The 138,084-nt window shown below is 36.5% G+C and overlaps 11 protein-coding genes and 1 long non-coding RNA gene across 13 annotated transcripts in view; 6 read left to right on the top strand and 6 right to left on the bottom strand.

Annotated features, from left to right (window-relative positions):
* The window catches only part of LOC123723026 (PAN2-PAN3 deadenylation complex catalytic subunit PAN2-like), a gene marked incomplete at its 5' end in the record, with an annotated part of 16,426 nt that extends 1,630 nt beyond the window's left edge, over window positions 1-14,796 (top strand). Inside the window, 6 exons of the mRNA XM_045685567.1 lie at window positions 253-478; window positions 943-1,079; window positions 8,957-9,106; window positions 9,428-9,524; window positions 14,148-14,243; window positions 14,653-14,796. Of these exons, the coding sequence (XP_045541523.1) occupies window positions 253-478; window positions 943-1,079; window positions 8,957-9,106; window positions 9,428-9,524; window positions 14,148-14,243; window positions 14,653-14,796 (850 nt within the window). The remainder of the gene's footprint in view (window positions 1-252; window positions 479-942; window positions 1,080-8,956; window positions 9,107-9,427; window positions 9,525-14,147; window positions 14,244-14,652) is intronic.
* A 1,656-nt stretch (window positions 14,797-16,452) lies between these two features.
* Window positions 16,453-20,380, bottom strand: LOC123723025. Its single transcript, XM_045685566.1, has 2 exons — window positions 18,770-20,380; window positions 16,453-16,473 (listed from the first exon to the last, which is right to left on the bottom strand). Exons 1-2 carry the CDS (start codon window positions 20,378-20,380, stop codon window positions 16,453-16,455), a joined length of 1,632 nt encoding a protein of 543 aa, XP_045541522.1.
* An 11,546-nt stretch (window positions 20,381-31,926) lies between these two features.
* LOC106713612 (WAS/WASL-interacting protein family member 3-like) lies at window positions 31,927-35,465 on the top strand. Its single transcript, XM_045685565.1, has 9 exons — window positions 31,927-32,012; window positions 32,680-32,815; window positions 32,954-33,030; window positions 33,137-33,185; window positions 33,375-33,533; window positions 33,670-33,748; window positions 33,830-34,025; window positions 34,259-34,385; window positions 34,471-35,465. Exons 1-9 carry the CDS (start codon window positions 31,947-31,949, stop codon window positions 35,463-35,465), a joined length of 1,884 nt encoding a protein of 627 aa, XP_045541521.1. The 5' UTR covers window positions 31,927-31,946.
* Window positions 35,466-40,958: 5,493 nt separating this feature from the next.
* LOC123723195 (mucin-5AC-like) lies at window positions 40,959-51,675 on the bottom strand. Its single transcript, XM_045685760.1, has 13 exons — window positions 51,560-51,675; window positions 51,134-51,279; window positions 50,687-50,825; window positions 50,361-50,471; window positions 47,974-48,025; window positions 47,331-47,485; window positions 46,838-46,938; window positions 46,138-46,283; window positions 44,222-44,331; window positions 43,633-43,745; window positions 43,106-43,318; window positions 42,320-42,562; window positions 40,959-41,584 (listed from the first exon to the last, which is right to left on the bottom strand). The coding sequence occupies exons 1-13, from the start codon at window positions 51,642-51,644 to the stop codon at window positions 41,435-41,437; spliced, it is 1,764 nt and encodes a 587-aa protein (XP_045541716.1). The 5' UTR covers window positions 51,645-51,675; the 3' UTR covers window positions 40,959-41,434.
* A 3,575-nt stretch (window positions 51,676-55,250) lies between these two features.
* LOC123723024 lies at window positions 55,251-56,581 on the bottom strand. The gene is made up of 2 exons (XM_045685564.1): window positions 55,462-56,581; window positions 55,251-55,264 (listed from the first exon to the last, which is right to left on the bottom strand). The coding sequence occupies exons 1-2, from the start codon at window positions 56,579-56,581 to the stop codon at window positions 55,251-55,253; spliced, it is 1,134 nt and encodes a 377-aa protein (XP_045541520.1).
* A 2,793-nt stretch (window positions 56,582-59,374) lies between these two features.
* LOC123723023 lies at window positions 59,375-60,705 on the bottom strand. Its single transcript, XM_045685563.1, has 2 exons — window positions 59,586-60,705; window positions 59,375-59,388 (listed from the first exon to the last, which is right to left on the bottom strand). The coding sequence occupies exons 1-2, from the start codon at window positions 60,703-60,705 to the stop codon at window positions 59,375-59,377; spliced, it is 1,134 nt and encodes a 377-aa protein (XP_045541519.1).
* A 38,903-nt stretch (window positions 60,706-99,608) lies between these two features.
* Window positions 99,609-101,706, top strand: LOC123723021. Its single transcript, XM_045685562.1, has 4 exons — window positions 99,609-99,855; window positions 100,054-100,248; window positions 100,794-100,864; window positions 101,649-101,706. The coding sequence occupies exons 1-4, from the start codon at window positions 99,646-99,648 to the stop codon at window positions 101,704-101,706; spliced, it is 534 nt and encodes a 177-aa protein (XP_045541518.1). The 5' UTR covers window positions 99,609-99,645.
* Window positions 101,707-109,259: 7,553 nt separating this feature from the next.
* LOC123723180 lies at window positions 109,260-109,874 on the bottom strand. The gene is made up of 2 exons (XR_006756665.1): window positions 109,702-109,874; window positions 109,260-109,512 (listed from the first exon to the last, which is right to left on the bottom strand). It is a non-coding gene; the product is annotated as an uncharacterized LOC123723180 (long non-coding RNA).
* A 12,582-nt stretch (window positions 109,875-122,456) lies between these two features.
* On the top strand, window positions 122,457-124,980 carry LOC123723283. Its single transcript, XM_045685860.1, has 3 exons — window positions 122,457-123,137; window positions 124,462-124,549; window positions 124,702-124,980. The coding sequence occupies exons 1-3, from the start codon at window positions 122,662-122,664 to the stop codon at window positions 124,858-124,860; spliced, it is 723 nt and encodes a 240-aa protein (XP_045541816.1). The 5' UTR covers window positions 122,457-122,661; the 3' UTR covers window positions 124,861-124,980.
* Window positions 124,981-125,580: 600 nt separating this feature from the next.
* Window positions 125,581-127,362, bottom strand: LOC123723259 (RNA-binding protein 45-like). The gene has a single exon (XM_045685834.1). It carries the CDS (start codon window positions 127,137-127,139, stop codon window positions 125,631-125,633), a length of 1,509 nt encoding a protein of 502 aa, XP_045541790.1. The 5' UTR covers window positions 127,140-127,362; the 3' UTR covers window positions 125,581-125,630.
* Window positions 127,363-127,679: 317 nt separating this feature from the next.
* LOC123723203 (cap-specific mRNA (nucleoside-2'-O-)-methyltransferase 2-like) lies at window positions 127,680-130,605 on the top strand. 2 transcript variants are annotated; one of them, XM_045685766.1, is made up of 4 exons: window positions 127,680-128,422; window positions 128,533-128,718; window positions 129,079-129,199; window positions 129,279-130,605. In XM_045685766.1, the coding sequence occupies exon 4, from the start codon at window positions 129,284-129,286 to the stop codon at window positions 130,562-130,564; it is 1,281 nt and encodes a 426-aa protein (XP_045541722.1). In that variant the 5' UTR covers window positions 127,680-128,422; window positions 128,533-128,718; window positions 129,079-129,199; window positions 129,279-129,283; the 3' UTR covers window positions 130,565-130,605. Both variants share the same exon structure in this region, with proteins under 2 accessions (XP_045541722.1, XP_045541723.1).
* A 445-nt stretch (window positions 130,606-131,050) lies between these two features.
* LOC123723020 (nuclear pore complex protein Nup205-like) lies at window positions 131,051-132,329 on the top strand. Its single transcript, XM_045685561.1, has 4 exons — window positions 131,051-131,194; window positions 131,625-131,785; window positions 131,991-132,151; window positions 132,308-132,329. The coding sequence occupies exons 1-4, from the start codon at window positions 131,179-131,181 to the stop codon at window positions 132,327-132,329; spliced, it is 360 nt and encodes a 119-aa protein (XP_045541517.1). The 5' UTR covers window positions 131,051-131,178.
* Window positions 132,330-138,084: the final 5,755 nt, after the last annotated feature.

Below are 138,084 nucleotides of genomic sequence, written 5' to 3'. Positions count from 1 at the left end.
GGCTGGTTTCAAACCCTGAACCTGCAAACAAGTCAAGTGCTTAGACCCTGAGCCACCAACACTGATTTAATTCCGATCTACATTTAATTGATCTTATTTAATTTGTGTATGACTAAATAATGTGGAATAAATAGTTCAAAACTACTACGCCCAAATGTATAGACATAAAGTTACTATACATATGTTGCCAAGTGGCTACTTCCCAAAATATATTTAGCATTAGATATATAGACAGTATCCAATTATTTTCAGAGCCGGGGGTGTGGCAGTAGCTGAGCCTTACGTAGTAGTATGGGACTTACGTTGCCTCAAGGGTACATCTACAGTTGACCGAGCAAGGTCCATACATACAGCTGCTGCACCACTGTTGCTACATTTCCTGCCTGCCTTCTCTGGCCGTGCGGTGGCACAGTCAGGGGATGGACATGTCGCGTTGCTGCATGTTAATGCCCCGCAGGAGAAGCAGTCTGTCTTCCAGGTAAGATATAAACGTTGACTTCCACTGTGAATGTGTCATTCAGATGGTTGATAAAATGGTGAGTGATTTGGCTGTAAAAACAATGTTAATATTTAATGGTACTTTACTTTTTGTGTGTTTATAAATATGTTTTTTTTTTTTCTAATTGATTTACATTTGCTGCGTTTCAAAAATTAATAGGGTTCTTAAATTACTCAAACTTTTACTCTTGACTAAATATTGCCTAGAGAAATACACTCTTTCACATGTTCATATTTTATTTGGTGAAACGGTGAAGCAGAAGAAATCAGCAATTGCAATTATGTTGCCTACTTTTAATAGAGGAGTCTCCTCCTCCATCAATTCCACTTTCCCACTTCCCTTTCCTGTAAGAAAATGGTGGAAAAGGAAAAAGAATGTTTTAAGTAAAACATAAGGTTTGTGTGGTATTGGAATGTTTAGTAAAACCTGTTGTATTACTAAAGGTGGACACTCAAAGCTCTATGAGTGTAACGGATGTGTCAGCAACGAGCCAGGCTTTAGTGTTTGGTGATCAAGGAGGTCATCTGCATCTGTTCTCACCGCGACAAAACAACGAACCAGTCTTCAATAACTTCTCTAGGTTAGTTCTCAGCTGTTAAATTCTACGGTAATTGAAACAGATTTCTATAACAGCTGGATTCATGTAATACTTCATCATCAGCTCATTATACGTCCCCACCGAGGGGCTCGGAGCCTACCCCAAGTTAGGGGTGACTAGGCCATAGTCGACCACGCTGGCCAAGTGCGGGTTGACTTCACACATATCTTTAAATTTCTTCTCAGATATGTGCAGCATCACGATGTTTTTACCTTCACCGTAAGAACGTAGGATAAATATACATATGTATATCTAAACTCGAAAAACACATTGGTACATGGCGAGATTCGAACACATTGCAAGTCAAGTGTTTAACCTAAGCTACGGACGCTCTTACGATGTAATACTTAGGAAATTAAAAAAAATATAAGTTTCATAGATTATAAATTTTAGTAAAATAAATTACTTTTGAAATTTCTGTGAAAACTAGTGGTGAAAAAAAAATTTTTTTTTGTATCATTTTATTTACTATTTTAATACGACAGTGCTGGGGTTCCAATAGGAAATAAATACACACACTTTACAAAACAGCGTCTGTTATATTAAAAGAAAACAATACAATCATATAATTAACTATACGCAAGGAAACAGTGCCCCGAGCACGAACGACTTGCGAAAAAGTATTCGTATCGAGATCGACAAAAATTTGTATGAGATTTGTACAGCGCCCCTATCGTGCGTAAAAGTAACTAAATTTGGGAGCACGAACGATTTTTGTTTACTTTCGTATCGCTAACGTATCGACAACTCTACGATACTCGAGAGTTTATAAACAAAAGTGGCAGCACGAACATAGTTTTGAAGTATGGTATCGTAAATTTCGAAGGCTGGCTATCGAGTATAGTCGAATCTTTTGTCACTTAGAATTAGTCGGTGAGAAAAGTTTCGAAACATTTTAAACCGCTTTAAAAAATATTTTATTTAAGTATTAAGTGTTTTTGTGTGGTTGTTAAAATGCAAAGGCCACCAATTTACCAACGTAGTGCTTTATTTTATGTTCTTGCTGCAAGATTACTAGAAAATGAGGGAATTGAACGTGAAACTAGGCAAGCAAATCTTATTTAATGTAATATTTAACTTTATACTATGAATTTGCTAGCCATATATAAATGTTATATAGTTGACTAAGATAATATATATTTATATATAAAATTAATATTATAGTTGTACGAATCTTCAAGGTCCGCCTGAGAAAGTACCACCACCTTCGCTAGTTATCCATCCGCCCAGCAGCAGGGTGACAATGTTTAGTTATGGGCAAGCGTGACGCTTACCATCGGCCGAGGGACTTGCTCGTCCAAAAATCTGTTGTAGCTATCTAATATTATTTGCTACAATAATATTTTTTTTTTTAGAGAAATTAGACGCAGAGCTAAACTTAGAAAAACAGAAAATCCTCTTGATACAAATGACGCTGAATTTAAAAATAGATATCGCTTAAGCAAAGAAGCTTTCATATTTCTCTGTGAGCAACTCCGTCAAAAAACATTTTTAAAATCGACTTCCAGGGTTACTCTAGAGCTTAAGGTAAATGTGGATAACTATAACTGGGATGACTACTAATCACACTCTGTGAGTCTGTAATGTGTTTTGCATCAACAAATTATCAAAATTATTAAATTAAAAATATATTAAAGGTTCTTTGCGCGCTATCTTTTTACGCCACTGGATCATACCAGCGGATAGTGGGAATGGCAAAGTATTTAGACCAAACGACAGTCAGTAAATGTGTCAAGGAGGTAACTGATGCACTTATCACACCCGAAATATTAGGTCATTTTATTAAATTTCCAAATACCAGAGCTGAGAGAGATATAATAAAAAACAAGTTAGTACATTACAACATTTTTTTATCATAGTTTTCAAATGTATTTAATTACAATTAGTAAATATAATTAATAGTAATAAATATATTACTTTGAAGAAATAATTAGTTGAAATATGAATTGTATTTAATATAAACATGATTCACTATGTAAACTATAAATCTAGGTACACATATTGATATCTATTTTTATCTTACAGATTTTATGCTAAGTATGGTTTCCCTGGAGTGATAGGGTGTATTGATGGAAGTCATTTCCATATCTTTACACCCAATAAAGAAATAGAACATTTATTTTACTGTAGAAAGCAATTCCATTCACCATTAAAGGATCTCCTGTGCCATCACTATTTAATTTGTTAGTCAGTTCTTTCCACTTGATTTGAATGAAATGCCGACCTCGTGGACCACCAGAAGGTTTGGATAAATCTCCATTTCTGGAACAGAAATTGCGATTTCCATTAGCATTTCATCAGTAAGATCCACACACTTAGTATTGCAAATTAAAAACTTTTAAACTTACACTTCCATAAACTCCACCATCATCAAGTATTGCAAATGACTCGTTCTCATTATTTAAAACACTAAAACGCGACACGAATAATTAATAATGTAGAATGCTTTCTAAAGTTTGTAAACACAATACTAAAACAAACTTAACCTTGGCGACGTAAGACGCTATGTCAAGTGGTGCCGTGTCGTTCAGAAACCGTAAAAAAATATAAGATATCCTATAAATATATATATATATATAAAATATCCTATATAATATAATATAAAATATCCTGTACTTTATTCAAAGTTTTTCTATATTTTAAGGACTTGGTTTTAATTTAATTTACACTAAATAGGCCGTTAAGCTTAAAATAATAAAAACTTCACTAATTCGTTCAGTTTTCGGACGTATAATTCATTCAATAGAACGTTCATTACGCTCACAACGGCTCGTCCTTACTTACGTTAGGATGACGTCACTAACGAAATCGTATCGAGCTCTCGATAGTCGACGGAGTGTGCCTCGTGCTGCCGCCTAACGTAATACTCCGTTATCGTATCGAGGACTCGATACCTTAACGATACGAATTCGAAAATTATTCGTGCTCGAGGCTCAGTACACAACATGGATAACACGTAATTCGAAAAGAAAAAAGTTCGTTAGAGTGAGCGAAGGAAGGAAGAAGGGCGGCGTGTGTGCGCAGGAGCGATTGCGACGCGACTGCCTGGACTGCCCGGGACTGCCCCGCCGCGGGCGGGGCGTCTTATATCGACCTTGAAGTGTAACGGCTCGCCACTCAACCCATCGCGCGCCGTTGCTAGGCGAATCCAACCTTGCGCGTGCGATCGTTTCTGCGCGGCGCGTTACACCCTCCCCCTCTAACCCGAACGAACGCCCCCGCGATCGGGTTAGTTCTTGCGTGGCCTACCACGTTTTCGCTTCTCTTGCACAGGAGCTTGGATGGGGCCAACGAATGGTGTTAATTGCGAAGTATGATAACGTCCTAGCGTTACGCCGTCACTTATCCGCTCTAACATGTAAGTCGTGTTACCAACCGCCCCCCTGAATCCGGTAAGGCCCATCTCGACGAGGGATAAACTTCGGTGTTTGCCCTTTACTCGCATCATTAGAGCCCTGAGTTTTTAGCAACACTAAATCCCCTACTTTGTAACCCGGAGCAGGGCGACGATTCCCGTCGGCGTATTTCTTCTGGACTTCTTGGGCCTTCTCGTGTACGTCACGAGCGTCGTGATATTCGGCCAGCACGTTCTTACGTTCGTGGTCTGGGACCACTAAACAAGCGTCATCGTCGTCTTCATTATCGGGACCATACCTGTATAATACGCCGTTCACGATGACGTAGCCTTTATCGGACCATGACCTCCCCCTAAAGGGATCGTCGGATTCTAACCCTTCGACGATTTTGCTAACCTCGGGATCTTTCAGCTGGTTGTCTCGGACTTCCTTGGGGTTGCACGAAGGCAGGTCTACTACGGCAAGACACAGGTCACAGTCAGCCTCAGTGACGCATGCAGGGCGTGATAACGCGTCAGCGATCACATTTGCCTTACCTGGGGTATATTCTATCTTTAAATTGTATTCTTGGAGGCTGAGTGCCCACCTGGCTAGGCGCCCACTCGGCGACTTGAGGCTCATTAGCCACCGGAGCGGTTGGTGGTCGGACTTCACCACCACTTCGGCGCTATCGATGTATCCTCGGAACTTTGACACGGCCCACACGACGGCCAGTGCCTCGCGTTCCGTAGTATTGTAGTTCTTCTCAGCGGCCGTGAGAAGGCGGCTGGCGTACTCGACTGGTCTCTCATCGACTCCCTCCCCCTGGAGGATAGCCGCCCCGAGTGCGTACCCGCTACTGTCAGTCCTGAGTACGAACGGTAGAGATGGGTCGGCCTGGCGTAGGATCGGCGCCGATACGAGCAGCTGCTTGATTCGATCAAAAGCAGCCTGCTGCTCCGGGCCCCATCGCCAAACACTCACCTTTTTCAGCAACGATGACAGTGGACGGGCAACCTCTGCGTAGTTCGGAATGAACCGCCTAAACCAACTGGCGGTCTGCAGGAAAAATTTCAGATGTCTAACGTCGCGAGGTGTCGGCATGTCTGAAATGGCCGCCGTTTTATCAGGGTCTACATGTATGCCACCTGGCAGTATCACGTGGCCCAGAAACTTTACTGACTCTCTTGCAAAGTGACTCTTATCGCGATTGACTCGCAAGTTGAACATGGCGAGTCGATCGAAGACAGTGTTGAGGTCACCGAGATGCTTTTCGAAAGATTGATCGGACAGGACGATCAGGTCGTCGAGATAGGCTAACAATGTCACGCCTGGCAAATTAGACCTAAATCTGTCTATCAGCCTTTGAAACGTGGCTCCTGAATTACGAAGGCCCATCGGCATGCGTTTGAACCTGTACGTACCGAGCGGTGTAGTGAATGCTGTCTTATCCCTGTCACTGGGATCCACACTCACCTGGAAGTAGCCTGCTCGGAGGTCAAGAGTAGTCATATACTTAGCTGTTTTGGCAGCATGCAGAATATCCTCGATCCTCGGTAAAGGGTACCGATCGGGCTCGGTGACCGCGTTCAACTTACGGTAGTCTATGCACAGCCTATAGCTGTCGTCCTTCTTTTTGACAAGGACCACGTTCGAGGCCCAGGGGGACTCGCACTCCTCTATAACATCAGCGTCGATGAGCCTATGCAGCTCCTTCTCGAGCGCCTCCTTCTTGGGTGGAGACAGCCGGTAGGGAGGTGAGGCTAGAGGTTCCTGTGTATCACTCACCTTGATTTTGTGCACTGCAAAATCCGTAGGTGGTCCATCTGCAGCGAATTGATTGGCCCTCTCACGCAGGAGGTCGCTGAGCGCAGCCCTCTCCTCGGGTGACAAGGTTGTACCCTCATCAGGACGTAACATTACGTCGCAGTCTTCGTTCACGGTGTGCGCTGCATCTACCTTTAATACGTAAGAATACTCGAAAAGGAATTTCTCTTCCGGATAGTCCGCGAAATGCCATGACTCCTGAGCTATATCTACAACTATGCCGGCGTTTTTAATGAAATCGCGACCTAATAGCGTCCTGGTGTTGTCACCTGGAAACACCATGAACTCCGTGTCAAAATTCCGTCCGCCTAACGAGACAGCCACGGTACCGATTTTAACCGACTTAACATGTCGCGATCCGTCATCGAGGCCGATAACGCGTTCTACATCGTGGAAACGTATGCCATTGTCCACGAGTAACGAATATAATAATGGGCTGGCCATACTATGTGTAGCCCCGGTATCAACTATCGCTACCCCTTGTTTGCCGGCTACTCCTATACTTATCAACGGATGAGGCGATGCGGCGAAAAAGTCACCTTTCACAACGTTGAAATTGGCTGACTGCGCGGGCGCCGACTTATTCGTATTCGCGCATACATCAAACTTTGAGCGAACCACCCCTGGTTGGCCGCAACCGTAGCAACGAATCGGGTGAGTACTCTTACTATCGTTAGAAATTTTATTATACGCTTTCCGACACTCATTTGACACGTGTCCAAACGCTTTACAAAACAAACAGCGAGTGCGAACGCGTTTCGAGTTTTCGTTCGAGTTAGAGGTGAGTTTGGGACAAGTAGTAGCGCTCGAGCTCATAGTAACGCCGCCGCCGGTGTCGGGCGAGGCGCGCGCGCGCGCCGTCGTCGGTACGGCGGTTTTGGCGGGAACGGTCGACGCGTTATTTACTTCCACTATATAATCTTCGACGAGTCTCGCTCTCTCTAACAAATCATCTAAGTTTACACAACTATCCCGAGATAAACGTTTCTTTATTCTGCGATGTAGTAACCCGAAAATAATATCAACTTGCATTACATTTGGTACAACATAAGGTAATTTTATCAATAACGATCGTACTTTACAAATAAAAACTTCTGCCCTTTCATTGTCTTTTTGCTCCGAAGCGAACACTTCGCGTAATACTTGATACGCCGGCTTCTGGACGCCGTAGGTGGCGCGCAATCGCGCCAGCGCGTCTCTCCACGTCGCGACGCCGGTGCGTGCGCCGCGCCACCACACGGCCGCGTCGCCGGTCAGCAACATCGGCGGGCCGCGCAGCGCGTGCTCGTCGCTCACGGCAGCGCACTCTTTGTAGACCTCCACCGCGTCGATAAATGCTTCTAGTACTTCGGCGTCGGGCGACTCCCCGTCGTATCTTGCGGTACATTTTGAAAAATTCCCGCCGTACGTTGTCGTAGCGTTGGCCGCTGTCGAAAGCGCGGGAGAGCGCGACGGAGAGTGCCTTTGGTCGTGGCGATGCGTGGTTCGTAGGGCTTCCATTAAAGTACGATTAGTTTCCGCCTGGGTTCGGGCGAAGGTTTCCATCATCGTGGAAAACAATCTTTCAGCGTTGAACGCCGCGGGCGCGCCGGCATGGCCCTCGCCGGGCGCGGGGTTGCACGCGGCGCCGGCTAGGACGCTAGGCTCGTCGACGTTGAAGACCACAGGTGCGTCGACAGGAGCCTCGTCGGTCGCGTGAATGTGAGCGGCGCCCCAATGGGCGTGCGGCTCACCGGCGTTGAAGGTCGCGCGCGTGTCGACAGGGGACCCGTTGAGCGCGTGGGTGCAAACGTCGCCCCTCTGGGCGCGCGGCTCGCTGGCGCTGAAGGTCGCGGGCGTGTCGACAGGGGACCCGTTGAGCGCGTGAGTGCGAGCGGCGCCCCCCTGGGCGCGCGGCTCGCTGGCGCTGAAGGTCGCAGGCGCGCTGACGGAAGACCCGTCGAGCGCGTGATTTTTGCGAACGGCGCCCCTCTGGGCGCGCAGATCGCTGGAGTCGCAGGTCGCAGGCACGCCGCCGACGACAGGAACCCCGTTGAGCGCGTGATTGCGAGTGGCACCCCTCTGGGTGCGCGCCTCGCAGGTCGCGTCGGGTTCGGATGTGATGTGTGCATGTAACGACATGACGCGCTCGTCGGCGCAGGACTCGGCGTCGCTGTCAAGGTCGTCGTTTCGCGAACCGTCTGCCGCGTGTTCCTTCGCTTTACACTCTATCGCCCGGGTTGCGCGTGTTCTCGACTGTCGTGTCGACATTATACGGATATTAAAACACTTTACTGTTCATAGGGTTCGTTTTCAATCTGCTATATTAGCCACTTAGTTGGGCGCCACTTTAATACGACAGTGCTGGGGTTCCAATAGGAAATAAATACACACACTTTACAAAACAGCGTCTGTTATATTAAAAGAAAACAATACAATCATATAATTAACTATACGCAAGGAAACAGTACACAACATGGATAACACGTAATTCGAAAAGAAAAAAGTTCGTTAGAGTGAGCGAAGGAAGGAAGAAGGGCGGCGTGTGTGCGCAGGAGCGATTGCGACGCGACTGCCTGGACTGCCCTGATCGTTTCTGCGCGGCGCGTTACACTATTTATAATTCAAACCCTTGAATAAAATATAATTTGTTACTAGTAATATAAACAAAAAAATCAATATTTCCATTTGTATTAACCTTTTTTCCATAATTCACAGAGAAACGGAGTTCGCAGATCAATTACCAACTTTGCCAACGGCTAGTTTGAAAGACAAGAACTTCAAGTTTTCGTCTGTCAAATTACCAGAACTGACGAATGGTAAATGGTGTAACGAATTACCACCGGAATTTTTTAAAAAAGCTTACAGGTTAGATTTATTATAAAACTCATATGTTATTGTGTAAGAATCTTTACCTAATATATCATTTTCTAGCAAATTTCTGGATTTTACTTTTATGACTATCTAGGAAAGAATACTGATCTAAAGACATATTATTTTTTAATATCGGTCAAGTAATTTAGACCACAGGCGGTTACAAACAATGTATATTAGACTGAACACAATACCTTCCTGTTGATTGGACTAAAATTACTTATACTTGTGTGAACATTGCGATATTATGTTTTTTTTTAATTATGTATTGCCCTTAATCTAGTTAAATATAATTAATCTAATTTAATTATTTAGAAAACCGAAACCGATTGATCCCGAATTACTTTCTACAATGAAGATGAAAGGACCCATTGGTTATGCTCCCAATCCGAAGACAACGAGAAGGAATCAGGTATGTAAGGAAGGGATAGTTATAATTTTGATGTGAAATTTCTATAGGATCACTTGTAAACCGAATCGTTGGCGTGGCGACGCTTGCCGTGGCGACGGGTCGTCAAGCTATACTCGGGTATACATATGTATACGTATATATTATTATTATTATTATTATACTTATTCATTTATTATCTTATTATTTATATAATAAATTTTATAAAAAAAAAAAAAGAAAAAAAAAATTAACAAAATATATTATATAAAAAATAGTATACCACCGGCTGCGGAATCCCATTACTCAAACAACCAGTGGTGAGGGCTACAGAGACAGGAACCTCCTAACTATGCGTGCGGTTTCTAAAATAACTGCCTTTTGTATCAGGCCCTTAATCCAACTGTTTAGCGAGAGCTTCTTAAGATGTTGGTCGAAGCTCTTCGCTATCAGTCCATTCACCGATACGACTATCGGAATAATGGTAGTCGATTTCATACGCCACATGGCGGTAATCTCGTGAGCCAAGTCTAAGTATTTTAGTAATTTTTCTTTTTCAGCTTTCACGAGATTCTCGTCATGTGGAATAGTGACATCGACTAACATTACACAACCCTCAGACCGGTCTATTATCACTATATCGGGTCTATTGGCAGTAATAGTCCTATCTGTAATAATAGATCGATCCCAGTAGAGCGTGATATAGCTATTTTCCAGAACAGGTGAAGGTTGGTATTGGTAATAAGGTACCTCAGTATCCACAAGAGCATATTTAAGGGCAAGTTGCTGATGGATAATCTTGGCCACTTGGTTGTGTCTATGCAAGTATGCACCGTCCGCAAGTCGAGAACAACCGGAAACGATATGTCTAATAGACTCACCGGGACGACGACATGCCCGACAAATGTCAATCGTACCATCCTTTAGAATATGTTTTCGGTAGTTGTTCGTTACGATGACTTCGTCCATGATTGCAAAGACAAAACCTTCAGTTTCCCCAAAGAGGTTGCTGAAGCGCAGCCAAGCCACGGAGGATAATTGGTCCACATCAGGCCCTGTTAAGGCGCGATGGAACCTACCGTGTAACTCCTTGCTCTTCCATACACTAATGCGGTCCGAGACACTTAGTACCGGTAACCTTCGCCAATTCGTGGTAGCCAAGGAAAGCGGCGTGACTCCTTTGTCCATTGCTACAACATCTTGATACATTCCCACGTTCACCTTAAGGAAATATTCCCTAAGATTGTGCACCTCGCGGTTATGCAGGGTCTTGGCATTTAAATAGCCACGACCCCCATGTTTCCGCGGGATGTATAACCTCATTACAGACGAACGTGGATGATGCATCCGGTATGCTGTAAGCAATCGACGAACTTTTCTATCCAAGGCATCCAGTTCTGTCTGCGACCATCTCAGTATGCCAAAAGAGTAGGCTAAGACTGGCATGACCCAGCTGTTAAAAGCACGGCACTTGTTCCCACCCGATAAAAGACTTTTTAGAACTTTTTTCAGGCGGCAAAAGAACCGTTCTTTCACCAGTTGTTTCATACCTTTGTCATTAATACCTAATGCTTCCGACATACCGAGATATTTGTAGCTTTCATTCTCCGAGAGGGAAACGAGAGACACATCCTGAGTAAGCTGTAGATGCTCAGAAGCTACAACCTTCCCCTTTTGTACATTTATGACCGCACATTTGTCCACTCCAAACGTCATACCAATGGCTCTGCTAAAATCGTCGGTAATTTTAAGAAAAGTCATTAAGTCAGACTTCTTCGATGCGTACAACTTGAGGTCATCCATGTACAAAAGGTGTGATATGATCTCGCCCCCTCTACGTAGACGGTAACCTAGCTCTGAACTCTTTAGCAGTGTGCTTAAAGGGTTCAGAGCCAAGCAAAACCACAATGGACTCAGACTATCACCTTGAAAGATGCCACGCCGGATTCCAATCCGGCTAGAGGAAGTAGAAAGGTTTCCCTGCCCTGGATTGGAAAAGCTTGTGGTCCACTGTCCCATGCATGAGTTATCATGCATGTCATGATCAAACCGCAGTTACGAGTGTCGCTGCTCATAACGGTCGTCGGAGACGCAACATATTCGCTGATGTGCGATTTGTGTTCGCCGGCGCTCCCGGAAGAGAAGGCGTTCGACGAGCTTGTGCGATTGGTGTCGGAACATTTGGAACCGCAACGTTCGGAAATAGCGGAACGCCATGTATTCAGGCTGCGCAGACAAGAGGTCGGTGAGCCGCTAGCTGACTATTTAAAGGCGCTTAAACATTTAGCAACGACCTGTAACTTCCGCGACGCTTTGGAAGAAAACTTGAGAGACCAATTTGTGTCCGGACTCGCGAGCGAAGCGATGCGCTCGAGGATTTTCGCCGAAAGGAGCATACGATATAAAGAGGCGGTGGAGCTGGCGTTCGCGCTGGAGGCGGCGGAGCGGCACGCGGGGGTGAGCGGCGTCACGGGTTCAACGGCAACCTTCGGTGCGGGCAGCGGCGGTGAGGTGGCGGCTGATGGCCTACATAGGGTCAGCGCACGACGCGGCAGGGGACGAGATGTTAGGCCCAGCGGTGGCGTAGCGGAGTACGGCTGCAGCGAGGGCGGCGCGGAGCGAGGAGCAGGGGCTGACGCGGGCGCGGGTGAATGCTGGCGGGAGCCGGGCGGTACCGAGCGCTGCTGGCGCTGCGGCAGGCCACACCGGGCGGACCGATGTCGCTTCTCGCAATATAATTGTGATGAGTGCGGAAGGCGCGGTCATATAAAAGTAATGTGCAAAGAACTGCGCGAGCGTCGCCGTTTGAATGGCAGCCGCCAACACTTTGTCAGTGATGCGAGCTCGGACGAAGATTTTTTTAATATTAATGTAATGTCTAAAGATGATGACTCTTTTGTATTACCTTTGTATGTTGATCGGCAGAAATTAGATTTTGCGTTAGACACGGGTAGTAGATTATCAACAATAAGTGAGCAGTGTTACGGGCGTTGGTTCTCGCACAAGCGCATAATGAGAGATAACGTTACGCTACGAAGTTACGACGGCTCTCTAATCAAAACATTAGGATTTATTTCGGTGTTTGTCGCTTTGGGGGGTGTTAAAGCATTTAAAATTCCGTTGTATATAATTCGCAATGGGGGGCGCCCTATCTTAGGACGGGATTGGCTTCGCACGTTAAATATAAATCAAATAAGTTTCCCAAGAAACAATGTTAACAATAACAGATTCGTGAAGCGACCGGCTGTTGAATGTAATGTAGATTCAAATCGTTTACAGCTTAGTGCAGGTCGATCACGGGCCGTGTGCACGCGCCCCGGACCGCTTGCATTTCGGTCTTGGTCCGCGAGAATGTTCTAGACAATTTTTGTTTTTATTGATGGGTGGTTAATTGGCTTTTTTTTTATCGAGTTACATTTTGGTTTCAGGGTTATCACTGAAGGTTTATTAAATTGATATGATATGATGTTAATTATAATTTTTTCGATTGCACGGTACGGGAATTGTACACATCGTTAGGGTTGTCAATCAATAAGATGAGAAGGCTATTGTGACGACATACGATCACAGGCGATGTCCATATAATGAAACTTAGCAGTTATTTAAATAAGACTTCATTTAAACTTGTGCATATAGGTTTTTTTACGTATAAAAAATGTTGGTGAAATGGGTTATCTAATATTTTACACGTTCATGATTACGTGGAATAGGAAATAAATAAAATGTTAGTAGGTTTGCCAGACAAAATTTTTTTTACGATGTTTTAGATTAAGTGGTGAGATTTGTCACATGTCAAAACAAAAATAAATAAATAAACGATTTTTTTTTTTATTGTTTACAGTAAGGTTAGAGATTAAGATAGCGGGTAAAATTTATTGTTTTATATTAATTTTCTTTATTACTTTTGTTATTTGGTATTATTTGGTATCCTAAGAAAGGGGGACAGGGGAAGAGAGAAAGAATGTTAGTATTTGTTCTCGTGTATATGCATAGATTTTATATTGAGTGGTTGTTCTTTGTAAGATGTAAGTCATTTTAGTTATTAAAATTATATTTAGAATATTTTGTCGAATAAGTTTTTGAGGTAGCCCTATTTTAGAAAGGGGAATGTGTAGCATCTGATAATAATAAGCGTCTCGTTACAGTGAGTATTTAATGAACAAATAGTGGGTAGATTAATATAATGTGTTTAAAACATCTTTACCAATAAATCAGTCCACCCGTTGACCCCGCCTTTTATTGACGTTCTTTACACACGGGACCCAACCTTACATCCATTCTGAGTTGCTGACAAAACGTTATTTGTACAAATATGTGCTTCAATTTTGATTCTCAGAATGGATGTAAGGAGCTTGTAGATGGTAGGCAAGCATGTTATTGGTCTGTAATTCTTAGGGTCCGTACAACATCCAGATTTATAGATCAGATGTGTTATATGATGTGATGTCATGAAATCTGGTAGCGTGCCCAATTCTATTGCCTTATTATCATTATTATTATCATTATCATTATTTTTTATTTATTTAATTATAATATTTTATGCATATTACTTGTACACACACGATGTTTCACATCTGCCAGGCGTCCCATGACGGCTTACATTTTTCTTTATGTAGCTTTTGAATTAATAATTTTATTTAATTTCAGATGCCTTATATATCAGATACTTTGGAAGATTTAAGTGTTGTTAAACAATATGAAAATAAATGCAGCACATTGCCTATTCCTGAACATTATCAGAAGGTAGTAAAATTAAAATTATTTTTTAACTAGATATATATCTATATATATAGTCAGAAAGTCGTGTTAGTTACACTATTTATAACTCAAGAACGGCTGAATCGATTTGACTGAAAATTGGTGGGCAAGTAGCTTAGAAACAGGAAACGGACATAGGATAATTTTTACTCTGTTTTCTATTTTTTATTCCGCGGACGGAGTCGCGGATAAAAGCTAGTATATATATATAAAAGAAAGTCATGTTAGTTACACTATTTATAACTCAAGATCGGTCGAACTGATTTAGCTGAAAATTAATGGGCAGGTAGCTTAGAACCAGGAATAGGACATAGGAACTTTATTATCTTGTGTGCATTTTTCTTATTCCGCGCGGACGAAGTCGCGGGTAAAAGCTAAACCCTTATTATAACAGTTGGATCTCCATTATAATAAACATGGATCGAACGAGGAATTGGAAAATTATAATAAAACTAAACTACCTGGTTTGGAGGCTACAATACCTAATTCATATTGTAATCCAATGCTGCAGGTAATTTATATCTTACTAATATTATAAATGCGAATGTTAAGATGGATGGATGGATGGATGTTTGTGACAATGGATCTCAGTGACATTTTACATAGATGTAAAGCATAGTCTGGAAGAAGGTATAGGCTACTAAATAGGGTTTTTTTTTTAAATTCCACGCGGACAGTCACGGGCAACAGCTAGTTATTAATATATTTGGATTGTTTTTGTGTCTGTCTGTTAGCAAGTTCGCGATTGTTTTGGGTAATTTTCGAAACGGCTGGACCGAGTTTGACGGGACTTTAACCCAGATAAGCCTACTGTCCTATATTTAGGACAGTAGAAATAAAAAAAAAAATATCAGAATACCCTCTTTATCTAAGATTATTTAGTCTTATGATTTGCAGTAAGAAACGTGTCAGCTTTATTAGAAAAAATAAAAAGACAGTTATTTTAACAGTTTTTACCTTATATTTTACCTTATAAGTGTGTAATAAAAGTGCGTTGCAGACATGGCAAATGACAGGTATGTATAAAAAGTTATATTTTACTCGTGAGTTGTTTTTTTTTGTGTTAATATCTAGTTTATAACCTTAACTTTTGTACTAAATAAATATTCTAGCAAAATAATATAAATAAATTAACAACTCAACAACAGTCAAATCTAACATGGGTAATAGTGAATCTGCTTCAGGATTGTGTGCTCTTACGAAGGTACATATTACCTATCTATACTTTTTATCTTTTTCATCTCCACTTATTATTTCACTCATTTTCATTCAGAAATCTACAATTTTTATAACATCACGGTCGATTTAATCCCTATTGTTTTTATTTGCTGCTTGTATATGTCTTGTTACATGTTATGTGATGTATTATGTAGGTTTGTTTAGCATATAAGAAAGGGGAAACACATAACTTACTAAGTTTTCTAAATTCCGCGCGCACAAATTCGAAGGAAAAAGCTAGTCGCATTATAAAATACTGTATTGATTTCTATGACAAATTACATTTGTTTGTGCAAAGTTGAAGTAATGATTTGATATTGTTATAATTACGTTGGATTTTTAATATTGTTCGTTAATTTTGAAAGTCACAATAGAAATATGTCTTTTTACATAAAACAGAAAATGAAGTGCGACAAGAAATTAATTGACTTCGAAACACCCAAAAACCACAAAGACCATAGAGGATTAATTTTGTTAACAAAGGGTAAAATGGATGTTATTTGGAAGTGGTTTAAACCTCAAATTACTTATTGAACTAGCCCTAAAGTCTCTTACTTAAATTTATTATGATAAATAAAATTATTCAATTGTTACATAGATAAATTGTTACTAGGTTTTTTTTAGGTTAATAATCAAATGACTTTTCACGTATGGCGTCATTAGACCACCGGCAAAGTTTCTGTGTAAGAGTAAAAAATTAAAAAATCTTCGTGAATCGGACAATAAAACAGAAATCTTTACAGGGATAAACATTTTAATTTTTGACAACTTTTTTTAATCTACCCTCACATTAGATCAGAAATATGTTATTTATATACTAGAAATTGCCACATTAATAATAAGTTTCGTTACATAGATTATCAATTATTCTAATATAACGAGTAGTTAGCAGCGAAGGTAGGTTAAAAAAATAAAAACCAGTTAAATACTTGCCGAAAGTTTCGTTCGTTCTCGTATCTATTTCACGTTGCCGTCGTTAAGTAGGTTCTTCAATTATCTAACAATGGAATAATAAAACATTATATCTCTTGAACCGCTTTTTATACTTGGTTAAAAACCCTTAACCATAAGTAAATTGCTCTTATTCACTAAAACCGGAAAATTCCCAAATTTTTTTTATTTATTTATTTAAAAACAACTGCATAGCATCCTTACAGTACGCAACCAATTTAACACTATACATACTAGTTTACACGATAACATTTATATTAGGTCCTTACATATGAAATTGGCGTTTTGTATGGGAGGAACAAAAAGTCGAATATTTTTTAATATAATATATTTAATTAATCAAAGTATGAACCATTATTTTCTATGCACTTTTGCCATCTCATAGGTAGTTCATTGATCCCTTTACTAAAAAAAACCAGTCGGAGGGGAATCAATAAAATCTTTGAAGGCGATTTGGACTGCCCCATCGGAGTTGAATTTTTTCCCTTGCAAGAAGTTATCCAAATTTCGAAAAAAAATGGTAATCTGTTGGAGCAAGGTCTGGGGAGTACGCAGGATGTCTTAGACTTTCCAATTGAAGCTCTTCTAATTTAGTAGCCGTCTGTTACGCAGTGTGTGGTCTAGCGTTGTCGTGAAGCAGCAGTGTCGTGGAGTGATTGACCAGCCTAGGTTGTTTAGCCGCTAGCTTTTCCATCATGGTTTGCAATTGCTGACAATAGACATCAGCCGTAATAGTCTGGCCAGATTTGAGAAAACTGTAATGAACAATACCGGCACTAGTCCACCAAACGCTTACAAGTAACTTTTTGGGGTTAATTTTCGCTTGGGGCAGGATTTGGCTGGCTGGCCAGGATCCAACCATTGCGCTGAGCGCTTCCGATTATCGTAAAGAACCCATTTTTCATCACAGGTAATGATTCGGTTTAAAATACCTTCATTATTGTGCCGGTTTAGTAATGTAACGCAACAGTCGACGCGCGTTTGCCGGTTTGCTTCAGTCAATTCGTGAGTTGCCCACCTTTCAAGCTTTTTAATCTTCCCAATTTGCTTCAAGTGAATTAAAACAGTTTTATCACTAACATCGCAGCCTGCAGCTAACTCGGACGTGGTTTGCGATGGATCCACTTCCACAATAGCATTCAACTCTTCATTATCAACTTGAGTCTCAGGCCTCCCACGGGACTTGTTCTGCAGATCGAAATTTCCAGAACGAAAACGTTGGAACCAAAAACGAACCGTGTTTTCTTTTGCAACACGACCGCCATACACATCATTCACCCTTCGAGTCGTTTCCGCAGCACTAGTGCCACGGCGGAACTCGTACTCGTAAATAATGCGATATTTTAAGTTTTCCATTTTGTAAAATGAGTGACGCAAACAGAAAAAAAAAATCAAATGAATGACGGTCATCGAACCACAAATACATGAGTCTATAGCTGTACAAATTTGAATTTGGAATTCCTTACCAAAGAGGAGAAATTCGTGATTAAAGTGGCCAGTACGAAAAACGCCAATTTCATATGTAAGGACCTAATAATAACAGTAAAAACACATAACAATGGCAAATAAAAAAAACAAAAAAAATTACATAGATAAACATTTCTAAAATCTAATATATAAAATTCTCGTGTCACAGTTTTCGTCACCGTACTCCTCCGAAACGGCTTGACCGATTCTCATGAAATTTTGTGAGCATATTCAGTAGGTCTGAGAATCGGCCAAAATCTATTTTTCATTTTTTTTTTTAACTGCGCGCGGATGAAGCTATCACCTGAACGGCTAAACGGATCTTGATGAAATTTTTACATAGACTACTTACTAATTAATTAATTAAGAAACGGCTTAACTCACGTTTGATCGTCCGGTGACGGCACCGACTAGTTTCGAACCCATCGGGGGTCCATCTTCAGGGCGAGTGTTTAATCCGAAGACTTCGCGGTCGCGTCGCGGCCCGCACTGCGGGCCATAGCGCGTAGCGCGCGGCTCGAGGGGGCGGCGGGCGCGGGGGGCGCAGTGGCCGTTGCGTGCGTCGGCGACGGCGATGTCGACGAGTTCAAAATTGATGTATAACTTCAAACTTTCGTGGTTTTTACAAATATAATGTTCGTAAGAAACGGGATTCTTACCACGATTAGGCTGTTTGAGCTCCCGATATTTCGGCACAGTTGCATGCGCCATGTTCACGGGTTGACTGATGTTGTGCGGTAGTGTAAAAAATGTTAAAGGTAGCCGTATCGGTCTACCTTCTTTCTGATTCGGCGACCACTACCACTGTCCGCGTTCTCACTGCACATTAAGTCCGCACTCGATGTTATTTTTGTTTGTCGACAAACTACACTCACTGTGTCCACATTTGTGCGCGTACTCGAAGTCGGTTGCTGTCCAGTCTTGTTGTAATACTGGATCACTGGATTCCAGGCACTCGACAATTTAAACCCATCTTCGCGATTGAAATTTTTGCATTTAGCAATTTCAATCGCTTCTCTTACCAATCTTGGTATGTAGTGGCGTTCTGTCGATAGTACCTGGGGACTATGAAGTTCAATCCAGTGATTGGTGGAGGGGTCCAAAAGGTGTTCAGCTATTGCCGACTTCTGAGGATCGTTGTTTTTAACAGCTCGTATATGTTCCTTTATGCGACTGGTGATGGTGCGCTTGGTTTGTCCTATATACGAGCTGCCGCAGCTGCAGTTGATTTTGTAGACACCGGGTGTTTCAAACGGAATACGGTCTTTGGGCGATCGCAGTTTTTGTGCTATCTTACTGTCAGGGGTAAAAATAGTTTTTATTGCGTATTTGCTCAAAATTTTCGACAGTTTGTCAGTTACCCCTCTGACGTACGGCAGAAAAGCAGGCTGTCTCGCCACCTCCATCGGCCTGTTCCGTTTGTGTCGTCGTGCTTTCAGCTTTCCATCATATCCATTCCGCCGCAGTACGTTCGACAAATGTTCGAGTTCACCTGGTAAGTGATCTTTGTCACAAAGATCATGGGCTCGATTCACTAGTGACGTCACTACAGCGTTCAGGTGTAGTGGATGATGGTGTGAGCTCGCGTGAAGGTACCTGTCAGTGTGAGTTGGCTTCCGGTACACAGAGTGGCCGAGTGATCCATCCGGTCGAACCTTAACTAAAACGTCCAAAAAAGGTAGTTTCCTCTCTTTTTCTACCTCACAGGTGAACTTTATTTTGTCGTGGATGCTGTTGAGATATGACAAGTAACACTCGATGTCTGCCTGGTTACCCCTCATAATACAAAAAACGTCATCTACGTATCTTTTCCACAGTTTAACTGGTGATGGTGTGGCTGTGATGGCAATGTTTTCAAAATGTTCCATCCAGATGTTAGCAACTACGGGGGCAACAGGGCTTCCCATAGCCACGCCATCAATCTGTTTATAATACTGACCATTGTACAGAAAGTAACTCGTAACCAAGCAGTGTTCAAGTAACTTGGCATATTCCATCGGGATGTTATTTTTACTCAGAATCACCTTTATGACATCTATGCTATCTTTAATGGGTACATTGGTGAAGAGCGAATCGACGTCGAAACTGACCATGATCTCATCCGCTTCAACTCTAGTGTCTCTTAAGATGTTTACGACATGTCGAGAATCCTTCACGTGAGATGTTGTACGACCCACTAAAGGTTGCAGCACATTCGCAACATGTTTTGCCAGGTAATACGTGGGTGAGTCAATTTGGCTCACTATGGGTCTGAGTGGGACATTGTCTTTATGGACCTTCGGCAAACCATACAGTTTAGGTGGCTGCACTATTCTAGGCTGTATTAGATGCTTATGGACGTCTGATGGCAGTACATCTTTATGTTTGTTGATTAAAGCTAGAGTTTCCCGATTCACTCGTTGCGTAGGGTTGTTATTCATGAGTTGATAAGTAGAAGAATCATTTAGCAAAGTGTTGATTTTATTATCATAGTCGCTAACATTCATAACAACCGTCGCATTGCCTTTATCTGCTTTTAATACTAGTATGTCGGGGTCAGTGCGAAGTTCTTTGATTGCGGACAGTTCTTTAATAGTAACATTCTTGGGAGGAAGTTTTGCCTTACGTAATGTGACCGCCACATCCTGTCTTAATATGTCTGCGTCAGTTGTCTTTAACTTGTTTCGACTAATGGCTTCCTCTATACCACCTATCACTTTCTCGTACGGTATGCGCCTAGGTGACGGTGCAATGCGATGGAGGTGGCGAGACAGCCTGCTTTTCTGCCGTACGTCAGAGGGGTAACTGACAAACTGTCGAAAATTTTGAGCAAATACGCAATAAAAACTATTTTTACCCCTGACAGTAAGATAGCACAAAAACTGCGATCGCCCAAAGACCGTATTCCGTTTGAAACACCCGGTGTCTACAAAATCAACTGCAGCTGCGGCAGCTCGTATATAGGACAAACCAAGCGCACCATCACCAGTCGCATAAAGGAACATATACGAGCTGTTAAAAACAACGATCCTCAGAAGTCGGCAATAGCTGAACACCTTTTGGACCCCTCCACCAATCACTGGATTGAACTTCATAGTCCCCAGGTACTATCGACAGAACGCCACTACATACCAAGATTGGTAAGAGAAGCGATTGAAATTGCTAAATGCAAAAATTTCAATCGCGAAGATGGGTTTAAATTGTCGAGTGCCTGGAATCCAGTGATCCAGTATTACAACAAGACTGGACAGCAACCGACTTCGAGTACGCGCACAAATGTGGACACAGTGAGTGTAGTTTGTCGACAAACAAAAATAACATCGAGTGCGGACTTAATGTGCAGTGAGAACGCGGACAGTGGTAGTGGTCGCCGAATCAGAAAGAAGGTAGACCGATACGGCTACCTTTAACATTTTTTACACTACCGCACAACATCAGTCAACCCGTGAACATGGCGCATGCAACTGTGCCGAAATATCGGGAGCTCAAACAGCCTAATCGTGGTAAGAATCCCGTTTCTTACGAACATTATATTCAAAATTGATGAGTCACTGTTGTTGTTAACATTAAACGGGGCGCAAAACGTACTGACGATGTCCGACACGTATTCAACACCATCTTCGTTGTTCTTCTGCTTCGATCTCAGCAACACGGGTTCCCACGCCGGAGACAGAGACCAACCCTTATCTCTGTTAAAATTAGGTCGACGTCCGATTTCAATGGCTTCGAGTAACTTACGTGACACAAAGTCCTTGTCACGAGCCAAGACTTTCACTCGATCAAACCTAATGTAATGAGAGTTGGAGGTAAGGGCGTGTTCCGCAACCGCTGACGTGTTGCTATCGAGTTTGCGCATGCAACGAATGTGCTCTGAGAGCCTGGTGTTAATGTTGCGCCCCGTTTCCCCAATGTAACTTTTGCCGCAATCGCATGGAATTTCGTAGACGCCTGGGCCATCTAAGGGGGTACGATCTTTCGGCGAACGTAAAACTCTCCTTATCTGCGTAAGGGGCCGGAAAATTGTCTTGATACTATACTTGCGGCGTAACAAGTGTCCAATCTTATCCGTCACCCCCCGCATATACGGTAGATATGCCGGGACTCGCTCCACAACATATTTTGAACTCGTCGACATCGCCGTCGCCGACGCACGCAACGGCCACTGCGCCCCCCGCGCCCGCCGCCCCCTCGAGCCGCGCGCTACGCGCTATGGCCCGCAGTGCGAGACGCGACGCGACCGCGAAGTCTTCGGATTAAACACTCGCCCTGAAGATGGACCCCCGATGGGTTCGAAACTAGTCGGTGCCGTCACCGGACGATCAAACGTGAGTTAAGCCGTTTCTTAATTAATTAATTATGATGTCTCACGAAAGTTTAAACAATTTAAGACTACTTACTAATTTTTATTATTCTCTGCGGACGGAGTCGGGGGCGACAGCTAGTACTAATTAAAACTACATGACGGAAGGCCATAATTAAAAGTAAATCTAATTTTATCAAGTGAAAGAAAAATTTGTTAACAGAAAACTTTAATTAAGTTTTAGTTAACGTTAACAGAGTAGAATCATGAAAATAACACTGGTCTGCAAAAAAATTTTTTTTCTCTCCTTCAAATGTTATGCAGTTATCTTGTCTGATACAACAATACTGAACATAAATATATCATTCAAAGTTTTCTAGCACATATATATTCTTTGGGATGGAATTTTTAAGAAAAACATTTTTTTAATATGAAATTTTTATCATTCATTTAATTACTTAAATAATGTTGGATGTACACTATTACACAACCTTTAAAACGCATATGACAATATCATTACTAGTTGTTAATCCCATTTTACTTAGTCGTTTTTTTTCCTTTTCATATTTTATAATTTGCAGTTTTGCAGTTTTTTTGCAGTTTAAACGCACACAACACAACACAACAAACACGCGCGCATTAACACTTAAAAGCAAACACACATGCAATGTATTAGTCTAAGTCATTACGAAATGTAACAAAATAAAAATGTATAAAATTTCATATGTTATGGAAGAACGGGGCATCCTGACACAAGTATGTACTTACTTAAAAGGGTGCCTCAACCTAAAATTTGTTTGTAATAATTGTGTTTTGAAATAAATAAAATTTATTATTTATTATTATTATAATGGAGTTTCCTGATAAATCGACCAACAAAAATCTGCAAGTATTGCTTCGGACCATTTCCCGTTGTGTCCTCTCTATGTGCAAAATATCGTGATGAAACCTCTCACAGTCTTCATCAGATACTGTTCTGAGATTTGGTGCGAAACATTTTAAGTGAGAGTGCAAAAAATGAATTTTAAAAAACATGTTACTTTTTTGAGCCTTGTAGGAAATGAGAAGTTCTTGTTTGATTTCCTGATAGTTCTGATTTTTTTCCAAGAAAATTTTGGCACAAATTTTCTACAAAAGCAGTCTGCTACCAGTCTTTTTTCGAATTGATTTAAATGTATTTTAAAACTTGAGTCCTTCATAAGCTCGAGTATTTGAGGACCTACAAAAATTCCTTCTTCTAATTTCGCCTGATCCGGGGAATCTTTGTTTTCTAGTACTGAAAGTACTGGGCTTTCACAAAGTTTTTCATAAGACCCAGCTTTATATGAAGTGGTGGAATTTTTTCACTAGCAACGAAAGGATATTCCTTTACATTTTTAGATACAGGAGACAAACTCGGAGAGGTTTTGACTTTGAAAAAAAAAAAACGTTCTTTGTGGTCAGCTTTTTACTATGTTGTGTTTGTCTTTTGCGCGACTGTCCCACTCACATAAAAAACCACAAAATTTGGTATTTACCATTTGGTGATTTTAACTGGACTGCAATGAGGACATCCTCCTTGCAGGCCAGTTAAAATTGCTACAACTTTTAGATCAACACAAATGTTCCATGCGTATTGTGAATTTTTGATTTCTTGCAGTAATAACATCATATTCCCATATAATTTTCTTTCAGATTTGCTTAAAAAAGCGTCAGATAATATTTTTTTCTCTCTTTCTATCACTGCACACCGTTTATTTGTGTGCAAATACAATTTCAACCAATTAAAGTTGCTTTAACGCGAGAATAACATAGTATAGTAATATTAGTATAGCAAAAAATCCCATAATTTCTAAAAATCTAAAATCAACATTAAAAAAAAAAATTGACGTGATAGCATAAAACGAAAAGCAGATATAGATTGAGGATGGTAAACTCTTTAAACGGATCATACTTTTATTCAAAGGAGGATTTCGTTGCAGACCAGTGTAATTTGACAAATTTTGCGGTTTTGTCGAATTATTTAATAGTATGCAGTTTTGTTTGACGCTTTCTTTTTCATATTCTAAATGTCAAAAAAAAATTAAAACAGTATTGTGGTTTATAGCATATTTTGGTATACTAAAGTATTTATTCGTTTATCTCAATATATACAATTAAATATTAGTCGAACGTTTGACTTGGGACAAATCATTAAATGGGAAAATGTTTATTTACTGTTCTCTTGAAACTCACATTGCAATCAGAGGGTAAGGGGAACTTCATACGTTCTTGTACAAGACTGTATTTAAAAGTCGAAGCAAAGATTTTCTTCGTGTTCGTTCATACGCATTGCACGTCCGCAACAAAAGGACGGACACTCTTTGTGCCGAGATGTCCGAGGAATAGGGAATGGGGGATTTAAATTATGTAATTCCAACGTTTAAACCGACATAATCATGGAAATATATTTATTAAATAAAGAGATAATGTCTGCATGACACACTTAGGCCCTTCGTACACAAAGTTAGGTAAATCGTCGAAGTTAATATTGTACGGTTGCGTCGCAATCATCGCGTTGTGAGCTCTCCGTGCACACAACGTTGAATCGTCGACGCGAATCGTCTATTCAGTCAGTATAGATATAGCGACTACATGCCTACGATTTTACGATTTTAAACTTTTAATATTATTTTACATTTCATTTATTTTAACTTATATAAAGTTGTACAGTATTCTCTCAATGGAAATGTATTATATACGACTAATTTTTGATTGACGAAATAAATAACATCAAAGGACTCGTTAAATACTGACATTCAAAACTAAGTCATAAACTTAAACCTAGGATAAGAGACCAAATATAAATTCAAAGATGTGTTAAATAATCATTAATAAATATAAACATAAAGTAAATAGAAACATCTTCACGCACGGAAATGTGAGAAATATCTAAACCTATCTATTCAATGCTTAACTCTACAACAATTTCTTCTGTGTTTGCTAGTTGGGGAAATCGCGGTAAGGTTTTATATAGTCGGGGGTAAGTCGCTGGAAGTTAGTCTTAACCGAACTGCCGCAGTGAACATTAACGGCACTGGTACACCGTACGTAATCAGTTATTAACCACACATTAACATATAAGATTTCAATCATTTTATTGTGCGTTTACAACAGCTACTGTTAACGTAACATTACTATCGTTTGTTTTGGTTTGAGAAATGAGAGTGAATTGTCCGATATATAGAGTAGTTAGATTTAAAAACTAAACACTACTTATAAATAATAATCTTCTAATAAATAATAACAATTTCGGTAATTAAATAAACAAATTTATAGATTCATAAGAAAGAAATTAGGGGATAAAGTTGTGGTCGTGCTATCGATGTGTTTTTTTGTTACTTAATTTTAAACTATAAAATTTATAAAGCCGAGTTAAAATATAATTTCAAAAAATTTCTTTTCGATATAAATTGCATATTATTTGTTGTAATTAAGGCTAGTATGTACTAGTGATGCAACGGAAGTGTCTTACCGGAACCAGAAACGGAAACAGATGTCAAAAATAAATTTTAGCAGAAACGGAAACGGATGCGGAAACAGAAGTGTAAATAATAATAAACATATTTACAAAAATGTTTTAAGTTAGTGCTGCATAAACTTTCATACAAATTGCAACTTTTATATTAATTATGAATTGATTGCAGATGCAGAAACTGTTCAATACTGTAATATAGCATGGCTTTTTAAATTTTTTTTATATCATAAAGTGGCAAACGAGCATTCGCCGAAATGGCGAAGTGACCGCTGCCAATAACCATCCGCAATTACAGATGCGTTGCCTAACTTTAATCAACGACGAAGGTCATCCATCAAATCTACTTCTCCTTCCCATTCTTTCCTTATAAGAAAAAGGGTGGGAAGAGAAAGAGGATTAAACCTGGCCTCCGACACTCACACTCATCACACAGATTTTGGAATTGGTTTCACTTCATACTTGTCTTCAGTGCGGTCGTGGTATTTCTCCAAGCGATCCGACTCATTCTTTAGATATTGTTGTTGCTGGTGTCTACCACACCTGAACGTTCAATATTGTTAAAAAGGGTCGCCAGCGACTCCTACTGGAGCCGCTGGCGGAGCTGTGCGGTGTGCGGCACTGTGACGTGCGCGCGCGCCAGCTGGAGTGTGCGGCGCGGCTGCTGCACTCGCGCGGCGACCAGCTCGGCGCCGCCTGGCCCCTCATGGTCGACATCATCTCTGCCGTCTCCGAGCGCCATAGGTAACCGTGAAGATTGCTCATTGCTGATCTTTTAAACTGTTTGTCGCACTCAAAGACTCAATGGTCTACACTAAGTTTCTTCGTTAAGTGGCCACACGATGACTCTTTAATGTGGCAGAAACGTATCACTTTGAAACTTTTTCTAATTTTTTTTTTTAATTTAATTCTTGGTTTAAGGAACACTGAATGTGTTATGTTGTAATGTTTTATCAGTACAAACTCATGTGTGTGTTGTGTTGCAGCGAGCAACTGGTGCGGTCAGCATTCCAGTGCGCGCAGCTGGTGGCAGGTGACCTACTGGGTTGTGCTGGGCCGCGCTGTCTGCGCCGTGTACTGGCAGCCGCTGCAGCCTTCGCACGACAGACTAAGGAGCTCAATATCAGTCTCACTGCTGTTGGACTTATGGTGAATATGAGTTACCAATGTGTTCTTCCAGAATATTTTCTATATATATACCAATGAGATCCGTTTAGTGGTTCTGGAGATATTTTCTAACAAACATCAATCCATCCATTCATATATCTAAACTAGCTGTCACCTGCAACTCCGTATGCGCGGAATTAAAAAAGACATAATAAGTACCTAGCCTATGTGTTCTTCCAGACTATGATCTACATCTGTACCAAATTTCATCGAAATGCGTTGCGTTGTGCCATCAAGCTCCAAACAAACATCCATCCATCCATTTATCCAAACATTCGCATTTATAATATTAGTAAGATTAGTGTTTGAAGGTTCTTTGTTTATTTTAGTGGAACATATCTGACTTCTTGTACCACAATCGAGACAAGCTGTCGGCGGCGTTGGCCAGTGATCCAGTGTGCCCCGAGCTGCCGCACCACGCTGACTTGCCGCCACTGGACAAGCTCTGGATGTGTCTATACATACGGCTCAGTTAGTATACATATTGATACAACAAACAAAACATCTCTTAAAATATTTTCATATGTCGTATGACGCTAATAATGTAGAGAAAAAATACCTCTTGCTGACCGTTTAAAAAGAAAAAAAAATACAAAATTTCACAGTTTTTTATATCTCTAGAATGAAGTATAAATTGACAGATGACACTCCACTCTTGACGCTAGCGCCACCTACTTAGATCTTTCACTTTTTCTTCCCATTAGGTCGAAAACTTGTATTAAATGAAAGATCTTGTAGTAAACATTTTGTATGAATCCCGACATGTACCAATGTGTTTTTTTTTTCGATTATCGATTTTTATATGTACATTTATCTGACGTTCTTACGATGAAGGAAAACATTGTGATGCTGCACATATCTGAGAAGAAATTCAATGATATGTGTGAAGTCAACCAACCCGCACTTGGCCAGCGTGGTTGACTATGACCTAGTCACCCCTAATTTGGGGTAGGCTCCGTGCCCCTCGGTGGGGACGTATAGTGAGATAATAATGATGATTTTGTATACAATTATATCCTAAGTTGTATACAGCTGTAATTGTTTGTGTGCAGGTGAGCTGTGCACGGAGGCGCGTGCGCCGGTCCGCCGCGCCGCCAGCCAGACTCTGTTCAGCTGCATCGGGGCACACGGCACTCTGCTCAGCAAGCCCGCCTGGCGCGCACTCCTCAACGTACTCTTCCCCATGCTTGAACAGGTCACTCTTACATACTGACTACATTAGAACTTAATGAAGTGCCTTATTCAATGTTATATCAATTTTTAAACTATAGACAAATATGAAGATAGATGTTTCCAGTGGTAGATGTCAGCAACAACAACATCAGTTGCACGAATTGTCCTCGCTCAGTGAAATACCACAACCTTACAGAAGACAGACGTCAAGTGGAAGTAATTCCACGTACAGTCTGATGAGTGTGGTGCTGGAGGACTAATTTTAGTCCTCTTCCCCTTCCCTTTCTTATAAGAAAAGGATGGGAAGGGGAAGAGGAGATGCATAGGAAGATTGAATTTTCTCTTATTGTGCGTCTCCTCCTTCGTCGATTGAGGGTAGGCAACGCATCTGCAATTGCGAATGTTTATGGGCAGCGGTCGCTTCGCCAATTCGTCGAATTTATATGGCCGCTTGCTCGTTTTCCACTTTGTAATATTAAAAAAAGATAACGCCTTATAAAGACAGGTAACGTAAGAGGACTATGGGCGGTGGTCGCTTTGCTGTTTCAGCGAATTCAGGCGTCTCTCTCGTTTGCCATCTTGAAATATAAAAAAAAAACTATAAAAATATTTATACATACTCTTCAACATTAATTCCTATTGGATTATTATATTGGATTCGGTTTATGTTTTATATAAAAAAGTTTATATTCTTGGCACAGGTTCAGAAACAGTCCAACATCGCGAGCTCGGAGAAGGTGGACACGGGGGAGCACATCCTGATTCATCACACGAGGAACACCGCTCAGAAGCAGTGGGCCGAGACACAGGTGAAGTTATCATCATCCCTACGCTTACTATCGCACACAGAGTTGTTAAGTGACCCTCCTTAGTGCAGTTTTATTATCAGAAATACACTAAAGGACTTCTTTAGTGACCAACTGCTTCAGATAGTGCTATAAAATCAGATTCGATGGGTCACACATTTATTTCCTTGACCAATTAATTTGCTACCCACTTATGATTGTGACAATCATAAGTGGGTAGCAAATTAAATACTCTATTGTAAGATATTTGATGCAAAAGTACGTACCGAACGTAAGTAAACAAAAATGTCAGACGTTCCGCAATGACGGATGGAAAGAGACTGCCTCGAGCAGCAGCGCACGCTTCCTTATAAAACCTTTTGTGTGGCTACCCTCAACAGTCCTAACAATATAGTTAACCCATATGTTTCCAGCTGCTGACGACTGTGGGTGACTTCCAGCGCTCCTGGGCCGCACTCCTCGACTACATCACTGACTTCGCCCTACGGAGAAGTCACGAGGTCATCTTCTCTTATTCGCACATTCATAATCTAGTTCTATCTAGTCGCCTAATCGCCATCTAGTTAAAATAACATTAAACAAACAGTATTTATATGTTATTTGGAGAATGTTTATAATCAGTAGAAAGCTTATAAATTGTACTATTAGTAGATTTTTTTTTATTTGAGCTAACATTGATCTAAAAATCTTTTTCCAGTGCTGGAAGAGGGCAATAAGATATGAAAACAATTTCATCTAAACATAGTCAATAAAAAAGTTACAGATACAAATTTGACATGTCAGCATTTCATATTATTGTGCCACAAAACCTAGCAAATAGTGAAAATTTTTCAATAAAATTTCCATAGGTTATTCTCGGTATGTTAGTTGGTCTGTGCTTAAAACTCAAAAGAAAAGTTTTTTTTTATTTAAAATGAAAATTTTGCTTGTACCATATATTAGTTGACATTTTTATTAATGAAACTTGACTGACACTGTAACATATACCATATTCAGCTAGTAATCGTCAACTTGCTCTTTTCCTGATCAGCACAGTATTAAATCCTCCATACATTTCTATCATACAGTGAGGTTATAAATGTTTTCATAATTTATTCCTTGGAAATGTTTTAACTGATTAGGACATTCACTTGTGTAAGATACATTGTTATGCTATCGCTTATCAAACAAGATTAATTGATGACATCATACATTTATTGTAAATTAATAATTTTGTTAACACCTTTTTTAACACAAATTTTTCTTATAAGGATAGTTTGGGAAGCATAAGAGTTCTATACGAAAAGGGGAATTATCTACTATCTTTATATCCTCCTTCTGTTATATAAATGCTCTTTATTTAAAATAGGCAAAGCATCAGTTAACTTATCTATAGTTAACAATGAAGATTATCTGTGGTTTAAAAATGTTGCTAGTACTCACTTTGATACTTTATTCAAAACAGGTGGCCGCTGGTTTGCAAACTTATAAAAAAGAAAATTACTATATTTTGGCCTTATAAAACATTCCCATATATTTACTCTATATATTATGCTTTTGGATAAGTAAAGATATTTACATCTTACTAATATTACAAATACGAATGTTTAGATGGATAGATGTATGTTTGTTTAAAGTTTTCTCCGGAATGGCTAAATAGATCTTAATGAAATTTGGCGCAGATGTAGAACATAGCCCAAAGAACTATAGGAAGAACATATAGGATACTTATTAAGCTTTTTTTTAAATTCCGCCTGGACAGAGTCGCAGGCAACAGTTAGTCTCTATATTAGTTCACTTTTCTATTAGTCTTCCTGTTTCATTACACTGTGGGTTTTCAGTGTTGAAAACCTGAACAAAAACATATTGGTTTTGTTTTTTCGTTGAGAATAAGAAGAGTTTTTAGAAAACTACTCGGAACATAGTTGTAAAGATATAACAATACTTCCTAGTTATATGATAATGTTTAATATTGATTTGATAAGTAATGTAATTTACTATTTCCTTAGTTATTAGTGTAATTTTGCACGTTCATCTATGTTGTTGTTGTAAGGGCTCGATTTCCGCAACTCCACGACTGGCGCGTATTTTGCTTGTGAGCAGGATCTGCATTCATTCCAGCCAACCCAATTCTCCCACATTCATCTATATAAAATAGATTTTCCTAGTCTAGATTTATTCTTGTATTCCGATTTCCTATTTCCTATAGTATAGTAACATTCTACCATTTCATTGACTACTTTGTAATAAAAATCCCCATACTATATCTATATATATAAAATAAAGTTGTGTTAGTTACACTATTTATAACTCAAGATCGGTCGAACTGATTTAGCTTAAAATTGATGGGGAGGTAGCGTAGAACTAGGAGACGGACAGAGGAACTTTTTTATCTTGTGTGCATTTTTTTTACTCCGCGCGGACGGAGTCGCGGGTAAAAGCTAGTTGAGTATAGAATTCTACAATTTGATTATAATATCTCGTGTAACAATTAATTGGTCTCTAAGTGAGACCCTTAAGGAATTATCAAAGTACTCTGAATGCAGCGGTAAATAATTTTCCATTCATTACAAATATATGATATCGAGTCTTACGTTATTCACAATGAAAACATTAAAAAAAAAGCCTTTGGCTACAATAGTAGGAAATGGTACTTTTTTCTGTGCGCACATAAATCGATTGATTGCACTCGACGCTCGTAAAAACGTTTGATATACTTGAAAGAAAAAAAAATAAGAATTGAAATTGCATTTTGTATTTGTGAGTTTTGTATGTAACAATTTTTTTTTAAAACAATATTTCTTGGATTATATCAATTGTGACTTTACTATCCACTAATTTGGTCTAGTCTTTAAATTTGATGATGTATTTATACTTCATTTACGGCTATGTTTTGGTGAAAGTATTGAAGAAAATGTCATATTAAGAATAGTCATGAATGATCTTTGTGAAGGTGATAAAGAATGCGGGAGGTGATTCAGGTCTGTGCAATATATATCACCACTAAGAGGTTGAACCTACTACAATTAAGGAGTGACTAGACTTCGATGATGATGGCCGAGTGCTAATTGGTTGATTTCACATTTTTCAATTTCCTTTTAAAATGTGCCTAGCTTTAGTCTAAAGTGGTTTTTGTTAAATTCCAGGTGGTCGACATGCACGCTGTCAACGAAATTATATCCATTTTGGAGAAAATCAATATTACAAAAGAGCTGTTGGAGGTAAGGAAGTGCCAAGTGCCAAGACAAGTGCCGAGGGGCAACAAAGTGTCAAGAGGCAAACTTGTCTTTAACTTACAGTTCACTAATTGTTTCTGTCTTGTTAATTTGTATCACCTCTGCCCACTTGTGACGTCATTTAACATTGTTGCCAAATTTAATGAAGCTAGCTGTTAAATAGTTTTTATTTTAAAACAAATTACATTGTAATAATTCTAAATGTGTGTCAAATGGCATCATAGGATTCAAATTTTATGGCAACTAATGAAAGAAAAAAACATTTATTGCCACACAAAGAAAATATGATAAAAAAAGAAAAAAAAAACACACATACATGGCACAAACTTGGTACAATAGTGTGGCAAAAGAGAGCGAGTTTAGCGAAGCAGTGACCGACTAAATTGCCTCTGCGCTGGTTTTCAGCTGGCATCTTCACAAAAAATAATAGTAATAATAGAAAATAAATTTACAATTTACTACTTTAGTGGTTTACTGCAAACCTATAATTGCTAATCTGTTGCTTCCAGAGGTGTGCCACATCCCTGCATCCTTTTACATCTAACCAATATCTTATATTGTCCCGCATCTCTCCCAATATATTCCAAGTATCATAAAGTTAGTATGGCATTATATATATATATGTAATTATAATTTGTATTTATATGTTTAGACCACCCGACTGGGTAAACATGTCAACGAGCTGAGGCGGAAGACTACTGACCAGACGTTGGCGCGGCGTGCCAAGGTACTGGTGAAGAGATGGCGCGACCTCGTCATACCAGCTGTATCTTCGCCCGCACACACCGGTATAACATACAACTCATTCAGTATTTGATATTTTTGTTGGAAAAATGAAGGTTTTTTTTGTGGTATGTTTGAAGTCATTTTATTTATGACCCATGTGTGTGCAATTTAAATGGCTTGATTATAGTGTATACATGCAGGTTCAAACCGGTCGTCAGCGGAGCGTCAGATGCGACGTCTGGGTGGCACTCCCCTCACCTCACCCGCTCTCACACGGGTAATTCACATTAGACTAAATGATTTGTTCAAGAATTCATATACATAAGTGATAATGATATTATCATTGAAATCTTATATTTTAATTATTAATGATAACCTTTCAGAATGTGGTGAGTCCTGCAGTGCCCAGTCCGCGCACTCAGGCTCGACCCGGTAAGTCATCAAGTTGTGTTTTAAATAAGGATAGGCTCGTTTTTGACCTCGATCTGTGAAAAAAAATGCTAGAAAAATACAGATTTGAAGACAATAAATCGTTTGCAAGTAAATCTTTGTGGAGTCCATTATTGTATGATGTATTTTGAAATGGTTAACTGTTAATACTTTAAAATGTTATGTTCACAGCATGGGGTGGGTACGAGTCTGACTCTCAGGACGTGATCCTGGTGGACGACGAGCCCCCCACCGCGCTGCCACCCCCGCCCATAGCGCCCCTCGCACCCCTCGCACCCTTCGCCACACAGAAACCACTCACGCCCACGCCTACGACCACGCCCACGCCTCGTAAGTTCTTTGTCAAAAAATAAAATTACATTTGTAGCCATCCTTATAATCTCGGCACATCGGTTCTTTCAAATTTAATGTCAGAAATTCCTTGCATTGTACTCTTATCATGGAAATTATTTCTTATTATTTGCAGCAATCAAGAGGCAACCGTCCCCCGAGCTTGTGCACGATGACAAAAAGGCGAAGCGGGATAAAAAGCCTAAGAAAAGAAGGTGAGCAGACAATATTTTTCTGTGTAACTATTTTTTTTAGTTGTGATAACGGATAATTGTATGACGACTGATGTAATGAAGGGGCCACAGCCGCGCGGGGTCGGGCACGGAGGCGGGGGGCGTGGGGGAGGGTGATGCCGGCGTGGAGGGGGGCGGGGTGTGGGGGGCGCGCAATGGCTCCGCCCACCACGAGCGACGCCGCAACGGCTGCCGGCGTGACGCTCTCGACGCCTACTCCGCCCTCGTCAACCGCATGCCGCCCGCCGGCGCTAAGAAGGTGAGCAAATACTTCCAGCGTAACATTCTAGAAGTGAGAAGAGTGATATAGTAAGTGTTGTCCAATTGTTGTCTTATATATAATTTACTTCATATTGCCAAATTTCATGAATAAATGTAGACCATTAAATATGTTTCATCCTAGTTAACTCAAGCTTTTAAAAAATGTATTCAGTTTAACAACTCGATATGAGATTCTACTTTAATTTTAATTTGTATTGATTTGGTTTCCAGGTTAAGACGACGAAGGAGCTGCTGGAGCAGATCCAATCGCGTGGCAGCAAGCCCGCCTCGCGTCCCGCCTCTCCCTCCTCCCCCGCCTCGCCCGCCTCGCCCGACGTCATGCTCATAGAGCCCGACTGTGAGTGCACCAAATGCCATCTCTAAAGTAACACACTCTACTGAGGGTAGAGTCGCTTCAGTAATATACGTTCTTATCACTTCAGCGTTCACCAAAGCGGCCTCGCCTCTGCGCAACGGCAGCAGCGAGCCGGGCCATGGCGCCCCGCCCCCCGCCCGCCCCGCCAGCCCCCTGCCCCCGCGCTCCCCGCTCGACGAGGAGCTGGCGGCGGAGCGCGAGACGTGCACGTGCGAGGAGGAGGCGCAGGAGACGTGCCCCGCGGCCTCGCGTCGCCGCACCGCGCCGCTGCACGTGCTGGCGCTGCACAACGCGCTGCTGCCCGGCGTCAATGGCACGCGCGCGCCGCTGCACCCGCACCAGTTCGCCGTGCGCAAGCTCGCCGACCACGAGCGGCCCGGACTCTTCACCAGTGTCGTGCCCCTCTACAAGTATTCCGACTACGCTGACGATTATTGCGTTAAGAATTTGTCGCGAGTGACTCTGTGCAAACATATACCGGTCGACGAGTTCGCGCCCCCGCCCCCCGACATCCCCGCGCCGCCGTCTCCGCCCTCGCCCCGACCCTACCCCGTGGACGAGGAGACCGAGGCGCCGGATATCAAACCCGAGCCCGAGTGTGTCAAGACTGAAGTGATGGAATACGAGTGCCCCGAGGTGCAGCCGGAGATGGTGAGCGTGCCCAGCCTCGAGCCCAGCGAGCGGCTGAAGGCGCCCCTGCTGTCGGTCGAGGACGAGCGGCAGTTCGGCGCCGAGCCGGTCGTCAAGATGGAGGTAGAGGAGCAATTTGTGAGCGAACCCCAGGAGCATAGGACGGTTGAGCGGACGAAAGAGGAGCTCGACGGCAAGGGGTTGTACGCGTTGTGCCAGCGCGCGATGGACGCGATCCCGTACTCGTACGCGCAAGCGGCGAGCGCGCCCGTGCTGTCGCTGTCGGCCGTGGAGCAGGGTGCGACGCTGGAGGAGGTGGACTCGTACCCCGACGAGCTGGGCCGGCCGCAACGCGCGCCGCGCTTCGCCGAGTGGCACGAGTGCGCGCGCCTCGGCGACCTCATCGCGCTGCCCTACGTCGTGATAGACTGAGCCCCGGCTCCCGGCCCCCGGCCTGCGCCGCGCCAAGTGCCAAACACCCCCCAGGTCCGCGGCCGCTCGACCAAAGCTTCCGTTGTCTCGCTGTGTTCCAAGTGTCCTTACGTTAGTTTTAAGGGTAACCGATGTATATAGAAGTGTTGGTTAGTCCGTGTGAGCGCTCGAATATGTACATACAGTTTAAGTTAGTGAATGTAGTTAGGAATGAAATGTGCGGGGACGTCGATACGGTGTCCGGTTCGCGCCGATGTGTTTTTAGTCACGTATTTATTTTTTAATCGTTTATAAACGGAGGCGTCGTTCTCTCAGTCGTTGTGATACTGCGCAGTGCTCACCGCGCTGCTCTATACATTCTCTCAGCTGCGCTCCACACTTATCGTAATATAACGAAAGACAAAAATATCTCTAGACTGTTGCATATTGATTTATCTTGTTACCGAATGTGATTTATGAAGAGAAATTAGGTAATTAATAATAATAGGAGTTCCAATTGTATATTATACATATATATTATTGCTATATCATTGAGTCGAGTGTTGGATGAACTGATATCTTGAAATTGTAACTGTTCTATGACCATTGTACAACTGACTGTTTCAAAATATCTACCTTAAGTGCTCTAATAAAAGAAAAAAAAGGGTAAATTTAATATAATGCCTACATATAGGCTACTAAAGTTATTACCTGCTTCATATTACAATGAAACTTCCGTACAACAAGCGCACGGCTGGCAACGAAACCTTTAACCTGTGATGTGTCAAATAATTTAGAAACATTTAAAGCACATATTTTCCTACAAAAACTACAATTCAACATTTTTATTTATTATTTTCGAAGAACTGTGATAATTTTTGAACGTAGACAGAAAATACGATATATTATGCATTTAGTTAGTTGCCAGCCCTGCGTTACGTCAAATCTGTCAAATGTCAAACTTTTTTTTTTTTTTAATTTGTTCAGCGGGCAAAGTTTCATGTACCTTTGGGTCTGTGCTCCGAGCTTAAGGGTAATTTTATATAGCGTGTAGCGCAGCGCCAATTTTTACGAATTTTTTGTTACATGAGTACAATGTTTTGTTACAAGATGTGCGTACACAGAGTCAAAGTTTAATGGATTCATTGATATTTAAAAATTTAGATGAGCATAAATGTTTAAACGTATGAAGGCTGAGGTTTATCTGCCATTTTTTTTTTCAATACAAATGAGATACGAGAAATGTTTTTGTACAAATCTGTTATCCGATGTAAAGTCAATAAAAAGTTGTTGATTTCTGACCATTTAAATACTAATGCTGGGTTAAATGCAATATATGATTTTTTTAATGACTTATGTTTGTTCTTTACGTATTACTAAAGAATTAAGTGAATTAAACATTTAAGCGGGATGTGTAAAAGAAGTTTCTAAGTTGGTTTTGTTTTTAAAATGTTTCCTTGTATTTTGTCATACAAATCTTCATTATCTTAAACAAATAGTTAATCTTCTTACTCTAGTTATGTGATTGATAAAATTATAACGCCCTTCTATAGTTTAAAAGGGTAGACAGAGATGAAGAATCTCTATTTTGCTCAATTTCCATACATCACAATCTCTTGTTTATGGGTTCATTGAAAAAATTATATTCGAAATCATGCCAACTTGTTGCCGCCATTTTGGTTATTATTTTTAATGCAAATTGATTGGCATATAATTTTTGTAAATATTTTTTCATGTTTAAAAAAAATAATGTGATAATTGTGGTAGTAAAAACATTGCTCACATACCCAAAGATTGGAAAAAAAAATATTTTTCATATCTATGTATAAGATGATGTTATGTTATGAATATTAGGAATCTTAATACTAATGCCTAAAAAGATGTAATATTTAATGTCATCTCAAGGTCGTTTATGACACAATCTATGTTAATTTCAAAAATAAAAAAATAAACATTTACACAATGTGATGCAACGTGTCTGACCTAGTTGACAACAGACAGATTAAATCTTGTGTCCTTTGCAATTTTAATGCTATTTTCATTATTTTTCATATCTTCTCAAAGAAATAATAATATTACAGCGCCTTTCTCATGCCAGATAAGTTATTGGGACTATTTTTTTTTATTGCATTGACAGATGTCAAGATTGAAGTATTACAAAAAAAATTGCCTTTATTTAGCCTGAAATTCATATAGGAAATTATTAACTGAACTCTATATGTGTAATGCCAAATTCAAGTCTTGTACACTTTTTTTAATACATTTTTTTAAGGCACAAACAACCTCTGGCGTCCTCAAAACATTCTATAATGTCACGAATAATAATAAAATATTTAATTTTGCTTTGTTAGTGCCAAAAATGATAGATAATAAGTTTCTACATGTTGTGGTTGTAATTAAGAGATTTAACGTTGGTTTCTGAGCCTAAGATCTCTGGTATAAAACATATTGTCATCCCTGTCATCTTTGACAAAACATAACAATATATTACGTGGATTTTGGTATAATAATCCGCGGTGAAAAACTTATCCATATATTTAATAACAATGGATTGTCTGTATGTAAAATAAAAAAAAATAATTTGTCAAATTTCTGTCTGTTCGAAAGTCTGAGTTTTTTTAAGTAAACTCTGAACACCAATTTTGACGGGACTCAATGGAAAGTTGCTTATGTATGCGAGTAATCTAGGCTTTTATTTTTTAATAACATACTGAAAAAATTGCGATCTAGTTTAAAATAGGATACTATTTGTAAACTAATATTGAATCATTTACATCTCAAATAATGTTCATGTTTTTAACAAGAAACCTACGACTGAAGTCAACTAACAAAATTCGCATTTTTTTATTTTATAATTTGTATTTATGTCAGTATTAATATTTGAAATGTCCGATAATGTTTGAAAATTACAATTATTTAATTTCTTTTTTTTTGTTTTAAATTGGTGCTAATTTTTAAAACGCGTAATTGTTTTTTTTTTATTGTCATTTTTATAATAGTTATTTTAAGTGGACATTTGGTTAAAATGAAAATTAATTTAATTTTCATTTTAACCAATTAATTAATATATAACCAATTAATATTTAATTTTTATGAATTCATTTCTGTTTTTACAATTTTCATCACATTATTAATATTCTTTAGGTTGTCTGTTAGACTTTTTGTGTTTAAAAATTGTAGTATCTTCGTGTGTTAGTGTTTTATTGTCTTTGTCTAAGTTAAATGTTTTTTTTGTGTAATTGTTACATAATTTAAAATAAGCGCTGGCGCATTGAAATCTGTAATAATTGTGCACAGATTTAAGCTGCTTTTGCTTACATTGGAACTTCAATGTTGTGACTCATGTATATATCCCTTTCACTCTCTTCAACAAAAAAGAGACAATAGTAATACATGTAACGGCAGTGGAATTCTTTGGTAATGTTAATCTGTACTTTTTTTCGTTAAATTCACTTATAGCGAAGTGTGGTTGTAATTTCTGTACAGTAGTTTGTTGTTTATTTCTCTCTAAATAATAAATGAATCCATTAAACTTGACATAAACAAGAGGCGAGGCGCGCCGGGCGCAGAGCTTGTAGTCGGAGACCTACCCGCAGACTGCCTTGTTGGACTTGATCCGATGTTTTGGTAAAATATAAAAGCAAAATATATGTGTTTTTATTACTATAAATTGTTTTATTTCACAAATTTTATGCAGAATCGCAACACGATGGTAACATTTGATTACCGAAATTGGTAATTCGAAATCAAAAATGTATGGAAGTGATAATTACTTTCAATATATCACGTATTTATAGTAGGCAAACGAGCAAACGGCCACCTGGATTCGCCGCAATAGCGAGGCGACCGTTGCCCATAGACATCCGCAAATACTGATGCGTTGCCTACCTTTAATCAACGGAGAAGGGGACGCACAGAAAAAGTACATTTCACTTTCCTATGCGTCCCCTCCTCCGCCAAATCCACTTCCCTTTCCTAGGGAAAGAGGACTAAAATTTGGCCTACGGTACCACACTCATCAGACGAAACGCGGAATTACTTTCACTTCACGCCTGTCTTCTGTTTGGTCGTGGTATTGCACCGGTCGAACCGGCTAATTCGTGCACCTAACAAATATTGTTGTTGCGGAATCTACCACTACACCACCTATACATTTACCATGGATTTCTGAAACCCAAATCTACATTTATAACATTATCTCTTTTTTTTAAATGACATGGCGATTGTTATATTGTTATTTTGGCCTCAGAAACCCACGGTTAGACTATTCTAGTGGCGTCATCGCTAAAGCATTGCCTACGGTCTTTACTAATCTATGTGCAAATTTAGTAACGGTTCCGCGAATTTAACTGCCCTCACTACACAGACCCGTACTCATCCTGTACCGTTGGTAGTTCTCGGTATACATTGACTTACGCAGGAATAAAAAAATCATTTTACCAATTAAATAATTAATAAATTTACAAAAAAATGTTTTAAACTGAATAAAAATTTGATCTAATTTCCTTACTTTTGTGTTAAACAAATGGAGATAATGAAGGGTTAGAAATAAAAACAAACTATAGTTAATAAAATTTATTAATAATCAAAATTAAACATAATTATTTATATTATACAGTCGAACCTGGATAAGCGAGAGGTCTAGACTTACATATGCAAGAATAAGAAAAAAATATCGCGGTCTGTTAGATTCTCGCTTATCCCGGTTTGATTGTATATCGTTCGTATATACCGAAATTAAGTTATTAATAATGGCACTTATTTATATTTTATTCCATCTTTTTGTTTAACAATTCTGGACTTCATGACTGTCATAAGAAAGGACAAGCAATAATAATAATTAAATTTAAATCCTAATTTTTTAACCTTTAGTTAAATTATATAATTTTTCACAATATTTTAGAAACTCATTAGATTCATAAACATTTAAAAATAAAGCCTTTTGTTTGGGAGAAATTTTTTTAGTGTTGTCATTTGTAAAACTAAAAAATAATTCAAAAATGAACTTTCTATTTAACGTCAAACTTGTATGAAACATTCCATCTATAAGATATATAGATATTTAAGATATAAAACGTATATAATCCTTATTATTTACCTTTTATATCTTTCTGAGAAAATAAAAATTCATTTAGTCATATAAAGTACATTGTTAATTACACGTAAAAAATATTAATTATAATATAATTAAATATTTTCTTAATAATAAAAATATTAAAACATTTTTATGGACTTAATCCGAAGTCCTTATGATTGCATTTTTAAATATTTTTTTTAAAATTGTACAACAAAAGTTTTTAATAACTTGAGATTCTAAATTAAATAAACATACAAATAAAATTACATTAATAATATCAAATGCGTATATTTATTAAGAAAATTGAAATAATTTTAAACATAAACCTAATGTTATATTGGACAATTTGAGTAAACTGTTTTGAGGACAAATTTATAAAAAAAATATGCAGATTTGATATAAAGTTATTATTTATTTTTATTAACATTATTGTTGGATACAGAAAATAGAGCCTAATGTCAAAAAAAAAGATAAAATAAGTGAACCCAAATTGTCTTTAAATTACAATTATTTCGTACATTTGTATAGATTTTAGTAAATAGTATTTTTTAAATATATTGAGGGCTTATTTTGATATCCCTCTAATTGTATCCTGTACATGAACTCGTACGATGTTCGGAGCCGCAGTATTTCATTGGTGTTATTTGCATTTAAAAGCGCATAGTTTAAAAAACAAGTCATAACTAAAATAAAATTATATATTTATAAACACATTTTCAAAGACCCCCCAAACATTTAAATTGTCAGAAAAAACCGAATATTTAGTTAGCTATAATAAAATTTACTTAAGAAAAGGACCCCCAAAATACTTTGGGGGTCTTAACTTTTTGTTGATTAACCTTTTATATTGAATCCGAACCCCCAAAATTTGTGTTTATCTGTTGTACTGTATATTTATGTAGTGGTTGTCAGTTTACAATATGACGCAAGGCATGGCACAGCAGAGCGGCAGGCAGACGGGCACTGCGGTCTTCTTCTCGTAGTGCTTCTCCTTGCTGCGAGCACCAGACTCGTACTCGTACATACCGCGACCTGACGCGTACGCACCGCCACCTTGCATTGCCTACACAAGTTATTATTTATTAATAACTAGCTTTTACCCGCGATTCCGTCCGCGCGGAATAAAAAATAAAAAACGGGGTAAAAATTATCCTATGTCCTTTTCCTGGTTCTTAGCTACCTGCCTACCAATTTTCAGTCAAATCGATTCAGCCGTTCTTGAGTTATAAATAGTGTAACTAACACGACTTTCTTTTATATATATAGAAGATGACTGTTAAAATATATTTGTAATATTAATAAATTAAGGCAAAACTTTAAGGTTTATAAAATCTTGTGTGCTGACCCCTCGTGAGTGGGAAAAAGCCTGAGAGTTGATGATAAAAAATGCCAAATTTAAAAAATATTAACGCAAAGTTCTAATTTATTTAAATCTGACCTTATTTACTTCTCTTTAAAGAAGTTTTTTTTCGACAGCAGCAATAATACTTGTTACATACATATTTGTTCTTTCTACAATAAAAACTTGAGAGGTGTGTTGGGACACCCGGATGGAACGAAGTTCCTTTCAATTAATTAGTGAAGGAACCAATGTTTATTTTATGAATAAAAAACTTAAGTCTTCACAAGAAGTACATTTTATTTCTATGAATGTTCGTTATATATTGTCACGTCGTTGCCATGGTTACTATAGCAAAAAGTGTCGTGACAACTTTTCGTAAGAATTTTTTCCGTCTAGCCCCCTTTCACAACGCACGATAAGGAACTTCGTTCCAAAAATAAGAGAGATGTAACTTACACTAGCTTCATATCCCGCGACTTCTTTCTTGGGGGCGAAGGGCGTATGTCCCGGGGGGTAGTACACGGCGGGTCCGGCAACGTTCTTGCTGGAACCCACGGGTGTGGGCTTCATCCCAGTGTTGGGCGTGGGCTTCACCCCAGTGTTAGGAGTGGGCGTTGCGTTCGTGTGTGAAGTGTCGCGCGTCTCCCGCGTCGACGTCTCTATACGACGTCGTACACCGTCAGTTTGTGTTGGGAATCTCTGGAAATGGTCAAAGAGCACATTTTTTTTAATTATTATTTTTAATTTCTACCTTTCATCTTTGTTTCTTTTTTAGCCGACTTCAAAAAGAAGGATGTTATCAATTCGACTGATTTTTTTTTTTTATGTGTGTTACCGCGAATCTCCGTCCCTGGTGGTCCGATTTTGATAAAAATTATTTTAATCGAAAGGAAGTGCTTGCAGATGGGTCCCATTTTTTTGTTTTTTTTTTAAATAACTAGAAGACTAGTTGATTTTGAATTTAGTTTCAAAATTTGTTGCGAAAATTAGGGACATTTTTGCTTTCAGCGCTTACGTAGGCTAAACTATAAGACCTACATAAAAATGATGTATGGACGAATTGTAGCTCTTTAAATGTGCTAAATAAAAGTCAGCGATAGCATATATCTATCTTTTATAGTTTTCTCACAATAACCATTTTTTTCTTTAGAAACATTAATTATATAATATGAGAAGGATAGGTAATGTGTTTTTATACGAGTTTTTAGAAAGTATAAGAATAAAATAGTAAATTCAACTTACAGCTTCAGGGAAGTCAGCGAGCAGATCGTCGAGCCTTTTGGGCGGCTGCTGCTCCGAGGGCGAGGGCGTGTGAGGGCGAGGGAAGGGCGCCGGGGATGGCGCGGGGGAGGGCGAGGGGTGCCTGTGAGGGGCGTGGGGGGCGTGCGGGGGCGGGCTGAGGGTGGAGTTGTGCGAGGAATAGCTCGTCTCAGAGTATTTATATGTTGTTGGACCCTGTGAAGATAATCATTATCTTTTTAAAGGCGGTTAAATATTAACTTTATTTTTGTCAAAAGAAGTATTTAATGTACAATTGTAAGAAAACAATTATCTTACTAATATTATAAATGCGAATGTTAAGATGGATGGATGTTTGAAGTTATCTCCAGAACGGATCTTGATGAAATTTGGCACAGATGTAGAACGTTATTAAGTTTATTTTTAATGCCGTGCGGATGGAGTCGCGGGTGACCGCTAGTTTAACATAAATAAAAAGGTATATTATTGTTTTTTACTCGTATTTAGAAGATATATAGCAATAGACATACATATGGGCCGTGTCCATTGTGCGGCTCTGTGGGCAGCGCGTGGGGCACGTGGGGCACGTGGGACTCGTTGGTGGGATTCGGGTACACCATACGTTCATTACTAGTTGTATGTTCTGGAATATATCATACAAATTGTCATACATCATACAAAAATATATCATCTAGAGCGTCGGTGGCTCAAAGGTTAAGCACTTGACTTGCAATCTGCAGGTCCTGGGTTCGAATCCCGCCATGTACCAATGTGTTTTTCGATTTTCGATTTTTATATGTACATTTATCCGACGTTCTTACGATGAAGGAAAACATCGTGATGCAACCTGCACATATCTGAGAAGAAATTCAATGATATGTGTGAAGTCAACCCGCACTTGGCCAGTGTTGACTATGGTCTAGTCACCCCTAACTTGGGGTAGGCTCCGAGACCCTCAGTGGGGACGTATAGTGAGCTGATGATGATGATAATGATCATACTACATATTTAAATATCTGTTACATTTTGATTTATTGTGTTGGAAACAATTTGATTTTTTTTAATTTAAAGCCAAGCATATTTATAATACATATTATTGTTGTTACTTTATAAACTGACCGTCTGTAGTGAGATGTGTGCGGCTGTAGTGCAGACGAGTGTTGCAATGAGAGCAATACTGGCAACCTCCCGGCGCTGGAGAACCATCTACTGGACGACTCAGTGTTGCCCTAATAATATAAATATGAAAATCAATTAAGTAATTATCGTATACTGACGAATTAAATCAAATTGCCATTTTAAATTATCATAAAAGTTAATTTTTATTGAATTTTTGAAGTGGAACTAATTATTTTCTTATTGGTCCTTCGAGTCAGATGCTTTGGTCCTTCGAGCCGGATTTACACCTTTTGAAAGATGTTAAGTCAAAATATTAGGTCCTTACATATGAAATTGGCGTTTTGTATGGGAGGAACAAAAAGTCGAATATTTTTTAATATAATATATTTAATTAATCAAAGTATGAACCATTATTTTCTATGCACTTTTGCCATCTCATAGGTAGTTCATTGATCCCTTTACTAAAAAAACCAGTCGGACGGGAATCAATAAAATCTTTGAAGGCGATTTGGACTGCCCCATCGGAGTTGAATTTTTTCCCTTGCAAGAAGTTATCCAAATTTCGAAAAAAATGGTAATCTGTTGGAGCAAGGTCCGGGGAGTACGGAGGATGTCTTAGACTTTCCAATTGAAGCTCTTCTAATTTAGTAGCCGTCTGTTGCGCAGTGTGTGGTCTAGCGTTGTCGTGAAGCAGCAGTGGCGTGGAGCGATTGACCAGCCTAGGTTGTTTAGCCGCTAGCTTTTCCATCATGGTTTGCAATTGCTGACAATAGACATCAGCCGTAATAGTCTGGCCAGATTTGAGAAAACTGTAATGAACAATACCGGCACTAGTCCACCAAACGCTTACAAGTAACTTTTTTGGGGTTAATTTTCGCTTGGGGCAGGATTTGGCTGGCTGGCCAGGATCCAACCATTGCGCTGAGCGCTTCCGATTATCGTAAAGAACCCATTTTTCATCACAGGTAATGATTCGGTTTAAAATACCTTCATTATTGTGCCGGTTTAGTAATGTAACGCAACAGTCGACGCGCGTTTGCCGGTTTGCTTCAGTCAATTCGTGAGGTACCCACCTTTCAAGCTTTTTAATCTTCCCAATTTGCTTCAAGTGAATTAAAACAGTTTTATCACTAACATCGCAGCCTGCAGCTAACTCGGACGTGGTTTGCAATGCATCCGCTTCCACAATAGCCTTCAACTCTTCATTATCAACTTGAGTCTCAGGCCGTCCACGGGGCTTGTTCTGCAGATCGAAATTTCCAGAACGAAAACGTTGGAACCAAAAACGAACTGTGTTTACTTTTGCAACACGACCGCCATACACATCATTCACCCTTCGAGTCGTTTCCGCAGCACTAGTGCCACGGCGGAACTCGTACTCGTAAATAATGCGATATTTTAAGTTTTCCATTTTGTAAAATGAGTGACGCAAACAGAAAAAAACAGAAGAAAAAAAACAAATGAATGACGGTCATCGAACCACAAATACATGAGTCTATAGCTGTACAAATTTGAATTTGGAATTCCTTACCAAAGAGGAGAAATTCGTGATTAAAGTGGTCAGTACGAAAAACGCCAATTTCATATGTAAGGACCTAATATTATTTTGATGGGTCCTATGTATAAGGATCATAGTAACAAATTGATGATTTTACATTTTTATTTTAAAAGCTACCTCTTAGTTTAGTTAACATGTACTAAACACAAATACACATTTCTACGTGTAAACGTGTATTTGCTAAAAGGGCGTATGCGGATCTTTTTCTATATGGAACTTTATAAAACTTTAAGTCCCTTGAAAAGTTATCAATTTGCATATTGTCCCTTATTCGTAGAAGCCATCGATTTACAATTACTTTTGGTCCTTCGAGCCGGACTATTAACATCAGTCTAAGTTGTATAAATGCAGTACTTACGTGCGATGTGTGTCATTACACACATATGTGTGTGTGTCAGCGTGTGTAGGTATTGGCACACTGGGGTCAGTGTCGGCGGGCACTTCATAAGTGTACGTCTTCACTGTGGTAGTCACCTTGTTCATTGGTGTACTGCCACGTGGTAACTGTACCACATGGAATAAAGATTATTTATCGTGTCATTGTCGAATTATTTGTATTTAAAAGTGATGTTATCTCACTCAGACTAGTCGACAAAATAGAGACATATACAAGTTTATTGTACAAGTATTTAGATAGTGGAATTTTTCAATACTCTGTACATTTGGAAATATTTTATTTTTAATTATTATGTCTTGTCTTGTCTCACACAGTCATGGATAGCAACACACAGACATATACACGCGGGTCTGAGCATACATACATAACTACACATAATGTTTGTTTCTTTTTTTTCTTCTAATTAATGACTTTAAATTAATTTAATTTCCACTTTAATTGCTAGATGTATTGCCTATTTTGTATGATGCAATAGAAAAGGCAGTCATTAGTTCCTTAAATACAGATGAACCTAGTTAAGGAGCCAATGAGATACTGATGCTGTAATAATTTAAGTATGTATTATAGAATCTTTATTATTATTATTATTATTATTATTATAGTAATTTCTCTTATCTGGAATTTAGACTATGACATTGTATGAGGTGTATTATGTACTCACAGTGCCAGTGGTGCCGGGTGGCTGGTGGCAGTGTGTACAGACTGCGGCGGGTACTGGCTGTGCCACCGGCGCTGGCACCACCGCCGGCACCACGCGGGACTCTGCAACAATCTTACTTCTTACTAATTCTATCTTACTAATATTATAAATGCGAATATTTGTATGGATATTTGTTTGAAGGTATCTCTGGAACGGCTAAACGGATCTTGATGAAATTTGGCACAAATGTTGAACATAATCTGGAAGAACACATAGGCTACTTGTTACGTTTTTTTTAATTCTGCGCGGACGGAGTCACGGGCTACAGCTAGTTAATATTATAAATGAGAAAGATTGAATAGATGGATGTTTGTTAGCATACAGTGGAAAGCCACACTATCTTAGTGACAAAAGCTATCTTCTCTAACTCTACTACATTTTTACCAACTTTTTCCCTTCTGGACAACTGCTAGTCTTTTAATAGAGTACCTTATTTAATACCAGTTTAACGTACCAGTTTTCTCTTCTCTATACATCTGCTGGCGCAATTCAGCGGCTCTGGTGAGGGTGGGAACTGGTGCAGGGCTGGAGCCCCAAGACGAGCTCTCTAAACGCTCCTCGTGCTTCAAAGTTGAATAACCACTAGAGGGAGCTGCCTTCACTGGAGTACTGAGGGTAGTTAGACAAAAAATTGTTTAGCATTAATTCTTAGCTAATCAGAGAATTGAGACAATAGAATTTTAACTGCCACACTTAGTGCCGCATTTAGTACATTTAACATGTCACTGAGGAATGACTGAACACTGAACAACTCCTTACGGCTTGTAATTTTAAAATCAATTTGCGTATGACATTTTACGTTGTTATTTCTGTAGTAATGTTGTACAAATACCTCAATGAAGTAATAAAAAAAATATTTATTAATTACCACTTTAATCCATTATCTCCGTGAAAGTATTAGAACATACAGTAAAAGATGAAATATTTTCAAATGTAATATTACAGTGGGTTTTTGAGACCAAAATTATTTTAAAACCGATAATTAAAGGGATGATTTTATGTTTTGAACGGTTTGGTCTCAGAAAACAAACGGGTTTGCTTTGTGTTTAAATCTTGAATTAAGGTAGTTGTAAATTTCAATTAAAATCTTAACTTACCCACGCCTGTAGTCAAAAGAAGTACTCTCAGCGGTATCCGATGTGTAACCACCTGGAAATTAAAAAAAAAACTTTATAATACAATATTGTAAAAGAATAAAAACACTAAACATATCATATTAATATTATAAATGCGAATGTTCAGATGGATTAGTCCAGTCATTTTAGTAAGTTCACCTCGGAATTTGAGATACCCAGCTGTAAGTCTGTAAATACTTGTATATTGACACCCTAAAAGTTGTCTCAAAACCTACATATGGTAGGGTGTAAGCAACCATTAAATTTCAAGGTCAAAGTTCACAAAAATCGGCTTTTTGCGCTTTTTTTGGAAATATCTCATTTCCTATGAGTTTTTTGCTATTCGTATTTCTTATCAATATTGTAGAATACAAAATTCTCTACAAATTTTGTTTAATTTTTTTTTTATACGGTGAACCGTTTTCGAGATAGAGGGCGGAGAGCGCGCGGTCACAGCATCACTTCAGCCTCCGGTCGAAAACGCGCCATATAGTTGATGAACTATCAATAAATCAATTATTATAAATATTTGTCAATTTTTTATTAACTATTATATTCTACTTTATCATTTTTTTCCTAACTTATCCACTTTTTATTAAGTATTAATTTATTTAACAACACTTACCTGCCCATGTAATTGCAGAATTGTTAATAAAAATATTGGAATTATATGTCGCTCTGATATGGTAGAGCATTGAGACAAGCTTGCCCATTACATTGGCCACAAGTTAAAGAGCATTGCAAGCCCGCTTTCCTGCATCCGCATCGCGAACCACAGTCACTCTTGCAGTTGCAGAAAATTGTATTTAGCAAATCTTCTGGAGCAGGTGGTAAAATGGTCATGATAGGCTCCAGAAAATCGTTTCGCATTGCCCAACCCCATACCTTGGGTTCCAAATCATGTCCTAACCAAGTTTGAACTTGATAATATACACGGTTGAAATATTGATGAGCAGCTGCACTTGTTGGTGGAATATTTGAAAGTTGCACAGGTTTATTAAGTTTTGAGGACTTGACGTAATGCATGTAACGAAGATGATCGAGACTTTTCACAGATTTCGGAGCATTATAGACTGCCAATAAGGTTTGAGTTCCACTCTCTAATAATTTCTGGGCCGAACAATTTTCTTCCTCAAATGCTGCAGCTAGTTCATACAAATTTGTCAGTAATTAATTAATTTGTCAAATATTTATAATACAGTGAAACTTGGTTAAGTGGGACCTGGATAAGTGAGAAACCTCCATAACTGGAACTCATGCTGAGGTCCCAACCTCTGTTAGTGGGACGAGGTAAACCTCTATATCTGGGATTTGTTCTTACGATTTATCATCATAGTTACCTCTATAACTGAGACAGCGAGTAAATTTTATATGCATAAACCTCTGTAACTGAGATAACATTGTTTACTCATTCTTATTCTACCCACAAATTCCACACGTAATTCCAAGTACGTAAGTACTAATTTTGAGCTTCAATTACCTTCAGTTTTAGTTTCGCTTTACTATCATATAGATGTTTATTTGAAAAATGTCAAACTGAAATAACCTGTATTCTCACCTCTATTAATGGAACCCTCTGTAAATGAGACAGATATTTATTTATACCTGTATATCTGAGACACTGGGTAAGTGGAATACCTCTATAAGTGAAACGACATTGCAGGTCCCTTGATGTCTCACTTAACCAGGTTTCACTGTAATTGATTTATTGATAGTTCATCAACTATATGGCGCGTTTTCGACCGGAGGCTGAAGTGATGCTGTGACCGCGCGCTCTCCGCCCTCTATCTCGCAAACGGTTCAACGTATAAAAAAAAATTTTAAACAAAATTTGTAGAGAATTTTGTATTCTACAATATTGATAAGAAGTGCAAATAGCAAAAAACCCATAGGAAATGAGATATTTCCAAAAAAAGCGCGAAAAATCGATTTTTGTGACCTTTGACCTTGAAATTTCATGGTTGCTTACACCCTACCATATGTAGGTTTTGAGACAACTTTTAGGGTGTCAATATACAAGTATTTACAGACTTACAGCTGGGTATCTCAAATTCCGAGATTCTTACCTAATTTAAGCTTAAATGACTGGACTAATAGCGTTTTATTTTATAGTAACCGAATTGATTTCGTAAGAAATTCAAATAAAGTAAAATGTAATTTTTATCGCTCTATTCAATAATGTATGTTGCAATGAAATTGTAACAAAATAATAATTTATGACTGTTCAACAAAGGAACACAAAACCGAATTATTTTACTTGGTAGTTACGTTTTTAAGATCCGATATGTTATTTGGTACGTAAAGAACATGAGTTCTTCTATTCAATTCATTCTGGTTGGTACATTTGAGAATTCTTAAAATGTACTTACTTTTATACAATTGACGTTCTTGATCCTTCTGCAAATCGTCCAGAAGAGAATCCAACTCCTCGACGTTCTGAGACATTTCCTTTGTCACTTTTGAATTCACTTTGGAATAAACTAGAACAAAAAAAAAGGTATTTCAATATGCACAAAATTGAAAAAAAAAACAGAAAAACGGATCAAGTGGTTGTGTAGAGTTGTTTTTTTTTTCTTAATAACACATTAAGTCTGCATCTAAATTATACAGTTTTTTTTTAATTTCACGTGGAAGAAGTCACAGGAAATAACTAGTGTTTCTTGTACATTAAATAAAATAAAAATAAAATATTTACCAGGAGAGGTGCCAGTTGTTTCGTAATTATATGTCCTGGTACCAGTGGTAATAGCAGGTATTTCCCTCTCTTCTTTCTCGTAGTAATAGGAGCTACTTTCTGCAGACTTTGGCAAACTTCTATCAGGAATCGTGTACTCCTAGAATACAGAAAGATCTTGGTTATTTAAAAAAAAATTGTTGATTTACTAAAACTGTGTTTCACAAAGTGATCAAGGTCTAGAAAGAGGTCCTGGGTTCACGGTAGAAATGGCGAAGGTATTGTATATCGGATTGAGGATTCACAAGTCGAATAGGAAAATAGCAGCAAATAGCATCAAAACTGGAATAATGTCTAACTGAGTGACCTTTTGACTAACCTATACTATTAATTAGGTGATTTCACTACATGTTTATTTTAGAAATAGCAAATATTATCCATTGAATACTATATGTTAGGTTAGGTTACCTCAACAGTATGGTAGTCCTTCCGATCATACTTCCCACCTGGAAGCTTCTCTTCTTTGTACTCGTAGTGGTACTCCCGGGTGCCAGTACAGCGGGCCAATGAGTCCAGTTTACTGCCTTTGGGTAGGAGCTCGGATTTCATCATGTCTGTAATTGAATACTTATAGGTTGAATTTATCTGATGGCTAAGATTTGTTACAAAAAAAAATCAAACATGGAAGTAGTTTACTGAATTTTAACCTTGGGAAAGGTTAACGGTACTGACTATTTCGCATATAACTTTTTGAAAGTACCGTCATTATTGAAGCAATATAGATCAAGATTATAGGTCTGTCTTATAAAATGGTGGATCGCATTATCCCACTAATCAAAAGAATATTATTTCATCTATACCGAGATTACGACATATTATATCTTGATACTTTACCGAATTGTTCGTCAGTGTAAGGCACAGTGCCTCTGCTGGATATCTCCTTGTACTCCTTGTGTTTGCTGTATGATTTCGTCGTCATCTTGATGGCTTATTCTACCTGAAACAAGCAAAAACGTCTTCCATTAACAACTATTCTTACAATTTCTTAGAATTTTACTGTTAATTTCGTTAAAACTGCGAAAGTTCCAAAGGAGACTATTACTTCGTAGCTCTATGTTATTACAAATCAACTGACAGTTCACCTCAAAGAAAACATGCTAATTTGTTCTGAACATAACCTACTTCTTTAAATTCACAGACAATAAATCGCCCATATTAATCGTTCCTTAGTGGTACCTACTAAATATAGTTAATTTAAACACCTGACGCCTTCACAACTAATTTGATGTTATTTTGCATCTTAACCTTTAGGAAATAAGGTTTACAATCTCTTGAAAAATTAGCTAATGAATTTCTAGCATTTGTTTGGAATTTATTAACTTTGCGTCATTAAACTGTGTTAGGGCTGATCCTAAGTTTAGTTAAAATATTTTTTTCATTAAACCTGATGATAATCTACGTCTTCTAATCATCAAGTAAGATTTTTTTTTTTTATATCATAAGGTGGCAAACGAGCAAACGGCCACCTGGATTCGCCGCAATAGCGAGGCGACCGTTGCCCATAGACATCCGCAAATGCAGATGCGCTGCCTACCTTTAATCAACGGAGAAGAGGACGCACAAAAAGAGGAAATTTCTCTTTCCTATGCGTCCCCTCCTCCGCCAAATCCACTTCCCCATCCCATCCTTTCCTAATAAGAAAAGGGTGGGAAGGGAAAGAGGACTAATTTAACATGAATTTGATTTATGCAAGTACTAATATGGACTTGTACTGTAAATAAGTACATTACTAGTTTATCTAACTAACTTTTTGTTGGTAATACTTGAGAAATGTCAAATGTATAATGATTTATAACAAATGGTAAAGAATTTACAAGCGATGAAAATAGGTCCCAGTTTATAGCCCTGTGGTAAACCTTATATTTATTCGATTTAAAGAAATCTTTATAAATTGGCATCATAAGTTATGGAATTCCTAGATGAACACGTTCAAAATAAACCATTACTTTATTGAAGTAGACTTAAATTACTTAGAAGTTAAAGAAAAAAACAATAGTTAACTATATCAAACGCTTATGCAAAATTAAATAACACATAAAACATTATTATCTTACATTTCAAATGCATCTAACAGATTGTCAAAGTTCACGATCTGAATATTAATAACAGCACGGCAGTAAAAGACGTGACTTGTAGCTCGAAGCGACGAGTGGTCGTCTGACATCGTCTCAAAGTAATGATAAATTAGTGTCAACTTTATTAACTAAAGACATTTTCAAAGTAACTTTGGCCTGATGTATTTGCAGCAAATAACGTTTCTATTTTAGTACATAAACATTTATGACAGCAACATAACAATAGTTTTTTTTGTTTTAGTAGTAGTGGTAATTCAGTAGTTTTAGGAAGAGAGTAGACACAACCGGTATTGTTTGGCCTTGGAAATTGAAAGATTGCGTTACGGAACATAGATCAATTTAAAATTTTAATTGTATTATTCAAATACAGTCGAACTCGAATAAACGAGAGAGTCGAGACAGATTATAGAGGACTCGCTTATGGAGATCGTCCATCGGAACCTAACAATGACTCTCGCTTATAGAGGTATCTCGCTTATCCTGGTTCTAATGTACATTTATTTCTTTTCTATTTAAGATTTGTAAACATCAACTGATGTTATTCAAACATGAAACGTGTAGCAAATATAGTTATTGCAATGGTCAATACTTGTGATTGATAAATCAAATAACTTACTGCAAGCAATTACTACTCTTATAACTTATTTATGTAGAGTTTAAAATTATTTCTATATTGAAAAACTTGATGTTGAAATTATAAGACCTGTTCGCTTCTTTCACATAGAACCGGTTTATTTCAATATTAGTTTTGCTTTTATCAATTTAAATCTAGATCTATACTGCTTTCTGATATTAATTCAAACAAACATACATATTTTGTTTTGTTATTAAAGTTTTGATTTTTAATTTAGGTTCGTATATGATTTACTAGTTATTCAAAAATTACGAAGATAGAATCTCTCCTGTCTTCTCTGAATATTCCTTTCTTCAAAATGGACCAACCTCTTTAAGCTCTCGAATCAAGAAATATAACATCAAAGGTAAATTGGATCTATTAAGAAGATATAAAAGTACCTAATTAAATAAAGATTCAGCAACGTAAGTTCCGGCGTCTTTTGATCCAACGTGTGCTATAATCAGATACAAAGAGCCAACATCAAATTGACCAGATAACAGTTATAGGGAAGATGTAAATTAGTTTATTTATAAGTTTCCACTGCGGAAACATTAACAAAGACACATTGGCATTTCACATAAAAACCTATAAGAATATTTGTAAGTGTTGACGATGGAATCAAAGCCTTTCATGATATTCTACAGTAATTCTATTGGTATTTTAACTGTATTGATTTTGTACCCTTTAACTATGTTTCTTTGTGTATTTGATATGAATTTTTACTCTGTATTAATACTGAAGGGGCAGGAGGGCCTTCATCAGAAATCATCTTGTGCGAGTATAAAAGCGGGTATGTCGGCAGGTGGGCGTGAGCAGATCACAAGTCGTTGTTGCAATCGCAGTAGTTTAATAAGGGTTAGGTAACCAAAAATACACAGTGGAATGAACTCTGTAGTGTCTAACCAACGCGACATCAACTTAATTAAGCGGTAGATTTAATTTGTTAATTAGATGCTAAGCGATTCGTCGCAAGCGTGGTGCGCGGGCGCCGTCTCGAACAACACTTCAATGGCCGCCCTCACAACCATCAACAGTGACGCTTCGCTTGGCTGAAAAAGTCAACCAGTCATTTGACTTTGGCGGATACGCCGTCAATACCATAACGTACCGTTTTATTATCTGTGAAATACTGAATATTACCAAGGTAGTTAGAGAAAATGTTTGTATATTTGAATTTATAAAAATAAAGGAATCGCAAGGTAGTCGGCACTCAGTACAGTCTCAACCCAGCCTTCGGACAGCGAACTGTGCGCACCGTATTGAAAACTTCGTTTTTTATTCCTCTCCTCATCGCCGCCATCCTCTACAAAATTGGTCGCTTCGAGCCGAATCCTTAATCAGTGGCAACATTCTCGTGGAGCGTACTGTATATTTTTTCGCGAGGATACTATGGATACACTGGAGGGTTCACCTAATATGGCGACGGAGGAGACACCGCGCACAAAGAAATATTCGTCAGCGTATATTGCGCGACGGATACAGCTGGAGCTGGCAGCTGCACAGGCGAAGGCTGCAATCAAGATGCACCTCGCCGAGCTGGAAGCGAAATTGGCACGCTTGATGGCAAAGGACAAAGCCGACGACGCCCCAGCACATAACCAGTTCGAAGGCAGCGAACGCGAGAGGAACAGCGCTAGTGAGTGGTTGGAGAACAGCCAAGTCCAGACTTCGGCAGCCTTCGAGCCTCGGGCTCGGAACCTTCCAACAGTCATTAGCAGCGAACCGTTACCCCAAGATGACACGTCACAGGATGAAGATGTAAAGCATGTACAGAAGGAGACGACGACTCAGCTCTGCACAGCACGAGAGGTCAGTAACCTAACCTGCCAGGCGATCACCCCTGGCAGTCTACAGAATAACAGCGGCCGTTATAATAAACGGCCACATTTTAAAATTGAATACAAAGAACCATTTGAAAAATTGAAGTTTAATAAAGGTGATACAAAAATGTCCGTTATTAAAATATTTTATCGCACGACGTCTCCGAGAATGATGCAGAACATGGTGTGTGCAACAAAGCAGCGCGCATGCCAGCCGCCGCGTACCAAGACACCCGGTCCCAGCCGCCACTCTCTGCAGGTCGATCCGCACTCTACCCACCTCGGTCATTTTTCTCCATAATTGTGGGGGCACCCGCAGGACTATGTGTCGGGTGTGGAGATTCCTTGTTCGTTTTTTGTAGGCTATTTCAATTTCCTCTATCCCCTCTACATCTTGCATCATGTCTTTATTTTGGTTCTTCAGTGCAGCTAGTATTTCCTCGTCCGTATTATAATTAAAGACGTCTTTAAGTACAACTAGGGGATTCTTGTTTTTGATGTCCTTCACTTCAAGATGTTCCTCTGCCTTCTTTAATCTTTTCTTTAATATATTCCTTTCTTCTTCTGTCTCACACCCAACAATCACCTTTCTATCCTTTGCCTTCCTTATTTTATCCACACGTACTCCTCCGTCTTTGGCATTAACCACTTTTCTTATTCTATTTAATACTTCCTCTCCTGTCTCAGTTTCATTCTTGGAAGTTACCACAACAGAGTGTAAAGTTTTCTGTTGCGGTATCTTTACTCCTTGTGTCACTGCGTTGGCATATGTGTAGTTTTGTTTGTGAGCTACTTTTTGTTCCTCCAATGTCTGTTTTAAATCGATAATTTTTTCATTGCTCTGTTGTAGTAGCTCAGCTTGCTTTTCCATTTTCTCAATTAGGATTTTTCCAAATTTTTCAATTTTATCCATTTCCCGCTCTTTCTCAATTTCTGGTTCTGGTCTCTTCTCTTCTTTCTTCTTTCCTCCTTCGTTCTCTCCTTTACCCTGTATTTCTCCTTCTAGTTCCTTAATTATTTTATAAAGAATGTCTATGGCTAGAGAGACTTCGTTTTTAATTTCAGTCTTGATGTTTCTCGACTGTGACAGGTGTACTTTCGCCTTACTCACCCATGCTTTTGCTTCTGTAGCTCTGTTTCGATACTTCGGAGAGCTATCGGATGTCTCTTTATTTATGTTTAACTTGATGTTTAATTTTTTGTGGGCTTCTTTAACTAGATTTCCTTTTTCTTTTCCAGGTGGAGTGGATTTATCTGCGGGGACAATTTTGGAAGTTCCCGGTCTATCCATGTCAGGGGAAGGAGCCCTGTCAGCCCTCTTTTCTGGCGTGCGAATGCCGAACATGGTCGGGGGATCGTGTCAATATATTAGACTTAAAAACAACGTCAATGTAAATATTAAAATAGAAATAAAATTTTTAAAATACAAATTTGTTTTGTTTTAAAATCTTAAAATTTTACAAACTAAGGGGCAATAGGCCCTGTCAATAAACTTACACTAGTATTGTGGGCAATAACCCTTACAATACACTATAGCTAACTTATATCTAATATAACTATTTAGGCAAAAGCGCCTGTCAAAAAATAATAGTTAAAACTTAAATCTAATATTGGTGGCAAAAGCCAGGTCAATATAGTAGTCGGACACTCGACTTTGTTAATTTATACTGCCAGTTCCGAGAGTTTCGCCTATGAAATAATTTAGTAAATAATAAAGAATAAAATAAAATTAAAATTAAAATAAAATAAAAATAAAAATAAAAATTTAAAAACAAATTTAAAATTTTAAAAATTCAAAATAAAGTAGGAATATTAATTAATTGAATTGGATTTGAATTAAAATTTAAGTAAATTAAAACTTTTATAGTATTAGTTAAACTAAATAAGTAAGTTTAACTTAAGACTAATTCTACTAAAAAGTTAAAAATCTCAATAAACTGAAAATAAAATAAAATAAAATAATTAAATAATTAAATTTTTAAAACTTTTAAATTTTTAAAATATTAAAACCAAAATTTCAATTAAAACTTATTTCTAGGCTTAACTCTATTAACTACGCAGTATATCACAGTTTGTCTTAATCTATATGCACAAAAGTACCAGTTATAATAATAATAATAATAACGACACGAGGTTTCTGACATATGGGGTAGCTTGTCGACTGAAATTATACCGATAGTGGTTTCTGCAAACGGTTTAATTCCAGTCAGCCTCTCTGGATACTTGAGGAGGCTGGGGCTCCGGGACGGTGTGCTCCGAGCTCAAATGCAGAAAGCGGTGCTTCTCGATACCGCCCGAATTGTCCGCCGGTTTCTTTCCCTTTCTCCCTGACCCTTGGCCGTCTGGTCTCCCCTGCCGAGGGAATCCCGCCTGGCTAGGATTATTTATGTATGTATGTATAGTGTCTAATTTAGGTTTTATATATATGTATTTATCGTAAATACGTAGTATATTTATTAGTTTTTATTTTACCATTATTTATTTACTTTATCTATCATATAAAAACCAGCCAGGCGGAGACAGAATTAATATAAAAAAAATAATAATAGTTAGATAATATAATAAAAGTAAACGATAAAAGTAAAGATAAAACGATAAAAACAGTCTATTTACAATATGACTAAGACGTCAAGTCGATGTCCTATTAATTAAGTGTTTATTATCAAAGGTAAATTGGATCTATTAAGAAGATATAAAAGTACCTAATTAAATAAAGATTCAGCAACGTAAGTTCCGGCGTCTTTTGATCCAACGTGTGCTATAATCAGATACAAAGAGCCAACATCAAATTGACCAGATAACAGTTATAGGGAAGATGTAAATTAGTTTATTTATAAGTTTCCACTGCGGAAACATTAACAAAGACACATTGGCATTTCACATAAAAACCTATAAGAATATTTGTAAGTGTTGACGATGGAATCAAAGCCTTTCATGATATTCTACAGTAATTCTATTGGTATTTTAACTGTATTGATTTTGTACCCTTTAACTATGTTTCTTTGTGTATTTGATATGAATTTTTACTCTGTATTAATACTGAAGGGGCAGGAGGGCCTTCATCAGAAATCATCTTGTGCGAGTATAAAAGCGGGTATGTCGGCAGGTGGGCGTGAGCAGATCACAAGTCGTTGTTGCAATCGCAGTAGTTTAATAAGGGTTAGGTAACCAAAAATACACAGTGGAATGAACTCTGTAGTGTCTAACCAACGCGACATCAACTTAATTAAGCGGTAGATTTAATTTGTTAATTAGATGCTAAGCGATTCGTCGCAAGCGTGGTGCGCGGGCGCCGTCTCGAACAACACTTCAATGGCCGCCCTCACAACCATCAACAGTGACGCTTCGCTTGGCTGAAAAAGTCAACCAGTCATTTGACTTTGGCGGATACGCCGTCAATACCATAACGTACCGTTTTATTATCTGTGAAATACTGAATATTACCAAGGTAGTTAGAGAAAATGTTTGTATATTTGAATTTATAAAAATAAAGGAATCGCAAGGTAGTCGGCACTCAGTACAGTCTCAACCCAGCCTTCGGACAGCGAACTGTGCGCACCGTATTGAAAACTTCGTTTTTTATTCCTCTCCTCATCGCCGCCATCCTCTACAAAATTGGTCGCTTCGAGCCGAATCCTTAATCAGTGGCAACATTCTCGTGGAGCGTACTGTATATTTTTTCGCGAGGATACTATGGATACACTGGAGGGTTCACCTAATATGGCGACGGAGGAGACACCGCGCACAAAGAAATATTCGTCAGCGTATATTGCGCGACGGATACAGCTGGAGCTGGCAGCTGCACAGGCGAAGGCTGCAATCAAGATGCACCTCGCCGAGCTGGAAGCGAAATTGGCACGCTTGATGGCAAAGGACAAAGCCGACGACGCCCCAGCACATAACCAGTTCGAAGGCAGCGAACGCGAGAGGAACAGCGCTAGTGAGTGGTTGGAGAACAGCCAAGTCCAGACTTCGGCAGCCTTCGAGCCTCGGGCTCGGAACCTTCCAACAGTCATTAGCAGCGAACCGTTACCCCAAGATGACACGTCACAGGATGAAGATGTAAAGCATGTACAGAAGGAGACGACGACTCAGCTCTGCACAGCACGAGAGGTCAGTAACCTAACCTGCCAGGCGATCACCCCTGGCAGTCTACAGAATAACAGCGGCCGTTATAATAAACGGCCACATTTTAAAATTGAATACAAAGAACCATTTGAAAAATTGAAGTTTAATAAAGGTGATACAAAAATGTCCGTTATTAAAATATTTTATCGCACGACGTCTCCGAGAATGATGCAGAACATGGTGTGTGCAACAAAGCAGCGCGCATGCCAGCCGCCGCGTACCAAGACACCCGGTCCCAGCCGCCACTCTCTGCAGGTCGATCCGCACTCTACCCACCTCGGTCATTTTTCTCCATAATTGTGGGGGCACCCGCAGGACTATGTGTCGGGTGTGGAGATTCCTTGTTCGTTTTTTGTAGGCTATTTCAATTTCCTCTATCCCCTCTACATCTTGCATCATGTCTTTATTTTGGTTCTTCAGTGCAGCTAGTATTTCCTCGTCCGTATTATAATTAAAGACGTCTTTAAGTACAACTAGGGGATTCTTGTTTTTGATGTCCTTCACTTCAAGATGTTCCTCTGCCTTCTTTAATCTTTTCTTTAATATATTCCTTTCTTCTTCTGTCTCACACCCAACAATCACCTTTCTATCCTTTGCCTTCCTTATTTTATCCACACGTACTCCTCCGTCTTTGGCATTAACCACTTTTCTTATTCTATTTAATACTTCCTCTCCTGTCTCAGTTTCATTCTTGGAAGTTACCACAACAGAGTGTAAAGTTTTCTGTTGCGGTATCTTTACTCCTTGTGTCACTGCGTTGGCATATGTGTAGTTTTGTTTGTGAGCTACTTTTTGTTCCTCCAATGTCTGTTTTAAATCGATAATTTTTTCATTGCTCTGTTGTAGTAGCTCAGCTTGCTTTTCCATTTTCTCAATTAGGATTTTTCCAAATTTTTCAATTTTATCCATTTCCCGCTCTTTCTCAATTTCTGGTTCTGGTCTCTTCTCTTCTTTCTTCTTTCCTCCTTCGTTCTCTCCTTTACCCTGTATTTCTCCTTCTAGTTCCTTAATTATTTTATAAAGAATGTCTATGGCTAGAGAGACTTCGTTTTTAATTTCAGTCTTGATGTTTCTCGACTGTGACAGGTGTACTTTCGCCTTACTCACCCATGCTTTTGCTTCTGTAGCTCTGTTTCGATACTTCGGAGAGCTATCGGATGTCTCTTTATTTATGTTTAACTTGATGTTTAATTTTTTGTGGGCTTCTTTAACTAGATTTCCTTTTTCTTTTCCAGGTGGAGTGGATTTATCTGCGGGGACAATTTTGGAAGTTCCCGGTCTATCCATGTCAGGGGAAGGAGCCCTGTCAGCCCTCTTTTCTGGCGTGCGAATGCCGAACATGGTCGGGGGATCGTGTCAATATATTAGACTTAAAAACAACGTCAATGTAAATATTAAAATAGAAATAAAATTTTTAAAATACAAATTTGTTTTGTTTTAAAATCTTAAAATTTTACAAACTAAGGGGCAATAGGCCCTGTCAATAAACTTACACTAGTATTGTGGGCAATAACCCTTACAATACACTATAGCTAACTTATATCTAATATAACTATTTAGGCAAAAGCGCCTGTCAAAAAATAATAGTTAAAACTTAAATCTAATATTGGTGGCAAAAGCCAGGTCAATATAGTAGTCGGACACTCGACTTTGTTAATTTATACTGCCAGTTCCGAGAGTTTCGCCTATGAAATAATTTAGTAAATAATAAAGAATAAAATAAAATTAAAATAAAAATAAAATAAAAATAAAAATTTAAAAACAAATTTAAAATTTTAAAAATTCAAAATAAAGTAGGAATATTAATTAATTGAATTGGATTTGAATTAAAATTTAAGTAAATTAAAACTTTTATAGTATTAGTTAAACTAAATAAGTAAGTTTAACTTAAGACTAATTCTACTAAAAAGTTAAAAATCTCAATAAACTGAAAATAAAATAAAATAAAATAATTAAATAATTAAATTTTTAAAACTTTTAAATTTTTAAAATATTAAAACCAAAATTTCAATTAAAACTTATTTCTAGGCTTAACTCTATTAACTACGCAGTATATCACAGTTTGTCTTAATCTATATGCACAAAAGTACCAGTTATAATAATAATAATAATAACGACACGAGGTTTCTGACATATGGGGTAGCTTGTCGACTGAAATTATACCGATAGTGGTTTCTGCAAACGGTTTAATTCCAGTCAGCCTCTCTGGATACTTGAGGAGGCTGGGGCTCCGGGACGGTGTGCTCCGAGCTCAAATGCAGAAAGCGGTGCTTCTCGATACCGCCCGAATTGTCCGCCGGTTTCTTTCCCTTTCTCCCTGACCCTTGGCCGTCTGGTCTCCCCTGCCGAGGGAATCCCGCCTGGCTAGGATTATTTATGTATGTATGTATAGTGTCTAATTTAGGTTTTATATATATGTATTTATCGTAAATACGTAGTATATTTATTAGTTTTTATTTTACCATTATTTATTTACTTTATCTATCATATAAAAACCAGCCAGGCGGAGACAGAATTAATATAAAAAAAATAATAATAGTTAGATAATATAATAAAAGTAAACGATAAAAGTAAAGATAAAACGATAAAAACAGTCTATTTACAATATGACTAAGACGTCAAGTCGATGTCCTATTAATTAAGTGTTTATTTTCCCACGAGCAGGTGCGCCGGTTCTCACGCTAATTACCCCGTGGGAAAAAATGTCTCGGCGCCGGCGCGTGCCGGAATGTTGGCGCCGCAGTGCAATTAACTACGCCGGTGTGCGAGCGGTGCAGGTGCGCGATGACGCAACTTGTTTACGTTTTAACTTTGTCGATTTACGTAATTTGATTTCCAAATTAACCTGTTTAAAACGTCACTTTTTCACTTTGTTTTTTAATTTATATTGTTTATTTGTCTCTAATTTTAAGTTTACGACACTAAAAACTACACTTATTTTACACTTAGTGTTCCTAATTAATTGCGCCGTTGAAATTCGGCGGTAATCGATTTGAGTCAGCCGTGTTTGTTGACATTCGCATCAAAGGCGTCGCGCCGGCGAGCGGAAATTTATAGAACTCGTAACGCGGCTGAATTTGAAAAACGGACTAACAGATATTGAATGGTTGTAAATAAATGTGTGTAAACGGACTTTTGATGAATGAGTGATGTAAGCCAATTTGTAACGTTTTTTTAGGTCATTCGCGAACGCGAAAATGCTGTTTTTTTTCCTTAACAACGCAGAATTCACCAAGACTCAGATATTTTGTCATCTCATTTTTAAAGAAATAAAGGTTAATAACTCAAGTATCAAACTCATGTGTTTTTACAATTTATATTACTTATAATCTACAATTAAAAACAGCTAGTTAAGTTTAAATATTAATTTATTTTAAACATTTGCGAAGTTCTAAACTTTGTAAGGAATAAGGCAAATGTCATTTTTAAATTAAAATATTCACAATTAAACCTTGTACGGTAAAAAGGATGTTTAAAAACCGTTGCATGAAGAACTTGACAATTGGAATATTCATTATTACCTACGTTGAAGACGTATTTCTTGATATTTACGTATTTATAAATTTATAAATTGTTTGCAATAAGTATTTTAAGAACCATATTAAGTAATAATGTCTTTTACTTAGTTGTAGTTTTAATTGGAAATAAGTTGAATTAACATGATTCTACTCCTATTGAAGGTAGAGCAAAAATATGTCAGATCATAGGTATATTACATCTATTACATCCTTCTAAGTCCATTTATTGCATAATTAACTTTTAAAAATATCATTATGTTTGACTTAAGTATTTTTTTATTATCCTTGTTACTTAACTATATAAAATTGTATTCCAAAATACAAGAAAATATATTATCAAACTAACGAAACATTGAAGCAAGAAAAAAATGAGATAACATAATATTTTATACATAGGTAAGTATAGATATTCGACAGTCGAAATCCACAGACATAATAGTATCAATTCAGTTAACTCTATTTGCGTATTGTGAGATGGTTAACGGTTGGTTGTAAGATATAGGAATATCGCGGAATCTCGAATGTAAAGCGGCATTGTGACTGCGATGTAACTAGGCCTCAGGTCGCTGACTTGAAGGCATTATCAATGGGGTACCTACTTTAAAATAAACTTATTTACAATTCTCAGTTCTTTACTCTACTACTATATACCATAAATATTTTAATATGTAGTGTGTTTTTTATTCGAACCTGTATTTAAAAGAAGACAAAGATAGATAACGATTTTTATTGAGGTTTAACTTTATATTTTTAAACGTTACGTCAAGATTTAGTTTTAATTTAAATCACAAAAAACAAAAACGTTTAATACTTTAGTTCCTTTTTAAAATTATTTCAACTTTAAAAGGGAAAATTGTCCTATATAATAATCAATATGTATAAAAGTTATATAATTTGAATTTGTTGCATTAATATTTATTAAGATACTTAACCCGACCGAGTATATAATATTTACTGGTTAATAAAAAAATATTTAATAAAATTTTGCCAATGAAATCATTTTAACGCGATTCGATTTTAAAAACTAACAATATTACAAATGTTTATGTTATATATTGAAAAAGAACCTATTTTTCCTCGTGAACAAATAGGTACTAGTATCTTATCACTGTATCTATAGAGCATCTCGGCAAGCTGTCACGATGCCTTTATCTATGAGTCTCAGGCGCGCGCTTTCCCAGATAAAGTATTTACACTATCGGTCGATAGATGGCGTTACATGTATTGTAATTATTTTCGTAGTTTTATATTAGAATTAATTCATATGCATATTTTTATGTTAACAATAGTTATGATAAAGAAAAATAAAAATAAGTAAGATCCTGTGAATGTTTAAAGATTAAACAAAATTCTAATTTCATTTCATATAGTATATGTACTGAACAAAATAATGTCATCGTTACAACTAATATTTTGAGAACGACGGTTAAAAACCATTAAATAATTGAATTTAATTACAAATTTTATTCTTAGTATTTAATAAATTAAAACGATAATTACGTATATTTTCCATATGTGGGTAAAAACTTATAAACTATGATGTTCAAAAAAACAGATTAGAGATGAGAAACATTTTATGTCAAGCTATTCTTTACTCCTGACTTTTAAAAATGTATCGCTTTATAAATACATTAATGTAACATAATGATTAAATGAAATGTAACTCACCCTAATTGGTTTATTCAATTTTTATTGATTCCGTTTTAAGTAAATACTTGCGCTAAAATTATGAATGAAATTTTAAAGAAAGAATGCGTTGTTTTTATTTATTTTAGTTTATGTTAACGTAGTAAATGAATAAGATTTAAAATTTACTACAAAAAATTGAACAAAAAAAAAAAAAACAAGTTCAAGTTCTACATAAAGTCAGTGGAACGTGATTGACTACTTTACACAACAACTTGTCTTTTATTGATATTATGAAGTAATTGATACATTTCTTATATATTTTAGGTAATGCATATTTACTATATAATATATAATGACATTTTTAAATGTGGAATAAATTGTTTAATTCTCCGCTTGAAAAAAAAATTGGAGTTACCATTTTTCCGAAAGGTAAACAACTAGGGGAGGTCAGCTCAAAGCGGCCACCTTAACTTTGGGTAAAAAAAAAACCTATCAAACGATTGATTTTCCACAAGAATTTTATACTGATGGCAAAAGAGTTTATCAAATTTATGATTAGTGAAATTTAAAGTCTCCAAAATTGAATTAATAAGCATATAATGACTAAATTACGGCAACTTGTAAAAAAACCGCTTTGCCCGAGGAGCCGCCTAAAGCGGCCAGGGGGGCAAGGGCAAATTGGCCAGCTCCAAAGATACTGCGTTTAATTGTTTTTTTGTTTATTTTCACTTAACATACTTGACGAAATAAAAATGTCCAAAAAATATAAAGAACATTATTTATTAAAGGAAATATTTGACATTAATTTTACCCGTCTTATACTCAGTTGGTAAATCAGTTCATTTTCTAAATAATTATAATTTAATCAGATACAGTTTTGTGTCATTATTCTAACTTAACTGGATATAATTCTTAAAATTAATTTAAATTAACTTATTTAGTTTGAAAATATCAGTTACAAAACTTCAATTAGGCATAAATTTTAAGCAACTTTAACACAGTGCCATTGGTCCACCCATTGTCACAGTTGCCTGTGTGCCAGGCGGCGCTCCATCTAGAAGGTTCATCCCCAAGAAAAATCATTAAGGGTGGTAGGAATGATCCTGCAGCGTTACAGCAACAAATAGTCGTTCTTCCTCGCTCAGTACTGGCAGTGAAACCCACTACCTTTTTACCCAGTCTTGTTAAAACTCTAGGTGGTTTGTTGGAAGACGTTTGAATACCCGTCTCGTCCATATTATAGAGGCGCATAGCATCAATTTGGTGCTTCTCAGTTTCAGTTTTAAGGAGGTCAAAAAATCTATATACTTGGGATCTGTTAAATCCACGGGCTCTGGCTATAGATAATATATATCGCCCGTGCCATAAGATTTTCATCCCATGATGCCTGGCGGGTTTTTCTCTTATAATTGTTCACCATCTAAATAAAATAATTTAGCATTATCTATCTAACCATAATATTTTTAATATGGGCAAAGCGGTCAGTTGGCCGCTTTGCCCTGGCCGCTTTACCTTTTTCGGCCATTTTGTTTTAAAATTCGGCTGCTCATACTTTTATACATTTACGTTTCAGTAAAATTTGCACAACTCAAGCCAAATAGATAAGAAACAATATACATATCATAAAAGGATTTAAATATAAAAAGGTATGATCAAAACAGGATGAACTTACCTTGCATTTTTTTAACAAAACTTGTAAAAATATTATTTTCGAAACCGTGGTCAAGTGATCGCTCCCAACGCTACCGAATGATTGCCTGACGCAGGGTGGGAGGTTCCTTATGTGACAAAACGGTAACGTCACGCTCTCATTTCAAATAACCGAAAAATTAAAAATGACCGCTTTGCCTCCTGTGACCGCTTTGAGCTGACCTCCCCTATATGATCAAAACATACAACTACCTATTATAGTTGACGTAGTAGGGATAATCGACATTTATTACTTATATCACTGATAAGTACCTAACTTAAGCGCCCTACAAGTACAAGTATTTCAAAAAGCTTTCATAGAACGGAGCTTTTTGTATCAATTTATACACATTTTTTTGTACATCTTACTTACTAGGTAATTAATATGTAACGATAACAGTAAGATATTTAAAAAATAAATAAAATGACAACGAACTTATTTTATGAAGTCTAGCTTTTATTATTAATAATAAATATTGAATAAGTTGTGTTGATTTATTTATAAGAGGTTTTATTTAAATGTTGGTCATATTTATTCTTGAATGGTAATTTTTACGGTGATAGTTATATCTAATGCAAAATGTTATAAATAGGCAACTTTACATATTAACTGTTATTAATGCAAAAGTTAAATGCATATATGTTTGATATTACGTATCTTCGGAAGATATAAACAGATCTCGCTGAAATTTGCCATATGTAGAACATAGTCTGGAAGATCACATAGGCTCCCAAGTTTATTTTTTGATTCGGCGCGTTCGGCGATAACTATCGTAAAACTATATTACCGAAGCACTTGTATCGTAAACAGATAGATACCTATGTTTTGTACAGAAATAAGAAGGAAAACATTATGATTTTGAATACCACAAAAAAAAATACAATTCGTAAAACATTTCAGAGAATTTTATAAAAACATTTAAAAGATTCTAATGACATCACAGACAATAGGCGACATAAATCCGACAGTTGTATTTGTAAATGAAAACAATATGCTAAACAAATCAATTTGAATACCGTCGGAGGCGCCGTTTTCGCATCGAAATGTTGCGCCTACGCACATAATATCAATTATCACTATTCCTTCTCTAATAAATTACTTAAAATATTAATTAAATACTCTTTGAGAAATGATATTGATCTAAGGTCGTTTTGATTAATAACTAAATCTCCATATCGTAAAACAATTGAACGTTATATTTAATTCTATTGCTGAATACGTTTATAAAAAACACATAGTTTGTTTCTGGTTTTTTTTCAAATAGTAAGAGAAGGATGACATTGATTTTTGTACATATCTTTTGGTTGTGAAGATAATGTCTTTTGGTCTTTTGGTCTTTTGGTTGTGAAGATAATGATTACCAATAAACCTACACATTTACCAAGTGAGAATTATGTTGCAAATTCTAAGGGGTGTTTTTCCGTGTATTTTTGTTTACACATTTTTTTTAATATACCTACATATGTTAATGTTTGATATGATATTAGGTTAATTACTTTTTTATTAATTGTGTTATCAGTTATCAAATCTCTTGATAAGATTAGATCGTTAACTTTGTAGATTAAAATTTTGTGGCTTAATTAATAAACTCTTTAATCTTCTGAAAAATTTCATAGCTTCAGATATTCAAAGTAATTTGAGCAATTGTTTAATTGTTAATGATTATTTTTTAATATTACGTTAAATTGATTGACAGTTATTTAATTTACTTAATAAGAAATATAAATGCAACGTTTTCTATTGTCTAATATTGGAGACTCATTAATTTTCATGTACATAATAAATTCTCAGTGTCAACTATATATCAAATGTGTTTTTTTAACAAATTAAAACAAAAGCTAAAAGATAAACACAATTATTTTAACAGTTTTTTATCTATCTATTTAAGAAATAAGTTAAAAAACATATAATTTAAATTATACAATCTCTAATATCGAACTAGCGGTCGATCGCGACTCGGTCCGCGTGGAATTAAAAAAAAACTTAATTAGTAGTCTATGTGTTCTTCCAGACTATATTCTACATCCATGCCAAATTTTATCGAGATCCGTTGAGCGGTTTTGGAGATATCTTCTAAAATCAATTCAACTATCCATCCGTGCATACATTTAAAATTTCGCATTAATATTAGTAAAATGTGCTTGTGTGCTTGTGCACAAGTAAATTTTAAGTAGTACGTTACTTAACAACTCGAATATGAATATAGGAAGTAACTGTTAATTGTCTTAGTTAAAATTCATAACAAAATTGAAGTACAAAAACCAAAGTTTTTGATTAAAATATGTAATAATTTTAAATAAAAAATAACATATGTAGGGGAGGTCAGCTCAAAGCGGTCACAGGAGGCAAAGCGGTCATTTTTAATTTTTCGGTTATTTGAAATGAGAGCGTGACGTTACCGTTTTGTCACATAAGGAACCTCCCACCCTGCGTCAGGCAATCATTCGGTAGCGTTGGGAGCGATCACTTGACCACGGTTTCGAAAATAATATTTTTACAAGTTTTGTTAAAAAAATGCAAGGTAAGTTCATCCTGTTTTGATCATACCTTTTTATATTTAAATCCTTTTATGATATGTATATTGTTTCTTATCTATTTGGCTTGAGTTGTGCAAATTTTACTGAAACGTAAATGTATAAAAGTATGAGCAGCCGAATTTTAAAACAAAATGGCCGAAAAAGGTAAAGCGGCCAGGGCAAAGCGGCCAACTGACCGCTTTGCCCATATTAAAAATATTATGGTTAGATAGATAATGCTAAATTATTTTATTTAGATGGTGAACAATTATAAGAGAAAAACCCGCCAGGCATCATGGGATGAAAATCTTATGGCACGGGCGATATATATTATCTATAGCCAGAGCCCGTGGATTTAACAGATCCCAAGTATATAGATTTTTTGACCTCCTTAAAACTGAAACTGAGAAGCACCAAATTGATGCTATGCGCCTCTATAATATGGACGAGACGGGTATTCAAACGTCTTCCAACAAACCACCTAGAGTTTTAACAAGACTGGGTAAAAAGGTAGTGGGTTTCACTGCCAGTACTGAGCGAGGAAGAACGACTATTTGTTGCTGTAACGCTGCAGGATCATTCCTACCACCCTTAATGATTTTTCTTGGGGATGAACCTTCTAGATGGAGCGCCGCCTGGCACACAGGCAACTGTGACAATGGGTGGACCAATGGCACTGTGTTAAAGTTGCTTAAAATTTATGCCTAATTGAAGTTTTGTAACTGATATTTTCAAACTAAATAAGTTAATTTAAATTAATTTTAAGAATTATATCCAGTTAAGTTAGAATAATGACACAAAACTGTATCTGATTAAATTATAATTATTTAGAAAATGAACTGATTTACCAACTGAGTATAAGACGGGTAAAATTAATGTCAAATATTTCCTTTAATAAATAATGTTCTTTATATTTTTTGGACATTTTTATTTCGTCAAGTATGTTAAGTGAAAATAAACAAAAAAACAATTAAACGCAGTATCTTTGGAGCTGGCCAATTTGCCCTTGCCCCCCTGGCCGCTTTAGGCGGCTCCTCGGGCAAAGCGGTTTTTTTACAAGTTGCCGTAATTTAGTCATTATATGCTTATTAATTCAATTTTGGAGACTTTAAATTTCACTAATCATAAATTTGATAAACTCTTTTGCCATCAGTATAAAATTCTTGTGGAAAATCAATCGTTTGATAGGTTTTTTTTTTACCCAAAGTTAAGGTGGCCGCTTTGAGCTGACCTCCCCTATGTTTTACGTAAAGATTGTTATTAAATCTGCTTTCTAGTTAACTGTATACCTTATTTAGTAAAACAATAGCTTAAATAGGTAACTAGGTACCTACGTGATATTCTTATATGCTGATAAATTTCCATAAAGTGACCTTAAAAATTTTTCCAATAAGAACTGTGTCTTATTCGCGCGTCGGAACCTTTTTTGAAGCGTTTTGCAAAAACAATTTAATTCAAGATAGCGTAAGTTCCGAGATTAGTTACCGTATTTTAATGAGTTAGGAATACGATGTAATAATAATTTTTTACTGTAAAATTATAAAAAATACAAAAGTTTTTAAATCCTAACTCGCAACTCCGTAACTCAATTGCTAAAATCAAAAGCTCATAATAATCGTACAGTTTGTTAATGAATGAAAAATTCAATGAACTTTCACAAAATAGTTAAAATGAATTATTTAATGTGAAAATAGAAATTACGTAAAACTTACTTAACCCAACTTTTGGTACGAAAAAATTTAAGTAATTTTATACTTTGGTGATTTGAAGATGTGAAATCTTAAGGTTTCATCTTTATTTAAAGTTTCAATACTTCAAAAAATGAAATTTTCCAATATCACCAGCAAGTCAACCACCTATTTGATATTTTAAATGAGATTCGCATGGGAATAAAAAATGTAAATAAAAACCTGTGAGCATCGCCCGTAGAAGGCCGCTAGTCACGGTGCGGCATAGCACGCGCAGTCACTTAAGCACTTGTCCAGTATCAACTGATAGGAAACAATATTAGCACAGAGCGTAGTCAGTCAAAACACAAGGCGGCACTGATGTCGCACCGGGATGCACTCACGATGATAACAGTTGAGGAACTTTTGTTGAGCGGTCCGTACGGGTTGCTGGGCGCGGCGCGCGCGACATTACACTGTCGACGGTCGCCGGCACACTGCGCGCTTGCCTCGCCGCGGCCCCCGCCGGCCCCGGCACCTCGCCGCGCCTCGCCTCGTCTCGCCCCGGCCTCGCGAGGGGCGGGGCCGCAGCCGGGGCGAGGCGAGGCGAGGAGCTTAATTACACGCGGACGAAGCGGGACGGCGATAGAGAGTGGGCGCGAGCTATTAGCGCGCAGAGCGGGACGACGCTCGTCTTAAGTATTTTGTATAAGTAATGAGAGGCGAGAGCGTGAGGACGGGGCGCGGGTGCCAGGCCGGGGTCGGGGGAGGGGAGAGGAGGCACATCTCCCGCCAATCTTTAATGTTGATTACGTCCGCGGCCGCCTCTGCGCGCCTCTCATTAGCGCGGCCACGCCTCGGCTTAATTACACAGCTTTAATTGTCGCCGAATGGACCCGTTAACTTTTTGTATGGATTCCGACCTTTTCTGTCGCAACCACAAATCGTTGTGTCTTGTTTAATTGAACATAAATTAAATGCACTTGTACACATGGAATTATATATTAAGTATTACCTAGGTACTTGCCTCAGTAAATTTTAGTGAAGTAATCACAAAATAAAGAACGAAATCTGTGGAACAATAGTTACTAAATTAATTTATAATTGAGATCTTTGAGATTTCTTTCAATTAAAGTCATGTAGTATTTTTTTTAGTAAATATTTTGACAAAAAGTAAGTTATTCTTTTGCAAATATTACGGCCAAGTAGGTTACATATCGTGGTATATTAAGTCTTACATTTTTACCTTTATATTTCTTAACATTATTGATATAATTATAAACGTTAAATCAAAAATTTTAAACTTTAACATGCTTATGAATTTCCTTATTTTTCCAAGTTCAATATGAAAATATCTTTCAAAATTAGTTTTAAATAAATTAATAAACATTCCTAAATATATTTTAGTTAATTATAAATTGATGGCAAGATATAACGGATCTGTGAAATATAACAAGACGTGTAATGTGTAAATTTGTATGCGCTACGTAAAATTTTGTCTTCGCCTATAGAATATTTTGTTAGCGTTAGGAATTTCCAAGTGTATGTTTAGTATAATTACTATTTAGTTAACAAAATCACGTCTATTTTACATCATTAATTTTTACGAGGTAAGACTTCAGAAAGCGAAGTTAAAAGGAATAAAAAGATAATTATATAAAAGGTAAAGTAAATTACCTTTTTGGTATCTTTATATATAGGAAAAAACATTTTAAGATCGCTTATTGGATTCCGTTAGAAAACCCTTACTAAGTTCGAAGTATAAAACAATGTTGTAAACAGAGCAGGGCTGGAGAACATTTAGTTATAAACGTGCGATTTTACTAAAGAAATATTGAATAAGGTCAGACATGCCATCAAACAATTTTGACTTGGTGATTAATGTGAACATTTCGTAGCGTAAGAATCATTGGCGTTCGCTGCTCATATTATACCTACTTCACAGTTCGTTTCGTATTTCGTAATGAATTCTGTGATCAGTGACGAGCTAATAATATTGTGTTACTTGCCATCAATACGAGGACCATTGGTTCGCAACTCCTGCTGTATAGTATCACTACAAATCAAAAACATAAAAATCGAGCAAAAAAAAAAATATTTGTACTTGGAATAAGAATGAGTTAAGGAAGATACTAAAAAAAAAGCTCTAGTTATCTAGATCTAGTAATTTATACAACCACATAATCCAAACTTACTTATAAATAATTCTACATTAGAACTCCTTTTTATATCCAATATACTGTCTAACTAAATAAATTAGCTAAACTTGTCTTCTAACATTGCATACAAATTTTAGTAGCTAGTAAAGACGTCATTTCTTGAAAGACGTATTATTATTGATCAATGTACATTCATCACCTTTTTTACTATCACCTTTCTTACACAAGAAGATTAAAATCTTTGCCTACTTTTAAATTTTAAAAAAGCTCTACGTGAAAAAATGCAAATAGTCGAGAGATGTTATCCAAGTTCATTAAGTTTTCTTGTAACGTTTCACTATTAAATCAATGCCTTTGACCAAAGACACACGACAAAAATCCCGTATTCTATAACCCAAAATACATTATACAATAAAAGTTATAGAGCGGACATTACGAAAAATTTCCTTCAAATATTTTATATCTGCCGCAAGTGCGCTAGACGACCGAAACTTTACCGGTGGTACCTACACCTTTACGTATCACTTCAGGTATTAATCTGTATTCAATTCGTTGATTTTTGAATTTGGAACGAGTTAACAATGCCAACTTGAAACGTGCAAATTAAAAAGAGATTTGTCAAAATGCCAAGCGCTCAGCTCTCATATTTAGTTGAACGGTGTTCAATAATTGTGGAAAGGTTATAAGTTGGCACTTATTTTAAATGCGATCTTATTTGGATCTTTTATATTACAAATTATATGTTTTAAAAAATAATGATTATGTGTTTAAAAACATGTTACTTATTTCATCAAAGAAAAAGAACTGGAATGTGTTTTAAAACTTTACATTTCAGAACCTTAAAGTAGTATTTATTGAAATACTATATTTTTCCGCCGCTAGGTATATAAATTAATTATCTTATTGATTGTCAAGATACAAAGAAAAATACCATAGGAAAAGCAGGGAAAATATTGTTAATGTAATTTGCCTACTTAAAAAAATTGTAGTTAAAAATTTAAATTTGTTTTCTGCTTTTATTGATAAATATCATATATATATATTTATTGGTTAAAATGTTCTAATAAAATTACAGAGAACACATTTAATTATAATAGCGTGTAATCCTAAAGATATAATAAATTCATTGTTCCGAAGCTTCGAGAGGCGATGTCAATTACAGGCATATTTTTTTAAAACTGAGGCTATGACGGTAGCAATATAAACATAGAGGGACTCTACGCAGTCCGCGAGCCCACCCACGGTGCTTACGCAAAAACTGGCAGACGGTGTCGCTAGTGTCGCCACCTGTAAATAAATTCTATTTGAATAGGCCCGCAGCTGCAAAGTTACGCTTTTGGACATAATCTACAATCAAACTTAGACTGTAACACTAAGGTTTTAAGGTTTACATTACAGAAATAGAATATTGCTATGTTTACCTATATTTTAGAGATATGTTAAATTAAAATTCGCTTTATTCTTTTTATGAAAGGCAATTTAAATTGCGATCTAAAGAGCTGCTCCTTTGTACTTAAATGATTTATGCTAACTTTATTTGCTGTTATTTCGAGTCTGCTTTATAGTTATTCTACTAAAGAGTACTAGTACTACCTACTTAGTAATCTAGGCTTTGAAGGTTATATAAATTTTTGCTCAATGTTTTGGTGTACCTAAAGATATAGTTAGGAAGTATTTTTATAGATAGTAATGGGCCAAGATGCAATGGAACAGAATTTTCCTTTAAAGGGCACAAATTAAAAGGTATGTTTGTATATCTAATAAGATAACAACAAAAGTTTAAGTTTATGTAACGTTTAAAAAAACGTTAAACTTTAAAAAGTTTAAACTAAAATCAATCAATTCATTATTTTTAAAAATATAACAAAGTCATTTTGTCTTATACTTTACAAACTGTTACCTGTTTTCAAATAATCAATATAAAACTTTAATGTATACGAAAGAAATGCTGGCTATTGTATCTAAAACGACAATATTAAAAAGAAAGCGAGTAGAATTGCAACTCATTATTATGGAGTCGGAACATGACAATACTGTCTTGAAGTTATAAACATTTTAATAATAAAAAATGTAATATTAAATTTTCATTCATTATTTTGTACTTTAACTGCATCTTGCAAAGGTACAGTCGGCTTCATAAATATAGTGGCAGTCAAGATATCCAAATATATAGGAACACCTAAAGTGATCAATTATATAAGTACAACCAAAGTCATCAAATTAATTGAAGCATCCACTCTGCTCAAAAAGATCGAAGCGTTCACATCGTCATATATATGAGTACATTCAAAGTGCCCATAATTATAGTAACAGACATAGCGTCAATAGTAACGAAGCATCGAAAGTATGCAAAAATATCGTAACATTTGACAAAATTGAACTCTATCTCTATTCACTTAAGATACACTTTGAAATATACTACATCTGTTAAATTTATTTGACATTTTATATCAAAACATTTTTTTGCTATTTACTACAAGTTTACGTCCCGCATGACAGATACTAGATAGATAAGCAATATCAAATTTTAATTTGTCACCATATATGCCAGTTTGGCCTTACGGTTTAACTGTTCGCTGTAATTCGCAGTTTTGGCGATTCGAATCCCAAACTTAGTTTATTTTTACATTTTTTAAGGTTTTTAATTTTATTATCAAAGCGTTATATAAAATTGAACTTTATCGCAACAGTTATTGGTTACTATTCGACATCTTTAAAAATTAAGGAACCACATTATTCCTTGTCCTTTTTTTCAACCGAGACATCATTAGTATGTTTTTTTATTGTTCACGTTTGTTATTGTAAGTTTCGTCATTTAATTCCGCGCGGACTAAGTCACAGGCGACATCAAAGACGTGTAATAAATCTATGCTTGGAAAATTCTACTGCAACCGGACTGAAGATACCTAACAGTAAGAGAAAAACATTTTGATACAAATTGTCAATTAATTCAACAGAAGTTGTATACTTTCAAAGTGTATTTCAAGGATATGGATATACGAGTAGAATTCAATTTCAATGACCGCAATGACAAGTGAAAACACTCTCCGCCCACTCGCTTTATCCCGAGATGGCCGAACCTAACCGTTATTAATTTTATTTAAATATTTAATACCCCAAAAATAGAAATTTAAAATTGTTTTTGTTAAGAAAAAAACATATTCTAAGTACATTACCAGATTTTTCCTTTTCATTAAAAAAATCAAGCTCTATATGTGATCGATAATATTGAAAAATAAAAACCTTGTAAGCCTGGGATTCGAACCATTAAACTTACGTACTGCGGCGAAAATAGTAAAACACTGAAACTAGCACATATTGTGACAGAGTAAAATTTGATATTACTTACTAGCTTTTACCCGCGACTTCGTCCGCGCGGAATAAAAAAATGGTCACAAGATAAAAAGTTCCTATGTCCGTCTCCTAGTTCTAAGCTACCACCTCCCCATCAATTTTCAGCTAAATCAGTTCGACCGAACTTGAGTTATAAACAGTGTAACTAACACGACTTTCTTTTATATATATAGATTAGGTATCTGTCATGTATCGTAAATTTATAAATTTTAAGCGTTATTATAATAATAAGAAAAATGTTGGGTTGTCCGATAAGTTCGTGCCCATTTTTAAGGGAAATTTTAAAGGCCCTTAAGTTTTGGCATACGTCTTTTAAATTATATTTGTTCGATTTTATAGCAAAACGTCTTATTTATTTCGACAAAAATTAAGTCAATCAGTTTTTATAAAACTAATAGAAAAGAACGAATCGTGTCCTACCATTTGTCAAAATATGGCTGAAGTTATCCTCTTTTAGTATGTATGTGTTATGTAAACATGTCGTATGTTTTCTATAATTGTAATATATTCGGGTCTATTCTAAAATACCTGTTGAAAATCGGAACGAACTTATTGGACAACCTATTTTGTTGATACAAAGCGTCAAATAAATTTAACAGATGTAGTATATTTCAAAGTGTATCTTAAGTAAATAGAGATAGAGTTCAATTTTGTCTAATGTTACGATATTTTTGCATACTTTCGATGCTTCGTTACTATTGACGCTATGTCTGTTACTATAATTATGGGCACTTTGAATGTACTCATATATATGACGATGTGAACGCTCCGATCTTTTTGAGCAGAGTGGATGCTTCAATTAATTTGATGACTTTGGTTGTACTTATATAATTGATCACTTTAGGTGTTCCTATATATTTGGATATCTTGACTGCCACTATATTTATGAAGCTGACTGTACAATAGCTTCTTTCTTGAGATTTTTTAAATTTACTTTAGATTTAGATACTTTTGCCAAAGCCAAAAGTGAAACCATCAAAATTCTAAATTATTACAATAACGTATAAATTGATCATGATCTTAAACAAAAAATCAAATAATTGAATTTTTTTTACAATCCTTTTTCTATATCCAATAATATTTTTTGACAAAACTAACGGCGATTGCAGCGCCATTCTCAGGAAGATTATAGTTTTATGTTCTATGTAAACATTGTGGTTATTTACTGATTTTTTTTAAATAATTACAACACAATTTTACTTAAAAAAATATGTAACAATTAACATTTAGAAATTTGATTTTAAAAATAAATTATAATCATGATACTCTATGGTTGAAAGGAAGCCATATAAAGAAAGAAAAATATTTTAAAAATCGAATGTAGGTAACAAAACACATAATTTCCGAAATAAATATTCAGTCACGTACAGATTTTTAAAGTGATAAAGTTAGTGTCTTTTACCTATTTATTTGCAAAATTGATTGCGCAAGAATTAATACGCGTATTTTCTTACTTTAAAATTAAATACACGTCCTTCTAACGCTTTTGAAATAAATACAGAGACAACATGTTTTAATATAAGTGTCACAACATTTAAATACACAGTTGTGTTAGATAATTTCATTATTTCAATAAAAGTCAGCCATCTTTAGTTTCAAGCTTGTTTGGCGTCTGCGTACGTCCCGGCGGCGAGTTTGCAGGTAGGTCACTCTTTTTATTTGTATAATAAATTTATATTAAATTTTGCCTACATTGCTCTAACCGTACTATTTTCTTTCTAAAAAATATCCGTTCACATTCGTAAAGAACCGTAACCGCAAAACAATATGGGTGTATAAATTACGAGAGAAATATAGTTTTATTTGTATGGAATGTAGTAAAGGTCACTTTCGTCTGATATTATTAAATTTATTTGATTGAAGTAGGTTAATAACTAAATTGATCGATTTTTCTTAAGTAAACAATTGAAGAAGAAATTGATTAGGTATATTTTTTTCGGGATTTCACTTTTCAGTGAACAACGTGAATTTTAATTATTATAGATCTGAATGAGCGAAAACATTTTTACATTTCTTTTGTCAACGATTTTCTGTGCCATAAGATTACTATTTGAAGTATCTAAAATATTATCTAATCAATGAATTAAACAATGAGTCGATAGTCAATTGTTTTATTAAACCAATTAAACCACGCACATTGACCGAAAGTAACGAATGAAAAAAAGTTCATAACATTTGAAACGTGGAATTGAAAATTGGCGCACATGTCTCCAGCAGCGTTGACCCAAAGTCTATTGAGTCACAAAAGCGTTGCGGGCGTTGACCCGCGCGGCCAACCCCTGACCTTGGCGTATCGTAAACGGCCTCATGTAACCGTCACTCAGAACAACATTCGTCAGGTTACCTCCACACACAACACACGTAAATAAACTGATCGCTAAAGCTTCGCGTTTCGGGCCGAAAGTAGTTATCTACCGACGATATGTAACGGAGAATTTTTTTTCTTTATAATATTGTGGAAAGTTACTAACTACTATTTAATTACAGTATCTTATAATAATGTCAATTGAAAGTGCAGACATAACTTGAGTTGGTATCTCCCTAATTACAGATTAACTGAAAATAAATTTATTTGTTCATTATAAAGATTGTTTGATGTAGAAAAATAAACTGTTACTGTTATTATCGATTAAATCGCGACGGATATGTTAATGAAACCTTTTTAATGTTTCCATCTTATTTCATATCCTGTTCATTGTATAGGATGTATCTTAATTGCGTTTGATAATTATTTTTATTAGAATTTCTGCAAAACTAAATTTTCAATAGCGCAAAAGTAAGCAAGCGTGTAATCGACTCACACCGCCCCCTATGCACTAATTGTGAAACTATCACGTCTCAACAAAAGGGAACTTAGCGGAAAACTTAAGAAAACATATCCTCGCCATACGTGAAAGCGCCGTAGAGCACTCCGCAACGTATCGTAGTATACTGCCATCTATCGTCGGATAGAGGAGATAGTTTTTATTTGAATTTTTTACGGTCACCCAGTTAGTAAATACCGCCGTTACACCGCTTCATGTTACTATTACGATTGTTACCAAAGATGTTCGTAACTTTATCTTCAATTGTGTGAACATGAATTTTCTTACTTTTAAAACGTAGATATAACTCGAATGCAGTTACCTGAAACAGAAAAATATATTTTAGTATCGTATGGAATTTCAATGTAATTAGTCTTAAATATTTTAACATTGCTTTAAAACAATTTAAAAAGATTTTCAATATCGATTATAAAAATTATAATTCTGATTTTGCCTATACATTTAGCATGTTAGAGTCTTGAATATTACTTTTTTTCTATTTTTTTTTTAAATACTCTGTGGTGTTGAATAAACAAAGCTGCCAGTGTTTGATTCAAGCAAGCGACCAAGGACGCCCTTAAATATTCGCGAGCGATATTCGATAGCGTTCCGGTGACATTTTCGCAAAATCGATAGCGCCCCTTATTGGTAGCGAAATGATTGAACATCCTTATCGCGACATTTTTCTAATGGCGCTCGTGCTTCAGACCCTTTCTTTTTTATGGGGACTTCACACACGCCTACGGGCGATGTGGTAGGTAGATGGCTATTTTATTCATGACACACTCTACAGATCGAGTGTTCGAATCGAGAAATTTGAAATTGGAACGTCTCGGTTAACTCTGTCGTTTAGATAGGTTTATCTTGTTCTAATGCCCGCTAACGCGTCTTGAGTGTTGCTGTTGCAATTATACGTTTGAGTGGTGAGCTATACGGACTGGGTTTATGTATAACATTCTTATTTTGATCTACAATTTTTTATATAATGGACAAGAGGAGTTGGTAAAATATTTAGATGGCCATAATCTTAATTCAAATCACACTTTTGTTAAAAGTAGGTAGTTGTAGTAAGTTTTGTTAAAAGTTTTGGTAAATTTATGAATTTATTTTTATAATTTTAGAGAAGCTCGTTCAATACCAGCGACTTTATCAACTAGTATGGTCACATCGTCAGCAAAAACCAAAACATTATCTCATATTGAAAAATGTTACTGACATTAGGGGAATTTGATGTTTCCTAGAAGGGAAATCTTAGGGGAATTTAAACAAGAAATATAGGCGACGGTTCGCGGTAATAGTCAACTAGTGTGCCGCCTCCCTAACACCCCTTTTCTTTTACATGTCCCAAGCTAACGACAATACGAAATCAATAGCAACACCATCGATGCGAAAATCTTGAATAGCGACGAGACCCACACATGCACGTGCTCGTGTGTGTGCAAATAATATGCAAGCTTCGATCGTACGGAGCAAGCGCTCAGTAAGGTGACCGTGATTTTAAACGGAAAAAAATGCTTTGATTTAAGTTATTGTGCTAAATTAGAAATAAGTCGGTAACAAACTTAAAAACCAAATTAACCAAGTACTTAATTTTAACTAAATATTTTTGATTAATTTATTAGACAAGAAAATATCAAATTCTATTTACTTTGTAGCAATGTAAGAGAAAGCAAAATATTAAACATCATTGATTGAAGTGAAATTATTTCCCCAAACGTGACACGATTTCATTTTTATTATCATTTGATATTGTATCACATTTCACCGAAATATTTAAAAAATCTAAAAAGTGTACGTATTTTTTATGTTCACCGAAAATTTACTAATTATAACGATATTAACGTTTTCACAAATTTATTTTTGTACTGTTTGACAATTGGAACTATCCTGAATTTAGTGGTAAAAGCTTGGACCACCGAAGATTGGTAAAAAGAAAACGCATTAACACATATAGATGAGTAGTCGCACACAAGAGAGTTACACACACGCGCCCGCTTCACCCCACACACCCTGTAGGCCTCCTTTAAAAACCTCCCCCTACCCCCGCCCGGCGGGCCTTTGATAAGGAAATGAAGATATTCGTGGAAAAGCTAAGCATCACATAAGTGATTTGAAGATCATTGGCCGTATTTGAATGATGTCTTAATATACTGAGGGTAGATGAATACAAACAACATTGGTAATTTGTTAATTAATTCTTTTCTTCTTTGTATAAATTTCTTGAACTTATTACCTTAAATTAGGGTTGCTTTGCTTAATTTAAATAACTATTTTGAATTTTAGAGATTGTTGAATACATTTGTAAAGTACACAATTTGGTACAAAAGTCTATTCCTAAAATTGATTTCTTCAAGCGTTTTTATTAGATTAATGCGACAAATAAAGACAAGTTTTATCGGTTTGATCCAGCTAGTCATTTAACCTTACGTAAGCAACATAAATTAAACATCTAAATTCCTTACTTTTTATTGTGAGTAATTTTAAATGCAAAAAATAATAAAGTAAATGATTGCTAATAAAACAAACGACAGCAGACAATAAAGGTTAGAACAAACGGCGGCGACCGAGCCGCGCCGCCCCCAACTTTGCAAGTGGTTTGCATACCCCAAAAGCCTCAAACTCGGCGAGATTCGCTAATAATCGACTTCCCCTACTAATTAAAAGCCGCTTTTAATTGCTCGAAAGAGCCACCTGTTGCTTGTCACCGAGCCGTCGTCGGTAGTGATGCAACGGAAGTGTCTTACCGGAACCAGAAACGGAAACAGATGTCAAAAATAAATTTTAGCAGAAACGGAAACGGAAACGGATGCGGAAACAGAAGTGTAAATAATAATAAAAAACATATTTACAAAAATATTTTTTTCGGTAAAAACAGTTTGTATTCGTTTTTAATTTATTAAGGCGTTGGATATCGGTGTCCTTTAGCCTTCAATGTATGTATTTTTACTGCGCTGCAATAAGTTAAAATACGCGTTTTTTTTAATTTATTTTCAGGAAACAAAATTACACTATTTACAAATTAAAGTTCGCCAAACCACTCGTGTTGACAAACGACAAATATATTTATAACTATATAATGATGATGATATATTACATGGTTATCACTTATTCAAAAGTACATTTAATAACTCGTAAGTATGAAATAGTCACATTTTGCCAGTTGTCAAATTTTATATGGACAGCAACTAGACAGTTAACTCCAGCAAGAGAAACTGATTATTTCAAACAGCAGCAGAAAATATTACGCGATTAAATTCACTAAAAAGTAAGTAAACAAACAAATGCGACAAGTGCCGAAAGGCGGACTGCGCGTCTCTCGCTGCGCATTTGGATCTCTCAGCCGTCGTAAAGTTCCGTTTTATCTCCGTTATAAAAGTTGCGGAAACAGAAGCAGAAACGGATGTTGAAAAGCACGCGGAACTTCCGCACTTGCGGAAACGGAAACAGACATCCGTTGCATCACTAGTCGTCGGTTATCCGTCTCGCTCGCACTCGGAGGCTGCGCCGGCCCGTATCCGGATGGCCGGGTATAATTGTCAGAAAATTCAATTTCAGATCGGCCTAATTGGGGCCAAATGAAATTTTCAGTATCGCTCCCCGTTCTTTGTTCGCACGCCTCGGACCGTGCTTTAATTGCTTGATGATGACATGAATTAATTTTGTTTGTTTTTTTTATATTTTTTTCTTCTGTTTGCCGAACGACAGTGCGATTCAAACGTGACTGTAATTGTAATTAGGTTTTATTAGTTAATTTTTTACTATTTAATCGTTTTTAATTTTGAATTTATTAGATTCGATAGTGATCATCTTAAAGGACGTTTACTTTAAGACATGTCTGTACGTAACTTTTGATACGAGTATAGTTGCACATTTTCCGTTCTTTATGAGACAGAGCAAATAAGAAGATATAAAATTTTATTTCTAGCTAAATCAATGTTATTAAAAACTGACGTATCAAAAAACAAAATTACACAGATAACCATTCGTAAGGCTTATTAGACCGCCATTAAAAAGCGATATTGTAGAGTCGAACGCCATCTTTGTTTTTTTATATGACGTCTTATTAAAATTGTTGCAAACAATCTATCACAGGTCCACAGATGATACGGCAGCAATCAAACCGGCCGCTTAAGTTTTATTATACAACGAAATTGCCTCAAACGAACCGGGAAACGAAATTATCGGCCTATTACCAAATGGAACCCCTTTTCTTTAATTACCAAGTAATTTTTGTTTGTTTGCCCGCTCCACCCGAGTCGTTACCTTAATAACCGCGAGTGGGGCGCAATTTGAGATACAGCTAGGAATGATTAACGTTGATTAGTGGTAATTTTGTATGATAAGGTACTTATTACATGATTACAACACTTTTGCTGTGTGCGCGACGCGTTCTCTTTGTTGTTCTGGATGTCTGCGATTAGTATTTTGTCGTATCAACTGTACATCCAATTAAAGCGTACATTTTGTTTAACATTATTTTATGGTTTGACGTTTCTCTGATAGTTTTTATTGCTTCCTTTTAAATAATATTAAACAGTCATCAATTTGCGACAGTTCCATTAAATAATATTTTAGAGTATACCACAAAGCTGGTATCAGATTTTAGAACACGTAATGAAGACAAGCTTTTGATTACTAAACCTGTATTGAACTAAAACGGATTTCTACGAGGATTATAAAATGACTCTAGTCCATTGTATTTCTATAATGAAAAAAGACTTGGACTAACGGTACAGTCAGCTTCATAAATATAGTGGCAGTCAAGATATCCAAATATATAGGAACACCTAAAGTGATCAATTATATAAGTACAACCAAAGTTATCAAATTAATTGAAGCATCCACTCTGCTCAAAAACACCGGAGCGTTCACATCGTCATATATATGAGTATATTCAAAGTGCCCATAATTATAGTAACAGACATAGCGTCAATAGTAACGAAGCATCGAAAGTATGCAAAAATATCGTAACATTTGACAAAATTGAACTCTATCTCTATTTACTTAAGATACACTTTGAAATATACTACATCTGTTAAATTCATTTGACGCTTTGTATCAACATAATAGGTTGTCCAATAAGTTCGTTCCGATTTTCAATAGGTATCTTAGAATAGACCCGAATATATTACAATTATTGAAAACATATGACATGTTTACTTAACACATACATACTGAAAAGCTTAACTTCAGCCATATTTTGACAAATGGTAGGACACGATTCGTTCTTTTCTATCAGTTTTATAAAAACTGATTGACTTAATTTTTGCCGAAATACATAAGACGTTTTGCTATAAAATCGAAAAAATATAATTTAAAAGACGTATGCCAAAACTTAAGAGCCTTTATTTCTTAAATTTAGCCTTAAATTTCCATTAAAAATGGGCACGAACTTATCGGACAACCCAACATTTTTCTTCTTATTATTATAACGTTTAAAATTTATAAATTGACGATACATGACAGATACCTAATCTACCTATCTATATATATAAAAGAAAGTCGTGTTAGTTACACTGTTTATAACTCAAGTTCGGTCGAACTGATCTAGCTGAAAATTGATGGGGAGGTAGCTATTGATTTTCAAAAACTTACAAATCTCAAAAATTTCAATATTTATTTCAGAAAAAGTATTAACTCTGAAACGATTTCTCTTTTCTCTTAATCTTTCTATTACCATTCCCTACCTACACCATAAATTTGAATCGTTTAAGTGCATGATTACTATATTTAATTCGGAAAAAAGGAAAATCGATTTGTTACTTACGATTCCGATATTGAAATATTTATTTCAGGAAAAGTATCAACTCTCAAACGATTTCTCTTTTCACTTAATCACTCTCTTACCATTCGCTACCTACACAATAAATTTGAAACGTCTAAGTGCATGATTGCCATATTTATTTCGGAGTAAAGGAAAACCGATCTGTAACTTTCGATTCCGAAATTGAAATATTTATTTAAGAAAAAGTATTAACTCTCAAACGATTTCTCTTTTCTCTCAATCACTCTCTTAGCATTCTCTACCTACACAATAAATTTGAAATGTCTTAGTGCATGATTGCCATATTTAATTCGAAATAAAAGGAAAATCGATTTGTAACATTCGATTCCGACATTGAAATATTTATTTCAAAAAAAAAATTTAACTCTCAAACGATTTCTGTTTTCTCTCAATCACTCTATTACCATTCTCTACCTACACCATAAATTTGAATCGTCTAAGTGCATGATGGCCATATTTAATTCGGAAAAAAAGAAAATCGATTTGTTACTTTCGATTCAGAAATTGAAATATTTATTTCAGGAAAAGTATTAACTCTCAAACGATTTCTCTTTTCTCTCAATCACTCTCTAATCATTCTCTACCTACACAATAAATTTAAATCGTCTAAGTGCATGATTGCCATATTTAATTCGGAAAAAAGGAAAATCGATTTGTTACTTTCGATTCCGACATTGAAATATATTTTTCAGAAAAAGTATTAACTCTCAAACGATTTCTCTTTTCTCTCAATCACTCTCTAAGCATTCTCTACCTACACAATAAATTTAAATCGTCTAAGTGCATGATTGCCATATTTAATTCGGAAAAAAGGAAAATCGATTTGTTACTTTCGATTCCGACATTGAAATATATTTTTCAGAGAAAGTATTAACTCTCAAACGATTTCTCTTTTTCTCTCAATCACTCTCTAAGCATTTTCTACCTACACAATAAATTTGAAACGTCTAAGTGCATGATTGCTATATTTAATTCGGAAAAAAGGAAAATCGATTTGTTACTTTCGATTCCGACATTTAAATATATATTTCAGAAAAAGTATTAACTCTCAAACGATTTCTGTTTTCTCTCAATCACTCTATTACCATTCTCTACCTACACCATAAATTTGAATCGTCTAAGTGCATGATTGCCATATTTAATTCGAAATAAAAGGAAAATCGATTTGTAACTTTCGATTCCGACATTGAAATATTTATTTCAAAAAAAGTATTTACTCTCAAACGATTTCTCTTTTCTCTCAATCACTCTCTTACCATTCTCTACCTACACAATAAATTTGAATCGTCTAAGTGCATGATTGCCATATTTAATTCGGAAAAAAGGAAAATCGATTTGTTACTTTCGATTCAGAAATTGAAATATTTATTTCAGGAAAAGTTTTAATTATCAAACGATTTCTCTTTTCTCTCAATCACTCTCTTACCATTCTCTGTCTACACCATAAATTTAAATCGTCTAAGTGCATGATTGCCATAATTATTTCGGAAAAAAGGAAAATCGATTTGTTACTTTCGATTCAGAAATTGAAATATTTATTTCAGGAAAAGTATTAACTCTCAAACGATTTCTCTTTTCTCTCAATCACTCTCTTACCATTCTCAACCTACACAATAAATTTGAAACGTCTTAGTGCATGATTGCCATATTTAATTCGAAATAAAAGGAAAATCGATTTGTAACTTTCGATTCCGACATTGAAATATTTATTTCAAAAAAAGTATTAACTCTCAAACGATTTCTGTTTTCTCTCAATCACTCTATTACCATTCTCTACCTACACCATAAATTTGAATCGTCTAAGTTCATGATTGCCATATTTAATTCGGAAAAAAGGAAAATCGATTTGTTACTTTCGATTCAGAAATTGAAATATTTATTTCAGGAAAAGTATTAACTCTCAAACGATTTCTCTTTTCTCTCAATCACTCTCTTACCATTCTCTACCTACACAATAAATTTGAAACGTCCAAGTGCATGATTGCCATATTTCATTCGGAAAAAAAGGAAAATGGATTTGTAACTTTCGATGCCCAGAATTAAAATATTTATTACAGAAAAAGTAAAAACTCTCAAACGATATTTCTTTTCTCTTAATGTCTCTCAAACGACTCTCTAACGATTCGCATTGAAAAAAATAAAAAAAAGTAAAGTGAGGGGGCCAACTTCACACTAGAATTTGAAATTGTTTTTACGGAGAAAGTAGAAACTCTCAAACGATATTTCTTTTCTCTCAAACCCTCTCAAACGATTTGCGTAAAAAAAAGTTAAAAAAATTAAAGTGAGGGGGCCAACTTCACGGAGGTGAAGTAACACATTAAGGGTGTGTTCCGATATGCACTGCGACCACTGTAGAGTGTGACGTCAATTCAGTATACTGTGAAGCCGTTCCTTTATAGCCAGTTATACTGGTTACGATTTAAAACGGAACGCAATCTCGTATACTGTCAGCCGCATTTTTTGACGCAACATTCAAATGAGTGTATTCAAGTTTTCTAGTACATAAAAAAAACTGTTTTGGAGTACTGTCAAATTAAAAATATATTAATTAATATTAATTATAAATTGAATTTATAATGTAATAAAAATAAGTACTTTTTCATAATAAAGAATATGTTTTTCATTATCAACACAGTCTAATAAGGTTAATTTTTGCAATTCTTCCATTGTTTTATTTATCAATCCAAACTAATTACAGAACTTTAACATTTTCTGATTAAACTGTAGCTTTGTTTAAAAGATGTCAGGCACTCGGGTGGTTTTGACTGATCACGTGATCAAAGTACTGCGAGTACCTTCAGTCAACGCGATGGTGGGTAGCGAGAGTTCCTGGAACGCTGTGGCCTCCTTTTGTGAGGAGGTGATGGCGCTGAAGGAGGCGGCAGAACGACGGCGAGAGGAGGACGCAGCCGCGGACCCTCTTCGCCGACGTCGCGATGGACGCAGGCGGCAGGCGCACACCCGCCGTCTACCTCCTTAGCGGAGAGCTCCGGGCGATGGACGGCCCATTGCCCCATCGTCCGCCGCATACCTTTTTAGATGCTAGGCGCTCCCGGCGTTATGGGTGTGCCTTATGACGAGCGTTGTGGGGGGTACTCACTGCCCCCGTGAAGATGTGAGTCTGCGGTAGCGGACGGTCGCCGGCTGTGTCGCGGAAGATTGCGCGAGTGTTCCCGTGTCCCAGCCGCAAGGCGACGTGGAGGGCCCGAGGGGTTTTAGTGGGTATGGCCGAACGTCTTTAGGCGAGTCCCACACTCCCTGCGTCATTGCACTGCCCGGCGCAGGGGTGCGCAACTGCATTTCCCCTCATAAAAAAAAAAAAAAAAAAAAAATACTACAATGGCGTTCCTACCTATTTTGTTGTATTAATCTACCTTCATAGTACAATAACCTATTTTCTAAGTACACACTGTAGCGTCTAAATTACTACAAAAAAACATATAATCACTCCTATAATAAATGTAGGGTGACAACCGTCTTCGCGGTATCAAGGACCGCTCTGGTTTTTAAACAATAGACCATATATTTGGTATCATTTATGATTACTAACTAAATCTTATATAACTAATCCTAATATGTAGCTATATAATAATAGGTACCTATTTTATTAGTCAGGTTAAAAATAAAAAAAAATCAACTTAATAACTAACGTAACTAAAACTAAACTAAACTAAGGTTTGCCTTGGCATCGCCAGTGCTCCTGGGAACACTGACACACGTAAACGTGGCCTACGGCATGGCAGATTTAGTTACTGGCCTTGAGGTCCTTAACATGCCAAACGCCTAGTGGCTTTCCATTATGGGAAACGAGTTCGTACACTAAAGGTGAACGAACCTTTGCCACTATGCACTTCTCATATTTAGGAGCGAGTTTAGAGGCTTTGTAGTTAGCAGCATCGCTTTGAATGTAAGTCTTCCGCCAAACTTCCTGACCTACATTAAAAGTGACTTGCCGCCTGCGCAGGTTGTAATATTTGGTATTGGTTTGATGCGCTTTAAGTATCTTTTCTCTGACCTTTTCAAAGACCTCTTTCAATATACCAAACTCGCCCGCATATTCTTCTCGCGGAACAGTAACTTCATAATCGCAATCATCTGATTGCTTATAAAAAGAACCATTTATAATAGGCTCCCTGCCATGCACCAAAAAAAATGGCGAAAACCCCGTGCACTCGTTTACAGCGCTATTTATCGCGAACTGTATCTTGGACAGATTCGCGTCCCAAGTACGATGATCGTCTTTAACATAAGACGAGACTGCTGTCATTACAGTTTTATTATAACGCTCGACTAAATTAATCTGTGGCGTGTATCTAGGGCCATAATGCACTCTAGGTATATTGTATCGTTCTAAAAGTCTACGAAACTCCGATCCCGTGAATTGAACCCCATTATCGGTAATTACGGTTTCTGGAATCCCGTGCGTTAGCAGAACAAAATTTTCGAACGCCCTCGATACCAATGCACTAGTCGCGCGTCGTAAAGGAAACAGCATTGTATATTTGGAGAAGCAACAAGTTACCACTAAAAGATAGATATACCCAGATCGCGACTTAGGTAGAGGACCAACCAAATCGACGGACAATGCTTGAAAAGGTCTGTAACACTGTTTCGGTTTTCCCATTAAGCCTGGAGTGAGTTGAGTTGTGTGTTTATATGCAGCGCACGTACTACAGTTCCTAACGAAACCAACCACGTCTCGGTACATTCCGGGCCAGTAAAATTGCAAGGAAAGTTTCCTATGGGTCTTAAAGACACCGAAATGACCAAAAGTGGGAGGTTCGTGGTGTTCAGCAATAACGCGAGATCGTTGCGCTTTGGGCACTACAACCTTCCAATCGAACTCCCGAGTCAGCGAGTATTTACCTTTACAGAACCGATACAGTGTGTTATTTTCCACACGATAGTTTGGAAAGTTTTGTGGAAAGTTCTTACAACCGTCAATTATCTTATTGTACCACTCATCGGTATTATCAACGTTACTAATCGGTTCTACCCGTAACAAACGAGACAATGCATCCGGTACTACGTTATCCTTTCCCTTTCTGTGTTCAACAGTGAAATTATATTGTGATAACCTACATCCCCAGCGTGCTAATCGACCAGTAGGATTCTCTAAACGCAAAAACCACTGTAGTGACGCATGATCTGTAACTACCGTAAACTTTCGTGTCCCTAAATACGGTTCAAATTTTTCTACTGCGTAGATCACCGCCAACGCTTCACGCTCAGTAGCACTATAATTTCGTTCGTTTTTTGTCAAAGACCTACTGATGTACGCAATGGGATGTTCCTCTCCGTTCAGTACCTGTGTCAGCATACCTCCTACACCGTAGTTAGAGGCATCACAGTGTACAAAAAAAGGTTGCTCAAAATCAGGACAAGCTAATACTGGAGCCGAAACTAAAGCGTTTTTGAGTTCTGTAAAAGCCGAATCTGCCTCCGAGTTCCACTTAAACTTAACCTTAGTACTCGTAAGTGCATTTAAAGGAGCAGCAATACTCGAAAAGTTCCTTATAAATCTACGGTACCATGAACACGTCCCTATGAACATTTTCACTTCTTTCGCATTTGTAGGTACAGGAAAATTTAGAATAGCGCTCACTTTTTCCGGATCCGTTCTTAACCCACACTCATCAACAATATAGCCTAGATATTTCAAGGAGCTTCTAAAAAATTTACTTTTTTCAAAATTAATTGTTAGACCAGCACTCTCGATTTTTTCGTGTAGTCTTTTCAACAATAAAAGGTGCGTTTTTAAGTCCTCACTAACTATAATGATGTCATCAACGTAGCAAAAGATCATGCCCTTATCTATGTCACTACAAAATGGATGACCAAACAGCATATCCATCAATCTTTGTTGCCTTGCTGGAGCACCACAAAGTCCAAAAGGCATAACTTTAAATTTATACAGCCCTCTGCCAGGAACTGTGAAACTGGTCTTCTCCTGAGAAGCGTCTTCTAAAGGTATTTGCCAGAAAGAGGCTTTAAAATCTACGCTGCTGATATATCTCGCGTTTTTCAAACTGTCGAGAATTTGCGGAATATATGGTATCGCGTATGCATCACCTTTCGTAATTGCGTTTAATTTACGACAGTCTAAACAAAATCGCCAGGTTCCGTCGGGTTTCGGAACCATCAGCACAGGATTGTTCCACGGGCTCTCACTTTTGGTGACCACATCCTGTTCCAGCATTTTATCTAACTCCTTGTGGAGTTGAGATAACTTCCCTGGCGACATAGGATACGGTCGACACTTTATAGGAGGAGAATCACCCGTGTCAATCGTGTGCTGAATTAAATTAGTCCGGCCCAACCCTTTGCGTTCAAACGAGACATCGCGAAAACTCTCGACCATAGATTCCGCCAACTCTCTTTGGCCTTCTGTCAAATCACGAAAAGACTGAACTACTGTCACCGGGCTATTTAAATTTGAACTGTTCAACAAAAAATCAGGAGGCGTTTCTATGTATGAAATGTTTTTAAATATTTCCGGAATCAAATTAAAAGCTTTCCAAAAATCTACTCCTAATATAATGTTAGAAACTATAGAAGGAATCACATAAAATTTAATAACCTTGGTAACTCCGTTAAATGTAATAGGTAATGTCATACAACCCGTTGTATTACATTCAGAACCATCAGCTACGGTCACCTTAGAATTTTCAAAAGATTCTATGGAATAACCAGCTTTCAGCAATCGCTGGTGTGCACCATTACCAATAATTGAAACTGCGGCACCTGAATCTAGAAGTCCACATAACGTTAAATCCATTAAATTAACATATAAATATGGTCGAATATCACTAGAATGTGGTTCGAACAAAACCGGGGCGACGTTATTATTTTTAAAATATTTAACCACTAATTTCTGCCAATGTCTCCAATCCTCAGAATCGACCTTTTCTGGGGTGGTTTCGCCCTGGTTTGAGTAAATTAGTTTTTTGGCTGTGTCGATTTACATTTGGGGCACGACCTAACAGTGTACCCTAGCTCACCGCAGTTAAAACATTTAATACGCTTGTCTTGTGCGGAACACTGATTTCTGTTATGAGTATTTACCTTACACCTATTACAAAAGGTGTCCACCTTTGACCTGAACTGCCTACTGTGGTCATTTGGGTGACTGTTCGCAAATTTCCTACCCTGAGGCCTATATTGTTCCACAGCATCAACTGATGCATTGCACTTTCCCTTATAAACTAAATCTGGGTTCAAGTCAGAAGTAGAAGGTGGTTCGGTGAACAAACTTTTCTTAAACCGTGCTGATTCTAACTTACGACACACATCCTTTAATTCACTAACTGTTTGGAAACTATGTAACGCTAATTTTTCAGCAAAAAATGGTCTGATATTGTGCAATAGAATTTCTAACTTCTCTTCTTCGGACAATTGTTTTTTCAGACGAGAAAAAAGACAACTCATTACCGCAAAGTATATATGAATAGGTTCATCACGACCCTGTGTGCGAGCCCTAATTTCATCAATCAATCGGTAGTCGTAGTCGACTATATCGAATTCGTCGAGTAAAAGGTCACAAAGCTCTTTCCATGACGATAGTTGACTTTGCACGCCACGATACCATGTTAAAGCTTGACCCGTAAAGAGACTAAAAGCAGACGTAAAAAGTCGTGCTTCAGTAACATTATAAGCTAGTGCGTGTTCTTTGATAGATTCTAGAAAAGACCGAGGACTACCACTACCATCAAATTTAACGTTCCACTTATCCACGTTTGTATTTGCTGCACAAGCGATAGTAGGCGACTCCAGTAACGTTGGCGACTTCGCCTTGTCAAGATGTTCAACGCAATCTATAGAGCCTGACAAGTGTACCAACAGGCGCTGACGCAACGAGTCAACCGAGTCTTTCAAACTTGCTTTCAACGTTTCATCAGCGTCCGTTTTAGTGTTAGCTCGTTCGAGTCTAAACCAGGTATGGTTGAACAATGCTTTACAACGAACTAAAACACTACGGTCGCCATTTCGTTCAAATTCCTCTAAACGCTTACGAAGGTCCCTAATTTTTTCCGAAATGGACGGCAACTCCTTTGAGGGGATCATGTCCTCATCGTTCAAAATCTCTTCTGGAGTGAAATCCTGAATCAGAGATTTCAACTGCTTTCGAAGTTTACAAACCGTATCTTCCGGAGTTTCACCCCGTATGTGTACTTCATAGATAAGCTCGTCTCGCAAAAGTGAATAAATGAAAACCTTATTTAATTCCATTTTGAAACAAGAAATTAATAAAATTGTCAAAAAAACTATGTTAAAAAAAAAATTACTGAGCCGTTAAACTGTTAATAATTTAAACCAAAAAAAATCTCCAACAAGAACTGTAAACTTTTCAAAAAAAAAAAAATTTTTTTTTTTCAACTTATGGTCAACCTACTTCATGTTATTCAACACTTATATAATTAAATCTAATAAGTTACTTAAATCAATTGTCCTAGCACAATATCAGAATCACAACAGTCTATATGTTAATTATATTAAACAATAATGAATTACAACTTTACTAAAATATCAACCTTCAAAACCTTCATAATATAATTTTAAAACAAACGGAAATAACACCTTACATCTACAAGATAATATTAATCTTGTTCATATTTATACTATAGGTTGCTTTTCAACTAAACAATCTATTAACATTTTATACCAATAACAATATTTAGAAATAAACATAAATCAATTTTTTTTTATCATAATATTTGAAACAGAAAGAATAAAAAAAAATTAACTCGACAATGTGAAAGTAACAATTATTTGTACTTAATACTTTTGAACAATAATTCTATTTACCTTTTATTTTACAGCAAAAGCACAATAATGTATTTGTTAACTATCTACTGTGTGTTAAACATAGCAAAGAAAAAACTTCTGTAAACTAACTTAAATCCGCAGTTATAACAAACTGTTTATAACAATATTTAATCTTTACAACAAAATGGGTAGCAAACTTGATCAAAACTTTGGGCGCCATTTGAAAACTGTTATTTTACTTACATTCTCAAGTATATGGGTATAAAGGGGAATAAAAAGACAATATGATCTCACAACATTAATATTATTTATTTACTCTTTTCTTCATATAAGCAACACATTATTAAATTACAGTAAAAATAGAAACTTATATATACAACAAGAATTATTGAAATGATAGTTGTTTTATTTAAATTTTATAGTAATGTAATAAGAGGTTATCTAGCTTAAGGCTTTTTAATTAAAAATGTTTATCGGAGATTGTAAAGGGGAAAACTTATACTCAGGGTCGCGTTACTAGTTCGCGTGTCTTGATCAACTTTGCTTTTACCCACTTATTATTTTTAAACAATATTGAACCTTTAAATTATCCATTTTAAACAAATTAGTTATAAACAACACAACAAGTCCCTAAGCTTGATCAGCCATATACCTGTGCAGTGGCGGCTCGGAGGGAAACTTCTGGACAACAGTCCGAGCATCCACTGGACAGATCCTACTCAGGAATTTGGTGTCACTGACCTGGATGTCGATTTGAAGTGATGGTAAGGAAGGTTGTACCTTACTTCATCCCAAACTCTTTGCATGGATTGCGGAACGGACTTCAAAGAAGCATGACTAGTAATGTACATGCTTTAATCCATAATTTCTATTTTGAAGTAACCATTAAATCGAAAACGGAGACGAATATGAAAGAAATATAAAGAAAAAAAAAATCCCATCTGAAAAAGACAAGACAGCCATTAGGACAAATCTAACAATTATAACACCGAATAACTGGAAATTATTTTCCTATACATACCACGGCGGCTGCTACAAATTTAATTTTGTTTCAAAAGACTTATAAACCAATCCGCTCGCGTTTTCCCACCTCTCCCATTTTTATTTATTTTGGCTAACCTGCCATAATATTTTTAATATCAAGTGCGATCACGAATGATTTAAATTCTCTCTAAAAGTAGAATTACAACAGCACAAATAATAAATCCGACGACGGTAGACTACCACGGGCAATTGATTTTGACAATCTCCCTTTTATACGACATTGACATAATTGACAGATGTGTCCGTTCGGAAACCGAAGAGAAGAAAAAACCGAATCAAGTAAAAGTAATGATGCGAAAAAAAATCGCAACGTTACAGAATCTCCAAGTTTTGGTCCTCTGTTTCCGGAAGTGGTTCTGCGACATTATGATAATCAGTAGTGTGTTCATTATCTATTCGCAGATCTACCCCTTCTGAACCCAATGGTGCTAGATGACGATTCGACACCGTTGTTTCTCGGCCATCTGGGAACCGAATGTATGAAAAATCAGGATTACTGTGTATCAATTCAACCTCTTCTACTAATGGCTGATATTTATTTGTACGATTAAATTTCTTCATCAAGACTTGTCCAGAATTTGTAAGCCACGATGGAACAGAAGTGCCGTTAGTAGATCTTCGTGGGTGTCTAAACATTCTTTCATGTGGAGTGCAATTTATGGCTGTACAAAGTAATGATCGAATTGAATGTAAGGCTTGTGGTAATACTTGCTCCCAATTTTCTACCGAAAGATTCTTCGTCTTCAGCGCCAAAAGAATCGTTCTCCAAAGTGTAGAATTCAATTTTTCTACTTGACCGTTACCTTGAGGGTTATAAGCCGTAGTTCTACTAGTGGCAATACCTCGAACATGTAAAAATTCCTGTACTTCGGCTGAAAGAAACGCAGTTCCGCGATCTGAATGTACGTAAGAAGGCATGCCGAATATCATGAACAAGTTGTTAAGGTGTTTGATCACTGTTTTCGAGCTTACATCTGAGCATGGGAAAGCAAACGGGAATCGTGAAAATTCGTCAATTACGGTAAGTATGAATTTGTTATTATTGTTTGTTGGAACTGGTCCTTTAAAATCTATGCTAAGGCGTTCAAAAGCAGCCGTCGCTTTAACAAGTTTCCTCTGGTCATCAAAGGTATTTCGGAAGAATCTAGGTTTTACTTCAGAGCAGGTTCGACAAGATTTTGTCATTGTTCTGATTTCTTCAATGGAATACGGTAGGTTTTTAGAGCGAACCCAGTGAAACATTCTCGTTACTCCTGGATGACAAAGAGCCTCATGCAGCGAGAAAAGTTTTGCAGTACGTGTTTCTACAGTGGCACAAATTCGGGATAGTGCATCAGCAGCATAGTTCTCTTTCCCCGGTCTGTATATAATATCGTATTTGAAAGCAGCAAGTTCCAGTCGCCATCTTTGAATCTTTTCATTCTTTATCTTACTTGAATGTTTCATATTAAACATAAAAGAAACCGAGCGTTGATCAGTTACCAACTTAAAGTGTCTACCAATAAGGAAATGTCTCCATTTCTTCAAAGATTCAACGATCGCGTAGGCTTCTTTCTCGATAGCTGAATGGTTTCGTTCGCTTTGAGTCAAAGTTCTCGAGAAGAAAGCTACAGGTCTACAATCTTGCGCGAGTACCGCCGCAATAGAATGGTCGGATGCGTCAGTTTCGACTGTAAAAGGTATTTTTTCATTAATTGCATGGATAGAAGACTTTGCGATATCATTTTTCAGGCCTTCGAAACATTTAATTTGCTCGCTTGTGAGCGGAAAATTTGTCGTATTAGCAAGTGAGTGGATCCGTTCAGAAAAGTTTGGAATCCACTTAGAATAATGTGCGAACATGCCGAGTGTCCTTCTTAAGGTCGGTAAATCGCTTGGTGGAGGCAAATTAATCAGTGGCTTGAGTCGCTCACTGTCAGGTTTGATTATGTGGTTTTGAATATTATAGCCTAGAATATTTATTGACTCTTGAGAAAATTTACATTTTTGTATATTCAGTGTTAAACCGTATTTCTTTGCGGCATTCACAAAACTTTCTAAGTTATGATCGTGTTCTTCAAGAGTACGGCCACAAATAGTTATATCATCAAGATACGCATATGTGTTTTGAAGCTTCTCTTTTCTTATAATCCAATCGATTGTTCGTTGGAAGCTCGAAACACCATTTTTTACTCCAAAAGGAATACGCCTGAATTGGTACAAATTTCCCAGCGCTTCAAAAGCGGTAAATTTCCTTTCTTCGGGTAGTATAGGTACTTGATGGTACGCGCTTTTCAGGTCTATTAGGCTGAAAAATGTATTCTTTGCCACTTTCGAAACTAAGTCCTCAATGTTTGGTAAAGGGTACGCGTCGAGTTCCGTGAAACGATTAATCGTCTGAGAGTAATCAATCACAAGGCGTTTTCTATGAGTTTTGCTTTTTGTTATTAGGACTTGGGCCCTCCATGGTGATTTACTTTCTTCAATCACCCCTTCTGCTATAAGATTTCTGATCTCCTCTGTAATAAATTCACTATCCTCTTTGCTGTGCCTTCGAGATTTAATAGCAATAGGTTTACAGTTGGGAGATACATTCGCAAAAAGCGGTACAGCTGGTACTGATGCTTCAGCCACGTTACATACTTGAAGTGGATGTTTTGGCCCACCGAAAGAGAACTCTAGCGATGAATGTTCTTCGAGGACGTCATGGCCGATAATTATGTCTGCACAAAGATTTTTCACGATAAGAAGATTCACGTTATCATATGTATGATTTCCGATTTTCAGGGTTTGCAAAGTTTGACCTTCTACTTGTGAAGTATGATTAAGAGAGGCCATAGAAATAGTCTGATTGCAGGATTTTCTTTTGAACCCGCAGAGTCTTGCAAAACTGTCATTTATAAAACTGATGGAGCTACCGGTGTCGAGAAGTGCTTCTGCTCTTATTCCTCGAATATAAGCGGGTACAGTAGCTTTACGTAATGAAGAAGGTGATGCTGCAGTGATACAAGCGGAAAGATCTTCAGTCCCTTCTACCATAGAATTTATAGGTTTAGAAGAGCTTCTGCAAACAGTGGCAAAGTGCCCCTTCTTATTGCAGAGCTGACAATTCTTTTCAAATGCAGGGCAGTTCTTACGAGGATGTATTTGTCCCCCACAAAAGAAACATTTTCGACGTCGAGGATTATTAACAGAAGAGCAGGTCTCGTCGTGCATAGTTTGTGGTTTTGGAGAGACTAATGTTGGTTCTTTTTGGGAAACAGCATTTAAAGACAGAGTATTGAAGCTTTGGGAGTTGATCTCTGCAGTTTCTAGAGAGAGTGCTTGGTTGTAAGCTTGATCAAGTGTTAGAGTTAAGTTTTCTAAAAGCCTTTGTCTGATTTTATGCGATGATATGCCGGATATGAAAGCATCACGCACGCTATCGTTTTTGTTTGTTTCTGCATCAACAGTCGCAAAGTCACAATCTTTTGAAAGTAGTTTCAAAGCTTGTAAATATGTATCAATACTTTCTTCTGGTCGTTGTTTCCTTGTTGCTAACATGTGTCTAGCAAAAATCAGATTTTTTGGTTTTACATACAGTTTTTGCAGAATAGTGATCGCTTTTCGTAGTTCGTAGCTTCGCTTATATATGTATAGATATTTGGTGATATATGACTTACTAAAAGCTGAAACTTTATGCAGTCCCATTTTTCTGGCGGAGGAACCGACTGTGCATCTGTTTCTGGAGCGGTCGGTTTCTGCACAGAAATGAAGCTTTCGAAAGTCTTACGCCAGTGTATCCAAGCTCTCGTACCAGAGCTATCTGACGGGTCGATATCAAACCTTTCAGGGCGTAGATATTTGTCCATGTTGCTTTATTTTAGCTTATTAAATTGAAATAAGACAAAACCTTTTATGAATATAAGGTTTTAATAAGCTAAAATTAACAGTTATATTTGTTTTAGTTACATTACATACATTGACAAAGACACTAACAAAAACTGATTGACAATGACATTAGCTTATGGCTGATAGTTTCAAGTAAAAAGTTTACATCAGTCAACATCCCAGGGAATCACTTGGCTATTGCCTGTCCTCACCACTTCGCACATTTCACAAGTTAAATTCCGTAGCTTGAGCGCTTTCGAGAGCGCCTCCCGAAGCGTCACACCTTCCTTCACCTGCACACTCGTACGCTGCTGGTTGGGAAGGTGCGCCCGAAGGAACACCTTCGGCTGCCTCGTAAGCGTGTCGTACTTCTTCGAGTCATCCTGTAAAGAACACTCTTCACTCCTATCCGGCGACTCAGATTGCAACAATTCTCGTAAAGTCCCTTCTAAGTTATGCAACTTCAACGTCAACTCCTGATATTCGGATAAATACAACGGCGGCGGGTGCTGGAAACCAGCAAATTTTGCGTTCAATGCATCAATGTTTTCACGGGTCACGTTTATAATACTACGAATGTTCCTAATTTCATATGTAGGGTCCGCTACGTCGTCACTGTCGGTCGATGTCGACATATTATCACTATTAAGCGATAATGCAGGTATATTTCCATTAATTTTTCTTGAACAATTTTCTTTCTCTCTAGTAACTGCCATTTCTTTTCTTTTTTATTTTTTCTTAAATTTTCTCCGCGCCGCGCACACTCGCGCAGGATGGACAGATGTTGTTTGTTGCCATTATATTGCAATAAAATAATTATTCAATTGTGTTTTATTATTGTAAAAATTAATATTCAGTGTTTTAAAAATGCTTCGACTAATTACCACATTATTAAACTTTACTAAAAAATAAAAATTAACAAGAAAGGCGGTTTCAGTCCATTTATTTTTTAGTGTAAATTACGTGATGCTTGTCTTTAAGGATGATTAGTTTGACAACCGACGCGTATGAAGTAATGAATTAATTTTGCATACAGTTTTAAGTCGTACTTAATGAACGGGTGACATAGTGTCGACCACACTCACATTACGAACGAATAACTATCAACTCTCAAGAATCAATCTTGTAATCAAATTAATATAACTAGTAAGTATTATAATTTAAGTATTCCATTCATTATTGTATTTAGAAAAGTTATTTTGCCTATGTATAGCACAATTAGTTAAAAAACATTAAATACCTTTCTTTTTGTTTGTCAACACCTCCATGATTAAAAGTTTTATTTTTCTATATAGTTTTGAAGAATGAAATAAGAATAAAAAAAATTGTTTATATTGTAATTCAAAATCAGTTATCGAAATATAATCGATTCCAAGTTCTTTGAAAATCAAAAAGATTCAAAACCGATTCTACTTAGCGTCTCTAGTGAATTGTCAATTGAACTGTCAAACTAATCATAATCATCCTTAAACTCGACCAAACTTCTGTTAGTAAATAACAATGACCGAGAATACAAGCCGGTCAAGAAACATCTCATTCGAGCAATTAAAATCCCTAATAGACTTCATGGGACAGCACATTGAATTTGCCACTGGTAATTGCCGTACTTTAGAAGCTCGACATGCATCGAAACGTTTGTGGGATGAGTTAACAAAAACCCTAAACAACAGTCGCACGGGCACTAAGAAAACTTCAGATGGATGGAGTAAGGTTTGTTTGATTGTAATTTGCTATATAGCTTATAAAGCTATAGGCACACTGGTTCGAAGATGACTCGTTAACTGACTAACTGACTTTATTAAAATATCCAACTGCATTGCAAAACTTAAGTTTTAAGATTGAACCAAACACCTAAATGTTAGTTTTCAACATAACATTACATGAGAAAATTTACTGTTGTTCTTTCAGTATTGGAGTGATTTCAAGAATAAGTTAAAAAACAAAATTAGCTTATTAAATAAGAGACAGCGATCAACATCGGCATCAAAGAAAGGTATAACACCATTAAGTAAACTGGAAAAGAGAGCTCTTGTTATACTGGGACCTTATTTTGAGAGGAAAAAAGCCAGGAGAAAGTGTGAATTCTCTAACAAAGCAATCTCTGTAAGTTACAATTTTTTACATAATGTTAAGTTTCCACAAAATCTTAGGCTAATTCAAGCAACTCAAGTGACCTTATAAGAAGCTTATAAGAAAAAATATGTTATTGTCTTTGTGTTTTTCAGAGAAACAATCTTAATATATATATATCTCGTGTCACTATGTTTGTCCTCAATGGACTCCTAAACCACTTAACCGATTATAATAAAATTCGCACACCATGTGCAGTTTGATCCAACTTGAGAGATAGGATAGTTTAAATCTCAAATTATAGTCGCAATTTTAATTTATTGCTAATTAGTTGTCTGTTATTATTTGACAGTCACAATTATCTGTTAACTCCAAATGATTCTAACAGATGTCGATACCTTTCGACTGGGTTGAGTAAGTAATCAATAGATGGCGCTGCTATGGTAAATCTACGAATGTGTCATATAAGCTTATTAAATGAGCGCGGACGGAGTCACGGGCGACAGCTAGTTGTATATATATTTTAGAATAGGTTAGGACTATGATTTGTCAAGAACAGAGTTATTTGTGTGTTTCAGAGTCAAATGCCACCAGAAATATTAGAAAAGAAGTTAAGAAAAGTTAGAAGCTTATCAAGACGATGTTTTCAGTGAATTCAGTAAAGCTCAAAGTGACACCAGCGATAGACTATCAGGTAAATTGAACCTTTTTTTGATTTACAAAAGACTATTTATATCAAGAGAAAACTTTGTAAGGAAGTAGCGCACGGATCTACATAAAATTTGAAGGTGTTAGTAGACAAGATGTGTATAAAGCTGTGTTAAACACGAATCAGCGCTACTTCACCATGGCAAAGAGTTGACAAGATATAAGGAAAAATCTTAGAAATAAAATGAACTTCTTGTGAAGAATTAAGTTTTTTATTCATAGAATAAACATTGGTGATTCTGCAACGTGATGTAAAGGTCTGATTATTTATTAAAATAATCGTCTAAGAATATACATCAAGGCAACGAACCGATGCAACCTGGGGATGTTAGAGAATAAAGGCTGAGGGAACAACGTGATCTACTCGTACCCGACGACTCCCGTTGCGGAAGTAGACCGTTTCCGCCGCGCCAGGCTTGGACGTGGATGGACGTAAAGACCAAATCATTAAGGACAGCTAGTATGATAAAATATTGCTGCATCAGACTGTGACAAATGACAAAGGAAGTAACAATTTTAGTTAAGTACGTAAATTTTAATTTAACTTTTTCCAGTTTCATTTGCCTCTATTTGCTTAAATTCGTTTAGAATCTAAATAAAAATTTATTTTGCACACTAACATATGCCTACACATACAAAAAATTCGTTAGCGGCGTTCTTATTAAAAAATCATACCTACTTGCATTAGACATTGTAAATCGCAGTTAGTATATTGGTGTATGTAGACTACTCCAGCTGCTGCTGGTGCACCAGTCTCCAGATCCTGAGTTCTGCCGTCTGTAGTTCTGCCGGTCAGCCGAGTGCGCTGAGCTTCGCTGTCACCGATCACTGCGCCACCGTGGTGTCCTCATCGGGATCAGTTGACGGGCCGTTTTACTCTTTTTCAGTGGTTTGTGCGATTTGCTTTCGTTTATGCCGCTTTACTTATCACGTTATTCGCTCTTACGTATTTTTATTTTATCTTAATTTTAATAATGGTCGAAGACTTAAAGGCACTGATCCGTGCTCGTAGTACCATAAAGTCGAGAATTACTATATTCACCAAACATTTTAATAATGTCAAAAAGAATGACTATAAAACTATTACTGAAATACAAATTACTGGTTCTGGTGCCCGAGGGGGTAACGTATTTAGTACCGCGTAGGCACCTTCATATGGCGGCTGGCGTAAAAAATCGAATGTACAAACTGTAACACAAAAGACAACTGTAAATCGAGGCAACATTAAATACTTTGAATTTTATACCTCATATTTGCTTTAACACTTCCTTATCCGGCGTCCTTTGTCATTATTGCCATCTCCAACGACAAACAAAAGGTTCATCGATTGATACCCGCTCCTGAAGAGCGTGAGACAACAGTCCTGGCTGCGATGGTCATGAATTTCATCCAAGCATCAGCAGAGCGTAAAGGGCAACAACCATGTACTTAAATGATGGTTAAGAACTGGATACATATTGGTCAATTATATCATCAAAAATGACGACCAACCGCGGAGGAAATTTTCCACGCCAGACTCCCATCAGCTTCTTGAAACCCCAGGTTTCAAGGGGGGGGGGGGGGGGGCGGTAATTTAATTTTATTTCTACGAATTTTCGTTACATATTGTCACGTCGTTGCCATGATGAAGTTGCGCTGATTCGTCGTTAACAAAGGATAATTGAATTATCAACAATCTTACTAATATTGTAAATGCCAATGTTTAGTTGAACGGCTTAACGGATTTTGATGAAAATTCATTGATGCAATTGATGCACAGTCGAACATAGTCTGGAATAACACATACGCTACTAATTAAGTTTTTTTGTAATTCCGCTCAGACGGAGTCGCGAGCGACAACTAGTGAGTAAAAAGTACAAGTACATGATTTGGGTTACCATTATTGAAACATTCATACATAATATATTGCCCTCCTAATTTCCTTGAACTTATTAAAAAAAACACAGGTATTACTAAAGAAATTATTCCGACTCCCTAACTCGTTTTTCTATTGCTTCAGATGGGGATGGAGTTGAAGAATGTATGGACATTAATAATGAATTTGATGAAGATTCTGACCAAAATTCAAATGAACCCCTCATACAAAGTATGTTGAACTAATTATTTTCTTCTCCTTTTAAGTTATTTCGTACATTACGAAATAACACCCATAGTATAGGCTCTTCTCTCAAAAGCGGGGACATTATTTCCCTACTATCTCAACTAAGTTAAATTATGTTACATATGCACTGACCTCTATAAATGGACAGGTTATAAGATGTTTTTTTTTTTTTTTTTTTATATATATATATATATATTTTTTTTTTTTTTTTTTGCCTCTACCTCTAACATGATGGTCAGAGTCTATATTCACTATTCTCATTCATTCCAGTTCTCTCTTTTATTCTGCTCGCACTTTTTATTCCTGTTCGGGTGGGGTTCCCGATCTAATCTATTCTATCTATGTGTCTACTTATTTATTTGTTTATTCTGATTGCAGGTAATAAAACACAGCTTCTTGAATCTTTATTCATCAACCAGTTAAATACTTAGTTTCTAAATTAATTTGCTAACAACTTATTTACAGGATCTTTTAAAGTCTTATTTTTCTACTTCACTATTGGATACCCAGTCTATATAATCTTATTTTACTAATCATGTTTATTTTATTTACAGGTGCAGTGTGTGTAACACTCCGGATTTCCTAAAAGGTAAGGCACTTATTTTTTTTTTTTAACTTTGTTTTATCTTATACTACTAACAACATTTTACTCTTTTTTACAGGATTCTATTAAACAGGTAAGTATACTTATTATTAAAGGTCTTATTCTACTTTATCTTATCTTACTGCTATTTCTTTTCTCAATACTTCTATGCTTGTAAATATTAGGTCCTTACATATGAAATTGGCGTTTTTCGTACTGGCCACTTTAATCACGAATTTCTCCTCTTTGGTAAGGAATTCCAAATTCAAATTTGTACAGCTATAGACTCATGTATTTGTGGTTCGATGACCGTCATTCATTTGTTTTTTTTCTTCTGTTTTTTTCTGTTTGCGTCACTCATTTTACAAAATGGAAAACTTAAAATATCGCATTATTTACGAGTACGAGTTCCGCCGTGGCACTAGTGCTGCGGAAACGACTCGAAGGGTGAATGATGTGTATGGCGGTCGTGTTGCAAAAGAAAACACAGTTCGTTTTTGGTTCCAACGTTTTCGTTCTGGAAATTTCGATCTGCAGAACAAGCCCCGTGGACGGCCTGAGACTCAAGTTGATAATGAAGAGTTGAAGGCTATTGTGGAAGCGGATCCATCGCAAACCACGTCCGAGTTAGCTGCAGGCTGCGATGTTGGTGATAAAACTGTTTTAATTCACTTGAAGCAAATTGGGAAGATTAAAAAGCTTGAAAGGTGGGTACCTCACGAATTGACTGAAGCAAACCGGCAAACGCGCGTCGACTGTTGCGTTACATTACTAAACCGGCACAATAATGAAGGTATTTTAAACCGAATCATTACCTGTGATGAAAAATGGGTTCTTTACGATAATCGGAAGCGCTCAGCGCAATGGTTGGATCCTGGCCAGCCAGCCAAATCCTGCCCCAAGCGAAAATTAACCCCAAAAAAGTTACTTGTAAGCGTTTGGTGGACTAGTGCCGGTATTGTTCATTACAGTTTTCTCAAATCTGGCCAGACTATTACGGCTGATGTCTATTGTCAGCAATTGCAAACCATGATGGAAAAGCTAGCGGCTAAACAACCTAGGCTGGTCAATCGCTCCACGCCACTGCTGCTTCACGACAACGCTAGACCACACACTGCGCAACAGACGGCTACTAAATTAGAAGAGCTTCAATTGGAAAGTCTAAGACATCCTCTGTACTCCCCGGACCTTGCTCCAACAGATTACCATTTTTTTTCGAAATTTGGATAACTTCTTGCAAGGGAAAAATTCAACTCCGATGGGGCAGTCCAAATCGCCTTCAAAGATTTTATTGATTCCCGTCCGACTGGTTTTTTTAGTAAAGGGATCAATGAACTACCTATGAGATGGCAAAAGTGCATAGAAAATAATGGTTCATACTTTGATTAATTAAATATATTATATTAAAAAATATTCGACTTTTTGTTCCTCCCATACAAAACGCCAATTTCATATGTAAGGACCTAATAATATATATAATAATATTATTGCAAGCATCATTAATACGCTTATATTTTATTTCTTATTTACTACTTTTCCACTTAGTCGCTTTGCAGTACTCAAAAATCTCCTTTTTATATTTTCAGCTGTTATTGCCCCGCGAATATAATCATTATATTGGTTTGCAATACTGTCTCCATTTCCCATTTTCTCGCTTTTGAATTTTGTCTGTGGGCAGTAATTTGTGCTGTTTACTGTTGCCTTATATTTAACTATATTTAAATATTTGGCAAAACTACCGCTACCCTGCCCACTTTTTATTTGTATTCTATTTGTTATTATTTTTGCTGTTGTTTTTGTCCTGTTCTCAGCCGGTAAATTTGCCTTAGTTTTTCCATTTTTCAGGTTATTCCGGGAGATTTTGACGGTGTTTTGGGTGCCCTGGGCGTCTTTAGCAGTAGGCGACCGTTGAACGCGCAATCGTGTCCCACTTTTTTCGGATTGGACAGTTGTGGTCGAAACTATTATGGTTGGTTTCCGTAAGTTTTGCCCTATGGCAGTTTTGACACTTGGGCGGTATCCCTGCTATTATGTCCGCGCAGTCTGATCGCAGGTGTGGACCTCCGCAGTGACTGCACAGGTCTGTCGTGTCCGTGCAGAAGCGCCTGCTATGTCCGAAGCCCAGACACCGAGTGCACTGAATTAATGGTGTTTGATCCTCCACTTTAATTCGCTGAAGGTCAATGTGGGCATATCCTTTCTCCACCGCTTTTTGCCAAGTCAGTGGCGACACCGCTACCACGATATGGCTTGTGTGTGGATTCCTAGTTTTCCTTCTATATTTAATTTCGATCCTGTTTTCCTCTTCATCGAGGGAGCCAAAAATACCCCGATTTTGATTTCTCAGTGCTTTCTGTATGTCTTCGTCCGTGTTGATGTTTAGGACGTCTCTGAGGAGCAGCATCGGGTCTTTGTTTTTGACCTCCTCGACGCTGAGATCCTTGGCTGTGGTTTTGAGTCTCTCCTTCATCTTCTCCCTTTCCTCTTTAGATCGGAATCCCATTATAATTTTCCTATCTTTTGCCTTTCTAATCCTTTCCACTCTCACCCAACCTTCCTTTGCGTCTGCTGTCTTCCGAACCTTTTCTAGCACCTCTTCCCCCGTGTCCATTTCGTTATTAGAAGTGACAACTATGGAATGTAGCGTCACTTTCTTTGGTGTTTCCTGTGTATTTTTCTTCCCATTTTTTGTGATATTGGCGTATGTATCTGTTTGTGTAGCCAATTTCTCGCTGAGTTCCGTAATTTTCTTGTTATTTTCCAATAGTAGCCTTGAATTCTCCTCTAGTTTACTTAGAAGTTCTTCGTCAATTTTGCGGGGGGCTATTTGGTTTATTGTGCTTTGGTCGGTTTGTAATGTGTTTGGGGTTTCACATTGAGTGGAGCCCTTTTTGAGTTCCATGTCAAGCTCTTTGACTATATTGTAGAGACGTTTTAGTGACTCTTTGAATACATTTTTAATTTCAGTTTTTAAGTTTCTGGAGTTGTTCAAGTGGAGAAGGGCTTTATTATGGCAGGCCCTTGCTTCGGCAACACGACTTTGGTTGCCCTCCAGCACTATTTGTGTGATTTTTTCCGAATCCGGTTTCTCACCCTGTGGAGATGCTGATGTCGGTTTTTCATCTTGCGTTTGTCTTTGCGCAGTGCTGGCCGCCTCCCATTCACCGATGCTACGTCTCACACTTGTTGCTGTGGCTGGTCTTGACATGTTCGCAGTGGGTTTGGTTGGGGTTCTTATTCCAAACATGTGGAGGCAGAGTTGTCAATCAATAATACGTAATCCAAAAAGGTTTGTAAAAGTTGTATATATAGAGTATTGTCAAGAAAAACTCCAATTCATTGCATAGTGAATACTTTTATTCCATTTTCAACATTTCTAACGGTCAATTCTACTAGACGACTGTCTTTCCACTAGACGACTTATCACATCGACGGATATCCAACGACTGCCGAGCTCCTGACTCAATAATCAAAACGCTGTTTCAACCCCACCACTCTCAATCCATTCGCCGGAAGTTGTCACAAAAGAGTGGCGGGGTCGAGCAGTGCTGCCATCTAAGAAAACTAAAACTACCTTTTATAAAATTATTACATTCGGCCATCCTACGAAATGTGTAGCCTCCTGGCACACTAAAACATCAGGAACTCTGCCAATTAATTACTTACTAACTTAAGTTACTTATTATAATTTTGAATCCAATTTAATAAAATCTTAATTTAATTTAACAATATAACTATAATACAATATTATAAAACGGTATAAAAGTATCTATTTTCCTCATAAGAGTATTCAACCTACGTAATAATTATTAGAGACTCAAGTAGAAGCTCTTATGAAAGATTTAAAATCGCAAGTCGATCAATCTAACCAAGAGCTTGATAAAAGTCTAGACTTCCTAACGGACCAATTAAAAAACATTGAAGGTAAGTTATCTACGTTAGCTGAGGAGGCGATCTGGAAAAACGGACATCGCTACTTGAAGAGCGATTAGATACTTTGGAACGTTTTCCTCTAAAAACAGCCGTTGAAATAAGAAACGTCCCTGGTAAACAAGCAGAATCCAAATCCAATCTCCTACAAACTTTTGAGCGCCTAACTAATACTTTGGATGTTCAAATTGAGAAGAATGAGCTGACTCCACAACGTCTACAGTCGTTGTCGAATTTACCAATACTTGGACTGAAATGGATGTGCTAGCGTCTGTCAAAAGTACAGAAAAAACAGAACTGACGAACTAAACTCCAAGCAACTTCCTTTTGTCGGAGAAGTCATTCCAGTTTACATGTTATAAAGATTAAAAGAGATTAACAAAAATTAGAAGAGTACATTTTCTCGCCAGAGAATTAGCAAAGGCAGAAAAATACGCTCACAGCTGGGTTAAAAATGGTAAAATACTTTTACGAAAAACAGAAGGGGCATTGTCATTAAAAACGAAGATCAACTACATTCATTACGGACACAAAATAAAATATTCTACGTAGTACAATATTTAAACACATTTGTATAACATATACCGTCCATAATGTTATCTTGCTTGTTCATTTTATAAATGTAATATGTAGACACACTTTACTAAAACATAAAAATCAACACTCCCAAAATAATACAATTAACTGCCAACAATCAACTTACTCTTATCACACATACTACCACCGCATCATAGAAGTGTACAATGCCAGGCATACTTATAAAATTCACCTTAGTTCCCCAATTTGTTTATCATACAAGTATGCTAACCTTGAAATTAATGTTCCATATTACGGTTGCTTAATTTGTAAATACTGGTACTGTGTAAACATCAACACACTGTACGGCCTATTACTACTACCGTTCGAGAACATTATATATTACTCATTTACACTAAATTTATGAAAAGTTACAATAAAAGTTGCAATATACGTGTCATATTACTAATCTACAATATCTTATATACAATGATATAAATATCAATTTCACACTATCAACTAACATTATTAAAACTCATGACAATAAAAATACAACATCATTCCTCCAATAGTGTCAACTTCATGAAAACTGTTATTGTTACTCAATAACGAAGCACGAATTTTGTTTACAAAATCAAAACATACGTTTTATCAATTTAAACCTCTATTAATATGTCGTATTATGTATACACATACTAAGGCACTCTGATGTTTTACAAAACAAACAGCCCTAAACGTAGTACTTATATCCATTCATTTTTTTTGGTAGGAGTACTAATGTACCCTTAATTATATCCGACATACAAATAATGTACCACACAATCTCAATAATTAATGATAACATCGACAACATTGTACCATCTAAGGCACAAACCTGCACATCTGAAGAATTCAACTCGTTAATAAAATCACCAACACATAAACTAAAGATTCTAACACAGAATATAAAGAGTATATTGTGCAATTTTAACGGTTTCCTATTACTTCTTTCCAGAATAGCAATAAGTCCTGGCACCATTATTTTATTAGAATGCTGGCTTAACAATTCTTTATGTATCCCTTAAATAAAGGGGTACAATACTAGTAGTCTAGAATTTAAAAAAAAACCAAAACGATGGCATAATGATATACACTAAAAACTATTTACACTGTGATTCCTATGAACATAAACTTTCAGATGCTACCTGTATTATAACAAATAAAAAATGTTATTATCCTAAAGTCCATTAACAGATCGCAATCATTTCATAATGTAATACCATTCCTTAAATCATTAGAAGAACTATTAATCTCATGTAAGAATTATAAAAAAAAAACATCGTAATAACAGGTGATATGAACATAATGTTCAAAATGCTCTCACCGACCACGATACCATATTCCTTCCTAGTCATGGATACTAACCAAACGAAACCTTTTTTCACTATCACTGTTACCAAGACTAATTACAAAGAAGTTTCTGAAACAATCAAAGCATCAGACCTCTCAAAAATATTTATTACTACTGATTGTAACTTGGCCACAAACTATCTTTTAGATAATATATCTAAACCAATTACCAGACACTAAAAAAAACTCTGGATCTTAACAGGACTATTAAGGTGCATGAAAAATAGAGATCGAATGCATATGAAATTACGAAACCAACCTGTTAATGTTATTTTTATTAAGACATATAAACGTTATAGAAATCACTGTAAAACCCTTCTTAGAAAAGCAAAAGCCAATTATGAAATAGAACGTCTGAGGGAAGCTAGTAAAGCGAAAAATATGAAAATAACGTGGCGAATCATAAACGAAATTACACATTTTAAAACAATTCCCAAGGCATCACAAGACCTCCTAGAAAACAACCAACTATAAAAAAAAACAGTCAACGATGTGAATAGTTATTTTGTTAATATAGGTAAAGCTCTCGCAGAAAATATTGCTCCCGACACTGATATAAGTAATAGTCTACAACCAACTAATACAACACTAAATTCCGTGATCCTAACAGATGCCGATATACCTGAAATTCTGAACACCATTAACGCGTTAAAAATCGATAGCTCCATGGGCTTGGACAATATTCCCTCCGCTGTACTACGCCAAAATAGTTACTTACTTGCACCAGTCATAACACACATTGTTAATCTTTCCCTACAGTCAAGAGTCTTTCCTAAATCTCTTAAACATGGCAAAAAATACCTATGCACAAAAGTGATGATAAAATGATTGTTGGTAACTACAGGCCCAATTCCATATTAACATATTTATCGAAGGTTTTTGAAAAGATAATTAACAATAGATTGGTCAGTTTTCTAGAACACAACAACATGTTCTCTAAAAATCCATTTGGCTTCCGAAGAAATAGGTCGACTTCAAATGCTGTACTAACATTAACAGAATATGTCGCCAAAAACTATCAGAAAGAAGAGTATTGCTCTATTTCTAAATCTTGCAAAGGCCTTTGACACTGTGCCAATACCGCTACTTTTAAACAAGTTAGAAGGTCTTAAAAACAAGGAATCAAAAATGTTCAACTTAACCTTTTCAAAGACTACCTCTCGGATAGGACACAGAGCATAAAGATAGGACCTCATATAAGTGACTCCTTAACTGTTAGCTGTGGTGTTCCGCAGGACAGTATACTAGGGCCTACCCTCTTTCTAGTTTATATAAACGAGCTTTGCAACCTCCCAGTCGATCGCGGTATCATTATCACTTATGTTGATGATACAGTTTTAGTTGTCCAAGGAGACACCTGGCCTGAGACTTTTGCATCAGCCCAGGGAGCGTTTAACAACATCTCAATGTGGCTCAGAAATAATAGATTAACATTAAATATAGAAAAAACAAAGCATGTAACATTTTCCATTAAGAACCCGCAGAATTTCGAGTCCCTCTTTCTACTTGCACACACCTCATCTACCTGCCAAAACAGGTTCCCGAAAATCATTTGTAAATGCCAGACCATACAAAAAGTTACCTCAATTAGATATCTTAGCGTAATCAATTAACTCAGCGAATCAGAAAATTAACTGCAGTTTTCAAAACATCAGGGTTTATGCATATAAAAGACATCATTAAAATGTTATATTACTCCCTATGTCAGTCTGTGCTAAGTTATTGTATTTCGTCTTGGGGAGGTTCAAATAAAATAAATCTTTTTTCACTCGAGAGAGCCCAACGCGGTATACTAAAATGCAGCACAAACCGCCCATACAGATATCCAACAGCTAACCTGTACAGGGAATGTAAAGTTCTTACAGTAAGGCAACTATATATACCGGCTCTTATCCTTCATCATCACTCATCAATTACATACAATCACGAGCTAATCTTCATTCAACGCTCCGCACATAATATATGTGAAGTGACAAGAGTTCATACTACGTTTTCCGGAAAATTTTCATACTTCTTAAGCCCATGTCTACATAACAAAATACACAAAGAAAACAAAATACTCAATCTTACCTCTTTCAAATGCAAAAGATATTATTTCATATTATACTCATTGATTTAATTGTATAGAACCTTTTCATCCTTGATACAAACATAGAACTTTACTTTTATAAACGTACATAAACATACACACACACGCAATCATACATCAATACACATTCATCCCAACAAGCGTCCTTACATACACACATTTACTTTTACTCTCACTTGACGACGTCGAAGTAGACGACGTCGAAGGAGCCCTTTTCCTCTTTACTTTCCTCCGTTTTGCGTACTTACGCTTCCTTGGTGGAGTTGTAGGTAGCGTACCTCCAACTTAGTCATCGTCTGACGTCATATCTAAATGTATTAAATCCCTGGAATCATGTCTCAATCTCTCTTATTTACATCAAAGTTCAGTCTCAGTCAAATTTAAAGTCATTCGTTTCCTACGGTCCAGCGAGCATCATTGCTCACTCAATCATTAAGTTCAGTCGTTTCTTACAGTCCAGCGAGCATCATTGCTCACTCAATGATTAAGTTCAGTCGTTTCTTATAGTCCAGCGAGCATCATTGCTCACTCAATCATTAAGTTCAGTCGTTTCTTATAGTCCAGCGAGCATCATTGTTCACTCAGTCATTAAGTTCGGTCTATTCTTACAGTCCAGCGAGCATCATTGCCCGCTCAATCAATATCCAGCGTACATCATTGTTCGCTCAATCATTATCCAGCGAACATTCATTGTTCGCTCAATCATTATCCAGCGTACATCATTGTTCGCTCAATCGGTATCCAGTGAACACCTTTGTTCACTCAATCATTATCCCAAAAACATGATATTTCTCCACTGTTTAATCGTTCGAAGCGAGTAATTTCAATAGACATAAATACAAAAAAAATAAAAAGTATGTAAATGATTCACACACAAATAAAGTTTCATACATAATAAAATAGAAACCTCTATTATTTATTTCCCTGTTGGGGGGTCTCGCTTGTATAACTATGAAATCATTACCCATATTCAATTTCTAAATATCCCGTAAAACGTTTAAAATTCTAAAGAATTCAAAATAGGTAGCATAAATATAAATAAAGAAAATTGAAAATACGAGTTAAAATCACATTCGATACTTATAAATCAATAAGTCATAAAATAAATATTTTTAATAATGACGTAAATAATGATCTCAATAAAAAGTCTTTGTAACACTAGCTTTTACCCGTGACTCCGTCCGCGCGGAATAAAAAAATAGAAAACGGGGTAAAAATTATCCTATGTCCGTTTCCTGGTTCTAAGCTACCTGCCCACTAATTTTCAGTCAAATCGATTCAGCCGTTCTTGAGTTATAAATAGTGTAACTAACACGACTTTCTTTTATATAAATAGATAGAAGATATGCATAATTTGTATTTTTGGAAAATAGCCGTGATCAAATGCAGTATGACAGTGTCATATTTGTGCAGTATCGAAAGTAAAATAAAAAAATAAAAAAAATAAAATAAAAATAAAAAAATTAACAAGCGTTATAGCTACTTTGTACTTTAAAGTTTTTTTTTTTTTTTTTTTTTTTATGTAAATTAGTATTTAAAATTCTGAGGGCGTTCATACCTGGATTTTTATATCCCACTTCTGAAATGTCAAGAAAAACTCCAATTCATTGCATAGTGAATACTTTTATTCCATTTTCAACATTTCTAACGGTCAATTCTACTAGACGACTGTCTTTCCACTAGACGACTTATCACATCGACGGATATCCAACGACTGCCGAGCTCCTGACTCAATAATCAAAACGCTGTTTCAACCCCACCACTCTCAATCCATTCGCCGGAAGTTGTCACAAAAGAGTGGCGGGGTCGAGCAGTGCTGCCATCTAAGAAAACTAAAACTACCTTTTATAAAATTATTACATTATATAAAGTATGATTACTTGTCAAGGGCTAACTAATTTCAGTATACAATAAAATTTCACTAAAATTAATTTTATTTGTGTCTTACAGTAACTCTACTATTTGTAGAGCTTGTCTCTACATTCACTTTTCTGATAGAGCTAGCCAAGCTCTTTGTACTTGTTTTTATGTTACTAAGGTTTAAAGTTTTTGTTTTCTAAAAAACAACTCAAGTCCGATGCTACTTAATGTCTATTTGATAGTCTCAATGTAAAGCTCTCCAGGAGCCCTTTACAATGATACCAAACACCGATTACTTACGATGAATGTAGCCGGAGTTATAATTATCTTAACTTATAGTTTAAAAGTAGTTAAACCCAAGACTTTACAATTTTACTTAAACTAATTCTAAAACTAAATAAATATCTTACAATTGTTTAGTATTGTTGTTCAAATCTCAAACAATAGAACAATAATAAACGAGCGCGGCGAAACAATAGAACAATAGGCGGTCGAGTTAACGTTCATGCCATTGAATACTAAACAAATAAGTCGATTTATGAAAGTAAGTCGTTTTAAGACAAATAAGTCGATTTATAACAAATAAGTGGTTTTAATACAAATAAGTCAGTTTATGACAAATAAGTCGTTTTAAAACAAATAAGTCGGTTATTACAAATAAGTATTTTTACAAACAAACAAGTCTATTTATGACAAATAAGTCGTTTTAGAACACTTTTTACACTTGTTAATAACCGCTTATAATGGTTTCTTACTATTTTACAATTTTTGTTTACATCAATGTTAAGTTTTATGAATTTTCAAAATTCGAAATAAAATAGAAGGAAAATTAAAATGGGTCAAAAAACCCCGTCAACCTTATTTTTTACAGGTGCTTATTTAGCCTATTTACAATTTTTGTCAAAATACTTAAAAATAAAAAAGTTATTTTTGGAATTTAATTACGTAACTTTTTGGTCCACTTTTTGTAAACTTGTCTGTATCTTGATAAATACTAATCAGAAAAATCTGAGTAAGGTGTCTATTTAAAGGTCTTTAAATGCCGAATCTGATGATATAATAAAAACAGTACCTTATAGATTTACTTTTCGAGATACGAATTTTTAAAGTTGTCACTAATTTTTTCACTTTTTCCTCACTCAATAACTTTTGATCCTTATCGATGGGTAGTTGGAATAATGTCGCAATGGATATTGCGACAGTCTTCGGGTTAAGTCAGATTCGGTATCTACGGACCTAAATACACCTTATATATTTTTTTTACTTAATTCTGATGAAAATTGACAAAAATAGAAAAATCACTTTGTACATTAATTGTTTGTTCCTGGTAAACGTTTAGAAAAATATTACTGGAACAATACGGTTATGTTGAAAGTGAAATTTTTGTTTCAATTTTAGACCAGCAATTGTAATTACGGCTTTCTTCCAGGGAATAAAACATGTAAACATTAAACGCACTATACATTACTGTACCTACTTTGATGTTAACAGATTCGCACTAATCATTGCTGTACCTACTAAACTATCGTTGAGTCGTTACTCAATGGCAGCAAATATTCAATCACGCACAAGACTACCAAACTATAGTTATTTTATTTGTATTACTGAAGATAATAATCTACAATAATTATTTTACAATTTTATAGTCATCTGTTCATGATTCGAATTAATGTACCTGTGTCAAAATTTTTGTTTTCAAAACGGGCTCGTCAACTGAAGAGAGTGTCGTGCAACATATAAAACTATTCCCGACAGTGGAAGCTCATTACGTCAGAAAGGACTCTCAAAAACTATACCTATCTGACGATCTCAATATTTCGAAAATGTATAGACTGTATAAGCAATGGTTTTCAGAACAAGATAATTATCAAGATGTTAAAATGGCGTCTGCATGGCAGTACAGAAAGATATTTAATACGCAGTTTAATTATTCTTTCTTAAAGCCTAAGAAAGATCAATGTGCAACGTGTACACGTTATGAACGAGCTGATGACGATACAAAAAAAGCAATGCAAGTTAACTATGATATGCACATTAAAAATAAAGAAACAGTACGTAATATAAAAGAAACTGAAAAAGAAAAAGCAAGCGATTCAGAAACCATTGCAATTTTCGATTTAGAGAAAGTTCTCTACATCCCCAAATCAGAAGTTGGAGTATTTTACTATAAGCGTAAATACCCAGTATACAACTTAACAGTGTTTGATGCAAGTCGAAAACTAGGCTACTGCTTTATGTGGCATCACGCAATAGCTAAACGAGGTGCTATTGAGATTGGTAGTTGCATATTCAAGTTTCTGGAGAGTGAATATATCAGATCGATTAATAAAATATCACTGTATTCAGACGGATGTCGTGGTCAAAATAAAAATCGCTTCATTTTTGCGCTATGTTTGTATGCGGCTACAAAATTTCAAATGAATATCACTCACCGATTTTTCGTAACAGGCCACAGCCAAAATGAAGGCGATTCGATGCACGCTTGCATAGAGCGAGAGTTAAAGAAAAATAAATTTATATACTCACCAGAACAAATGTACGGAATAGCCATGAATGCGAAAGTTACGGGTGAAAAGTATAATGTCGTTGAGATGTACCAGTCCGATTTTTTAAACATTAAATTGCTAATTGAAGGGCAAAACTGGATGCTTGACTCAAACGGTAATAAAGTGATGTGGTCTAACATTATGGAAGTCAACGCGTGCCATACCGAGCCGGGTAAATTGAAATTTAAATATAGTTTTGAAGATGAATATTTAGAACTAGAAACACGTGCATTACCAAGCAGAGTAAGGAGGAGAGTACAGAGCACAAGGGGAGGAAGGGCCAGGTTTGAGCGAGCAGGAAATGGACACGTTGTTTCTACGTATTCTACAGCTGAATCTGCAACTCTTCCTGAATTACAAGGAGCTTACAACGAACCGGTTCCTGTGTCGAAAGCTCTGTACTCTGATCTACTGAGTCTTTGTAACAGTCATGATATTCCACAATATTATCACGATTTCTATAAATCTTTGGCATGTGGAACCGACGAAGCTGCTGAGGTACAGGATCCGCTACAGGAGTCAAGTCTTTAGACGTGATTTTACTTTAAATATTTTGGTACCCAATTTTTTTATTATGTTAAGATAATACGAATGTTGGTTTAGATGAGTTTATTTCCTACAGTTCCTAATAAACTAGTCTTAGTTTATTATAATTAGAGTAGGTACATTTTATAAAATAATTTAATTTAAATAGCACAAGTTTTAAAGTTAAGCATAATTAAGTACCTTTTTTATTAGGAATTCTTAATTTTCATGGATAATATATTTCTTATAAAGTCACGAATTTGTCATTTTAATTATGCTACTTTGATTCAATAAATGATTGTTTAATAATAACATAATGCTCTTTATTTCTACCACTTTAAATGATCCATTCTTATATTTCTAGTAAAAGAATAATAATAATAAAAGCACTGTCAATAAAAATAAGATATTCACGCAAAGATAAAAGATTTAAAAAAAACATACAACGATGAATATACAGTAAAATATGAATACCGTCCACAAAACGCTCATCAAGTTCAAGGAATAAGAACACAAACTATGGTTACTGTATCCATCGTGTATCCTATAATACACTGAAAAAAGCTGTAACATATTATTACTGTATCAACATTCATTTTTTTTTTTCGTGGAACAAAGCTGTAAGTGACTATTATGGGAACAACCTTTCGACATAAATAGTAGCAATATGATCTTTACCGATTTTTTCCTATTTGGATAAAATATACAATCTTGTAACTGCAACAGTACTTTAGGCAAAAAATAACGAACAAGGTGACATATAATTTATTTTAAGATATTCAGTGGTTTTATAGTTATTCCATAATTTCATTAAATATTTTTTCCTGAACAGTTTCATTTTTACGATTGCGGCTTTATTCCCGGTACCCATCGTTATGTCTGATTTCAGATCCTGAAACGGCGTTTTGTTCACCTCGTCCTCAGCTATCCGATGGTGTGCTTTGTTACGCTCCAGCTGCCCCGGATCATTGACCTCATGGCCACGTGCTAGTTGTTTTTCTGCATTTTTCACCCGGTTTTCCGGGTCAGAAAAATCTGGAAATTATCCAGGCTCCTAGATCTCGACGAGCTCTTCAATTTGACACCAAAAAACCGGTATGTTGTCGATCGTTCTTGGCCAGCGTTAATTTTTGAAGTTTGAAAACTTTGTAATTTTGCACTTTTTTGACTATAATTTCTAAACGGGTTATCCAAAATTCACAATTTATACACCGTTGTGTTCCTTGCACTATTCTGCGTACTTTGATATGTAACACTCCCACTTTTTCAAGACTTTTCCCTCTCTCACGATTTTTAACACTTTTTTCAGGTGCGGAGCGACGCGGAACGGCGCGGAAGCGGTGTCGTCGGCACGGCGGCTGGCGCGCAACGGTTATAAGATGTTGTATTTTGTGCCTCTTTGATTGGTGCGTCATAACGAAACAAAAGCTGTTACTTCCAAACAATTACCTATCCATTTATATGTATCAGTGTACATATGTCAAAAAATCAAACAGTTAAACTAATTTTCCACATTATAGGTCTGTATCCGAAATGGTTGATTCAAGTCGAGAAAAAACGCGCGGAGGCAGAACTGATCCGAGCAAAAGCTGAAGAGCATAGAGCGAGTGTCGCCGCTAAGAGTGCTGAAGCAATGTTACTGCAGGCTGAGGCTCTGAGACACATGTCTGAAGCTGCCACGACCCAGGCGGAAGCCATGACCCGGATAGCTATAGCATTGGAGAATAGAAATAGGGACAATATGTCAATATGATTTGTGGTCTATGTTACGCATTACGGTGAATAGAAATTACTTACTATGCCACGACGGTTTTCTCAAAGTGAACAATGTGTTATATTGTGTAGGCTACTTTGAGAATTTTAGCTTTTGTGAGCTTGAATGGATGGAACGATTCCTTATCCTGCGGACAAGAAGTATGCTCTAGTCGTGAAGTGAATATCTTCTGGAGTATTGTAAGTTTTAGGCTGGTTTTAGAGTCACACTGACCACATGTTGGCAAAATGTATCAACTGCATGAATTCAAGTGACCGTTTGCCACCTTTTGATATAAAAAAACTTCAAGGGAGCTTCCACACTCATAGCTACTCGTTATTCTAAAACGCTTATTAGACGTTGAAATATTTTAGCTGGCAGCGTTGATGATCAGCGTGCATTGATATCTATAATAGGATAGGCGATTGCTAGGAAATGACAGCTTTTGCTTCGTTCCAATTTAGATTCGCTGATCATACATGATAGTTAATTTTATCTATTAGGTCCTTACATATGAAATTGGCGTTTTGTATGGGAGGAACAAAAAGTCGAATATTTTGTAATATAATATATTTAATTAATCAAAGTATGAACCATTATTTTCTATGCACTTTTGCCATCTCATAGGTAGTTAATTGATCCCTTTACTAAAAAAAACAGTCGGACGGGAATCAATAAAATCTTTGAAGGCTATTTGGACTGCCCCATCGGAGTTGAATTTTTTCCCTTGCAAGAAGTTATCCAAATTTCGAAAAAAATGGTAATCTGTTGGAGCAAGGTCCGGGGAGTACGGAGGATGTCTTAGACTTTCCAATTGAAGCTCTTCTAATTTAGTAGCCGTCTGTTGCGCAGTGTGTGGTCTAGCGTTGTCGTGAAGCAGCAGTGGCGTGGAGCGATTGACCAGCCTAGGTTGTTTAGCCGCTAGCTTTTCCATCATGGTTTGCAATTGCTGACAATAGACATCAGCCGTAATAGTCTGGCCAGATTTGAGAAAACTGTTATGAACAATACCGGCACTAGTCCACCAAACGCTTACAAGTAACTTTATTGGGGTTAATTTTCGCTTGGGGCAGGATTTGGCTGGCTGGCCAGGATCTAACCATTGAGCTGAGCGCTTCCGATTATCGTAAAGAACCCATTTTTCATCACAGGTAATGATTCGGTTTAAAATACCTTCATTATTGTGCCGGTTTAGTAATGTAACGCAACAGTCGACGCGCGTTTGCCGGTTTGCTTCAGTCAATTCGTGAGGTACCCACCTTTCAAGCTTTTTAATCTTCCCAATTTGCTTCAAGTGAATTAAAACAGTTTTATCACTAACATCGCAGCCTGCAGCTAACTCGGACGTGGTTTGCGATGGATCCGCTTCCACAATAGCCTTCAACTCTTCATTATCAACTTGAATCTCAGGCCGTCCACGGGGCTTGTTCTGCAGATCGAAATTTCCAGAACGAAAACGTTGGAACCAAAAACGAACTGTGTTTACTTTTGCAACACGACCGCCATACACATCATTCACCCTTCGATTCGTTTCCGCAGCACTAGTGCCACGGCGGAACTCGTACTCGTAAATAATGCGATATTTTAAGTTTTCCATTTTGTAAAATGAGTGACGCAAACAGAAAAAAACAGAAGAAAAAAAACAAATGAATGACGGTCATCGAACCACAAATACATGAGTCTATAGCTGTACAAATTTGAATTTGGAATTCCTTACCAAAGAGGAGAAATTCGTGATTAAAGTGGCCAGTACGAAAAACGCCAATTTCATATGTAAGGACCTATTATATTAGTTCGAATCCACACCATTGCTACAAACCGCTACGATCAGCACCAAAATGGTAAAAAACCAAATAAGCACAAAATACTATTAGTCTAAGATCCCGCTGCAGGATTGGTGTGCTCATCGACTTTTTGTTTAAAACCAAATTTTTATGTCTATTTATAGTTAAGAGAATATATATTTACTAGGGTGCCTATCAAAATTTGGCCGCCATTATTTTTTAAAAAATTATTTTTAATTGATTTTTGGTAAAAAATTTCGTTTATTTATTTTTTAAATAAAATAACGTCTACATAACAGTAATTAATATCAAGATTCTAAAAAATCACGGTTGCCGTTGCGCACCTGGCCGCACCTCTTTGCAGCCAGGTGTAAACAGGTATGATTTCGATAAATTTATACGTTTATAACCTATTTTTATTAATTATAAGTCAAATTAAAGCTAATTTTTTTCTATTAATTATCATATAAAGTTGCTCAATTAAATCTGGCCGCAAATAAGGGTTACTGGCTGTTAAAGATAATAAATATTTAATGTAGAGTGAAAGAGAGTTAGCGCGTAACATCGTTTGTCAGACGAGGACAGCGATTGCCGGCTGTGCGACGCTTTTAAGCCATTGCGCATGCGTCGAATGTTAGTGTTCTCAACTGAACAGATGCGGCATTTTTATTCTAACATAAAAACCACGCTGTTTTGGAGTTCTTAATAAACAACGTTTTATATTTACATTGTTATTTTAATGTTAATTCCTAACTAGACCGTCGATATATCAAATCAATATTAATTTTTTGTTGCAATTTTTAAATTTGTCATTTTGAAAAAAATTACATATTTTTTGGAGTATTTATTATAAGTCGTCTCTATTACTCCCCGGTGGTTGAGAACACTAACGTTCGACGCATGCGCAATGGCTTAAAAGCGTCGCACAGCCGGCAATCGCTGTCCTCGTCTGACAAATGATGTTACGCGCTAACTCTCTTTCACTCTACCTTAAATATTTATTATCTTTAACAGCCAGTAACCCTTATTTGCGGCCAGATTTAATTGAGCAACTTTATATGATAATTAATAGAAAAAAATTAGCTTTAATTTGACTTATAATTAATAAAAATAGGTTATAAACGTATAAATTTATCGAAATCATACCTGTTTACACCTGGCTGCAAAGAGGTGCGGCCAGGTGCGCAACGGCAACCGTGATTTTTTAGAATCTTGATATTAATTACCGTTATGTAGACGTTATTTTATTTAAAAAATAAATAAACGAAATTTTTTACCAAAAATCAATTAAAAATAATTTTAAAAAAAATAATGGCGGCCAAATTTTGATAGGCACCCTAGTAAATATATATTCTCTTAACTATAAATAAACATAAAAATTTGGTTTTAAACGAAAAGTCGATGAGCACACCAATCCTGCAGCGGGATCTTAGACTATATGCCTTATAGCTTATAGCCAGTCCATTTATAGAGGTCAGCGTGCGATGAGGGTGACTAAAACCAGCCTAAGCATACCACATTAATACAACTAAGGTTGTAATTAATTATAATAAATGGATAAGTATTGTTACGTAAGACTTGTTGGAATGATAATTTAATATCAAGATTCATTATATAATGAATTAAGAAATAAACGTCAAAATTTATGGATTTAAACATATTTCCTTTAAAAACAGTTGAAGTGGATGTCTTGTTACTATATTATTTAATTTATTACAGAAATCTTATTTATATTAGTAGTTCCACTAAACTATACATTGTAAAATCATCTCTGAAAAATATTAAATGCAGTTTTCTAGTATAAAGTGTTTTATTTCATAATTGAATGCTAAACCATTAATTACTCTGTCAAAACACGTAATATCAACATCCGATAATGGTTTTAAGAATTCTAATGGAATTTCAGTCTTTTTTTACAAGTTGGGCAACCATGTGACATTAATCTATCAGTTTTATAACTTCTGTCAAATTCCCTGATAAAAGACTGGTTAGAAACAATCAGTGCCCAGTTGGCACACCTAAAAGCCACTGCTTGGAAATTGAATTGAAATGACTGGCTAGTATGTCAATAACGATTTACTCTAAAAGAATCGCATATAAATGAACTGGAAGTATCAAATATACAGAATGTAGGTAGAAGTATGCTTCCCATCAACTACCCAATCTTGTGGCTTAATACATTATAGTAATGCTGTTTCCCCGTTAAAAGATAATTTTAGGTTTGAATCTTCGTCGAAGATTTATTTAATGTTATTGATATTGAACAAAATTATTTTCTTAATGCCAAAAAATTAAACAAAATATTCAATTTGGAAAACAGAAGTGTTTGATTTTATACTCTTTGATGTCATAAAATGTTTATGGTTTAAAATTGATAAACTTCAAACTTCAAATCATATTGTCTGTGGTTTTTGCCCTTCCTTTTCTCGATTCATTTTCACATCAAATACGAGAAAACAAAGCGGCGAAAATACTGTAAAAGTGAATTGAAATTTATTATTGAATTAAATCAAATCTCTGGGATTTTTTCAACAGTCAAAATAAGAAGAATATACTATGAACACGTAAAAAACAAGACCTTTCCATCAATACTAACCGAATTGATTTTTACACTGAAGTGTAAAAAATATTTAAGACCTCATCTTGAAAAAAGCAAGCTAAAATGAGTTACAATTACAAGGAGCATGCCATGGCTTTTGCTCAGTTTTTGCCAAATATGGTCAAATTGGACGAATTACAAAAAATTACCCAAAATTTAGATCAAGAACTTGCTGAATCGCAAAAGATTATGAAAGAGATCAAAACTATGTTTGATGCTGCATCCCAAGTAAACGTTGCACAAGTGAACAATAAGAAACAGGATAATATTGTGACGCATACGATTACTACGGAATTTCTGGGCGCAAGTGTTCCGAATTTGATCATGTCAGACATGGAAAATGTAAGCGGCCATCTAAGTTCCGAAGAGGAACTGCAATCTCTGATAGCGATTATGAAAAATTATGCTGAAAATCTCAGAAACGAAATTGCAAGATTGCCATCACAAACCTTTGGAAATGCAAAAGAATTCGAAAAGTTAGATCTGAAGGAATATGCCATAAATTTTGACCAACTTGCTAAAAGTCTGGCTAACATCAAATTTGGCTAAAATATACATTATTGACGGTCGAGTTGGCGATTGTAGCTTTTATGGCGAACACAATTATATCTAAGGACTTACTATCCAAAGTTTAAAGTTGCGGAGAGAGGAGTTTTTATTAAATAAAATCGTACTTAGGTTAGTTATTTTCACTACTTTTGATCTTTGACTTTGACAGTTTTATTTTATAAGTGGTCAAAGGTTTTTATTTTATACAGCCGTAAGTCATGTATGCTACCAAAATAAATTAAAAAAAATACTCTATTTAATTCGATTAAAGTTTTTTAAACCAAACGTATTATTTATTTTAATTTTTATTGCGAAATGTATCTTAAATTGATTAAAAATAATTAAAATCTGACATTTATATTGTTTAATTATTTCATAATTTTGAAGACACGGAACGCAAAACTACGAAGTAGCAAAGAGTATGTAACCATTTCATAGTATACTAGCGAAATGTTTACATACTCTTTGGCATTATCTGTTATGGTTATTCAGTTGAGATTTAAACATACTTTTATGTTATGTCTGTTACTGTTATGGCGTCTCCGAATCCTCGAGATTTAGAATCAGGTGAAGCTGAGGTCATGATACCCGGAACATCTTCTGGGTCAGCAGTACGAAGAATAAATCCGTACTCGGAGGAATTGTTGTAAGTCACATTAACGGTAGTAAATTCTTTGTAAATTTGTATTGTAAGGTTGGATATGAGTCACAGAACCGAATCAGTCAACCCCGACACCACGTGGTACTTTCTGCCCTACCCCTAGAGTGTATATGAAAAGCCGGAGGCGCGGAGGGGGAGCAGCCCCCGCCCGCTGTAACAAGGCGCGGGGGCTGCTCATCCCATAGCGCCGGAGACGTTGCAAATTTCTTTTGTTAGGGAACCATATTCTGCCCATTTCATATGATTGTTTTAAAAATTGAAATAAATATGTCTTTTTTTATTTATTTATTTTAGTAAATAATAAATAAATTACAAACAAATGTCAGATTTTTATTATTTTTAATCAATTTAAGATAATATTTCGCAATAAGAATTAAAATAAATATGTCTTTTTTTTTATTTATTTTAGTAGCATACATGACTAATGGCTGTGGCTGTATAAAATAAAAACCTTTGACCACTTATAAAATAAAACTGTCAAAGTCAAAGATCAAAAGTAGTGAAAATAACTAACCTAAGTACGATTTTATTTAATAAAAACTCCTCTCTCCGCAACTTTAAACTTTGGATAGTAAGTCCTTAGATATAATTGTGTTTGCCATAAAAGCTACAATCGCCAATTCGACCGTCAATAATGTATATTTCAACCTCAAATTTAATAAAGGTGTTGTTAACCATAGAAACCTAGAATTGGAAGCAAAGTTGGCACAGTTGTGTGAAGATGTTCATTCATTTACTCAGGTAAACTTATAGTTACATATATGAGTTCCTCTTTAAAGATGAGTATGGCACTTTTTTAATTTTTTATCCTATTTGATTTTAATATAAAGGAATGTATTACCAGCCGTCTACTGTATTCACTTTGTGTAAAGATATAATACTTTTTTTTCTAGATGGTTGAAACAAAAACTGCTATAAGTGAGAGCAACAAAAATTGGACAGATAATCAACAAGGAAATGAACAAAGAAACACCCTGTATTATGATGAAACTATAAACAAATTACTAAATGGGATAAATGAAGTAACATATCTACTAAAAAATAAACATTGAATTTTGCAGATTTAGACAACTTCTGTCAGAAAAATAAGTTTATGAGTATTAAGTTGAAAGGAGGTATAGGGGAGGTATATATTATTCCCAATGGTCAAAAACAATAATCAATCCTTAAGATGGGACTGAATATTGTTTAATTTACTTTTTATAGGAGATAAGAAATTGATTACCCTTTTTTTAATCCTTTCATATGATGATTAAATAAGCAAAAACATTTTGATAATGATTATTCTGTGATTGCTGTGAATGTGAAAGTTTGTTTATTCAAAACATTCTTTTTAATATTTTTTAAGTTCATACACATAAAAAATTCATGAAATGGTTTATTTAATAAGGTTAAATTGGTGAAAATGAACTTTTTAAATGTTTTGGAATAATAAGCTTGGATAATTATCAGAACTACTAACTTACCTATTAATCATGTCTATAGTCATACATACTGTATTGAAATATTATAAAAATGTTAATACTTTTAAGGCTTTCATCAGATTATTGTAAAACTGATAATTGTCAAATAAAAAATTATGTAAAAAAATAGTTTTCTTTTTACTTGTTTATTTTAATGGTAAAATAAATAAAGAATAAATAAAAAAGCCATCAAATAAAGCAAAATAGTAATTTGGTAAAAAAAATAGAAAATTTGAAAAATAATACAACACAAACTAAATTAAATGAGTAACGTAAAAAGTCATTTAACAGAAATTAAAATTAATAGTAAGATAATATTATGCTGTCTGTACTTATGGTCGCGTCATGCTTGTCTCTCGTTATTCCGAACTGTCAATAAGTCTTATTCTTTTTCTGTCTATATCATTGTCTCTGTTATCATTTTGTTCGTCGTCATTCATTCTCTGATCATCGTCATTCTTTGTAGGTTTCTCATCAGCCTCCATGACTTTTAAGCGGATTCCGCATACAACAGCTCCATTTAAACATTTTATAGCTTCCTGCGCCGATTTAATAGAGGCATATTTTGCAAAACCAAATATTTTATTGGGGAATGTTGAGACATGTATAAGGTCACCAAATCTACAGAATACATCTCTCAACACAGAACTAGGTGGAGGCTGGGGTTTACAAACTATAAAACATCTTTGCACCACTCTGCTGGCATTGTTGGCCAAAGGTTGGGGTGGGGGGAGAGGGGTGCTACAGTAGTTCATATCATGTTCCTGTTCCTTAGATATTTCAGAAGTACAAGTGACAACTTTAATTAAAGTGGATGCTTCTGCTATGGCATCAGCTAGTTGCACTAAGTTGGGGGAGCCAGCATCAATAGCATTTTTAAAATTGTTAACTATGCTACTTAACTCTGCCGCAGCCTTGTTCAGAGGATTCTTATCAGGCCAAACTGTTATTATTTCTCCGGAAGGAAATTCAAAATTGTTAAGCCTCTCCATAGCAAATGCAGCCTCTTTGTCATGATCATAAGTGATTAGGGCTTTGCACACACCGTTATAAGTATCTAGGGTGTACTGACAATTTTTCATCCCCGGTACAACATTAAACAATTGCTCTATATATCGTTGAGGCACCGGTGGGTAACATTTAACATTTATTCGGTTGAAATCAAAAGGTTTAGTTAATGTTACTCCATTTAATATATCTCTCCTAGCATCATCCCTATGGTGGTAACGGTCTACATAGTTATCCCTACAAGGAGAATTACTTGAATGAAAACTATCCATCTCTAAGCTATTCCTACTTCTTTTTAATTCCTCCTTTGGAGTTGCAAACATAGGCCTGTACTTTCTGTCACATTCTTCGTAAGCTTTTGCAGCATCAAAAAAAGTTTTATAATTAACATATGCAAATCCTTTATTCGCCTCAGTAAATTTATCCTTTTGCAAGTGAACTGACTCCACAAGTCCAAAATTAAAGAAATGTTGTTTTATTTCACTTTCAGTTGCATCTTTGTGAACTTTAATAAACAGCCGCGTATATCTGTCCTCGCTGCAGCTGTTAGAGTCATTTCTATTCACTGCAACCATCACTATTATAGGCTTTGAGTCACTTTTCAAGGTTTTGAGATGCAGTTCTTGGATGGCTAGAGCTGCCGAAGATGTTTTATTATATTTAATATACGCTACGCCTTTGGTCTCGCCCGTGGTTCGATCCTTAGGTATGTATATATCTTCAATGGTACCGAATTGTTCAAAAGGTGGCCTTAGGTCTTCTTCCTTGGTTTGTTTGCCACAAACAACGAAAATCGTGGAATGCGGAGGTTTATCCTCCTTTCGTTCATCATTGCGTACGACTTGGTTCCAAGTGCTCATTGTAGTCCGTAAAGTTTTCAAGTGTGTCGAGTCAACAGTCAAGTCACGTCCACAAAGTACTTTCCAGTGCAATGGTTTATAAGCATTTATTGAGGAACGTCGATGTCAGTATCCTTTCAGTCGGATTACGTTTTTTCAGTTATGTGATTGTAAACTAATTACTTTTAAAGTTACTTTCATCCAAGTTTGCAATATTGATTATTGACAATACAATTTACTTACGTCAAAGTGATCAAAGAGTTAAGATAACTTTATTTGTGGCTTCATTATGTTGTTTATAGTTACTATCAACTGGAAAATAGACATTTGGAAATCGCTTTTATGGAGCCTCAAATAAGGCTATTTAATATTTATTTTACATTCTATCTTTTTCTTGCGTAAGTTTTCTAAAAACACACTACCAACTCCATTGTTAGTCATATTTTAAAAGATTTTGATTTGAAAAAAAAAATTGTTTTTTTGTATAGTACTGTTTCTGAACTTTTTCCAAGTTATTGAATAAATAATGTGACATCTGTCACCACAAAAGTTTGACAATTTGACAGGCATCTTTCTTTTGTAAACATTGAGAACCATTTAATTGATTTCTGGAAATGTAAACCTGAGGAGAATGTAGCATAAAAGTGTGAGAATTGTAATTTTAATATTTGGTCTTTGCATTATTTGTGTATCACGGCTAATTGTGTGTTTCTCTTAGTTTCTCTCTATTTCGAATTCAGTGAAAATGTTCTCAAACTACTTGACCGACATTTATCTACAATAATACGCAATTGCCTACAATAATATTCTAAAATGTATCCATCGATGGAAATTTCTTAATGCAATCGAAGCAGAAGCTTTACAGGGGCGAAGAATTTGAAGACGAGCTGAATGACTTATTTAATAAAAAGTTTAAATTCCGCTATAACAGTGAGTGGACATTGCCGTCTGGCGATACTTGGTTTACTGACGCACCTTGGAAAGTAAAGGGCTTGGAATATTTAAAAAGTCGTTTAAATTTCCATAAGAGTCAACTCAATGACTTTAGCATTGAGGAATGGAGTAGTCACACTCGGCGACGCAACCCCGCTGGCGAAGTATGCTGGAAGCTCAGATGCCTGGTGAACCCCGAATTCCTCACGCAGGCCTGGACTAAGTTCTACGAGTGTGCTTCAACATACAACATTGTGCCACCAGAGGCAATTTCTGATATGAAAATGGTGTCTTTGCATCTGTGTGAAGCTCCTGGTGCATTTATCACTTCCTTAAACCATTACTTAAAGCTGCATCACCAGGCTCTTGATGTAATTTATGACACTAAAACTATTATTCATTTAATGATAATTTCAAATTAATATCCTTACAATACTTTTTATTTTGAACCTATAATGTAATAGTACATTGTGTATTCCAGTGGAAATGGGTTGCAAACACTCTCAATCCGTACTATGAAGGCAACTCGTCATCGAACATGATCAGTGATGACCGTTTCATGTTCCACACTCTCAACAACTGGGACTTTGGTGTTGACAACACTGGCAATCTGATGGATTGGGAAAATTCACAAGCCATTATCAAGAAAGCCAAGTCTTTAGGCAAAGTAAGACCCATTTAATGAAATTCAAGATAAAAATAACATTAATTTGAAAACAGATCTTTATTTTATTACTAGCTTTTACCCGCGACTCCGTCCGCGCGGAATAAAAAATAGAAAATGGGGTAAAAATTATACTATGTCCGTTTCCTGGTTCTAAGCTACCTGCCCACCAATTTTCAGTCAAATCGATTCAGCCGTTCTTGAGTTATAAATAGTGTAACTAACACAACTTTCTTTTATATATATATATAGATAGATTTGAAGATATCAAATCAGTAGTTTATTTTCGTGAAAGTTTAAATGAACAAATTGTTATATATGACCTCATAAACTAAATATGTGAAGAAATGTATAATTGTTCAGGTGCTGCTTGTAACAGCGGATGGATCAATTGATTGTCTCCAGAAGCCAGATGCTTAAGAAGAAGTCACTTCACCACTCCATTACTGTGAAATTATAACAGCATTACAAGCATTAAGCCCAGGTACCCATCATTATTTAATTGGTTAAATTTGTGGCTGTTAAATTGTATGAATTTCGTAAAAATTGTCTTTTATTTTCAGGTGGAATGTTAATCTTCAAATTGTTTACTATTTTTGAACATTCCACAGTTAACCTTCTGTATCTTCTCAATCAGTTGTTCAAAGAAGTAAATATATATAAGCCAATAACTTCTCGTCAAGGAAATTCTGAGGTATATGCTATCTGTTTGCAATACAAGGGTATAGATCTAAAATCTTACATACCAATATTTCAGACTGCATTTGGAACAGAATTCTATTCAAATAAATCATTGTTCCCACTTGAGAAAATACCAGAATCCTTCCTTAAACAAATTGAGGAATGTGCTTATTATTTCTGCTCCATTCAATGCCATGTTATAAACAATAACCTACAAGCATATCTCATGCAAAAGAACATAGCTCTACACAGGGATATGAAAAAGATCAGGGCTATTGTAGCATCGGAATTCATTTGGAAGTACAATCTCAAACCGATTAGTATTAATCAGGAACTTTTAAAGGGCACACTTCATGAGGAAAATAAAATAAATACAAATCCTCGATACCATCGCGGCTCATATACTGAACGCCAACTGTACACAAAGATGTCATTGAAAGAAAAACATAAGAATTTAAATATGTTCCTTCAAGCTGAGATGCTCTCTAACCCAATGATACATATCACAGAACCAGTTAAATGGATGATTGGAGAAGGCTCCTCAAAGATAGATATCATTTTTACATATGGAAAACCTTTGCAAAAAGTAAACAGTTCAAAGTTCATATTTGTCCCAATCTACAAACTTTACCAGCAGATACTTGCTGAGGAGGAGTTCAAAGAGATCATTCTCTATAGACCGGCTAAACCAAAGATTGATCCTAGTCTTTTAGGACCTGAGCCATCTAAAATCATTTCACTACCTGAGTTCCAATACAGAGAGAGTTACAATGTTTATGAGAAAAATTGTTTTAAAGCTTTACTGAATGGAATGAAGGAGTTATTAGATGGAGAATCAATTTTGTTGCAGAATTTCAACACATTGACACATTTTAATGTTAGTATTCTCTATATTTTGTCAAAGGCATGTTTTGAAAAAACCGGCCTCACTTCTTGCGGAAGTATAATTCTGAGCAAATTGATTAACAAAAATTGTTTAAAGTACATGGAACTTATTGATGATGAATGCAATAATGTTCGTAAGGACGAGAAGAAAGATGTGTTGAATTGTCTCCCGGTCCAGGTGACCAACGCGGAGGATTTCTTCAGTAACATAGTCTTCTACAATAACACTTTCTATAGAAATAAATGCATCGAATACTTGGAGAAGATTAAACAATCTTTATAAATGTATAAATATTTCTTGTATTGTGTATTCAATGTAGTATTTGAGAGTATTTTTTTAATTGCTTTTATTCTTATAAAAATACCTGTTATTTATGTCTTCTAACAATGTGTATTAAAGACCTTCTGAATGTTTTAAGATGTTTTTCTATTTAAAAAATAAATAAAACAGGTTTTCCCTAATTCTTTATCCTCTTATCACTTCAAAGTTACAAGACTGCTCGATGTCGCTGCGATACAAATTTATTAAACGAGCATCTTCGCGACAATTAACAGATTTTTGTATAATGATCGATAATATGGTACAATAGCTAATAGTTCACTCATTGAACTTGATCAATTTTAACAGTATTTTTACTTATACTAACCGCCATAAAATTTTTATCGGAAATTTTAAAAGTAACCATAGATTAGCAGAACCAAAGACAACAGTAGGTACGCTAGAATTATTGCATTTTCTATTGAAATTTAAACGAACTGACAGACAGAATGTCATATCACCGCAATTCAAAACAATTGCTTGTAAACTAGTTATTTTGATAAGTATATTTTTTAGAGGACCAAGTATTAAAAGAATTACTAATTGTTAATCGCCGTGGATTCCAAACTCAGCATAAAATGAATATTAACGAAGGTATGACAAGTTTTTAATTTCTAACCTATACTTAGATTTTGGCGGCTTTGTGATTATACGTTAGTTTTAATAGTTAGTAAATAATAACTACTATATTCGAAATATATAAAATAAATGATATAAACGTTATTTCCTATGGATATACTATGTATACTGTATGTATAATTATAACTTATAAAATCACCTTTTTGAATATCTTGGTATAAATATATTGTTTGTTCATTAGCACTATAGGTCTTTGGAGTAGAGGCTATAACTTTTTATACATGAATGTGTTCTTTAAATATCTTTATTTGTTTGTGTCAATATACATCTTAGTATTTAATTTGTCCAATTTCAATTAATTGGCCAATTAACAGGGTATTTAATATTAAATTGACATTAGTAAATGATTCTTATAGTTTTTATTTAATATATAAATTTTATCTAGGAACTACCATAGAAGATCTATGGACACCATATAAGGAACTAGTATCTGTGGTGGAAGGATACTTGGCACATGAGAGTGGAGGAGCTCCATATGCAGTGCACACATTTGAATCTGTCCTGAGAAGGCACAAACAAACATTTCTATCACTCTTAAAATATCCTGTAAGTAGATTTTTTAACTATTTACACACATTTGTCTAAAAATATTGTCTTCCATTTAATTACGTATGAAAAAACATAAACGAAATTATTTGATCAATAAGCAATATATAATTACTTGTAAACTCTTCATAACTGTGATGTTTGTTAACTGTAATCCTCGCTTTTTACAGTTATTTTCAAACTATTTTTGTTTTTATCTGTTCAGCCTAAAAATCCAACAAGCAGAGAGGAGATCAAAAGAGGCGTTACGGAAGGAGTTAATTTACCCAGTATAGGCAGGACTTTACTGTCCAAGGAGCTTGTTGATGAAGCTATTATAATATCAGGTAAAAATACTTGTGAGGCCAAAAATGACAAAAATATGAGGTCACAAGAACAGATGTTCCTGAAACCTAGATCTACAGATATTAATGAAAAATCTATAATTTATTTCGTAATTTGCAGTTTGATAAAACGCAAAGGTAAATATTTACTGAGGTAATTAATATAGTTATGACAGTAATTGTAATGAAACTTGTGCAGATATGTACAGTCAGCTTCATAAATATAGTGGCAGTCAAGATATCCAAATATATGATGTCCTCCGTGACGTAATCCGTCAATGGCGAACCTTGCTATCTCCGAGAGTGCGATCGGAGATGACTGGCAAATCCGAACTTAGTTTTGAAAGTCCGGTCGCACGGCGCACAGTACAACCGGCCTGAGGAATCGTATGTATAGGTATAGGAAGGCTTTGGTCGAGTTTTTCTAATTTGGCGCTTTGCATCCAGGTCTTGTAATCGTCGGGTTTCGAAGCGTGTTACTGCCAAATTGACAGAGTTGCGCCATTCTCTTCTCTGTTGCGCGAGCTCTTCCCAACCTTTGACCGGTACCTCACATGCAGTCAGATGTCGTTTGATAACATCTCTGTATCTTAAGAACTGACCTCCAGATTTGCGCTTACTCCCTTTAAGTTGAGAGTAAAATATAGCTTTAGGCAACCTGGAGTCGGTCATACGAACGAGATGTCCGCACCATCTCAGCTGGTTTTTAATGATCATGGCCTCTATTCCGGACATCTCAGTCCGCTGCAGGACTTCAGAGTTAGGTACTCGGTCATGCCACTTAATATGTAGAATAGACCGTAGACATCGCATGTGGAAGGTGTCGAGCCGTTTTACGTCACCTTTGTAAAGACACCATGTCTCCGTGGCATAGAGAAGTGTGGGCAGAATGACCGCTTTGTATACAGCGATCTTGGTGTGCATTCGAAGATCATGAGAGTCCCAGACTCTTCTCCTTAGCCTGCCGAATGATGTCGCTGCCTTTGCTATTCTTGAGGAAATTTCAGTTTCGAGGCGGTTATCATATCGAACGTAACTACCCAGATACTTAAAGGACTGTACTTCCTCAAGAGGCTTATCTCGGAGACAAATCGGTGTGGGGTCTGTCGAGGTACCACGAACAGGCTGCTTGAGAACTTGTGTTTTCGAGACGCTTATAAGCAGACCGAATTTTCTACACGACTCGTCAAGACGATTCAAAAAGATTTGTAGACTGTTTGCATCATGGGCCATCAGACAGACATCGTCTGCATAAAGAGCATCCAGTATTGACACTTCTTGTATCATTCGCTTAGATCTAAAACGCGACAAGTCAAAGACACTTTTATCAGATCTGACTTCGAGGTAGATTTTTCCAGTACAGTTATTGTAAGAATCTCGCAGTACTGCAGCGAAATAGATAGCGAAGAGAGTCGGGGCCATTACGCATCCTTGCTTGACACCGCTTGTAACTGAAAAGTTTTTTGTGAGGTCACCTTCATGTCGTACGCGAGCTGTCATGCCGTCATGAAATTGACGTATAAGGTTTACGAACTTTCCAGGACAACCCGTCTTTTCAAGGATAGCCCACAGAGCGGATCTCGGCACTCGGTCGAACGCTTTCTCAAGATCAACAAAACACATGTGAAGGTCACGTTGCTGTTCAATACATTTTTCTTGCATTTGTTTAACGATAAAGATAGCGTCTGTTGTTCCTCTGCCGGCCCTAAAGCCATATTGACTTTCAGGCAAAATCCGTTCTGCTAACTCTCCAAGTCGTTGATTTAAAATATGAGCTAGGATTTTTCCGGCTGCGTTAAGTAAGGCGACACCTCTGTAGGATCCACAATCAGAGGTATCACCCTTGCCCTTATAGATCTTACAAATGATAGCATCTTTCCAGTCTTGAGGTATATCCTCAGTATCCCAGATCTTCAGCGTCAATTCAGAGACTGTTTTGAATATTGGGTCCACCGTATTTGTAAAGCTCGGCGGGCAGACTGTCCGAGCCAGCAGCTTTATTGTTTTTAAGCCTATTTACGGCGAGGAGAAATTCCTCAAAAGTTGGAGGCGTGTTAAGCTCCACAGATGTAGGGAGAGCTTGAATACTATTTATTACTCCGAGATCGACCCCATCAGTGAGTGGATTTAGAACGTCACTAAAGTGTTCAGCCCAACGGTGCAACACCTCATCATGTTCTGTTAATCGTTTTGATTTGTCGCGCGAGTAGATTGGGGAAATCTTTTTAAACCGAGGTCCGAAAATTGTTCTTAGAGATTCATAGAATAGGCCTGTCTGCTTAATATCTGCAAGATGTTGTAATTCCACTGCTTTCATCATCCACCATCGGTTTTTCAATTCGCGCACTTTGAGTTTGAGATCTCTTTGTAAGGTTTTTCGTTGCGTACTATTGGGTTGACAGTTGGGCTCCTTAGCAGGCGCCGAAAATCACTAACGAGCTTCGTAATCTCATTGTCGGAGTCGTCAAACCAATCCTGATTTTTCTTTTTCGGCTTGCCTACAACTCGCTCAGCTACTTCATGAAGTGATCGTGCTAAGTTACACCATTGTTCATTAATAGAAGATGTCGTGTTAGGTGGCATTTTACCAAATTCCGAGTTCAGGTTTTGTTGAACTTCACGCGACTGAATGAGCTTTGAGAAAGCTAGTCGAGCCGGAATATTGTGGTTTGATCGGCGAGGAGGTTTATAATTGATACGAATCTTCGATTTTATTAGCCGGTGATCTGTCCAACCAACAGCGCCCCGCATTGCTCTTGTAATAAGGACATCTTTCAGATCAACCCTGCGTACGATGACATAATCAATAAGATGCCAATGTTTAGAGCGTGGGTGCATCCATGAGGTTTTAAACTTGTCGGCCATGCGGAAAAAAGAATTTGTGATGCAGAGGTTAAATTCTGCACATAAAGATAGAAGGAGCTCACCATTGGAATTACATTTTCCAATTCCATGTCGGCCAAGAATCCCTTCCCAGATGTGGAAATCGGTGCCAGTGCGTGCATTAAAGTCTCCCATGAGAATGATTTTATCATTGGGTGGTATATGTTGCAGGGTTTTTCGGAGATCGTTGTAAAACCGCAGTTTCTCGTCATCATCGTAAGTCATTGTAGGAGCATATACGCTAATTAGATGAAGATATTTGTTTAAACCGGTATGCAACCTAAGGGTCATAAGCCTATCGCTTATGCCTTTTGGTTTTTCTATAAGTGAATTAGCGATATTTGTTTTTAAAGCAAAACCTACTCCACAACTAGCTCTTTCAGAAGCAGGTTTCCCAACCCAGTAGTAAGTGTATCCCCCGCGGTCCTCACGAAGTTCTCCACTATCAGCTAAGTGAGTCTCGCTTAGGGCAACTATGTCTATTTTGTATCTAGACAGTTCTCTTGCGATAAGAGCAGTTTTTCGCTCTGGACATAAGTTTGTAGGGCTGTCAAGTAATGTTCGAACATTCCAAGTCGCAAAGGTCAGTGTTGTATTTGGCGATATCTTAACTTTTTGAATTTTTCGACCGCATTTGTTCGGTGCCCGAAGGCCGCGGTGTGCCAGCGGGGTAGAGTACAAGACGGACTATGTTTAGGCCACCTTTTCTAGGCCCCTCCCCTGTGCAGGGGTAAGCAGAGCGATCCTAAATAGGGCTGCTTAGTCGTCAGACGTGCTGCCGAACCCGTACTTCCGCCTAAGTCAAGTCCGGGAGCGACCACTCTCGTCTGACCGCCTATGTGCAGAGAAATGACTAAGAAACGGATTCACCGTGATCCGGTTTCCCACCACCACTACTCCATCGCCATAGGGCTTTGATTCGGAGAGAGTTATAGCCAAGGTTCATCTGCGCGTGAATGGATTTTAGTGGGTAAGCAGTTGCGCTCGTGCAAACCCACTCTCTCGTCCTATGCTACCATAATCCGATGGGCCAGTTGCCTGAAACGACCGGTGGTAAAACAGGATGCAGTGAATTGGCCGCCAACTATTATAGATCCCAGTTGACGCCCTTTAAGGCAGATCACATCACCTTGCTGTATTGCCAGAGAAGCCGAGGACAGCTGCCTATCGACAATGTTCGCCCTCTCTACCAAAACAGGCTTTGTTTAAATTGCAGGGGATCGACTGCATGAGTTAAGATTAATAGTGATCTCAACTCCTAGAAAAAGGAGAGCCCCCCCCCTCATCCCTTTCCTAGTCCTTCCCCTTCCCCGTAAAGTCCATTTCCCCCTCTCATCCCTTCCTTACTAGAAAGGGGTGTGAGGGGAAGGTGGACTGTTTTTAGGCCTCCGGCACCTCACTCATCAGACGAAACGCAGATTACTCCACTTCACGCCTGTCTTCTGTGAGGTCGTGGTATTGCACCGGGCGAGCCGGCCCATTCGTGCGAAGATGTTAAAGCGGGCTCTACCACTGTTTATCCATAAATCCAAGTTTATCCAAATATATAGGAACACCTAAGGTGATCAATTATATAAGTACAACCAAAGTTATCAAATTAATTGAAGCATCCACTCTGCTCAAAAACACCGGAGCGTTCACATCGTCATATATATGAGTACATTCAAAGTGCCCATAATTATAGTTACAGACATAGCGTCAATAGTAACGAAGCATCGAAAGTATGCAAAAATATCGTAACATTTGACAAAATTGAACTCTATCTCTATTTACTTAAGATACACTTTGAAATATACTACTTCTGTTAAATTCATTTGACATTTTATATCAAAACATTTTTTTGCTATTTACTTCAAGTTTACGTCCCGCATGACACATAGGTACGAGATAGATAAGCAATATCAAATTTTAATTTGTCACCATATATGCCAGTTTGGCCTTACGGTTTAACTGCTCGCTGTAATACGCAGTTTTGGCGATTCGAATCCCAAACTTATTTTTAAGGTTTTTAATTTTATTATCAAAGCGTTATATAAAATTGAACTTTTTCGCAACAATTATTTGGGAGACGTCATTAGCATGTTTTTTTATTGTTCACGTTTATTATTGTAAGTTTCGTCATTAAATTCCGCGCGGACTGTCACTGGCGACATCGAATACGTGTAATAAATCTATGCTTGGAAAATTCTACTGCAACCGGACTAAAGATACCTAACAGGAAGAGAAAAATATTTTGATACTAATTGTCAATTAATTTAACAGAAGTTGTATAGATGGCCGAACCTAATCGTTATTAATTTTATTTAAATATTTAATACCCCAAAATTAAAAATTTTAAATTGTTTTTCTTAAGTAAAAACATATTCTAAGTAAATTACTAGATTTTTCCTTTTCATTAAAAATAAATCAAGCTCTATACATATATTGATAATATTGAAAAATAAAAACCTTGTAAGCCTGGGATTCGAACCATTAAACTTACGTACTGCGGCGAAAATAGTAAAACACTGAAACTAGCACATATTGTGACAGAATAAAATTTGATATTACTTACTAGCTTTTACCCGCGACTTCGTCCGCGCGGAATAAAAAAAATGCTCACAAGATAAAAAGTTCCTATGTCCGTCTCCTAGTTCTAAGCTACCTCCCCATCAATTTTCAGCTAAATCAGTTCGACCGAACTTGAGTTATAAACAGTGTAACTAACACGACTTTCTTTTATATATATAGATAGGTAGATTAGGTATCTGTCATGTATCGTACATTTATAAATTTTAAGCGTTATAATAATAAGAAGTGGTTACGCCGTTTTGCGTTTGGTCGTTGCATCCTTTCCCGTCCTTTTCCCGCACAGTACAGGTGAGCGAGAAGGACGCGCCCCGCAATCGCGCGTTTTTGAAAGTTATAATGGCTGAAATCGTCGTCGTTGTGCGTGTGCCGCTCCGCAACTTTGCTCGAAAAAGTCTTTAAAGTGAGTGCGGGTTCGTGCTGGAGGTGTCCAGAAGCAGGAGAAGACCGGTGAAAGGAGACAAGGTACTGTGCTTCCTTCCTTTAGCAGAACTGCCTCAATTATCGTATTCCCGCAGTTTTGTA

Source organism: Papilio machaon, chromosome W (genome assembly GCF_912999745.1).
Source record: "Papilio machaon chromosome W, ilPapMach1.1, whole genome shotgun sequence".
NCBI lineage: Eukaryota > Metazoa > Arthropoda > Insecta > Lepidoptera > Papilionidae > Papilio > Papilio machaon.
This window is presented reverse-complemented; position numbering and strand designations above follow the sequence as displayed.

What these genes read in the sequence shown, in the direction of transcription:
- LOC123723025 (XM_045685566.1), bottom strand. Translation starts at nt 20,380, where the DNA reads ATGAATGTTAGCGACTATGATAATAAAATCAACACTTTGCTAAATGAT. An exon ending in CGCGCACAAATGTGGACACA is followed by an intron (nt 16,474 to 18,769) that starts GTGAGTGTAGTT and finishes TTCCATTGTTAG; the next exon opens with ATAATTGAAGAACCTACTTA.
- LOC106713612 (XM_045685565.1), top strand. Translation starts at nt 31,947, where the DNA reads ATGCACGCTGTCAACGAAATTATATCCATTTTGGAGAAAATCAATATT. An exon ending in CCTCACCCGCTCTCACACGG is followed by an intron (nt 33,031 to 33,136) that starts GTAATTCACATT and finishes ATAACCTTTCAG; the next exon opens with AATGTGGTGAGTCCTGCAGT. An exon ending in AAAAAGCCTAAGAAAAGAAG is followed by an intron (nt 33,749 to 33,829) that starts GTGAGCAGACAA and finishes GATGTAATGAAG; the next exon opens with GGGCCACAGCCGCGCGGGGT.
- LOC123723195 (XM_045685760.1), bottom strand. Translation starts at nt 51,644, where the DNA reads ATGACGACGAAATCATACAGCAAACACAAGGAGTACAAGGAGATATCC. An exon ending in AGGACTACCATACTGTTGAG is followed by an intron (nt 50,826 to 51,133) that starts GTAACCTAACCT and finishes TCTGTATTCTAG; the next exon opens with GAGTACACGATTCCTGATAG. An exon ending in ACAATGGACACGGCCCATAT is followed by an intron (nt 43,319 to 43,632) that starts GTATGTCTATTG and finishes TTATCTTCACAG; the next exon opens with GGTCCAACAACATATAAATA.
- LOC123723024 (XM_045685564.1), bottom strand. Translation starts at nt 56,581, where the DNA reads ATGTTCGGCATTCGCACGCCAGAAAAGAGGGCTGACAGGGCTCCTTCC.
- LOC123723023 (XM_045685563.1), bottom strand. Translation starts at nt 60,705, where the DNA reads ATGTTCGGCATTCGCACGCCAGAAAAGAGGGCTGACAGGGCTCCTTCC.
- LOC123723021 (XM_045685562.1), top strand. Translation starts at nt 99,646, where the DNA reads ATGACCGAGAATACAAGCCGGTCAAGAAACATCTCATTCGAGCAATTA. An exon ending in CTTCAGATGGATGGAGTAAG is followed by an intron (nt 99,856 to 100,053) that starts GTTTGTTTGATT and finishes TTGTTCTTTCAG; the next exon opens with TATTGGAGTGATTTCAAGAA. An exon ending in TTATCAAGACGATGTTTTCA is followed by an intron (nt 100,865 to 101,648) that starts GTGAATTCAGTA and finishes TGGTGTATGTAG; the next exon opens with ACTACTCCAGCTGCTGCTGG.
- LOC123723283 (XM_045685860.1), top strand. Translation starts at nt 122,662, where the DNA reads ATGAGTTACAATTACAAGGAGCATGCCATGGCTTTTGCTCAGTTTTTG. An exon ending in AAAAGTCTGGCTAACATCAA is followed by an intron (nt 123,138 to 124,461) that starts ATTTGGCTAAAA and finishes TTTCAACCTCAA; the next exon opens with ATTTAATAAAGGTGTTGTTA. An exon ending in ATGTTCATTCATTTACTCAG is followed by an intron (nt 124,550 to 124,701) that starts GTAAACTTATAG and finishes TTTTTTTTCTAG; the next exon opens with ATGGTTGAAACAAAAACTGC.
- LOC123723259 (XM_045685834.1), bottom strand. Translation starts at nt 127,139, where the DNA reads ATGAGCACTTGGAACCAAGTCGTACGCAATGATGAACGAAAGGAGGAT.
- LOC123723203 (XM_045685766.1), top strand. Translation starts at nt 129,284, where the DNA reads ATGTTAATCTTCAAATTGTTTACTATTTTTGAACATTCCACAGTTAAC.
- LOC123723020 (XM_045685561.1), top strand. An exon ending in TATCACTCTTAAAATATCCT is followed by an intron (nt 131,786 to 131,990) that starts GTAAGTAGATTT and finishes TTATCTGTTCAG; the next exon opens with CCTAAAAATCCAACAAGCAG. An exon ending in AAAAATGACAAAAATATGAG is followed by an intron (nt 132,152 to 132,307) that starts GTCACAAGAACA and finishes AAACTTGTGCAG; the next exon opens with ATATGTACAGTCAGCTTCAT.